This window comes from Cajanus cajan, chromosome 3 (genome assembly GCF_000230855.2).
Source record: "Cajanus cajan strain Asha chromosome 3, NIPB_CcT2T_4, whole genome shotgun sequence".
In the NCBI taxonomy this organism is placed as follows: domain Eukaryota; kingdom Viridiplantae; phylum Streptophyta; class Magnoliopsida; order Fabales; family Fabaceae; genus Cajanus; species Cajanus cajan.
The window spans coordinates 7071255-7195597 of NC_138519.1; the positions used below are offsets into that span (position 1 = coordinate 7071255).

General features: G+C 28.8%; 4 protein-coding genes and 4 long non-coding RNA genes across 9 annotated transcripts; 2 read left to right on the top strand and 6 right to left on the bottom strand.

Moving 5' to 3' along the window:
- Nucleotides 1–4765: 4765 nt before the first annotated feature.
- Nucleotides 4766–6398, bottom strand: LOC109815556 (root meristem growth factor 10). The gene is made up of 2 exons (XM_020380308.3): nt 5815–6398; nt 4766–5335 (listed from the first exon to the last, which is right to left on the bottom strand). The coding sequence occupies exons 1-2, from the start codon at nt 5932–5934 to the stop codon at nt 5048–5050; spliced, it is 408 nt and encodes a 135-aa protein (XP_020235897.1). The 5' UTR covers nt 5935–6398; the 3' UTR covers nt 4766–5047.
- Nucleotides 6399–17722: 11324 nt separating this feature from the next.
- On the top strand, nt 17723–19830 carry LOC109815534 (uridine 5'-monophosphate synthase-like). The gene is made up of 4 exons (XM_020380286.3): nt 17723–18420; nt 18636–18719; nt 18993–19075; nt 19185–19830. Exons 1-4 carry the CDS (start codon nt 18247–18249, stop codon nt 19285–19287), a joined length of 444 nt encoding a protein of 147 aa, XP_020235875.1. The 5' UTR covers nt 17723–18246; the 3' UTR covers nt 19288–19830.
- Nucleotides 19831–28912: 9082 nt separating this feature from the next.
- Nucleotides 28913–33597, bottom strand: LOC109815549 (protein ACTIVITY OF BC1 COMPLEX KINASE 3, chloroplastic). Its single transcript, XM_020380301.3, has 8 exons — nt 33018–33597; nt 32695–32922; nt 31826–32161; nt 31020–31575; nt 30668–30854; nt 30192–30558; nt 29396–29544; nt 28913–29189 (listed from the first exon to the last, which is right to left on the bottom strand). The coding sequence occupies exons 1-7, from the start codon at nt 33381–33383 to the stop codon at nt 29425–29427; spliced, it is 2160 nt and encodes a 719-aa protein (XP_020235890.2). The 5' UTR covers nt 33384–33597; the 3' UTR covers nt 28913–29189; nt 29396–29424.
- Nucleotides 33598–36576: 2979 nt separating this feature from the next.
- LOC109815537 (uncharacterized) lies at nt 36577–42334 on the bottom strand. 2 transcript variants are annotated; one of them, XR_002241190.3, is made up of 2 exons: nt 41539–42334; nt 36577–37091 (listed from the first exon to the last, which is right to left on the bottom strand). It is a non-coding gene; the product is annotated as an uncharacterized LOC109815537 (long non-coding RNA). The 2 variants fall into 2 exon arrangements; XR_002241189.3 differs by having other exon boundaries at nt 36577–37128.
- A 41399-nt stretch (nt 42335–83733) lies between these two features.
- Nucleotides 83734–86807, top strand: HAM2 (GRAS family transcription factor). Its single transcript, XM_020380296.3, has 2 exons — nt 83734–84779; nt 84894–86807. The coding sequence occupies exons 1-2, from the start codon at nt 84234–84236 to the stop codon at nt 86499–86501; spliced, it is 2154 nt and encodes a 717-aa protein (XP_020235885.2). The 5' UTR covers nt 83734–84233; the 3' UTR covers nt 86502–86807.
- A 15658-nt stretch (nt 86808–102465) lies between these two features.
- LOC145955499 (uncharacterized) lies at nt 102466–104503 on the bottom strand. The gene is made up of 2 exons (XR_014432107.1): nt 103664–104503; nt 102466–102779 (listed from the first exon to the last, which is right to left on the bottom strand). It is a non-coding gene; the product is annotated as an uncharacterized LOC145955499 (long non-coding RNA).
- Nucleotides 104504–107289: 2786 nt separating this feature from the next.
- Nucleotides 107290–109328, bottom strand: LOC145955500 (uncharacterized). The gene is made up of 2 exons (XR_014432108.1): nt 108489–109328; nt 107290–107604 (listed from the first exon to the last, which is right to left on the bottom strand). It is a non-coding gene; the product is annotated as an uncharacterized LOC145955500 (long non-coding RNA).
- Nucleotides 109329–112113: 2785 nt separating this feature from the next.
- On the bottom strand, nt 112114–114333 carry LOC145955501 (uncharacterized). Its single transcript, XR_014432109.1, has 2 exons — nt 113313–114333; nt 112114–112428 (listed from the first exon to the last, which is right to left on the bottom strand). It is a non-coding gene; the product is annotated as an uncharacterized LOC145955501 (long non-coding RNA).
- Between the last annotated feature and the right edge of the window lie 10010 nt (nt 114334–124343).

Below are 124343 nucleotides of genomic sequence, written 5' to 3' on the forward strand. Positions count from 1 at the left end.
AACTATTTTAATTTTACCTTAAATATTTTAAATTTTTATAAAATAAACGATTTTGATTTTAATTTTTATAAAAAAAATTCTTTATTTTTGTCATTTTAAAATTTGTAAACACTATTTTTAGTCCTGGTAAAATAAACAAAGTTTGATTTTGATCCTTGAAAATATTTTTCTTTTATTTCCATTCTTCTAAAATTTAAAGTCACTATTTTTTTTTTGTCTATAATAACCATTTTAAGGTATATATATATATATATAACTTATTTAAAGAATTTATAAAAAAAAAAAATCTAAAGTGTCACATGATAAAATATCACAAATAATTGTGAATACTGTTTGAAATAATCATATAACCTTTTAATGAACATAAAAGTAATTTAAAAAAAAAGTGACATAATAATAAGGACTAAAACAATAGTTTTGAACTTTAGAATGATGAAAAATAAATAAAAAAATTTATAGAGACCAAAATAAAAATAAACTCATTTTGTAGGAACTAAAAATATATTTAATTTAAACTTTTAATTTTTTTATAATTTGAAAATCTTAATTATATCCTTCTTGAATATAAATTGAGACATGTTGAGATACAATCAAAATCTCATATTGTTAGAATAATAGGATGAACATAAGTTTATATACACACATATATTTTCATTAGTTAGAGATTTTTTAGATAATAATAAAAAATAAAATTATAAAGACTTAAATTCAAAATAAACAATATTTTACTAAGAAATAATCACCTATACACTGTCAGTGTAAAGTTTTTTGACACTGACAACCAATTATATCTTTTAATTATGTCATGTCACTGTAAACACATTTACTTTTAACAGTGACATGACATAATTAAAGAATATAATTAGTTATCAGTGTAAAAAAAACTTTACACTAATAATATATAAATGACTAACTCTTTTACTAATTAATATAAAGACATGTGTATGTGTATAAAAACTATCTATACACAACAATACCATAAAATCTAGGAACATGAAATAACTTTTCCTAGTTGGGAGTCAAAAGTTAATCCCCAAAAATATTGAAATATATTTAAAGCACGGATATTTCCAAATAAACATTCTTTAGACATTGACCTGAAAAGAAGCCCTAATATTTAAAGAATAAGATCATCTTTATCATACCATCTCGGTATGTAATATGTTAAATTAAGGTGGGATAAGTGCTCTTGGTTTGGCACTATATATATATTATCCTGTGTTCATATTTTGAGGCAGAAATATGGAGCGCACTTGACGGACACGGGATTTCTCTTCGGGATTCACCATCAATGGAAGTCAGCTAGCTAGCCATGAGTTTGAGAGAGACAAAGACACTTCAAAAAGGTTGTCCCGTGGCATGTTACTACGTAGCAAATTCTACGATTTCCATGATGTTGTTGGGAATTCCGCGTTCTTCTTCTTGTCTCCTTCGAATGTGTGTGAGAATGCTTGCACTAGTTCCAAGAAACTGGTTTAGTTTCCCTTTTCTCAATCCCAATTTGTCTTTATTGGGATCTTGTGTTCCATCTCAGTTCAATTCATACTTCCACAGGAGACATACTTGGAACTGTTGCATCTCGTGTCCCTTGCTAGGTGCGGAACACCCTGGCTTTGGCTACATTCATACTTGAGTTGAGTCCCACTAAACCATTAAGGCATTGATCAATGGTAATGATTCAAAAATTATAATAAAAAGTTTCCAACTATACAATAAAATAGTTTCTTTTTTTTTTTTTTGTTTCCCACTTTACACTTTGGTATTTCACTTAAATTTTGTCCTTAATTTGTTAAAAATAAGACAATATTGATAACCAGTGCATGACTTCTTTTTTTTTTTTTGTGTGTGTGTGTGTAGACAGAAGTAATAGACTTGGATGACATGCATGCTGGAGCTTAAAGTTTGGAACTTCACTCAACTTTATATTTTATTTTATTTTATTTACACAATGTTGATAATAGCTAGAGATTAATTCAAATAAGTGGCTGGTGAAACTAAGAGTTGTAGAGAAAGAAAGTACTATTCTTAAAATAAATATTCATATTAAAATAGATTCAATTTTAACTCTTTTAAAATGGAAGGGAAGATAATGTCATTTTTATTTTTAATGAAGGAGGTTATAATTTAATCATCTTTAAAATAATAAAAAGAGTTTAATTTCTTCTAAATATGCAATAGATTGATCCAAATAAAATGTTGTCCACCTAATTGAAATTAAACTTCCTGGACTTGCCCGGATAGTTATAAAGTCACGGGTGCCTCATTCATATATATGTACCCCACTTATCTAGGTTTAGCATAGGTTCAGTTACTTGTCTTTGTTATTTGTTTATTTTTCCGTCAATTGAAGAAAAAAAACTATTAAAAAATTTCTTTTTATTGGTAATATATTATATTTTAGGATTATTTTTTATCTCAAGTATCTTTTTCATTTATTGAAAAGGACATCAAAGAAAGACAAGTTCGTTTCTTTAATATTTTTTTTGGTTCGTTTATAAAGTCCCGACAGCAGTGACTAATCTCCTCGCTACGTTGGAGGCACCTCAAAGGGTGGGATAGCTGGCCCCAAGATTTAACGCGGCTGCATACACAAGCTAGGATTCGAACCCCTGACCTTGCTTAAGCGTGAATCAACCCTTACTGCTGAACCATACGCTTGGGGTTGTTCGTTTCTTTAATATGTGTGTGGGAGCAATTAGCTTGTACATTTTTGGGTTGTTACTTTTTTTTTTTTTGAGAGATTTTGGGTTGTTACTTAAGTATATGAACACACATATTTTTAAAAAAAATTTATGCACAAATTCATGTAACTTTATCATATGAAGATTTAGGATTAATCTAATATTTTTTACATGGCCCATGTATTAAATGTTTATAAATATAGGAATATATTACAATTGAATTTAATTAGATAATACCGAAATATTGTCATCTTATCATATATTGTTATATAATTGAAAACTGTTGCCTTTTATAATAATTATTTTAAAATACATGTTTAAAATAATTTTTAATTAATTTACAATATAAAAATATTTATATCATAATTTATCAAACCTAAACTCTTAAAAAAAAACTCACATGTCGTGTACAAATGATTTACTCCTGGTTGGGTAGTATTTCCAATCCCGATACATTCTTAGTCTAGTACGTAATTTTATGGGTATTTAAAGCTTGTAGAGTTAGCATTTTAAATTTAACATTAAAAAACAAAAACTATATATATAATACTTAGTTTGGAACAATATTTCATTGTGTTGATTAATGTTATATATCTAGTATGCAATAAAGAAGGGAAAAAGAGAAAAAGAAGTCGGCAAAAATACCAAAACCATGTGCTCAAGATTTGTTGGGACCTATAGCTATTGCTATCGTTTTCTCTCATTTAAGAATACCAACTACCAACGTCTTAGAATCAACTTGTATTTATTGGGTTTATTCTTATCAACTGAATAAAAAATTGCTACCCCCTCACATGATAGTGATACGAGAACGTACTACAACGTAATCTTCAATGCATCAATTGTATGAATGCTCCGGAATAATTTTTCAAAAAGGAAGAAGGAAATGCATAAAGTTAAATTTCCTACTCTGAAGAGAGCATTTCCAGATTCAGGAACTTGTTGGAAAAGTATCTAAAGCACTCATGGCCATACACATCTATAAAAACTAATAAAATCACTAGTGCATTGATCAACCAGGACAGAATTATTTTAATTAAACTAAAAATCTCGAGTATAAATCTTACATATGCAATTGTATTAAATACTAAAAAAATTTATAATTTATAAATTTTATTTAATTTAAACAAAATTATCTTTAATAGAAGATATTATAAATCTTTTATCAAGATATAAACTAAAAAAAAGATGGATGACAACTAGGAAGAGAGAAGAAATAAAGAGTGTCAATTATTTATTTATATATATATATATGTGTGAGAGAGAGATTACTCTACACTAACACATTAATCCTGTCACCTTTGCACTCTTCTCGTATTTTCTCTTGCTTAATGATCCTTTAGGACTCTGAGACAAGCATCGATGTGAAATTAATTTGCATTTTATCACAACCTCTTCTTCAAAAACTTTTATTTGAGCTTGCTTAGTTAGGACCATGAAGAAATTAATGCACTGTAGGTTGACTTCTATATAAGCCACTTAATTATCAGTATCATCTCTCTAATATCGATCTTAATGCTACAGCTTCATTCACGTAATCAGTTAGGTAAATGATTTTTCAATACTTCTTTAGGTGTAATATTCATATAGAGATTGGAAGAGAGAAATGAAATAAGTAATTAATATAATTAATAATAATATGATTCAACCACTAGGATCGCCTAATAATAATAGAGTTAAAATAATATACATTAAATCTTTAATTCTAATTTTATTGTGACCATTGTATTAAAAAAATCAAAATGCTATCAAAGTAACTAGAAGAGTGTGTGATAGAGAGACATGAGATGATGTGTCAATGGTATGTATTTGCTATGCTTGAATGTCAACAAATCAATCAGTTAAGAAGAAAATAGAATATCCCCTCAATAACTAGGTTACTACTATACGTAATATATACTGTATATCAGCATATCTTACAGACAAATTAAGAGACAGAGTGAGAGAGCATAACTCTTCATTCAGTCATTACTATAAGAGAAGTTATAGTGAGGATAACGGTGTCAACTGTCAATAAAGGAAGACCTAGAGGACGAGGGATATATAAATTATATATAGTCACGAGTAATTAATTCTTCTCAGAATTATATAAACTATAAATATCTATATATACCTGACACAGGAGATATATATGCATGTTCCTGCTGGAACATGTCTGATGTACATTTTACATATATATAAAATCAGAAGAGATAAAAAAAAAAAAAAAAAAAGGAACACTTAATATTGCTTAAAGTCATATATAGCAGTTATCAGGTTCTTGTAGTCATATATATATGTTAAACTAAACATTTCAAACTAAAATGAGAGGCCCAGCCTTCATTGATCTCTTCAATATTGAGGGCTTATAGACACTTTATTGTTGCTTAGTTGTGATGAGGAGGGTGTGTCTTTGGTGGTGAGTAATCCAAGTCAAAACCAGGGTGTTTCTGACGGGGTTTCTTATTATTGTGAGGCACATGCCAAGAAACTGTAACAAGAGACTTTTTTAAAGCACCTGAAGCTTTTCCAATAGCAGCTTTGTGCACCCTATGGTTATAGCTTCTTCGGTTTCTTGGCTTCTCAGAATCACCAACCAACCGAGTCTCCGTCTTGTTATTATTACCTTCATTAAGCTGCTTTGGAGAGGATTCAAATCCATTTTTCTCATCACTCTGCAAAAAATGAAAAGCATAATGAGGCATATAACACTTAAGCATGAAGGTTAATAAAAGGAAAATATCATTATTATATCAAGAGTGTTGTTATGATACCCAGAAAATGTAAGAATCTTGGTACAATTATTTTATAGGGCAAATATTCTTTTCTCCTAACAGGTATTTTCAATCTATGGAGACAGAGACTAATATTATTTACAGTTTTGTAACTGCCGATGATTCAAAAAGTTTTTGTACAAGATGAAAATCAAATACAAAATTCTATAATAAATAAACCGTTCTCATAATATGTAAACACAAAGTATATATCTAACTACTATACTATTTCAACGGCTTTGTATAGGGCTAATAAATAGCTGAATGAGTTTGGACAAAAAAAAAAAAAGAATCACGATAATAACTGTATCAAAATTCTTAAATTTATGAGGATACCATATAGTTTCTCAGTATCAGCATATAAAACAAATTATACAAACCTTGATAGAGAAGCGGGATTTCTCTTCCAGCTTCTTATTCAGAGGACTGAGATGCCTAGCACAACATGCATGCAATGAAATGCACAGAAAGAAAAGAAGAACTAGATATGCAGTTGACATGAGATGTAGCCTGAAATTGTGTTTGTTTTGGGATAAGGAGAATGTAGGAGGGTAGCACGAGTATTTGTAGTAACAAGGAAATAAATGTGCATTAAATGCAGTAACTTGAGGAAGAACAAAGAGTTTTCTTGTAGAACATGGAGTTGTAGGGGGTGAAAGAAGTAAATGAGAGAAAATATGGATATGGTGGCCACCTCTCTTTTGTCCCTTCCTTCTCAAATGTCAGATTATTGGGTCCCAAGAGAGGGAAAGAGAAGCAACACAAATCCTTCTTCTGAGATATATACAAGAGGAGAGAGAGAGAGAGTGTCCAAAATGGAGATTAATTTTAGTTATGAAAAATGGTATTTGACTCATTAGAGGGGATATGTAAAGTGAAACATGAACCGATACCAAGAATGCAATTGCCTCCCATGTTGGTTCGACCGAGGAACTTTTCATTCCCTGTCTTTTTTGTTCAGGGCTCTCTATCAAACTCTGAACAGTGCCCCCATTGTTTCTTGCCATTTTTTATCTTTTCTTGTAGCAATTCTATTTACAAAATATTTTTATGCAACTTTTGTTACTACTTAAAAAACAATGAAATGCAATGGTATACATAAAAAAAACAGGTAAAAAAAAAGTCATTAGTGATGCAATACTGATGGAATTATTTTATGGTATTTGTTTAAGGGAATATTTTATAAGAGTTATTTATTTTAAGATTATTATATAAGCATACTCCACAATGGTGAGATATTGTTCGCTTAAGTCTAAGTCCTCACGGTTTTACTTTTGGTCATCACCCAAAAGGCCTTTCAATCATTAAAGTATGTTTGTATTATATAAGTTATTATTATAATAAGTTATTATTTCTTGTCTTATTTTATCGATGTGAGACTTGTTTGTATTCCAACAATCCTCCCCTCAAACAAGGGACCTAACCTTTCATGTAGCGGAATCTGTCTTTATATATCACATTATATGTTAATAATGACTTATGAGGATTGTTACCGTATCTAACCAGGCAGCTCTAATACCACTATGGGGTTATTTTATAGTATTTGTCTAAGGGGATATTTTATGAGAGTTATTATTATAAGGTTATTACACAAGCATACTTCACAATGATGAAATATTGTCCGTTTTGGGCCTAAGTCTTTACGGTTTTGCATTTGGTCATCACCCAAAGGGTCTCTCAATCATTGAAATATGAGGTTTCTCAATCATTGAAGTATGTTTGTGTTATATAAGTTGTTATTTCTTGTCTTATTTTATCGATGTAAAACTTGTTTGTATTCCAACAAATACAATGATATAAAATATATGTAATATAGAAAGTGTATGAAAAAATTAATTACTTTTAAATTTTTTTATTTAGTATTTTATATCTTTCTATACATTACACTAAGAATAAAGTAAGTGATCCATAATACCACTAAAAATTTACAAGAGATTGGTAGTTGCATGTGGTCATGTGTTTCTCCAATTTAAACTTTTTATTATAAAAAATAAACTATATTAAAATCAAGTTTTTCCTTATGTGTAATTATTATTTTAGTTTCTACATTATACATATTAAATGTATAATTAAAATTTATAATAAATTATATACAAAAATAAACATTATGTTTGAATGTATAAATTATATTTAAAATTTGTATGATTTGATATTTTAAATTATATGAATTAAATTTTAGATTTATGATAAATAATTTGTATTGTAAAACAAGATTATTTTTATTTGTTGATAATTTACTTTAAAATATTAAAATTTAATTCATAAATAAATATGATAAATAAAAATTAAATTAAATTAAAATTAAAATAATCTCAAAAAATCATATAGTCAAAAAAACCTCTAAAAATATTCTTGCATGAGATAATCAGTTCGTATTTAATATATAGGAGTTCATATGTTTGAATGCTCTTTCATTCATTATTTTATATCACAAGTGGATGCTTGTACTTACTTCTCATAATATTTAATAATACTTATTTGTTAACATTATATACCCCATATATATATATATATATATATATATATATATATATATATATATATATATATAATATGAATAAATCACCTTATTTTTATTTTATTTAATAAATAAAATAGATACTATTATACAAATAATTTATTTATTTTTATATTTATAAAATATATATTAATTTTTGGTATCTGCTTTAATAATAAATTTTAAATTTATATTGATTGATATGAAAAGTAATAAATTTAACAAATATATATTATTTTTCTTAATAAAATAAAGGGAGTTACTACAATACCTTTATAAATTAGGATGTTTTGGTACAACTGATTTTTTAAACTAATAAAAATGGCATAAAATGTGATTTTTTTTCTTTTCACTTTCATTTTTTTTCTTCTACACTAAGTAATGTGTTTATTAACAAATAAATGATTTAAGTAATTAACTTACTATTTCTTTTCACCAAATGTTGAAGTGTTTCAAATCGTTTTGTAGAAATTAAAATATTGAAAAGAACACAATAAAATTTTATTTGCTGAAGTTGTGAGAGATTTTGTAAATTTTTTATTCAATTTTTTGCTCATAATTTGTACACAAGTGTAAAAAATTTAATTTATTATGAATCATAATATATCAAAAATATTCTTAGTAAATCCAAATATATATATTGAAATGAAAAATATAAACATGTTAAAAATTAAACAATTTTAAATCAAATGTTTAAATATTTAAAACGAAAAAAAAATCCAAAACTCTTTAAATATATAAGGATGTCGTAGAATTTCTTTAAAATAAACATATTATATTTAATAAAATTAATATTTTATAATATTAAAATTTTTAATTTTAATTATATAGCATATACATTAATTAATACCGATTAAAAGATAAAGTATTAAATAAATATTAAAATTGAGATAAAGGGGGGAAAAAGATAAAATAGTCTATTTTATATATTGATCTTAATTGAATTGAATTCAAATAAGTAATCTTAATAAAATTTAAGGTAATTAAGGAATAAGAGACAGGCCTGTTCTACAAATTTAAATTTATGCATGCACCTCATTTCACTCTCTTCTAAGTTTTTTATCACTGGTGTTGTATGACTATTTTTATATAATTAGGTGCTCAACAACATCTTTGCTTCTCTGCTGTTTTGTCTACCCAAGTAAAGAAAAATTTCTTATATTCTAGGAAATTTTCATAATATATGTAGTTGAAGAGGAATAAATCCTTAAAATTGTGCTCTCGTGTGTCCCACGCTAAGACTTTTGTCGTTATTTTCCTACGGAAAGTTGGAACACTTTTTTAAGATCTTTTTAAAACATTCACTCCTTAAAACATTTGTTTCTTGCATAAGAAAGCAGGTTATGAAAAAATTAAGGCAATAATATAGAAAGTACACTATATTTGGTATAGTTTGAAAACGGAACATGCACAAGGCTAATTAATGAAGCCAAAAGAAACATACTCGCGTATGAAGTGACAGCTTTTATCTGTTATAAAAATGAGATATTAGAAAATATGTACTCAGTAATGGAAGCTTTTCAGATCTTCAAATTTATTTAATTACCTTATTATACAAATTTCAAATTAGAAAGTGAATTGTGATTTGTGGTTAATCATAAAGATGAATTCTGACTTGAAAAGATAGACACTAATATACAATAATTTAAACATGTTTATATTTCTCATAATAAGTTGGGTTGCAATTTTAGATGTGATATTTATTATAAATAAAACATGTGAATGTTGTTACAAGCACATATTTTAACCAAAGTAATTAAGGATAAACAAAAAATCATTTTTTCGACCAAATTTAATCCTTTTCAATAAAATCTTGATAAATTAAATTTTGTGGATAGAAAAAACATAGTTAAAAAGGAAAATCTTATTAAAAAATGATCAATTAAATTATTTTAAAAAAATTATCAATAAAGTCAATAAATATTTTATATCAATAATGCATACATAAAACAACTCATGGTATAAGGGCAAGTTAAGTCTTTACTAAGCTTTAGTTAAGGAGTGTAACGCCCTATAACAATAATTATATATTTTCTTATATAATATTTTTGCAATTATATCATTAACAATAATTTTTTTTTGAAGATAAAGATAAAGATAAAGAAAAAGAATATTTTGTGAATTTAATACATGATATATCGTTCTAAAATATTTACAATAATGTATTATTTTATACAATATTTCTTTCTTTCACTTCTATTACAATATTTACATTGATAGTGGGAATAAATTTACAATAACAAATAAAATTATAATAGATTCATCAAATAGCCTCCACATTCCAATTCCTTCCAAAGAAGACAACAGCTATAACAACTGCAAAATGATCTGGAATTCCAAGTAGATCCATCTATTTTATAATATATTTAATTTTAAAAACAAAGAAAAGAAAGGAGTAAGAACAATATCCAATAAATATAATAACTCAAAAGAATATACAGAATTATTTATAATCAATATTAAACATATATATATATATATAAATATATATACAGATCATATATTAAATTTTCATGATACAATAAAATTTGAATTATACTTGTAGTGACTAGTCAGGATAAATGAGCATCATCACAATACCAACCAACAAAAGGATATTTCACCTTAACCAACAATAGGATATTTCACCTTCATTTCTTACTCATTTAAATCCCTAAGGTCAAACCTCCAGCTACAAATAATTCAAACTTTATCTTCTATGGCCATAGAATAATATTTATCTTCATAAATACGTGAAAAAATAACAACAAGACGAGTCCAAGATATCACAACTATATCATAGTTGATTATAAAATATATTTACAATAAATATATTTACGTAAAAAGAATATATATAAATAAAAATGACAATCATTATAAAATAATTAAATAATATAAAATATGAACACCTTCATAATTATTATGGACAAAAATAATCATAGGTTAAGCAAATAAATAAGGTTAGGGACACTCCACTAAATAAATATACATAAAAAATAACATAAATAAATAAACATAGTAGTATATAAAATTTTAAAAAGATAAAGTTCTCCTCCCCCTTACCTTAGAATGTAGACTTAACAAGAATTAACTGCGTCAAAATTTAACTATCCTCTTCCTATTCACTATTCTCTCTTTCTCTCTTTCTTTCTCTCTTTCTCTCTTCTCTTCCTTTTTATTTTTCACTCTCTGTGAGCTTGTGTCCTCAATTGCATGCATGTGAAGCTATTTATAAAAGGGTACTCAAAAAAAAAAAATGATGACATGGTTAGCATTGAATGAAAAATTTGCTTATTTGGTTTAATTTTTAGGTTCCATTTCTTACTTAGTTACTTAGAGATAAGGTTAATAATTATAAGATAAGGTGATAAGGTGTTGGTACAATGGAGATTCTTGCTGGAGATTTTTTTTTTTTCGTTTTTCTTTTTAATAATAAAATAATATTTTTTTAAAAAAAATAATAAATATCTTCTTTTTTTTTTACCCTTTCATAATGTTTATATATATAAAAATTTACTTATATTAACCATTTTAAATTTTAAATATATATATATATATATATATCATAATATTATTTTTGAAAGAAACCAAGTTATAATAAAATTGAATACTAAATACTTCCATTTTAATTTGTTGGAAATAAAAGAAATTATAATAGATAAAAAAATACACATATGTATTTATCTATTTATTTTAAATATGGTAATTAAAAATTTTAAAAATATAATTGTAAGAATAAGGCAATGATAAGAGAATTTATAATATTGTATGAAGAATTTCATAATATTACAAGGAGAGTGACACAATGGGATATTTCTTTCACTTTCCATCACATCAATGAAGTTATTCCAAAAATACACAAAAGTCATCATTTTAGCTTGGTTCAAGGATAACATCACACATATCTCACATCTTATATTTTGGCTCATACATATTTTATTTCTCCTTTAGCAAATTCAGTTTTTACAATTACTATTTATTTCTAATACCAATTTCTCTCTCAATACATTTGATCCTATATATCCATTATGACATTTGAGACCCTTTTAATAATAAGAAGCAAGTGATAACAAGACAAAGGCTTCTAGGCTTAGACATATAGCACACAGACCCAAATGGTTAAATGATTACATATAGTTGGCCTCGTGAATGTCTCAATTTTATTATTGTTTCCTTTTTCAATCAAAGCAATCATATGTATGGTTTGCATTAGAAGATTGTTATTGTGTTTATTTTAAATATTTGTATTTCTTTCTTTGGAAGCATGAATGAAAATGTTTTATTTTCCTTGATAGCTTAATCTTATAATGTTTAATCTTAATTGTTAGTATATTGAATAATGTTAACCTAACAGTGTGATCCTTTCATCTCCTACACAATGCGTCCTTCAACATCATCTTTTCACTCACAAATTCTCTTGAATAGAGGTATCACAATACAAAACCAAATCAAAACAATAACTAAAATAAATGCATTATAGATCGAATAAAGTCTTAACTTATATTAACCAACAGAAACATAAATTTCTTGATACTGTCCTAATATTACATCCTATTAGAACACACCTAGTATAAGGCCTAAACCTTGTTTAAAGCCTCATCATTCTCATGACAAGTCTCGCTTGCAAGCATACACCAAAATAAACAATAAGTATGAAGAGTGAGAAACATTTTACTTTGACTACTAGAGTAAACTCTGGCTAGGTAGTCACACATAACAAGCAAATATGCATTTATATTTAATATTAATAATCATCAAATATACCTTCTAATAGTTACACATTTCAACATAGATCACTTTCACAAATGTCATCTACTCAAAATATAATTGTTATGTTTATGACAAAGCAATTGACATGAATAATCTTAAACTATATATGCATGTGGCGTAACGATTTAAGTTGCTGCCTAGTGGCCAAATAAGAGTGGATTAAGAGAATATGTTGAGTCAAGCCATCAGAGGACTTTACACTAGAAGCATATACGTCAAGGAACATCGGGATAGCAGTGTTAGCTAAGTTACACCTCATGCACATAATGGATAGAATTGGAACTCCCAAAACTAGCTATCTCAAAGATCATGAATCCCCAAGCTTTTATACAGAGGAACCTTCTTTAGTAACTTATTTCACATCGTACCCATCACAAAACAACTTATGCATATGACGCATGTCATATAATACTCTATGCATATTTATAGTTGACACATTCATTGACTATATTATATACTCATATACTTATCACCATAATGTCAATCGACTAGACAATCTCACCCATACTTTATTATGGTTAGGTTTAACTTAGATATCTCATCATTTGACCATCACATGTAGGGATGGCAAAAATACCCGCACACGCGGGTATCTGCGGATAAAATTCGCTACGGATAGGCTAATTGGGTACCTACAGATAATGAAGACGGATAATTTTTTACCCGTTTATAAATGGGGCGGGGGAGGGTATGATGATATCCATACCTGCGAGTACCTATTTAATAATATTTCTTAAATATCTTAATTATCATTGTACCACATAACCCTAAAACTACACTCTATCATCTTATTTTCTTACAAAAGTGAGGTTGATGAATAAGTTACCAACATGTATTAAGCATGTTATAGAATTATGTTGGATGTAATTTGATTAATTTTCTAACTTTGATTGGACTAATAAGATTTATCTATTTTAAGTTGTTTACTTTCGTTTGGAATTATGAGATTGAATTATTGTAGCTTTGTGATGAGACTTTAACTTACTTGTGAGATTGATGTATTTTAAGTTATTGATTATTTTTCATTTTTATTATTATTTCAACAAAATTAACGTTAAATACAAGTTCAAAATTAATATTAAATTTTTATTTTTAATATTTCAATGACATTAAATATAAACTTAAAATTGTTTGTAATATATTTTTTTTAATTTCTTAAAAAATTTATAAATATCCATGGATATTCATGGGTATTCAAAAAATTCATGGATATTTGTGCGGATATAGGGTGGATATGGGGCCAATTTTCATCCAGCGGGGTAGGAACGGATTTACTATTATCCGCCCCCATGGGGCCCCATTGCCATCCCTAATCACATGGTCCACACACAAAACACCACATGTTCTATAACACCATTATCAGATTAATATCAAAAATGGATTCATACAAGCAATATTATTCGATACATTCATATTATTATTACATCTTCCGTCAATAGAACATATATAGTACAATTAAAATGAAACAAATATGCAAGAATAGGGTAACGCCCGACGTGGGGTACCCTGCGCTCGACAGAGTCTAAGTAGAAAGCACACTTCACTCTTTGGAAGGGTTTCACCCAATGCAACCTTCTCGCACCCAACGAATTTACAATAGGGAACCCATAGAGCTCCCACGCCAATCATGACAGTACCCATGCCTGATGTAGATGTCATAGAGAGCAATCCATGCTCTCTGTCATGCTCTCACCTAACGACCATTCTTAGCGTCCAACGCTATGTCAATATAGACATTTCTACATAAAATGCAAATTTCACACGTATCATTCAATATCTATTTAACAAATCCAAATCAGTAAAATTATACATCAAGCATAATTAAAGATTTCTACTCTATTAGATATCTTACTCATATCCATTACTCCTAAAATTTAGTTTACTACATCCTTAGGGTTCCTTTGGGAACCCACAGGTACTCATAAATTCATGAATACAAATTACAACTAGTGCAAAAATTAGATTTAAAATCGGAGTTTTAAGATCGGTTAAAAGGTAACAAATCTTAAAAGTTACGTGGTGGCAATTTTGTAAATAATGTGAACACTTTTATGATCGGTCATAAAATAACCGATCTTAAAATTACTTTTCAAATCGGTTATTTTATGACCGATTTTAAAAGTGCTACTTTTAAAATCAGTTATTTAAGATCCGATTTTGAAAGTGCTACGTTTAAAATCGGTTATTTAAGAATCGATTTTCTATGAAGTATACAAAATCAGTTCTTAAATAACCGATTTTAAAAGTATCGTTAGAAACCTTTTATATTTCCCTCCATTCTCATTCTCTTTGATCTTTCGACCATTCTTTTTTTTACTTTCTCACGCTCTCATTTTTTAAAGTCTCCCATAAGGTAAATTTCATTATCATTTTCATTTTCATTTTTTCATGCTCTTCTCGTGTCTCTTTTCGTCTTCTCATGCTCTTCTCGTGTCTCTAGTTTCGTTATAGGTATTTGATCTTTAAAGAGGGTCATAGAAGAAAAGCTAATATTGTGGTAAATGCCTTTAGTAGGATGACCATTCACTTACCATCTTTGATGATTTAAGGGTTGAATTTGATTAAAGAGTTAGAAACTTAAGCGTGATGTGTGAGCTCACCCTTAGAAGCATTGAATTGAGTATGTCGAAAGAGACTAGTGAATTAATGGATGAGATTAGAGAAGCCTAGGAGTTAGAGCCTTTCTAAGTGAACCAAGTGGAGAAGATTGGTAGGGGTATAGGTAGCCCTTTACGAGTGGAAGTTGATGGTGTTTTGGGGTTCAAGGATAGAATCTATGTGCCTAGTAACCCCAGATTAAGGAAGATGCTTAGAGGAAGGACATAATAGTACTCTTAAAATTCATTTAGGAGCTACTGAGATGTATCGGGACCTTAGGAGGATGTATCAGAGTGGTGCAGCGGAAACATGGTGGCCTAAGATAAGGAAAGGAGTAGAGGAATTTGTATACTCGTGTTTAGTATGCTAGAAGTCTTTAGGAATTTTTGTAGCACTTAGACGTCCCATTTTGGAAGCGAGATGGTGTGTAGATAAACCTTAGTTATAAGTTTGTCTGAGATGCTTAAGAAATTGATTCTTTTTGGATTATAGTGGATAGACTCGCCAAATTTACTTGTCTTAACCTTGTTGATAATAGATATTCCTTGGTAAAATTGATAGAGTTGTACATCAATAAGGTGATGAGGTTGCATGGGAATTAGAAAGCAAGAAGCGAGGAGTCTACCATTGCAAAAATTTCGGGGACAAAATTTCATGAAGGAGGGGAGAATTGTAACAGCCTAATTTTCGCTGGGCCAAGAGCCCAATTAAGGTAGTTTAGTAGGCTGGAACGGGCCGTTCCAAAATTGGAACGGGCCGTTCCGAAATACTAAATAGACCTACTTTTGGTAGCCCGGAACGGCCGTTTCAGAATTGGAACAGGTCATTCCAAAATACAAAAATTGTCTACAAATTTTAGATGGGAACGGGGCGTTCCACAATTGTAACGGGGCGTTTCCAAATTGAGAACGGGCCGTTCCAGAGGTGAGAACGGGTCGTTCCAAAATATGACCGTTGTGAGTATTAAATGCACCCCAGAACGGGCCATTCTAGTTTGAGAACGGGCCGTTCTGGATGCGATTTTTTAGTCGTAATTTAAGGGTCCAGAACGGGCCGTTCCGGATTTGGAATAGGTCGTTCCGGCGAAGCCTGAAGCCTATAAATTGAGCTCTTTGCCACTCCCAAAAAGCACACCTCTCATTTTCTGATTTCTTTTCTTCTACTCTCTCTTCTTTTCTCTCTACTTTTTGCTTTAGACCGAGGGGAATCCATCGGAGGAGACCAACCAGATCTTGTGTAGGTTCAGCTTCTACATATCCATGTACGGGGGAAAAGGGAATTATTTACATGTAGAGTTACATGAGAGAATTGGGTAGAGGAAGAACCCTTAAGATTATGAGTAATTTTATAATTATTTCTGTTTGGAGAATTATTAATTTTATGTGATTCTGTATGAATTTAGGATTATGAATATATATTTTATTTGTAAAAATAATGCTCTGGGAGAGAGAACGAAATTATAGAAAAGTGCTTGTAAGCTAGGTTTTGGAAAAATTGGATTATTTTTGTTTGAGAAATTGATGATCCCATTAGATTCTATATGTTTTGAGGATTAAAAATATATATTTAATTTGTAAGAATGATGATCTGAGAGGGAGAACGAAACTGTAGAAAAGTGCCTGTGAGCTAGGTTTTGGAATTTATGAATGTTATTATTGTATTGATTGATAAAAATTGATGATCTAGATGTGAATTGCTTGAGGGGTGTGTAAACCCTTATTTTGTTGGACTTATCTGTTGTGTATGTGATATGGAATTGAGCTATAAGATGAGATGTGATGAATGTGAATATGATTATGATTGTGGTTCCTCACACTAATGACTATAGATGGCACGACCCCTGGGTAAGTGATGCTACAAGGAGGGCGTGACCCTAGCATGGTGTGAGATGAGTAAGGCAATTAACGCGTATCACTTATGTCAATATATGGCAGCCCTGACATAGGGTTAATTGCAAGAGATTGTGCGGATTGTGATGTGATTGTGGTTCCTCACATCAATGACTAGGGATGACACGGCCCCTGGGTAAGTGATGCTACAGGGAGGGCGTGACCCTGGCATGGTGTGGGATGAGTGAGGCAATTAACCCGTATCACTTATGTCAGTTGTGACGTGGCCTTGACATAGTGTTAATTGTAAGATTTATGTGGATTGTGATGGATTGATGTAATTGTGAATTGAGATGTGAAGATGATGAATGATTGATAAATATGATATATATATATATATATATATATATATATGAATGCTTGTAAATATTTTATTAAGCAACGAGTTATGATGAGATTACATTTGTGGTGTGTTTGTATGTGTTTTGCATATAAGTATTTTCTTTTCTCACCGTACAAATTGTGGATGTTTTAGGTGAGGAAGATTCGGCTTCTAGTGGCATCTAAAATGCCAACAGTTGAATTGTGGGTATGCTCTGATATTGTGACATCGGGGCAGAGGATTTTTAGGACATGGATTTTTATATGGATTTGGAATTGTAATTATTATTTTAGAAAATAATTTGTAAACTCCTGCGTTTCATTTTTATTATTGTGGTTATTGAAGAATAATTTTGAAGATTCTCATGTGAACCCTTTTACCAAAATTGAAAAAAATTTATTTGTAAGTTTTCATTATTACAATATATGTGTTGGGGTAGTAAGGGTGTCACAACCAGCGACGTCGTCAGCAGGATGATCCACCCCCCGCCGCCGCGCTTCAAGCGGTTAGCCGCCTCCCTCGCGCAGGTGAAGGCGCCCCGCGCGTTCACCGTAAAGATGTGGTCGAACGACTCGACGGTGGTGTCGACGACGGAGGGGTAGGCGCCTTCGTTGACGCCGGCGAAGTTGACGAGGATGTGGAGCGACGAGTCGAAAGCGCGTTGGGCTGAGTCGAAGAGGGACTTGACCTAGGCCACTACGGCGCGCGGCATGGCGGAGTTGGCGTTGATTTGGGCCGCGACGGAGTGGGCTTGGGAATGGAGAAGCCTGCAGCAACTAAGGTCAAGGCTTTGTCATTTGGGGAGAGGGCTAAGCTGTCGAAGAATCCAATGGGAAAGAGGTTGTTTGAGATAATGGCTACGAAGGAGAGTAATCTCTGTTTGGTTGCTGATGTTGGAACTGCAGCTGAATTGCTTGAAATTGCTGAAAAGGTTGTTCTGATCTCTAGTTTTCATGTACTATTGTGTTCAGTTGGATCATTAGCTTGCAGAATACTTTCTTAATTTGTCCATGAAATGTTTTCTTGCTCGTTTACATGAAAGAATCTGGTGTTTTGTGGCTTCTTAACATCAATTGGATTCTAATTAGATGATTGGCCATGATTATATGTATTTTATTAACTAATTTGGTTGGTTTACTCTTTCAGGTTGGACCTGAGATATGCTTGCTGAAGACTCATGTGGATATTTTTCCAGATTTTACTCCTGATTTTGGCTCAAAACTGCTTTCGGTATGACACTAATAGAAATTCTATTTTGTTTATGTGCCTTCTTCTCTTTTCAAGATAGCACAAGAAACCTTTTGGTTCTTGATATTGTTGACATTACCCACTAGAAGATTTTTTATTTATTTATTTATTATTTATTCAAACAGGATGACAATTCCTTCCTTTAACATATGAATAGGGTTGTTATGTACTATGAGCATTTTGGTGCATAAGTTTCAGGCAATCTTTTACATTTCTGGTCTAATGGTGTCTAATATATGATTTATTCAATTAAAGATTGCAGAAAAACATAACTTCTTAATCTTTGAGGATCGTAAATTTGCTGATATTGGTAACACAGTGACCATGCAATATGAAGGGTAAGACTGCTCATTCAACTATCATGGAATCCATTTTCTGGATTCTTTTTATCTATTTTTGCATTCAATATTTATATTCCATTGTCTTGTTTCTGTTCCATTATCTCAGAGGGATCTTTCATATATTGGATTGGGCACATATAGTAAATGCTCACATAATCTCAGGCCCTGGAGGGTGGGATCTATTTTTGCTGCTGGTTAGTGGGTTTTGAGCTGCTGGGTTGTGGTGGTCCCCTTCTGGTTTGTGCTGCCACCTTGCTAGTTTGTGCTGCCACCTTGCTAGTTTGTGCTGGCACCTTCCTACTGGGTCATGATTTTTTTTTAAATGCAATCTACATCGATTTTTTAAAATCAATGTAAAAATGTATACATTTTTTACATCGGTCTATTCTACATCGGTTTTAAAACCGATGTAGATAACTTTAGAGAACCGATGTAGAATATGCATCTTGTAGTAGTGGTACTTCTCAATTAATTAATTAAAATTTTCATTAATTTATTTAAAAAAATTCATGATATTACAAATATTGCCAACATAACAGCAAGCTACTTATGATGGAAAACTCTATTTTTAACCATGGTTGATGGCTGTAGTAAGTTTATGTGGCTTTATATATATGTCAAGGCAAAAATTTCAATCCACGCAAAGCATTCAACAAATACTAGACTCAACAAATCTTAACCATCTTTGTACGTTATGGATTAAATATATAGGACAAGTTGAAAAGGTCAACAGGTTATACTATCCTACCCAACCCATTAATAAATACTGTGTTACGCGAGTTGATTTGTCAAGTCATAGCCATAGTGCTATCCTTACAAAAAGGTGGGAACAAATAACTACATGCATGACATAAGCAGAAAAATAAACCTCGTGTAAAGTAAAAAAAATAATAATAATAAACAATAAACATATAATTATTAAACAAATAATTAATATTTAAAATTAAATATTTATGCAAATATATATATATATATATATAATAAACTATGAAATTATTTAAATTTATTTTGATAAAAAAAAATTATCAACAGCTACGATTTTTTCGCCTTTTCTTCTTGAAATGAAACTCTCACTTTGATCTGATATATTTGAAAATTTGAGCCGTTGTAAAGAATAACACAGATGCAGTCTAAAAATTAAATTTACGGTGTGATTAACCATTTCACAATACTTGACGATTTACGTATATGCGTTTATCTATCAATTTATTAGAAGTCTACGTACTAACGTATAAACACACAAAAAATGTGCATTTGTTTTAGCTACAAATACATGACTCCTTTTTTACAAATTTTTAAATGAAATTTTGAATGAATTCAATTAATCTGGCAATTTTTTTATATTATATATCAGGAGGGCAATTCTGAAATTTGTTGAAACTTAGGCAATACGATAAATATAAATTTTTATGTAATATTTTAATTAAAATATAAATACTTGTTATATATATAAAAAATAGATATATAATTTAATTAAAAATAATATTTTTTATTATATTAAATAAATAGCATAATTTTAATAAATCTAAAAAGAATATACTATAGTTGTAAAAAAATATATTATATTTGAATAAATTTGGATCCTTTTTATTTCTATAAGCATCTAAAAGTTTCTTTTTTAGTCTCTAATTTTTAAAATGTGGACTTTTTTGTTTTCTCTTTTTTAAGATATGTTAAATTTTATCTTTATTACTAATTTTGTTAATTAATTTAACAATAATGTTTAATCAATACCATTAATTAATTTTGGGACTTTAAATTAGCATATGCATATATCTCTGATTGAATTTAAAAAAAAAAAAATTTAATCATTAATCTTGTAGACTCAAAACAATCAATTTTATTGACTACTAGTGGGGCCGAGGCACTTCGTGCTTCTATATATGTATTATCTTATAATTTAAAATAACTCATATATCGAATGAATTTATTTGTTGGCATATAATTATATAAATAATTTTACACAATATGATGTTTTACTATCATAAAATTTTCTTAATAGGAATACCAAATAAAGATTTCACTTCAGGACAATTTTTGGGTTCCTTGCAATTTATGATAGAAATTAAATGTCATTCTACTATTACTTTTCTTTTTTTGGTTCGTACCTGGAGTATCCACCGCCGATAGCACAGGATTCGAACCCCTGACCTTGCTTAAGCGTAGATCAACCCCTACCGCTGAACCACACATTTAGGGTTATTCTGCTATTACTTTTAGTTATCATTAACATAATTAAAACATATATCAAAATTAATAAATAATTAAATTGAATAATGTCACACTTTTCAATAATAAATTTCAATTCTTTATATAATACATCATTCATAATTTTTTTGACTTTAAAAAGCTGCAAAAATAAATAATACAATGTCATGTATCAATATGATATATTTAAAATTTCATGTAATTTATTTTATTTTATGAAAGAAATAACCAAACCTAAAAAATAGAGATATTTTATTTTGCATGAAAGTTGTCAATATAACAGGTATTACTCAATTTTGCATTTTCAAGTGTTTTAATATTGAGAAAAATATGAGTTAGAATTGATTTAAATGAAGAAATGTTAAAATTATATTTTTATATCTATTAAATTGACACATATAAAATATTTTCACAACCATATTATTATGTCACCTTTCTAATTTTTTAGATAACAATTATTTTTTCACCATTTTCCAAATTTTAGTTAATACAAAAGAGTTAAACACTACAAAATAAATATGTGATATTAAAAACATAACTTTTGAAACTAACATAATTTCATGAAAAAAAATGATTAAAGTTGAGAAACATATTTAATTTAGTAAACCCAATTTTATTGAGAAAAAAATAGAATAAATTTAAGATACACATTTAAGTTCAATCAAACATAGTGATTATATTATTTGGGTAACATAAATCAAATTTTATGTTTCATGGTTGAATTGTAACATTTTTTAATTTATAATATCTACTGAAATTATATTAGATATTTATAAATATATTTAAAAAATTTAAATATATTAAAATAAAAATCAAAATAAGAAACAAATATATTTTAAATATGGACATTTAAAAAATTGATTAAACATAAAATGATAGAAAAATACATTTAAATTTACTATTGACTAAACTTTAAATGAATTCAATGTAAAAGATATCCTCCAAATATAGTTAAATTTATTTATGTCTTTGTAAATTTTAAAACTTTTAAAAGTAATTTTTACTATTACTTTTAAATCGAATAACTTGTAGACATGTTAGATGTCATTTTTGTGTAACTAATAGCATTGATGTGATGTTATCATTGAGAAAAGAAAAACAAAATTACACTCCTTTTATTCTAATTTTTAGCATATCTAATTGTAGATGATGTAAAAAAAAAACAACAAAACATAATTTTTGTTTGATGGACTTGTGAGTCTTAAGTCATTTCTTCATCCTCATGTAAGTCATGATCATCAAGGGTGTACTAATCGTCATAACCACAGTCATGCTTCTTAATGGTGTCCTTGTCGGGGTCAGAGTATTATTTTTCTACACCATGTGTCACTATATCCAACATTAAAGAAGATGACTTAAAATATAATACAACTTGCTTGCAAATGTGATTCATACCAGGATAGAGTGGGGATGAGTTTGGAATAAAGCGAAAGTTGAGAATTGATTGGGATGAGAAAAATGTAGAGAGGGAGAATGGAAAAAAATTGTATAGAGGTAGAGAAAATTTCTAAGAGCAAGAAAATAAAAATGGATAAAATTATAGATATATTGTGTAGTTATTATTTTAAAAGAAAGTAATCATCAATAAGGGTAAAATCTTAAGTTATAGAAGTTATAGATAGAAGTTATAAGAGAATACTAACCTGGAAACTATAAATGAGAAAGCATAAGATCAAAGGTACTAATGACCTTCATCGATCAAAACACAATATGGAAGATATTGATGTATATCATTGGCAATGAGTCATGGAACCTGGATTCAAGCGGGTAAGTCAATTTCAACAATGCGTTTCGACTTTTTTTAGGACAAAAAATATGTTTTGTTTCTTGCTTGAAAGTATAGGGAGTGATGTTGTCAGAAGAATATTGTGCAACCCAATTAGATACGATAATTGTGTGATTTGGTGATAGCATTGAATGAAAATTTTGGTGAGAGAAAAAAAATACTATCTTACAAAACGTTGGATTGAGACTCATAATAAAGTCAGAATGAATTTGGTTTATAATTTTTTTGAAAATAACATACTTAACGACACTTATTTGTGTGATTATTATTTTGAAAGAAAGTAACCACCGTATAGTTATTATTTTGAAAGAAAGTAACCACTACTTTACGGTTATTATTTTGAAAGAAAGTAACCATCAACATCAATAATAATAAGGGGTAAAATTGTATAAAAGAAAGTGGAAACCAAATATTTATAAGTTTTAATTTTTTTTTTTTTTTTGTAATTTTAAAACTATTAAAAATTAAATAAAATTCAAAATTCAAAATTCAAAATTAGGCATATTTTAAATTTTAATTTTTAATAAAATATGATTATATATTTAAAATTTTAAATCTATTAAGATAATAAGTTTAAAAATGAATTTTTATAATTTAAAAGGAAAAAAATGAATTTGGAAAATAGAGATATCTTATATTTGAATTTTTAAAAAGTTGAGTAAATTTAAATTTACTGTAAAAATAATGCAAAAAAAATCTTGGTAAAAAATGACTAAATTTACATAATTTAATGTAGAATTTTTTTTAATGAGCGTGAGAAAATAGAATTGAGAAAAGAGAATCAACCTGAAAAAACGTGGCTGAGGAATCTGAGCGGAAGTGAGAATGTCTCAATCCTTAGATGCAATTACGAAACTATCAACCCTTGAATTCCTTCCCATGTTGTTAGCTCATCTATTCGTTCTCATTCTACGTCAAAACCAACGAACAATGATGGTCGTAATGTATACAATTGGTAAAATGTTTATTGTGGGGAAATTTAAGTGAATTGAAAAATGAAAAAAAAATAGAAAGGTTTGAAGGAAATGGGCCTAAGGGGATTGAAGGAAAAATAGAAAGACAAAGACGATAACAGGATATGATAAAGAGAATAAGAAGAAGAAGAAAGGTGTGAGAGGTTTGTTGCGAGAAGAAAATAATGAAATAAAGTGGCTGGTGGGGGAGGAAAAATTCCCTTTCTCTCGAATCTCGACTACAAGGATGTATCGTGAAATGGAAGATATATTATGCAGGGATATGAAGTCACTTTAACAAAAAAAAAAAGAGGAAGCAAGAAAGAGAAGAATGTGAAAGTGTGAACAATGAGTGCAATTACTTAGATAATATGCGGATAAAAAAAAATAAGAGTGAGTAGTTACTTAAATAAAATGACATAATTACTTGTATTAATTATTTAATATGTAATATTATTAAGGATAAAAAGATCATAGTAAAAGTGGAGATCAAATGGTAGTTATAAACATTTGTATCCCCTTTATATAATTTTATAGATTTATAAATTTATAGATAATAACCAAATTTGTAGACTTTTTTTTCTCTAATGTTATCTTTTAAAATACATTACTCATTTTAGAAAAGCCAATTTCTTTAATTTTTTATTGACATATTTGGATAAACTCTATAAACATTTCTAAAAAAACATAATAGGAAGAAAAAATATAATCCTCTATAAGTTATGTAAGTGTTTTTGGGAATGTATATATATATTTTTTCATTCTTTTCTCTTTTCTTTTTTTTTACAAATTTTGAAAATGAAGATTTGAATGAATCCAAAATGCAAGAAAGTGGTCTCTCACCAACAGTATAAACTGTAGAAGAATTAAATAGAAGCCAGAAAGCACATGATATTAATTGAAAGAAGCAATGGGACCTACACGAGTCATGAACAAAGGGGAAAGGTGAAGACAGGAGACAAAGATACATGGGAACACGCCCTCAGTGTCCCTCCATCAAGAGGCACACTTGAGTGTCCCAACCGTCAATACCGGCCAAATCGGACACGTGGCGCAATCTCATCGGAACATGTGTAACCGCCAAATCTCAACCGATGAATGAAGGAGGTGGTGATTGATGCTGCTGTTTCTTTTCCCCCACTTTTAATTTTCTGGTCAACATTTGGAGAGTACACTCTCCTTTTCCGGTATTAATTTCAGTTGCTCACACATGACGAATGAAGTTAGCAATAATGCTCTCATTTCTCTCTTATGAATTAATAACTTTTTATTCATAGATGTCATATCACGTAACTTTATAAAATTAATTTCTTTATTATTTATATATTATTATTATTATTATATTTCTATTTGAAATATGATCTTTAACACATTTTTAATATAAAATTTGTAAGATTGAATATTTACGGATGGTCTAACAATAACTTGATAACGAATGACACGCTACACTCAATAATAGTCGAATTATTAAGATAAATTCTCGTATCTTCTTAAGAAAATAAATTAGAAACTAATTCAACTTTATAAAATCGACTTATAAAATAATAATTATTTTTTTTTATATATTATTATAATTTTCTCTAATTAATGTATTATCTCTTACATATTTCTTATTTTAGATTAACATATAATACTTTTTCATTTTGTCTTCAACTATATTTCTTTTCTATTAATTCATACTTCATTCCATCATTTCTAGAAGAGAAATTCTAGTTTTTTTTAGAAATATAAAATTTTTTGGTAGTTATTGAATAATTCTATTTTCCTTTGTTTGTTTATTTCCTCCTCTCTTTTATTGGTATGTCCAAATTCATTTAGATATTGATTCCAAAAAGATAACTAAACTAAAACTTCTAGATTTCTGTGGATAGCATAGCAACTCTCCTCAAAGAAAAGTTCAATTTACATGTATTATGAATTTGTGATTAAACTTAAAAGTTACTATATAACTAATAAGTGATCATTTCAAAATAAAATTAACCAAACATACATAACAGTTACGGTAAACTCCACCGTTGAATTGTCTTGTAAAATATAAAACTATAAACAACCCTGTTTTCATAAGCTTTACAAAAATTAATAAAAGATATATGAACAGGTGTTCTAAATTATAACTCGTCCAACCAAACAAGTTACTCACATCTCAAAATGTTTAATGAAATTACACTTGATACTCCTTTTTCATATTACTATGAATTCTTTTAATCTGTGTAATTGTATAATAAAAAAAAATCAGGGGAAGTGGGTGTAAATAAGAAGGCATGGTCATGGTGTTATATTGTTATAAATTAAAGAGAATTTTGAGTTGGACTAAAAAATAAGAGAGGTATTGAATGAATTTTTGTTATAAACATGAAGAGATGTAATTGTAGTTCACCCAAAAGATTATACAAGTCTTATAAAAAGACAAAAATAAAGAATAAACAAAGCTGGCATCTAAATAATTATATATTCTACCATGCTTTTTTCTTTTGTTTTCTTCATTTGTTAATTTATCATTTAGCAACAAACAACACAGCATATCAAATGGGCTTAAGAAATTGAAGGGTAAAAAGCCCACACCTGCCCAAAATTTGGACCCAGAGCCCATTGTAGTTTTTTCTAGCATAGTTGTTGTCATTAGGAATCAAATATTGCAGCCATCTTGTGATTGGTTCAGCTAGTTAATAACTTCTCATCACAAAGGTCTCTGATTTCATATTCAAATATATACATGTTTTCCTTATATATGTAGGTACGAGCCCTACACCTGGATTTAATCCTAAAAAACAATGATAAATTAATACTTATTCACCAATCAAAAATGATGTTTCATCTTGACAATTAATGCTGATTTTAGTTACTAAGATTAAAACAATGTGTTCCAGAGATGAAATGTTTATAGACCATAAATATGATGCTAAATCTAATTTTGGTCCAAATACAAGTGCTTACAAGAATGAAGAGACACTAAATATGGTTAATATAAGTGATTTGATATTTGTATTTATTAATTAAGGATCAAGATTCAATTTCTAATTTGATCATGAAATTTGGGAGATACTACTACATCCCTACAATAACCAATATGGTAGAAATGAATTATATCTCCTTAATATAAAAAAAAATAATATATATATATATATAAAATAAAATAAAAACTAAAGAGACACTCAAGTGACCTCAAAGTCGTAAAAATGAAGAATAAATAACCAGGGAGAACTAAGACATTTCATTTATAATTCAGTTCCAGTGTAGTGTATATTCGAGTTAATAAAATTTACAAAATTTTAAATTAATAATCATGATTTTATACATTTAATTTTGATAAGAAAATGAATTTAACTTAAAGTATATTCATTTAAAAAAAAATATTTTCACGATAAATCAACTTCTATATATTAAATACAATTTGTAAAAATGTTTTTAGGGGACTTTTTTTTAACAAGATTTATAGATATTCTTTTTTAACTTCTTATATAATTTAGTCATAATTATTTATGAATTAAATATTAAATTTTAAAATAAATCATCAATAAATAAAAATAAATATTTTGTTACAATATAAATTATTTATCATAAATCTAAAATATAACTTTTAAAAATATTTATTTATATAAACTTTAAACATAATTTATATATTTAAATATGATATTTATTTTTATATATAACTTATTATAAATTTTAATTATATATAATAAATATTTTTGTACAATGCACATACTAAAATACTAGTTTACAATAAAACATAATATACATTTCTACCCAAAAAGGTTTAGATATAATAAAATTTTATACCAGAATGATAATCTAATTTGATTCAAAACAACTCACGTTTTTTTTTTCCAAAAAACAATATAACCCATGTTTTTTGAGTAAATAAAGGTGTGTTTAAAGTCTACAACCGTAAATTGAAATACGTTTCTAGTTTCAAGAAACTCAAACTCATTCTTAGTTTAAGAAAAACCACGCCTTCACAGTCAGATTTAGTGAGATAAAATACAAATAGTTCAATCTTTCATCCAATGAATATGATTCGCCGAATTATGAATGAATGATTTTCATTAACTACCGACTTGTTTGAAAACTCATTGAGAATAAAAGAATCTCATTTGAAATGTAAAATTTATAACTATTAGCTATTCAAAATCACATTGGATGTGTGAAACAAAACATGTCATACATCAAGTACGAGTACAAAACGCAAGTACAATCTCTCTTGATTTCTTTTTCTTTCTCTGATGTAAACATATGTCCCTATAATTTCCATTTCGGTTTATCACATTTTTTATCATAAACTACTTATTTAAGCAATTACTCATTTGTCACAAGCAAATAATCACTTATTAGGAAGTGCTACCCATATGTCCTCAAATGACATGCCCTTTGTCTTCATTCAGGATGGTAGCCATCAAAAGCTATTTTGTAAAAGCTTGATAATAACTCATTCATAAAAATACTATCATGGGTAAATTACACACTATTTGACCCAAATTTGACTTCTTTTCAGTAATGAATTACACTAAAGAATATAGTATGGTTAATATCATTGATATGAAAATTTACGGTTGAACTTACAAACCATGTTTATCAAACCACGATCCAAACTGCGAATCATAAGGCCTCTTTTTCAAATCGTGAATCACACCATATCATGAATTGTAAAATTCAGGATCAATAATTAAAAATACCATAAAAAGCATTTAAACATAAAGAAACATTTTGGTAAGTCAAATAGCTCACTTTATAGCTAACCAAGTGAAATATAAACTACAAAAATAGATTAAGATTCAAATCATGACAGCCACAATGACCAACATTGTGCACACAAATTCGGCTTTATATCCCCTCAAAAACTTAAAAGTCACAAACGATTCCAGGTACAATACATGTAAGAAAAGCAACACATGTAAGAAAAATATCCCATATCAAAAGATAAACAGCAACATGTGCATGTAAGAACAATGAGATACCAATTGCTATTATAATTATTGTGATATCTTGATGCTGATCATTATGACCCATCATCAATAATGATGAATAAATCACATATATACAGATTTTTGGACAAAATTGGAGGATAAGAAACATAAAAGAGAATCAAACAATTTTCGCAAGAATCAATATCTCACTTCTATATTCTTCTGTTAAGAATGTAACTCCTATCTTCCCTGTCCACAATAGCCTGGCAAAAAAAGGAAGACACTAAAAATATTAGCAGAAGCAAGGACAGAATATCATTGACCGACATATGGTCCAGTCAACCAAATAAGAATGGACTACACTGTCACAACACACTATGACAATTGAAACCAGTAATTAGATCTCAATAAACCTTGAGCACCACAAAAGTAATTCAAACTACATGGGGAAAATATATAATATGCATGCCTTATCTAGCCTTTACGGTGCCACCAAATCTATTCTGAAGCTGGTGTTGGAACCCGGAGTACTTGCTGAAGAACGCGTGCAGCAAGACGTTGAGTAATCCCACCCACAACACGCCCCCCAAGTCTGCGTGCCTCAGGTTGGTCAAGGACCTGTTCATATTTAAACATTATTCTTTTGTAAAATTACAATTACAATTAAAAGCATTTGATTAGAGAGGTTTTATATTAAATCTGAAAATTTTCAATTTAATTCCACTAAATACACTACAAGAAATTAAATTATTAATGTAAATTTTAAAAGTTACTGTCCTATAACTAAATTTAATACCATACAGTTCACTTTTCAAGATCATCTTAGCCCTTAATATCATTGCCTTTGCTTTAATGTTGATTGAGGCCTACAGTTATTGGCTGCTATATTTTGGTTGCATGACATGTTTTTCAATTATCAAATTCCTTAACCTAATACTCCATATCCCCCATCATACAACATCTTTAGATGCTCCAACATTAAAATGTTCAACCAACTCCCTTTCAATTTAGTATGCAATGATATTTGCAAAATGCTCTGTTAAAAGTATATCAAATTAACAATAATCACCAATTTTGAATTTGAACTTCTGCTGAATTCCTCCAAATTTAATGTATATATGTTCATATATGTCCAACTCATAATATAAAGTATTTTTTGAGTTATTCATCTTAGTAGTAACAGCATAAAATAAGGCAAAAGACACAGAAGACTGAATAGTTATCCGAATTACAATGATGCTGCAATTGCAAATGTAAGATCTTACCTGTAGTAATGGTAGCAAAATAGTAGGATCAAAATCATGAGAGGATTGAAGAAGTCCCCATATTCTAATCACTTGATCTCTAAGCTCTATCATGCTTCGCATTTCAGTTTCTGGCACTGTAAAGGGTCCATTTGCATTGCCATTGAAGACTAGGGTCCTAACAAAGTTAGGAATATACCGGTATGTTTCAGAAATTGTGCCAAGGGTAAAAGCTTCTGACACACGAACAGCCTCTTTTATAACTAGAGTCCTCAGATCTTCACCATCTGGACTCAATAATACCTTCAGGACAGGTTGCAAAGCCTCTTTAGCAGAGAAGTCTTTATCCTTTCTCCCCTGGACAAGCAGGTTTTCAAGTCTATTCCATCTGCACTGGACCAGATCAATGAATATTCAAGTGTACTTACTATGAATGAATTATTCTACATCAACACATTCAAAGAAAGATGGACTTAAGAAAGTAGCAGATTTCATACCTGAACTTCCCATCCTTGAAAAGCAACTCAATTAGAGCATCTCTTAGATATGGATTTGGATCTGTTAGGAGCCTTTTAGCAAAATAGGGGTATGATGCAGCCAGGACCTTAAAATTGGGATCAGCATACAATGCTAAGCCTTCTAAAACAGTGAGAGACCTTAATATTAATGCATAGTATGCTGGAACTGTCAACAGAAGGGGAAAAGAACAGAAAAACAAAAGTCAACCAATCAGAGTCTGCAAAAAAGTTAGGATTTAGAAATAACCAGTAAATATTTATAAGTCATTCCTCTAATATTGAGAAAGAAATTTATAGGAATAAGTCATTGAAAAGCATAGTATTATCTCACCAGTAAAGGGGTACTGATACAAAACATTTCCCAGACCATCCACTAGTGTCTTGAAGTTAAGCTCACTCACAGTATAATTAAGTGCATCATCAAAAAAGTTTCGAAGTGCTGGCACAATTGGAGATACATCAACATCCCTAGATAAAAAATCAAGATCATAGTAGTCGCGAGCCATGGCCTCATAGTCTCGGTTAACCAAGTGAACAACATGACCAATTATGGCATATCTTGCACCTTCTGGAGTCTCACTCATCATGCCAAAATCAAGAAAAGCAAGTTTTCCCTCAGGTGTTGCCAAAAGATTCCCAGGATGAGGATCTGCATGAAAATATCCATACTCAAGTAATTGTCTGAGACTGCACTGTATGCCTGTATTTACCAGATCCAAGACTTTTAATCCTTGTCTCTCAATTGCTTCTTGCTCATTTAGTTTGACTCCATCAACCCACTCCATTGTTAGTACTTTAGCACTTGTATAGTCCCAGAAAACATCAGGAACCAAGATATCTTCCTTGTCAGCATACAATTTTTTGAACCTCTTTGCATTTTGTCCCTCCTGCAGAAACCTGTAAAAATTAACATTCAATCCCAACAAATATCTTACACAATTTACAAATATGTATCTCTATCTGTTAATATGCAACACATACATCACCCCCTAGGGAAGATTTGAATTATAAATGATAACGGAAACCATTGTTATTTTTTCTTAAAGAAAAACCAAGATGTGAAACTTGGTAATTGATGAATCATGCATGCTTAGCTGCAACTAAAATAAAAATTTGGGTATTGGCAGAAGAACTAACCTGCACATAGTTGAGCTCTTGAAAGACCCTTCGTGCAAATTCATCAATAAGCGCAACAACATCACTGGTGATAAAGTCCACATATTTATTTATTAGAAACCCTAGACCTCTAATTAGGTAAAAGTCCAATCCTATAGCTTCTTCAATGTCCGGGCGTTGCACCTTAACAGCAACAAGTTTCCCAGAGTACTTCAATTGGGCCTTGTAAACTTGACCCAAACTAGCTGCCGCTACAGCCGTTGGAGATATAGTAGAGAAAATAGAGTCAAGAGATTGTCCTAATTCCCTCTCTATGCATGCAAAGGCCTGATCATCAGGAAACGTTGGCAATCCGTCCTGATAAAGCACAGAAATAATCAAGGCAACCTAAGTAACCAATTAATTCATAAACATCTTCACAGCACAAACAGACATATAAAGGCCACAACTCACTCGTGACTCCACTACATAAGTGAATAAATTTTCACAAGATATCATCAACATTGTGAGCGATCCATGTTTGGTATATCAGCTACTTTTACATTAGTTCAAGGGCTTAACACAAGCGTCCTCCTTCTTGGGAACGGGTATAAAAAAACATAATATTCCTTTAATCCTTTACTTTGGCTTTTAACCAAACCAAATAGTGTCATGTGTTCCATGTAGTCAACCTCATCTAGTAGGATAAGGCTTTGTTGTTGTCATCATCAATATTAAGTAATTCTAGAGAAGTTTACTCAAACAGACTCATAATTACTTAACCATTCAAAATTCTCACTCAATGCCAAGTTAATCAACCCCTAGAACATGCTCACTAGAAAAATCTAACAGGCTACACTACACACTACACCAATCAAATAAAGAGCTAAAAGCGAAGATAAATTCAATACTTGAAGTTGAGAGAGCTCCTCCAGATACTCAGGTGGGCAGATATCAGGTCTAGTAGACAACCCCTGACCCAATTTGACAAAAGTTGGTCCCAGCCTTGTGAATGAGTCCCTAAGCTCAATTGCACGAATCCTTTTATTCTGATCAAGCACCCCACTTCTCTGGTCCACCAACAGCTTCAACCCGAACAAACCCAACGCACTCAGAACCTTAAGGGCCCTCCCCACCACCTACCACAAAAAGGGTCTCATCATTTCACAAAAACCATTGACACCCACAATTGATATCCCCGAAAAGACTTAAACTTTGGAAGAGAGAGAAGAACCTTGAGGGGTTGGGAGCCGTATTTGGAGGCCACAAGCTGAGGGGTGTAGACAGAAGCATTGGCAGCACGAGCCAAGGCTCTGGCCTCGGCTTGAAGATCATCAGCACGAGTCTCTGGAAGCGCAAGCACCTTGAAGGATCCATCTTTTGGTGAAGGTGAAAGAGCAGAATTTGGTGGTGGTGTTGCCTCAATTAAAGCACCACGTGGGTGAGGGTTCAGCCAAGTTAACCTGGTTCTAGTTCTGGTTCTTGTTTCTGATCTTGTGATGGAAGTGGTTTTGAAAGGGAGTGATGTGGTGGGGTTTGAAAAGGAACGAGGGGGGTGACCCGTGGGGGAAGAAGACACCACTGCTGACACTGTAGCCATGGCCACAGTGATGTTGTTGTAAAGAGCCAAATCTGAAGCCTTGGCAATGGAAATTAAGAATTGGAGAAGTTTGGGAAGAAAAGGTGAATTTGGACAACCTTGGTTATTCAGAATTTGGCACAAGACAAAAACGGGGGCTAGGTATTTTGTGTTTGGATTATGGGATATGGATATGGAAAGTGGAATGATCTTGTGAGTTGTGACACCCACGTAAAAATGGTAGATGGGGATGTTTTATTGGTACATGGTAGATGGGATAAAGTTAGAAAAGGTTTCCTGATTTTATTTTTATTTGAAAAATGTGAACTTATTTCTAGTTTTTTTTTTAATATATTGGAATACATTTTATACGAGTATATGTAATTAAAGTTGTCGATTTGAATTTTTTTTTCCATTAGTCCATCACATGCCAACACGTTTTTAGGGATTGAAAAGTGGATCAATTTGATTTGATTTGACCAAAAATAAGATCAAGTTAGAATGACTTGTTAGGTGAAAGTGGGTCAGATATTTTTTTTTTTACATATTTCTTTTTAATATTTAAAAAGACTCACATAAATTAATGTATTTAAATAATAAAATAATTATTAAATTATAATAAATTTAATTTGATTTACTACATAATAAAATAAATATATAATAATAATATAATAATTTTTAATTATTTTATGTGATTTATTTAAACTTAACATTAAAAATAAGATAATAATAATAATGATAAATAAATAATCAGATGAGTCAACCCACTTCTGTCATTAGCCATTTGGCATGACGAGCTAGTAGGCCAAGCGAGATGGGGGGCCAAGATGTCTAACTCAACACACCAAATTTTTGAAAAGTCAACAGGTTAACCTACAAGTCATAACTCGTTTTATCATCCTTACACATTTTTAAGTTAGTTGGACTAAGAGAATTTGATATTAGCTTTGTTTTTATAAAGAAGATCAAATTATCTACATTATCAAGATTAATAAAGGTAGTTAATTTAGTTGATAATAAATATGTCTTATTTATATATTTTTTTTCTAAAACTACCCTTATACTATTTTTTTTCTAATTGATATTCATATATCTTTTAACCAATTATGTCTTATACTATTTATCTCTCATAAGTAATACTCATCTTCCTTTTAATTAATTAGAGTGCATATTTTTTTAAGAGATTATAATTAATATGACTTATCAAATTAAGAGAACACATTTTAATTAGTATAAAAATAATTAGTATATGAGACCAAATGAATTGAGCCTTATATAAAAAAACAAACAATTGTTTTAAATTGAGTTTTACAAATAAGAACAGAGATGTTATAAGGCTAAATTTTGTTTTGTCCAACTCAATCCATAGTCGCAAGCTAAACTGATCAACTCATGGACCAATCAAATTTTTAAAGTAAAAAAGTATTTAAGTAAATTAGCTTTTTTAATAATAAGTTAATAAAATATTTTTTTATTACTATAAACTAAAATAAGAAAATGTAGATTTATATTATAAAATAGCAAATTATAATGCATAATAATATAAATAAAATAAAGTATATTAACTATGTGAGAATACGTAAATGTTAAAAAAATTATAAAAAAAAACTTAATAGGCATAAAATATTAACTTTAAAATGACATTAACAATATATATAATACTAAATTTACCATTTATTATCGTAATAATTATAGATAATATTAATAATTAAATTTGAACCATAGGTTAACCTAATTCATCATGAAGAAGTCCAATTTGAGTTATTAAAAATTTGAGTCAGGTTAAGGCAAAATGACATTTGGCCCTAATTTTTTTTGCAATCCAACATGTCACATTTATCGGGTTAATAAAATCAAGTCTATTTTGACAATTTTATTTCCAGTGTTAGTTGTACAAGCAACTCACCAATGTTTTTATTCCACTTTAAATGAGACTTACCATATTGCATCACTTATATTTTATAAATTTTGTTCCAATGTAAAATCTTATAAATGATCTATACTTTTATAATTTTTTATTTACACTTCATTTTTTACAATATTTTAATTATTATAATTAAATATAAAGTTAATTAAACATGATAAATAATATTTTAATATGTATAAAAAAATCAATAATAAAATTCACATAATTATTTTAATGTGTATAAAATAAAATATTAAAATAAAGAAATTACATAATGATGAAAAATACATAATGATAAATTATTTAGAACAATAAATATAAAATATTTTTTGTGATTCTCAAGTTTGAAACATTGTCAAATATGTTCTACAAAGTCATTTTGAAATTGTTGGTATTATTGTCTATCATGAAGATGTGTCCTCTTTTTATTACCAAAAGAAATAGGATGAGAACCATTAGATGCATTAATAGTCAAGACATTTTTACCTTTATTATCATATTCATAATTTATATTGTTCTTCCATCTTCAAGAATTATGTTATGTAATATGATGCATACATACATTATACTCTTGTTAGGGTATTTTTGGCAAGCGTATCAGTTGCACAAGTAGTTAATGATAAGTAAATATTGTCTCCCAAATGACCTATACAATACACGACAATAAATACATTCAATAACTAATTTAAACTAAAGAATATTTTATTAAATGATATTGATTAATAAAAGAAATAAAAACTATGTAAAATAAAGGTAAATTTCTTTTTGGTATTTTTTTTATAAACACTTAGAAGGCAATTTAGATAAGAAATGAAATGATATGTTAATGTTGAAATTAAACTTCACTTAACCTCACTAATAAAAACTATATATAAAAAAAGGTAGAGTTCCTTTTGGTATTTTTAGTAAACACTTAGAAGGCGGTTTAAATAAGAAATGAAATGATATGTTAATGTTGGGAATGGACTTCACCATACCTCACTTTCTTGTATTTAAAAACACTTAAATCTTTTTTCACATTTAATGTTAATTTCAACCAACTAGTTTACTTAAAACCTAATATTTTAGAGGAAAGAGCTAAGTTTCCTTATTAAGAATCCCTTAAATACTTAATAATTGGACTTGCATCAATAAAAATGATTTAAAACAACTAATGGGTCAAGTTTTGTTCCTAGATATAAGCTCCATTAGGTATTTTGTTCCAGTCTAAATTTACAAAAGGTATTTTTCAATAACTAATAAATCAAATATTAAGTTATGATTGATCAATTCACGACAAGCATTAAGATTAGAAACAAAATACTAACATTGAAATGGAAAGACACACATGTGCACACACCCACATGCATATATAATTAATATAAGTTACATGAGAGTTTAGTTGGTTACATCTAATCTCAACAATGATGAAATTAGCTCCTCATTGTCACAAAGAGTGTAAAAAAGAAAACGAAGGGGATCATGGAAGGTGGAGAGGAGAGCTTGGAAGTGATGTAAAAACCCTAGCAGCCTTAGGAAGTCTCCAAACTCATCCTAGCTTCAAAATGATGAAAAGTGTCCTCAAACCATCAAAGAGAAGAATAAAACGTTCCAAAAGTATCATGTAATAAAAATGACGCCTCATGTAGGCTAACATACATTGGGCATAGGCACACAAATAAGAAAAAAAACTTCTCTACAAGGGTCAAGCCAAGTGTGGGTAGAGGTGCGCCCAGTAAGAACGAGACAAAGGTTTTTTTTGCCAAGATTGATGACATCTAGCATTGTGTAATCTTCGACATGGCCTTCAATAATTCTTCTTACTTCACTTCCATGTGTCATTTCTTGTACAATTAATGGTAATCGCATTCCAATTAATTACTAAAAATCATTAAAATAAGGACTGAGCTGGTTAAAAGCTAAAAGAAAATTGATATAATAAAATATAAAATGACCAATAATTATAAGTATAAATTAACATTATCAATTCTTCAAAGAATTGACATGTCAAACACATGTTGAACCACAAATAGTTACAAATCAAGATTACAACATTCCAAAGGTCACTTCCAAATATTTTCTTGTTGATTCTTGTCATTAAGTAAATAATTTTATCTTTTCTTCTTATGACATAGGGATGGTCTTCACCAATGTAGTCCACTTCAGGTAAATACCATTTGGTTGATATTTGGTTTTCTTCACTGTATATTACACAACATGAGATTTTCTAACCAAATGCCATTAAACACATTTGATGCATTTGACATATAAATGTCATTATTTGAATTTGAAGTGCCAAATCTACATGTAATGTAATGTCATAGTTTCAAGTGTGATCGTAGGTTTCTCATCATCACTTCAACAAAATTGTCTTTTTCAAGTAATTGGACAATTTCTTTCATTCTTAGTGCATACAATCAATAGAATCAAACATACTTAGAAAATCCATGTGTGTTCCCCATTTGGAGTAGTCGTCCAATACCTTCATTGGTAGGCCTTTTGGAGTATTCATCTTTAAATATCGTGCATGCACCTTATACAAATCTCTTTAAACACTTCACAACAAAATTTTTACTAAATTCGAACATAATCATCTATATTATTTGATCTGCATACCAATGTAGGAGTAACGATAATGCATTTCTGCAACGGTGAAAGACCCTTCCTAAATTGCAACAACCTTCATCTAGAAATATTCATTATGATGACCATGGGCTTCTACAATTTGAAGGGACACATGTCTTTATATTCAAAACCTTCATTGAAATTGAGCATCTATATAAACTATATTATTAGAGAAGTAATTATGAACTATCAATTGTGTCCCTCTTCATGATATTGATCTATCATCATTAAAAAAAATTCTTTAACAAGTGGTGTTGTAAGATTTTTGTTATATCTTGAGTATTATCCTCATTATTTCTTCGTCTGTATTATCTTCAAGTCCCTCATTTATAATTTGGTTTTAAAAAGTATCAAATTCAATGTCTAAATCCATTATGTAGCAAACTTAAGTGTGAAGTTAAGGAGAGAAAAAATGGAGGTTTTGATAAAAACAAAATCGAGAATAAGATACAACAAGTATAAATCTACTATATATTATTGTGCATAACAACTTGTTTTGCAATAGCAAGTTTCATCACGACTAGTTTCATAATGACTATTTTTGTAATAATATGTTAGGTCATTACACTTTATAACTTAACAACTACGCAATAAAAAAATATAATTAATTCAACTACACTAAAGTTACCATGCAACAATATTTGTACATTCATGTAATAAAAACATGTATAGGATATAGAAAATATAAAATAGTTCCTATCAAGTTTAACATGAAAACATAAAGCTCCTTATGGAATTATAATAAAACCCTATACATATATACAAATATAAATCTAATATAAGGTACTGAAAACATAAAGACACTGTTACTAGTCAAACAACTTTATGCACATGTTGCCTCAAAACAACACCAAACAAAAACATTGTTATCCCCAACATGATACTCAAAATTTTCTCATCTTCTGATCTAATCCTACTCTGCTCCCATAAAATATGATCATCATAGTTCAACAGCAAGGAAATTCATTTGGGTAAGGTCATAAATAAGAAATCAACATGATATAGAAGCAAATAAGCTAAGTATATAAAACAACTTCATCATATTTACAACACAACAACAACCCAAGGCTTAGTTTAACAATACACCATAAATTTTCAACTTAACAACTCAACATCTGAACAACACAATTTTCAACTTAACATATGAACAATACAACAACTTACAGTATAATAACTTAACAACACAATAACTCTATAAATTGTCACGTATTTCAACTAAGAAATCTCTTACAACACAGCTGAATATTCTAAGTGGCTTAACCTTATTGAATCACAATGTTTCTTATCCCTAAAAAGGAAATCAAGTGAGCAACATTTGGCATACCAGTGTCAAGTCAACACAATAGATGGCATACCAATGCCTAAAACAACGTCACTGATTTCTTGAATTTCACCACTTAGATTAGGAAAGTTCAGTACCACTGTTATGAGTATAATAGCTTGGGTGTGGATCTACCATGACATTAGTATGAAACAACTAAGCCTAAATGGAATTAACCTGCCAACTACTCTCTAAATACTATGTATTTTTCTAGTAATCAGTTAAGGATTTTATCCATCTACTTCATACCTTACTCAAATTGGCCGCTCATAAACTAGTATGGCTCGACCTAGTTATGATATGATATCAACTAAGGACTTGGAGAAGACTCAACATTCCACTTCAAAAGACAATTATTCTCAAGAAGTGTTTTCAACAATTAGGCTCTTACAGCAACACAACACATATCCATACAATGGGATACTTCAACTTTTAACACAACATCTCCTCTAATCTTAAATTCACAACACAACTCAACACAATATAACTTATTCATATCACAACATGGCTTAACACAATGCCTCATGCACAAGACAACATAACTCAACACAACATGTCTCATGCATATCATAACACAATACTACATAATAAATACTTCCCATGCATTTTCAACACAACACACAACAACATATTTTTCATATTCTTTCAGCATTCTTGCGCCAAACATGATCAACTTGTGCCTAGCATCCACACTCAACATCACTCATCCTGCACCAGGCGCTAGTGAGGCAAATAGCCTCTAGCTCACTCAAACCCATCACTAATCCTTTTGCGCCTAACAAAAATCAAATAGAGTCTCTATGTAATCCACGCCCGATGCAAATCATCTTACGTTTAGGGTCAATGAGGCAGAGAGTCATTGATTTACTTATGATTAGTGCCACTTATCCCACGTTCAACGTAACCAAGTCAAAGAACTCTAGAATCACTCACACTCGACGCCATTCTTCATGTGCCCGATGTCAGTAGGGCATGAAGATTTTAACTTGTTCACCCCCGACGTCACTCATCATGTGCCCAACATTAGGGAGAAAGAGAACTTATAAGGATTCCTTAATCTTTAAATAAACAAGTCAACCACAACACAATGTTACAAATTTCATAATAACTATTTTAACAAAAACTGATTTTTTAATCATAATTACTAAAAAATTTACAACTAATAAAAAAATATACAATTCATAACTTTTAGCCTAACTTGCAATAAGGACCAACTAAAATAAAATTACAATAACAATCACTATCTAACTTGTGCCTAATAAAGTTATAAGTTAATTCATTATTTATGAGTTGCCTTTCAATCATCCCAGGTGTGTCCTTTGTGAGGACTTTCGTACATCTTACTAAAATTCATTACCTCCCTTACTTCGGCCAATTGTTTAATTGCATCATTTTTCTTTTCCACTGCATGTGCCATATTACCTAACTCATTTTTTTTGTTAAAACATGGTTTAAAAACTTTTGATTTGTTCTTCCTTTTTGCTACCTTTTAGCATATTGGGTGAGACATTAAATTTGTTGGGTCATATTCTTCAAAATCAATAGGTGCATCTATGTAAGAAGGCATTGAGTATAGCCCAGATTTAGAAATTTTTGTTTTCTTTGAAGAGTTCTTCATTGATTTAGATTTATGTTTTATCTCATCTTTGTCACAACTGAGATCGCAACGGGACAACGAATATAAAGTTTAAAACAATAAAGTCGCCACTTGTAAACACCAATTTTATCACACTAATTTTTCTAAATTAATAATTTACAAACTAAATTTAAAACAAAAAAAATACACACAATAACCATAAATAATAAATAAAAAATAATAAAAATTAGAAAAAGACAAAATAGGGAAGCCAAATCTTCCTCCGTATCAACAAATGTGTTTTGTAGCTAGTATAACTTTTTTCCTTATCCTGTAAGGTTTTTATGTTAGTGTTAAAGTCTGATTTTGGTGCCATGCATAAAAATAATTCTCGAAACTGCAAACTATGGCATTTTTTTTTGCAGCATGTTTTGGCTTGTATACGTTTCTTCTATAAAGGGGAGAAGATAAGAATAAGATGGGGGGAGACAGAAAAGAGGAGAAACGGAGAACAAAGGCCAACAACAAATTTCAAGCAGGGAAAGCTCAAGCATAAGGCCAAAGAAGAGGCTAAAGCAGTGCGGGTATCAATTACTCTCCCGAATTTTTTTATTTCTATCATTAAAACAAATTTTTTATGAATCTTTTATCATGGAATCGAAACCTTTCTTCTAAAACTTCAGTAAGCCCTAAAGGTTGTAACGAATAAAACCTAGTCATAATAGAAAACAAATAAAAATAAATAAAAAAGGGGGTTAATGAATACTACCAGGGAAATATAAATGAATAAGCCGCCGTGAGCCGTGCACCGCCGTTTGCCGCCACTGGAGGCGATTTCCGGCGACGGCGGTACCGAAGGTGATTTTCGGTGACAGCGGTATGCGTGTCCATCTTCTTCCTTACGCACTTGTCGTGCGCAGCCACGGCAAGCCAAAGCGGGTCAAGCTGCCATGAACCTCCTCCTTATTCGCAACCCACTCCGTTACCGCCATCTTCTTTCCCCCTTCGCAACGTCAATGGCCGACACCATTACGGAGCCAAAGAAGCCACATAGGGCTTGTGTAACCCTAATGCGAGGGTTTTAGTCCCACTCACCTTTTTCTCCTTTTTGCTCTACTGCTGCGTGAAATGTGGCTTAATGCCACTTATTTATGTTTTTTCCCTTTCTGTTTCTTTTGTCTATTTTTTTTTTGTGTGGGCTCAAGTGGTTCAATATCACTGTTTCCTTTCTTTTCTTTTTTCCGTTTTTGGGACCATGTGGGCTAAAGCCCATTTAGAAACAAACATCCCTGAAATTGTTCAATCATTTTTTTTCTTTTTTGTTCTTTTTTTTTTTCCAAAATGCGTAACAATGAGTATACCACTCAATCAAATTTTTCTTTTCCTTGTTCCAAGATGCGTAACAATTAATATGACTAGCAGAGTTTATTTTATTTTACAGCAAAATTAATTACTTTATTTGTATCCATATATTGAGTTCTCGTGTTACTTTAAAGATATGGATAATAATTATTATTATTACTATTATTATATCAAATATTAATAACATTTATTTTTTTAGGAAAAATAAAAAAAAATTATTTAAATTTGGCATTCTCCTAATCTTAGATGATGGTATTTGTTTCTTGTTTTAACAAAATTAGTTTGGTTGATTTTATGTGATTAAGTTGTTTCTTTATATAAATGTGTTAGACGTTTACATAATTTTTAATCCATTTAGACTACAATAATAATAACAACAATAATAATAATAATAATAATAATAGTAATAATAATTACCGTGATATTTATTATCAACATGTATATTCATAATAACTATCATTTTAAAAAGGAATTATTTGAATGTAACATTCTCTTGATTCTAGAACTTAATGGTGCAAGTTGTGACAATTTGTTATCTTAAAGTTTTTATTTAAAATATAATTAAATATCAAAATATTACCACAATATTCAACATAAATATTTAAAGTTATTATATCAAAGATTTTATTTGAGGGATGGTTAATTAGATGTGACATCTTTTTAACCTTTAAATTTAAGGTATAAGTTGTGACAACTTGATATTTTTAGATTTTCCTCCAAAATGAAATATCCAACCAAAAAATCTTTTAAGATAATAATATCTATAGCAATAATCATAATTAAAATTTTATTGAATTGACTTTGGTGTACACCTTAGTCAATTTTATATTTTTAAGGTGAATGAGTTGAGACAGTTCAAGAATCCTATATTAAAAAATATCAACACATAAATATTTTCTACCAAAGAACTACGTGACTCTGATTCTTCATTACACATGGAGATACGTAGGAGCAAGAAATAAATCTTTTCGAGCCAAAAAAATAAAAAATATATTATCTTCCTTTTATATAACAATAATAATTTTAACTTTTTTAATGCATTAGTTAAATTAGTTAAATAAAATATATTTGATCATTTTAGTGAGATAAATATTTTATAAATTATAATTAAGTTATTTAATTAATTAAAGGTAATCATCTTAGGACGAACATTGTGAGGTGTTAATACCTTCTTCATACGTAATCGACTCCCGAACTCAAAAATATGGTTTTCATAGATTATTTTATACTTTATGGTTTTTCCAATGTTTTTTCGTAAAAAAATAACATTGGTGGCGACTCCTTATTTTTAATTTATTTTTCGCCGTCCCGTTGTGATCTCGGTTGCGACACCACTAATGTTTATTTTTATTGAAAAACATTAGAAAAACCACGAAATAGAAAATGATCTACAAAAATTATATTTTTGAGTTCAGGAGTCGATTACGTGTAAGGAAGGTATTAGCACTTCACAACTTTCGTCCTAAGACAATTACCTTTAATTAATTAAACAATTTATTTATAACTTATAAAATATTTATCTCACCCTAAATTAATTAACTGTAATTATCAAATGTATTTTATTTAACTAATTTAACTAATGAATTTTAAAAAAGATTTAAAATTATTATTTTATATAAAAGGGAAGATAATATTATTTTTTAGTTTTTGGCTAGACAATATTTATTTCTTGTTCCTACGTATCTCCATGTGTAATGAAGAATCAGAGTCACGTAGTTTTTTGTAAAAAAATATTTGTGTGTTGATATATTTAATTATATTTTTTTTTATTAAATTTAAGATTCATGAACTGTCTCAGCTCATTCATTTTAAAATATAAAATTGATTGAGGTGTACACCAAAGTCAATTCAATAAAATATTTAGTTTTAATTATAATTATTGTCATCGATATTATTATTACTATGTGTTGTGCACAGGGAGTTACCACACATATACACATGTCTCCACATTGGTGACATATTGTCCGCTTTGGGCCCAAGCCCTCACGATTTTGCTTTTGGACATCACCCAAAAGGCCTCTTAACCAATGAAGACAACTGTGTGTATATAAACTCATTTCCATCCTCTTGTTTGAACGATGTGGGACTTTGCTTGCATCCCAACAATCATCCTCTCAAACAAAGGACCACGGTTTACCCTCCCCTGCAGCGGAAACTACGAGTATTATCCGATGGTGGTCCCACAGAGCTCACTCACCCTCAGAGTGTCTGCACCACCGCTCCATCATGACCTCCCTCATGACAGCGGGACACGCCTCCTAACCCTCCATGTCACTGGGAAGCCTCTCTTCCACATGGACCCACCGTTAGGAAGACTTTCGACACAGATTCCAAACTTGGATCCACCTGCCAGCCATCATACTTGTCGAGCTGGTCACCTGATCAAACCATCGGCTCTGATACCACTTGTTGTGCACAGGGGGGTTACCACACATATACACATGTCTCCACATTGGTGAGATATTGTCCGCTTTGGGCCCAAGCCCTCACGGTTTTGTTTTTGGACATCACACAAAAGGCCTCTCAACCAATAGAGACAACTGTGTGTATATAAACCCATGTCCATCCTCTTGTTTGAACGATATGGGACTTTGCTTGCATCCCAACATTATGGTACATACTTAAAATATTTTTGGTTGGATATTTTTATTTTGGAGAAAAATTTAAAGATATCAAGTTGTCACAACTTGTATCTTAAATTCAAAGGTTAAAAAAATGTCACATCTAATTAATCATTCCTCTAATAAAATTTCGATATAATGACTTCAAATATTTATATTGAATATTATGATACTACCTTTTGATATTTAATTATATTTTGAATTTAAATAAGGACTTTAAGGTAATAAATTGTCACAACTTACACCTTTAAATGTAACGACCCGCCATAGGCCATCACATCAATAACCAATATGACAACTAAAATAAAATAATATATAATAAAGAAAATAGAGCAAAGGCCAGCTACACTAGAGTATAAATATACAATAACATATAAATTATTTCCATAATATAAAACATAATTTTATAAAATAGTCATCATTCGTAGGGTTATACAGTCATCCAAAAAGATAATGAATGTACAACATCATGAAAACATCAAAATAAGACACCCTAGGTGTTGGTCAAACTCTAAGCCTAGCCACTTCTCAAAGCAGCTACCAAAAGACTCCTTGTTATCCCAAAGCCTCACACCTGATCTGCTCCTCCACATAGTGAGATCATCACAGTCCATATCATGGAAATATAAGGGTTAGCACGTATAAAACCAACCATAGTACAACATAATGAAATATCAGTAAACTAGATATTCATCAACAGTATGTATCCATACCAAGGGAATGACAACATTATAACAAGTCATTTCCATGCCAAATATAAACCAATCCAAAATCTAATGTATACACATCCATGTCAATACATATATATTCTATGATAATAAAGAATCCATAACCAATGTATACAATCCATACCAAATGCATACATATTCCACATCCAAACCAAAGTCACAACACTGTATAATCCCATGAAGTAGTCAACACATCCAAACCAAATGTTGGCCTCAACACATCCAAACCAAGTGTTGAATTTGTGAACATGTCACCTGCCCATGTCACACACCTCACCTCTCATGAAAAATATACAGTTGGGTTACGTCGTCACGTAACCCTGGTGATCATGGCCACTTCATCCATCGGTATGACTCGGCCTTGCCCCCATACCGGTAGCAAATAGAATACTTAGAGGAGTATTTCAGAATCCACCTAACATCTGAAGTGGTTTATTATATAATATTTGGAAAAGTTCCATATTGGAATCCTCACCATGGGACTCTCAAATTCCATATTTTCCCAAAGATTATATCCTGATCTCACCAAGAAATCTCTCAATCCATACCATAACCTTACTCCTCTAAGTCCTATTAGCTTTCCAAACCAAACACACATAGCATATTTCATAATTACATGCAAACTTTTCCATAACCATGCCAAATTACTCAATATAACAACATAATTAAGTAAACACCCAAAACAACTATCAACTTAACCAAATTACCCTTTGTGAAATGACAATCTTCACATAAAACAGAATATCAAGAGTTATACTACTCATATCATGCTCATCTTTATCTCATATGAAAGGTAAGAAGATTTCCTACAACTCTTATGAATACATCAAGTCCTAATTCCATCATCTACTTTGTTAAAAATTCTAAAAACCGAAACAGTTATAACCAATGCTGGCAACTTGACCCCTGTTCACTAAAACAGTCATATCTTGAGTTCTAGACCTCTTTTTTTGGGTGATTCCAACGCCATTGGAAAGATAACATCCAAGGCTACAACTTTCATGAAGACTTGAAGACCAACATATTCACGCTCGGCGCACTAATATCCAGCCCGGCGCAAAACTCAAATAGAGACCTATAGAGGTCATTGCGCCCGGTGCAATTATTCTGCGCCCGACGCAATATCAGTAACCAAATTGAGCCTGGCGTGACTAAACTCGCGCCCGGCGTGATTTGGCAATGATGGTCTCTGATGAATTCACGCCCAGCGCCAAGAACTGCGCCCGACGCAATTACAACCAGAAACCCTCGAAAACCTTAAAAATTCCTTCCAATCATGAATCCAATCCAAATTACATGAGTTCAAACCATTGTAAAGCATAAATAATATCCAAAAACAATATTTTAAGCAATAAAATCAAGTATTAACCATTATTCCATGGAAATCATGAAGAAATCATGAAGAACCCTAACCAAACCCTCTCCAGCTCAATCCAGCCTCAATCATGCGTAAAACATGGAATCAATGTGATATTTCAACTCCATACATACTAGATTAAGTCTTACAAGCACTACCCTTACCTCAGAAACTTTAGAAATGCAAGATTTGAACAAAACCCTCAAATTCCCAATTCAAACTTCAATCTCGCTTTTCAAGGTTTTAAATGTTGAATCTCTTGAAACTCTAGTTGTGAAGATTGATCCTGGCTTGATAAGCTTCCCAAATGTATCCTCAACTTCCCTCCGAACCAGAGTCCCTCTCTCTACTTTCTCTCTCTAGAATTGTCCCTGTCTAACAAATGAGACCCTCCGCTCCTAAGTCCCTATATATAGCCATTTTCCGAAATTTCCAAATTTCACCCTTAGCACCTATTCACCTCAAATATCCTATTCCTTGAAGTATTTCAACTTCCTAAGCTCTAAAACAACCTCAAATTCACTCAGAAAGACCGGATTTATCTTATATTCCTATCCTTCAATCTTCTACCCATCCTATTCCTTTCCATGCAATACTCACAACTCACCACCATATGAAATGCAACATGTATCAACAGACAAACAAACATCACTTTCAGATACATATGCTTGGAATAATGAGTTGCATGCCATAGTACTTCACTTAACCAAGATGAGAAGAAGGTGATCAGTCTTCTTCCCTCTCAGTACCAATTCAGTATAATGGTGTACAATGCATCATTCACCAAATTCATGCACACACATGTCTATATAAACCTCTCAAAACATCAATCTCTCATCTCATACTACAAAATCACTATTATGCTTAAACAACTAATCAAAACCACATCAACATACAAAATGCACAGAGGTAAGTACATTTCAAATCCACTTCTCCGTAATCCAATCCAAATCCATATAAATAACATATACATACATGCATACATACATACATATATATATATATATATAGAGTATATCTACCAAATAGCTCGGTATTTCCATAGCGTTACATAAAACCCTAGAATCAAGAGAATGTTACATCAATTATTCATCTTTTAAATGTGCTTATTATAATTTGATTAAATTACATATATTAGTCTTAACATTCATCAAGTGCTTTATTCTAAAAGACTTACAACCTCCAAACTATCATTGTTTGTGTTCTAAGAAATTTGAATATTAATTACTATGTTATTAATCACTAAAAGTATTTAAATTATTTTTAGTATTTTTATCTTACAGTAATATATAATTAATACCGTTATAAGTATAAAAATAAAATATAAACAACGCACTTATTTTAACAAAGCTTCATTCATCTAGATTTTTTTATATATATATGCAGACCAAATAATGATATTAAACAAGATCAGCTTCAAGGATAGTAAATTCATACATATTGCAGTGAAAGTAAGAGGCAAAAGCTAAAATAAAATTTGCAAGCGAGAAGCATCCGTAATGCTATTAATGACAAAAAGGAAAAATGAAAACAAATAGCATATATATATGATGTGAACGTAGAACGCAGATGGTACAACAAAACCATATCAAATCATGTTGTAAGAGGCAAAAGCTAACGTAAAAAAATTTTTGCAAGCAGGAAGCACGCGTAACGCTATTAATGGCAAAAAAGAAAAATGAAAACAAATGGCATATATATATAATGTGAACGTAGAACGCAGAGAGTACAACAAAACAATATTAAACTATATCAAATCATGCTTTTATTCTTATAATATAATTAAGAAAAGGGGATGGAAGCTCATGATGACAGAGACAAAAGTGTTTATGATAGTTTCATTTGATGCGTACTCGCTCGTAGGTTTGAGGTGGGTACTACTGGTATGAGGTTGGCGCACATTGCAAGGGCTGATTTCCTCAAGAGTCTTTCCAAGGTCTTTCTTAAATGGCATATCATCGATGGTATGTGCACTGATTGGACATTTTCGTTTCTTTTTTATGGTTCCACTTGTACGAGAGGTTTAAAATTTTTTCCCAACCTCCCCCCCCCAAAAGAAAGTCCCCTTTATAGAAGAAACGTACCAAAGCATGCTACCAAAAAGTGACAGCTAGCTTAGTTTTCAATTCCAAGAATCACTTTATGCGCCTGGCACCAAAGCCAGATTGTTTATACTAACATGGAAACTGTAAAAGATAAGGAAAAAAGTCATACTGGCTACAAAACGTATTTGTTGATATAGAGGAAGATTTTGTTTCTTTATTCTTTGTATTTTTTTATTCTTTCTTGTATATATATTATTAGAGTTTAAATATGGTTTGTAAAATATTTTTATTATTGAATCATTAACTTGAAAACTTTGAGAAAGAAATTAGTGGGAAGATTAATGAAACAAAATTGGTGTTTACAGTCTCTAAATAACCATTATGCATTTTCAAAAGTGATTTTAACACTCATATCTTATGAGTAAATTTATGTGTCTGCCATGATGTCTTTCTTTAAGCTTCACATTTTTCTTTGATCACAAGCTTGTTTGTAACAACCGATAAATAATTGAACTACTTTGTTAATTCAAAATCATTTTCCTTTCAAATGACTTGTTTCCTTTCGAGAAATTTATTGTTATAGAGTTATTGTAATTATATTTAATTCTTATCTAGAAACTATTTATTGTTTGATTGACCCCCAAATTTATGTCCTTCGAAATGATTCATGATTGTATGAAAAACCAACCATATATTTCTTTTTCATGGTTATGCTTCTTTGGTCCACATTTCCCAAGTTTCTCTACACATACCTTTATCTTCTATGTAGTACCATCCTTTGTGTCAATGATAGAATTATCGTGAAAAAAGTGCACAATATTTTACTTTTCACCTCATTCCTTTTATATTTCTTTCCTTGGCACATACTTCACCTTTCTCTTGTAAGTTATCTCTAATATGCATTGCCTCCACTTCATTGATGCCTTTGAGATGGGGCTCCATAGCATCGCTAAGAACTAGCCCATGTTGCAGGACCTTATGTTGTGGGGTTGCTACAATGTTGTTTACGTGTTGGAACCTTCAGATTCTCAAACTCTTCGGGCACGTCAACAAGTTTTACAATTTGGTGGTTTACTATATTAAGTTTGTGAATAATGGGTTTTATCTTTGAACAAAAAAATCAAGATATGAAAGTTACTAGGAGATTAATCAATTAAGTTAGAGGGGATAATGGTTTGACATAGTCAAAAATGACAATTGTGAATAAAATCACTATTGGTGGTTAAGTGGTGGACAAAAAAATGAGAGAATGATGATTTGACACAATAAAAATGAGGATTTATAAAGAGATAAAAATACATACAAGACCTATATAAAATAGAGTTTTCAGTGAAGAAGGGGATTGATCGAAAAGGTCAAAGGGAAAAGAGGAAAAAACTCACTCCATTGTAGTGCATATATTTCATTCATCATTGCACTAAGAACAATGTTTTAAAAAATTGATTGGTCATCAAACAAGTCATGATACTAGATCAGAGGTCGAATTGGTGAGTCATTGATTGAATCGTATGACTTAGTTTTTATCACATATTTTTAATATATATATATATATATATTCATGTCACATATATCATTTTATAAATTTCAATAAAATTCATACAATATCTTAAATAAGTCCCCCAAAATTATAGTCAATGTAATATTGATAGAGCAACAAAATTATAGATTGGTTGCATAGTTTTAAATTTCGGACTAGTGAACGACTTGGTCAAGATAGTGGGTTAATAGGTTATAAGTTGAAATTTGCATGAATTAATATACAATTAAATATATAATTTTAAATTAAAGATATGATAAAAAAATTTATTTTTGCTCCCCTATAATATCAAATTTACAATTTTAATCTCTTAAATTTTAATTATGTAATTTTAATCTTTCAATTTTTTTAAAATCCGCAATTTCTCGCTACCAAGTCGACCCAATATATTATTAAGCCTAAAACAAATCTTAAAGTGAGAATTTTTTAAAATTAATAATAATATCTTTTGATAGAAAAATAAAATATTTTAGAGATGGATATTAAAGAAAATAATATATTTATATATCTTTTAAAGATAGACCTTTCAAAGTAAATTTTTAAGAATGTAAAAAGTAACTTTTAAGTTATGAAACTTTAAAATAATTATATAAATATTAATATAAAATAAATTTTTTTTGAAAGGGGCCTAAAGTGAAATCTTTGTTAACCTTATCCTTGGGTTGGCCCTCCTCACTACATGTTCATCTACTAATCATTAAAAATGTATTATATATTGTGAAACTAATATTTGATAAATGATATAATAATTAATATTTAATAATATTTAAGTTAAAGTACACTGTTAATTCTTATTTTCATCTCACTTTATCACTTTTTTGAGATATAAATATGAATTAGAACTAAAATTTAGTCAAAATATTATTAAATATTAATTGGTATGTTATTTACTTAATTTCAAATCATGATTAACATTACAATTTTAATGTTCAACATATAAACTTTCAACAAGAGGACCAAAATTACAAACTAAAAAAAACAAAACTAGAATTATGAATTTGATATTATAAAAAAAAATACAATTTAGTCACTCATATAATAACTTACACAACAACATTTTTTATATCTATATTTTTTTCATCACTTTATTTATTATATTTATTAATAATAGAGATAAACTGAGATAAGAAATGATGTTATAAAAGTTATTTAACAATTGAATGCAATTGAATGGTCCAGAAGGATTAACGTGTCAATGAAGGCAATGTGCTACCAACCGAACATATTGAATTTTTGGTACTTTTGTTCATTTGGTAAATGAACAAATTGAATTTAGTTGCATTAGAAATCATTAAAGACAAATTGAATTTAATATCTTCATATAAATGGTGGATTTATGATTTCATTTATATTGAGTATTTGTGTCAAAATTTATTAAAATTTAACAACTATGCAAAAATAATTAAATATTAATAAAATTATCTATCTTGCTTATAATATTTATCTACTTTTGGTTTCTGAAAATTTAAAAGCTAAAAAAGGATAAAATTTGAAGAATAATTCAATGAATGAATAGTCATATTTTTCTTCGTGGCTCACCACTTAATAACTTAATTATCAGTTCAGTGGATGAAATGAAATGATCAACTGGGCTTCAAAAGAAAAAATGAATATGGCCCAACCTAATAATTATGTGGAAGAAAACTCTTAGCCCATTATAACTGAAGCCCTTTATTGGAAAACTTGTCCTTTGAGAGGGAAAGGATTGGGCCTTTCTTTTTTGAACCTTTTTTCTCTTCATACTCTCTCTCTCTTTTTGTAAAATATGAAATATCTAAAATATCCTTCTCCCTCTCAAGTCTGTTCCTTTTTTTTTTTCCTTTCTCACAACCTTCTCATTCACTAGCATTTGCTAGTTAACACACTTCTTAACATATTTTTAAACATTCTCTTTTCAGTTAAATTATATTAATTTTTTTTCTTTCAATTTTACATCAAATTTAATGAACTTTTTTTTTTATTTTAACAAATTTTAACTAATAATAAAATGTATGTAGATAACTTTTATTGTTTAAGAAATATTTAAGTTCGTGATATATACAACTTTCGATATTAATAATATGCCTTTATCATATTTTTTTTCTTTAATATATTTTTAATATTTCTTTATTTTCTAATTTATTGATTTTATAAATCTCCCTTCCTTTTGTCTTTAATATTTTTTTTTTCAAGTACTCGCTCTTCCTTTCACACACACTCCATTGCCTTTAATATCTTTTTTTTTTTTTTCCAAACATTTACTCATTTCACACCTACCCTTTTCCTCCATTTTTTTAGGATTTTAAATATTCAATTTTAAAGATTGATTTTACAAGTAAATAATACTCTCATGATATATACCCCTTCCTTCATCCTCCTTCTCCTTCTTCTTTAGTGTTCTGAAAAGTACTTTCTATAAGTACTTAAAAAGATATACATCCAAAAAGTACTTTCATACACAGGAATATGATTCCTAAAAATTACTAATTTTAGGAATCATAATTCTTAGGAATAGCTAAATTTTGTTTTGTTACTCATAAAAGTTCATGGAAATATTTGTATAAAATTTTTGAAAATTAAAGATTTTCATGTTTGATTATAATGATATATTCTTGGGTATAGGGGTGATCAACAGTTGAGTACAGTCGGTATTAGTCCAATATAATCTAAGCCGATATAACCTACAAATTACATTATTTAAACTCGAACCCAACCGCATGATTTATTGATTTAGACGAATTCCAATTTGAGCGGGTTTCGATTTGAACGGGTGGTTTTCTATGGGCAAGAGGTGTAATGGACTTACCGTGCTAGCTTGGTAATGCAAGCAAAATGTAGTGTTATTCTCAAAAGGTATGGCTCTACTCTAATGTGCAATAGATTTCAACCACCAAAACCCGACCTAATAACATTCAAAGTAAATAAATCAGAAACACAATTCAACATCAAAAATGCAATTATTTAAAGATAAAAAGTTGAAAACAAACAATAAAACATGTTTTTGCTTAACAAAAAATACCTTTTCATTTTTGAGTGAGATACTAAGACAAAATCATGAGTTGCTACATATTATCGGTGAAGTAATCTAAAATCGCATGGACTTACTAAGCCATTGAAAGATGACGATAATCTGTGAAACGAAGTAGAGTAGCAATGGGGTTTCATTAACGAGTGAAACTCTCGAGCTCTCGGAATGGAAGGGAAGCGGTGCGCACTAGGGTTTTAGAACAAATGAATTAAGGGAGGGTTACTAGGTTAGTAAGTTACTAAGTTGGGTCGGGCGGCTGGGGCCAAGTTACATTACATGTGGGCCAAAATAAACTCACAATTCATTATTATTTTGGGCTTGAAATTTCATTGGTCTTTTTTGTTTGCACAATCGGGTTTGGTTTTTTATGGGTCAAAAAACTCAAACCGAGCCCGACCAAAATTACCCATTTTAACTCATTTAAATCGATAATTCGTTTGAACACATCCATTTGTCATTTTTTTTCTTCGATTTTTTCGGTTTCAGGTCAGTATCGCAATGTTGCTCACCCCTACTTGGGTATATAAATATTTTTTTACAAAAAATATTATTTATTAAAATAAACTTATTAGATATATTTATTTACTCGCATCTTATTACTAATATGACATCAAACTATTTTAAAAAAGTTGAAAACTTATAATTAAAATTATTTAAATACAAAATTCAACAAAATAAATAAATAAAGAAAAATGTTACATTATAATGATAAAAATATATTATTTTATTAAAAAAATTGTGTTAACAAACACCATTAAATTATAAAAACAAAACAAACTTTAATAATATTATTAAAATTCACAAGGTCAAGAAATAATGAGATACAAGAAAGAGAGAGATGGAGGGGGAGGTAGAGGAAGAAGGGAGAGGGAGAGGGAGAGTGAGAGAAACAAGAGAGAGTGAGAGAGAAAGAAAGAAAAATAAGAGAAAGGTACTTTGAAAAAATTAACTCGAAGTATATATATATATATATATATATATATATATATATATATATATATATATATATATATATATATATATATATATATACACACACATATTATATTTTAAAAAATAATATTGTGATTTTTTTTATATACATAATTTTTTTTTCTAACTCATAAAAGTTGGTTTCCTACCTCACATGAGGATGCTTTTGTGAGAAAGAGAGATAAAAATACTTTCTGAAAAATTATATTTTTGAGATTTTATTTTTATAAAAATAGCTACCAAACATGGAAAACCAACATTCCCAATTTAAGATTCTCATAAAAGTAAAAACATGACATGTATCAAACGTCCCCTAAAATTAATGTTATGAAAATTGGATGCATGTGTAAAAAAAAAGTGCACGAGAATCTCAAAATTCTATATTTTAGAAGTAAAATTATAATTATAAAATTTTAATCTATTTTACAATCCTAAAATTGGAAGAAGAGGGTGCATGTAAAAGGAGTGACTAGTTGAAAAATAAAAATAATATATATATATTTTGGAGGTAAGAGTGCATGTGAAGCGAATGATTGTTTGCAAAAAAAAATTGAATGTTAGAGAGAAGGTGCCTGTTTAAAAAAAACATTGAAAGAAATGAGAGAGAAGGAAATGTGTGTGAAAGAAAGTGAGTGCTTGAAAGAAAAAGAAAAAACTAAATCCAAGACAAGAAGAGAGAAAAGGGATGCATGTGAAGAGAAGAAGAGAGAAAGGGAACACATTGAAGGGAGGTGAATGTTTGGAAAAAAAAAAACACATGACGGAAAAGGTAAAGGAGTTCATAAAATTGAGAAATTAAAAAATTTAAAATATTAAAAGTATTTTTTAAAAAAATATAATAAAAATGTATTATTAATTTAGGGAGGTGGATATGAGCATATTTATAAGGTCGACAAGCAAATGATTGTAGTCCAAACTGATAATGAGGAAGAGAACCTTGGCCCATTATAAAACTGACCTGTCCCATTAAAACGAAAACTGGGTTGAGGCCCATGTTGATAATGTGGTAAAGAACCCTTGGTCCATTAAAACCGAGTCCATTTAGTGCAAAGGTTATCCGTAAAATCCAAAAGTACTTTGGATCATGATATATACACCTCCTTTTTTTTTATAAGTACACCTCCTTTTAAAAAAAAAAATTATAAAATATTATAATTTTTTTAAAAAAATTTAATTTTACACTTTTAACTTTCAATTTACTACTTTTTTCTTCTTATTCACACACTTTTTTTTTTCTCTTTCAATTTTCACATGTTATCAAAATAGGTGAGGTGGAAAAATAAGGAGGTGCATGTAAAAATTGAAAAAAGAAGGAAAAAAGTGTGAAGAAAAAATACTAAATTAAATATTGTGATGTAAAATTAAAAAATTTAAAACAAAAAATTAAAAATATTTTAAAATTTTAATTATTTTTTTTAAAAAGAGATATACTTATAAATAAAAAAAAGGAGGTGTATATATCATGAACCAATTACTTTCCTTGTTAAACTTAACAAACAAAACCATAATAGGACCCAAAAAACGCGATTTGAGCAAAACAAAATAATAAAGCCATAATATTACCAAACACAAAAACTAAAATATCTATGCTTCGTAAGTTACACTCCCCTGATCATGTATGTTAATTAGTATTTTAGTTTTATGTCAAATGATTATTCTATAAATAAATTTGATAATAAATTATATATGTAAATAAATATTATATATTTTAATATATAAATTATATTAATTTAAGATTTATATAAATAAATATTTTTTAAAATATAAGTTACATATATATATATATAATTTATATTATGATAAAAAAATATTTTTAATTATTAGTAATTTTTTAATTATTAAATTTAATTTAAAAATATATACAATAAATATAAATTAAAATATGAGAAGTTAAATAAAAAATTCAAAATCCTCTCAATGAATAAAAGTGTCTAAAAAATGTTCTCTTTAAAAGAAAAGTTCTTAAAAATATTATCACTTTAATACTCGTATTTAATATATATATATATATATATATATATATATATATATATATATATATATATATATATATATATATATATAAATGAATAACAACAATATTATGTTAGTGTTGTTAAAACTATTAAAATATCTTATCAAAATATCATTAAAATATTGGGAAAATGTTACCAATTTTAGAAGGATAAGTTATGCGTAATGTTTCGAACCAGGCCATTTCAATGAAATTTAATAAACAAATAATAATAAATAAATAAAAAACAGTATGGTGTACTGTGCGATATATGAATTTGTTATTATTTTTAAAATATTCAAGTTTTATTCCAATTCATGTTTAAAATCTAAATTAATGATAAAAAAAATAACAAACTAATTTAAATTTTGGAAAACTTCTAATTTATACACCACAATCTAACAATAAAATAAAACACTTAACAAAACCACAACATTAATTAAGTTGTTTAATCACAAACTTTGAGCTGACACATAAAGCACTTAACCACAAAATAACATCTAGACTTCATGAATAAAGATTTTAAAAAAATTAAAAACACATAAAAACTTGATCATGAATAATGTTGAAGTTGATCACTATTTGGGCACTTTCTTCATTCTCACTTCACTAATGAACTTATTAGTAGAAGTTTGTGTCTCTTATTCTTTAGCAACATATATGTTATTTCAATGTAAGTTGATATTGTTTTTGAAAAAGGTTATTACAACGTGGATTCAAATTTTTAGTGAAGATGAATTAAGATTTATTTAAATATGAGTGCGCAGATATTATGTCAAGTTATGAAAAAGTTGGAATAATATATATAATGTCTTAAATTTGAATATTGTTATTATAATTTTAAATTTTATATATAAAAAATAATATGAATAAATATAGTGTTTTTATTATTTATTTTTTTGTAAAAATGCCAAAATAATGAAACACATTAAACAATTTCATAATAAAATATTTTGAATGTTAACAAAAATTTAAACAAAATGAAAAATAATACAAAAATTTATGTTCATAAAAGAAATATTTTTTTATATAACAACAATTAAATAATATTGACATTAAAAATCATTTTGCTTTAAAGTTGATTACAATAGATAAGTTCTTTTTTGTCAAGACATGAATATCTCTAGCTAAGTTAAATAATCTCGTTCAAGATATTATTATATTCTTATTATTAACTCAAAGAGTTTTCATAAATATTTGGAATTGTACACAAAATTCTTCACAAAATAAATTATTTTCACAATGTGTAAGGATTAGATATTTAATCATTATATCAACTCATCTTATTAAAGTTATAATACATAAGTTAAATATATGCGAAACATATTTTTACCGAAAATAATTTAATTAAGCTTTTTATGACAAATAAAGGACTAATACATTAGAATAAAATAAAAAATATTATATAGCATATCCCTAAACTAGAATTTTTTACTCAAATAATACATTTTTTATAAAAAAAAATTACCCAAATAGCAATTTTGTAAATTTATTTCTCCAATTAGCACCATTTACTGTTCACTTTTTTTTTTTTTTTTTTTTTTTTTCGCGTTTTGGAACGGGCCGTTCTGCAACCTGAACGGCCCGTTTTAGTTGTAGAACGGGTCGTTCTGCTTGAACATGCGAAAATTGTGCATCTGAAACAGTCCGTTCTAAAGTTAGAACGGGCCGTTCTGACACCAAGAACAAGCCGTTCTAAAACTAGAACGGGTCATTCTAAACTAGGATTTTAGGCCTTTTTAGAAGTTTGGAACGGCCCGTTCTGGGTGTCAGAACCTTCCATTATAAATACATTCACTTTCACCACAAGTTTCACCTTCACTTTCACCACAAGTTTCACCTTCACTTTCACCATACCAAATTTATCAAAGTTATCAAAATACTAACTCACCCTTCTTATGATATTCCCTCCAATCACGATGTTGAGTCATACACACAGCTTTTAACTGGTTGTGTCATGGACCTTAATCAAATACCTTCTCAGCCATTTGACCAAGCTACAACTTCTGCCTCTCATCCCAATATTCAAACCAACATTGAAGATCGTCTTCTTGTTGGTCTCCCAACAGAAAATGTCTTTGATCCTTTTAGCGAAAACGAAGACGAAATTCTCTTTGAACATCAAGATGATGATGAATAAGAAATCCTTCCAGTTCCAAATAGTCCACCATTAGAACCAGTAGCCATATACAACCCACCTCCACACTTTTTAGACTTTCCCAGTAAAATCCAACAACAAGACACTGAGTATAGCCATCTGTTGGAACGCGAAATGGTTGTGTATCCACCTGGAACACTCTTTGTTGGCCAACGCTTCCAAACAAAAGAATAAGTACAAGATGCCATTAACAGATTTCACATTGTCAACCATTGCACTTACAAGGTTAAGCACTCAAACACTACTAGGCTTCTCGTGGAATGCGTTCACCACGATTGTGAATGGAGATGTCGTGCTATATTGCGCACTAGAGAACAACATTGGGAAATCATGATCCTTAAAGGCCCTCACACATGTGTTTCTTCACCCATCTCCCAAGATCATAATAAATTGGGGTCACAAATGATTTCTCAAACCATTCGTGAAATTATTGAGGCTAATCCATCTACACCCATTTCAACCATCATAGCCCACATCAAGTTGACCATGGGTTATACAATTAGTTATAAAAAGGGATGGCTGGCCAAGCAACATGCCATTGAAAACATCTTTGGAAACTGGGAGGAGTCGTACAATAAGTTACCAGGTATGTTGCAAGCAATGCAAATGTATGTTCCAGGCTTTATTTGGAAATTTAATACGCAACTGGCTTACCAAGGTGGCTTATTGGAAGAGGGGAATGTTAAATTCAAAAGGTTATTTTTGGACCTTTAAACCAATTGATGGTTTTGCCTTCTGCAAACCAATTGTTCAAGTTGATGGAACCTTTTTATACAACAAATACAAAGGTATGTTATTCCTCGCCAGTCCCTCGCTAATTAGCGAGGAAATAGCTTGGATTTATATCCCTCGCTAAATTTCCTCGCTAATCCGCGAAATTCTTGTAGTGATAATTCCTATTGCATTTGCTGTTGTTGAAGGTTAAACTAGCGATGCATGGTTTTTTTTTTCTTAAGAACTTAAGGCGGTATGTAACATTGCAAGACAGGTTGTGCCTAATTTCTGATCTTCATGAGGCTATTCGAAGTGCATACTCAAGAAATCGAAGTGGTTGGACAGAAAATAATTTTATCTGTGTCTATTGTATTCGACACTTTGCACAAAATTTCATGAGACGATTCAAAAATGCAGCACTGAAGAAGGATGTCGTCAACATGCGTAATTTTATCATCTTTTTTTAAAACATTTAATAAGTAGTTTTCATTATTTAATTATTATTTTTTTCAGCTTATGGGATGACTGATCCTAGATTCTTTTACTATTACAACATAGTAAGAGATACTAATGCTGAAGTAGCCCAATGGTTAGATAACATTCCTAGGGAAAATAGACACTACCATGGGACAATGGACGACGTTGGGGACACATGACAACAAACCTAACTGAGTCTATTAATTCTGTATTGAAGAAAACACGAAATCTGCCAATTTGTTCCATGTTAATGGCCACATACACTCATTGCAACAAGTTTTTTGTTCAAAGAGGCAGGAAAGTGGATGCAATGATTAATGTTGGACATGTCTATTCGGAAATTACAAGTAAAACTATTCAAGATGCACAGTCCAAGGCAAATACTCATAGAGTTATCACCTTTGACAGATCAAACACTAGATTTCTAGTGAAAGAAACGCAACATTCGAGAGAAGTTCGACCCACTGGGAGATTTACAGTAAGGCTAGATGAAATGTGGTGTGATTGTGGCAAGTTTCAAAAAGTTTATATCCCTTGCTCGCATGTACTCGCTTCATGCTTACATGCACGTCACAACTATCAAACTTACATATCTCCCATATATACCTTACAACAAGTTGCAAAGGTATACGAAGGACAATTTGGAGAGCTCTAACATGAAGATTATTGGCCTACTTACACTGGTCCAACTATGTGGCCAAATCCAGAACTCAAGAGGACTTCCAAGGGTCGGCCAAAGTCCAGCAAGATTAGAACAGAGATGAATATTAGAGAACAACATAATCGTGTAAAAAGTTGTTCCTATTGTCACACCTCTGGTCACACTAGGAAGACATGTCCAAATATTGGTCATGGATTTAGTTCCCATCACCATTGATTTTATTGTTGTAATGAGTTTTAATAAATTTATTTAGCTATATTTATAATGTTAATATTCAATAAATTTAATTACTTGATGTTACTCTTTGAGACTACATTGTATTTGTATTGAAAAGGTAAATTGTGTTCGCTGCAATGTTAAGTTTGAAACTAGATTTAAAGGAAACACCTTTGAAGTATGAAACTATAGTGTCTTAAACTTAAAAACACGAGATGATAATAATGGGACCTTGTCTTAATAGATTCGAAACTTGTACGAGTCAAACTGTGGCTAATAATTAAAAATCTAGATAACTTGCACATCACACTACGAAAACATGTCCAAATAATATATAATTATAATAATTTATAAGCTAAACATAAAAATTCATATTACATTGTAAAAAAAAAAGGATAGTGCATAGAATTGGGCAGAACGGGTCGTTTAAAAAGCAGAACGGCCCGTTCCAAAAGCAGAACGGCCCGTTCCAAGCTACTAAAAAGGGATAAAATCCCTAGTTAGAACGGTTCGTTCCAACATTGAGGTCATGTGAAAAAACTCAACTCTAGAACGGCCCGTTTTGGTTTAAGAACGGGTCGTTCCAGTTGCAAAAAAAACACGACGCGAATGCATGTAAAACGGGTCGTTCTAGTTACAGAACGGGCCGTTCTGGTTTCAGAACGGGCCGTTCTGGTTGTAGAACGAGCCGTTCTAGTTGCAAAATTCCCAGATTACCTATACCTAAAACGAAAAAAAAAATGTAAATAGTAAATGGTGCTAGTTGGGGAAATAAATTTGCACAGGTGCTATTTGGGTAAATTTATTTTAAAAATATATTATTTGAGTAAAAAACTCCCCTAAACTATAGAATTAATTATTATTAATAAATAATAACCCAAAAATCCAAAAAAAAAAAATAGAGTTAATTATAAAAATAATCTTTTAATATATATCATCCAATTATATAAAAATTTATATCTAGATAAACAAATTAAGAAATATAAAAGTAATTTTAAAAGACATTTTATATTATTCAAACCATAATTTTATAAAATGGAAATTAAAATAAGATAAACAAATAGCTTTTTATTTTTAAATTTATTACCTGATCTGAAAACACACATTTGAATCGATTGCAAAAACTCTTTGAATTTTATTTTATTTATAGTTTAAAAAGTTGTTTTTTATGAAAAGGCTGGAATGGGAAAAAAAATATACAATTTCTCATTTCAATATGATCAAAATTTGTTTTAAAATAGATTAAATATAAAAAGTGGAGTTTTAAAAAATCCATAAAAATATGAAGTGTTTTTCTTTAAAGATAAATTGTAAGCAATGCAAAGATATCAATTAGAAATAGTTAAGAACTTTTTTTAACGAAATATTCCAAATGTTAACGATTTTTTTTTTAAATTATACAAAATTTCAGATAAATTTTCAACCTACATTTCTTTACTTTTATTGATATAAAGATATAACTTTTATAAATATAAATATTTACTCTCATGCGACTACTATGTTGAATCGAAGAGTTATCTGAGACGTGATAAAAACTTGTTATTAAGTCTTTTGGTCTACACATCAATACATCATAGTGTTCCTTATGCTTGACGTAGAGGAATGGATCCCCTATTATTTCCTCAGGCCACACTTTACAAACTCCATGATAACTCAGAATTGGAGTTTCTCACGATTTAATTACCACGTTATGGAACGTGAAGTGTGAACCCATTTTTTTTCATAGGTATTATTGTTCTATCAGATCAGAAATTAATTTCACTCACCATAATGTTACTGCCACTATAGCAAACAGTTTTCATGTGGCAAAAATTAAATGTTTTACCACTAAACAATTTTTCTTCACAATGTGTGAGGGTACGGTAGTTAATTATTGTATTAATTTATCGAGATTTATGAAACCAAATTTAACAAAAGGAGAAAAAAAATACAATAACAATAAATAGAAAATGAATCCTCTCTATTTTCTTTTCTCTAGCTTTCTTTCATTTTTTTTTTAAATTTTTTGAAAAAATTAATAACATAAAATTGATGAAGTTGATGCACACTTTAAAATGAATTACATTTGTACTTTTAAAACTTGAGTGATAAAAAAAATGAAGAGAAAAAAAAATGATGCTAACTCCAATAAATAACATATAATATCATATGTCCAAACACGTTTTAATGCAAACAATCAATTATTGTCTGAATGTACAGTATAATGATATTGACATTAATTACATATATAGTATGCACCAAATGTGTTGCCTTCCATTTTGATTTCAACCTAACTGTATGGTACGTACTATAAAAAATTACATATAACAAATATTTATAATTAAACTTTAGAGTTTAGACAGAGATTTTTTATAAACTAAATGGAAATTATTTATAACAATGACAATTTAACTTGACAAGAAATCTAGTGACATGTTGTAAGGCGAGACTATATTTTAAAATAACTTAGCAAGTCATCACGTTATTGAAATCCTTGATCAGCCCAACTTGTCTCTAAAGTTATAAACAATAAACTAACATCCACTTTGAGGATATATGCATGCATCCTCTCTTATTAATTTCTTAATCTAAATTTATTTTACATTGTTTATCAACCGATATGAGTCGTCTATCATATCTTCTATTACCTAAACATTTCACTACTCATTGCATCTAGCGTTGAACTTGAAACCTTCTTCATTCTAATCTATATTTATTAAAATATATATATATATATTAAACACCAAGGAAGCCCAATAAAATATTACGAGAGATGTAATAATGTCAAAGACATAATTATACCAGACAAAGCTTAATCAAATTAAATTCAAATATTAAAATCTCTTTTTTCTTTTCTATAAATTTAAAATAATATGTTGACACTCATACCAAATGAGGATTATTTTATTTTTGCGATTGTATACGCTTGCGTCACAAACAAAGATTATCTTTTTTGTCAAATATATATTAATATTATTTCTAATTACTTAGTTTTACCTATCATGGTTTTTATTTAGAAATATGTAAATTTAAAAATCGAATAGAATTTTATTAAATAATCCTATCTATTTAAAAATATGATTTATTAATTAAAACTATTAAGTATTGCGCTTACTTTCTCGGTATAAATTTTCATGATAAAAAATTATTAATATAGATACATGTAGTGATTTGCATTATAATATAATATGATATTAATATTTGATGTATTGACAATATATATTCTTTTTTATACTAACATAATTGTTTATAATAATCATATATATCATTCTATCAACTTTGATTCAGTTAATTAAATAGTGTGTGCGTTATTATAAACTCTTTAGTTTGAATTTGATTCCGACGAATAAAAAAATATCATTCAATCGGTCTAAACTCATAATATATCTATATATTTACAATTCAATCTCTAAAATAAAAGTTAAATCACTTCAATGACAAATTATTAGTATATATTAATACTTGATAGTAATATTTTAATAAATTTGTTGGTTCCATTTGGTTTGTTAATTTTGCTTCATTTACCTTGCCCTAATATCTATGAGGTGGTTGCTTCCAAATCATCCCGTGACATAAAAGTGGCGGTCTCTGCGTCACGGAGCCACTGATTAGTCCATTTTCTAGTCCAAACCCTCTTTCACCTTCCCCATGTGGTCCAAATGCAACTCATTTTTTCCCACGTATTTTAATCGTAACATGCTTTCTATATTTTTAGAAGAAAAAACTCAAGAGAATGGAAGAAAACCTTGACGTGGAACAAAACTAAAATAAATAATAAAGATATATATATATAGATAGATATATAGATATAGATATATATTAAAAGTGTTATCGAGGTCGGCTATGGATATTAGAGAGGGATATATTTTATTATATACACATATGGATGACTTGCATGTTGCCCTCTAATCATGGGATGTCAACTTAAAGATTGTTAAATATATATATATATATAAATCCATGCAATAAAATGACAGGGTTTAAAATAATAGCATTATATTGAATATGTCCAGAAGCAGGCCTAGCTTTTCAATGAAATTGCTTGAGGTGTGAGGTGTCTTAGGAAGAGAGAAAAGAACATAACAGAAACACAAAGCCTTTAGCCAACAAACAAAGAAAAAGAAAAAAAGAAAATGAGAGAGAAGGAATGAATTAAAAACTCAAGCAGGGAAGCAAAGGGTTTGGAAGCATAGGGCAACTTTACACTTCATAAGGGGAGAATTAAGGAGAGGGGTTGTTATATTATGTTATGTTATGTTAGGGTTCACATGGGGGAACGTAGATAAATAAATTACTAACCCTATTGTCTCTGACATGTCCAAATCATAGTTTCCATAAAGAATTCACAGGAAACCTAAGCATGTCCCCCTTCTTTCCTGCCACATTGATATTTGGGCATTTCAATTTTGTCTAAGACAACCAAAGTACCCATTTTTCTTTTTTAAGTTCCTATCATGCCATAGCGTTTTCCATTATTGTTCAACATCTTCATGTTGCATGTTCAATTATTCATGGGGAAGTACATTGGATGGAAAGTGATGGACATCGACTGTGCTTGGGTTTGGCCCTTTGCACTTTTAAGACAAAAAACCCTTTGATCTCCCAACGGGGTGTGGTGAAAATTATTATGGCATGAGAGTAACTTGGACATGAGAACACGTCAAAATAAGGCTGTGAGGTGTTGAAGCATGATAGTGGAAAAAAAGTGTGTAAAAACAACTGAACAAAGCAAAAGTTCAGAAAGTATGTCTCACTTCTAAAGGTTCGTTTTCTATCTCCCACAATATTAACTATATCATGCTGTTTCTTTCAAGTAACATAAAACAAAACCATTATATGGAAACCTTGGCAATTAAGTCAGTCTACCTCCTTTATGGAAATTCATTATTGTTTAATTAAGCTCCTCCATTCATTGTTCATTACCTTATTATTATTCTACGAATTAATATAAAAGTAAACACATTTATGAAAATTTCTACATAAGTGAATTATTTATTTGTTTTGTTTTTGCTAAAGCCTTTTGACATTTTATTTTAAACAATTAACATGGATATTTTACTTTTTATTTTCCGTAAACATATCATGTCAATAAAATTACTTTCACATTAATTTGTTCAATATATTTTTAAAAATACATATGTACTAAAGTTAATATATTAGAATTTTAGGCTTAAATAATATATCCCAAAGAGGTCACTGTCTTTTGTTTTAGTTTTTATTAAAGTTTTATTAATTCTTAATATCTACTGTTATATATATATTTTTTATTTAGTTTTAGTCCCTTAGAAAACTAAAAAATGCAGTGAAAAAGATAAAAATAAAATAAAATATTTTTAGTGACATGTTTATTTTAATATAATAAATAAAACATAAATAATTAATTTATTCTATTATTAAATTTAGAAAAATTAAAAATTGATAATGATGACCATAGTAATGATTATTTTTAATACAAAAATACTTATATATATATATATATATATATATATATATATTATTCTAATATCATCTATCATTTTATTAAAATTACAATAAAAAAGTACTTATATATTTAATATATTTAACGATTTGTCAATGAGTTTATAAAACTTATAATTTCATTTAATCTTCGTTTCTTAATTATTAAAAGTTTCTCAGTCAATTAACAAAATTGCATAAAGAAGTGGGTAACTTCTAATCCGACCAGCTCATGACAAATTTTATTGGACCATAACCTTATACTTTATCGTGTAGGTTTCGAATAATATGATAAATAAGACATATTTTGTCAGCTTAAATATAACTTATTATTATTATTATATTATAAAAACCAGCTTATGTTAAGGCGTGTCTTATTATGTATGGGCAAATGTTTAAGTAGTTAGCCATGCCTCATGGATCAACCAAGTGATTCATTTGCATGTGATTTATGGATACCAACATCTCTCGATTGGTCTTACTGAATTAGCACTATATATAGGATATCACCTTCCACATGTCATCCCTTCACAAAGGGAATGTTTTGATTTAGAGATGATACCAGCATCACAAAAAATTTGGTTAAATCTAAACTATTAACAAAATTTAAAGACTATTTTTGCATTGCAAAATTTGCAAGCAATATATGTATATTAATGCAATTAAACTCTAAATAACGCAAACATCATACGTAACAAATTTGAACAATATATTTTGGGCGCACATGCATCGGTGTGTAACATGAAACGCGCTCCCTATATATGTTTCTTGACTTTAAATTTAGTTTGATTAATTTCAAGCTCATTTATATATTCTTGTTGGATAAAAGATGAACAAAATATGTTATTATTAATTGATATTTTGAAAGAAAATAATGAACTATTGGAAAAATAATAATGCACGATCGAGCCTTGGGGGTATCAAAAGCAGTTCTATTTATACTGTTAGCTATGTTAGCTCACAGTTCCTTCCTAGCAACTAGCAAGCCATGGAGAAATGATTGCTTACACAATGGAGATATAATAATACATGATATCATGATTTAGTTTTAAAAAATTAAAGGTTACTAGTATACTATAAATTAAGTATTTTTTTTTTATCTTGTAGTATATTTTTTTTTAGTTCTTTATTTTTTTTAATGTAGTATTTATCTATTTCTTTTTTACATTATAGGTTTGTTGGAGATACTAGATAGATTAAAAATATGGTCAAAATAGTGTATATAAGTTAAGAACAATTTATATTATACAAATCGATTTTGTAAATTTGAGTTAAACTAACTATAATCTGTTTTATTAAGATGAAATTAGAGTTTTATCTTAGTAATTATTATTAAACTGATCAAGTCACTACTATTGAATTGTTATAGAATCATTTACAAAAGTTAAATTTAGTGCACTTCATATTCAAGATATCTAATCTTTTCTACAAAGAAAAGAGATATATATGATAGAAATCCACGTTAACTTATATATAAGTAAATATAATTTTACTAGTCAGTTTGTAAGAAAAAATTAGACCTATGATCACTTTTTTTTTTAAGGAAGGCACGATCAATAGCTGCATTATAGGCTTAAAAAAAGAAGATATGTAAAAAAATTACGGGAGCTATTTTAAAAAAAGACAAATAAAAAGATGTATGTTACATGGAGTAACCATAGTTTTAAAAATCGGACCGGTCATTGAACCGGTTAAGGTACTGAGTCAGTGGGTCAAAGGTTGAACCGGTGGGTCACTAGTTAAACCGCATGACTCGATTTTTATTTATTTTTATTAAAAAATATTCATATTAAATATATTTTATACTTATAAATTTTAATAAATTCATATCTTATTTTAAATTTCAATTTTTCTATCTTATTTAAAATTATTTTTATTTTTATTTTGTAAAAAAATAATTACATGTTAAACGGTATATTAATACAAATTAAAAATATAAACAATATGTACATATATAATATGCTTGCAATTAATATCACAAAATAATATATGTAATATTTACATAGATATTGCATTATTAAATATATAATTTAAAATTAATAATATACTATAAAAGTTATTTAAGTTGTATATATTGCAAACAAATATATTAGAACAAGTAGTCATTGTTATATTTAATAAGACTCCTTGCTTTTTCATTAAGAGATTCAATTTTCATTATTATTTTTGTGATTTATGGTCCCTTAAAAAAATATAAAAAAAAAATATAAAAAAAAGTGGTTGAACCGGTTTGACCCACCGGTTCACTGGTTGAACCGGAAAATTGACCGGTTCAATCCGGTTTGAAACGGGTCGACTGCATAACCGATCCAACTTCAGATTCGGACCGGCTGGACCACCAGCCGGGTCGGTCCGGGTTTTAAAACACTGAGTAAAACAATTAAGATAGTACATTTTCATTAGGCTTAACTGGCCTAACTTATCTCAAATTGACCTTAATTGCAATAATGATACCAGCTTTATATAGTTCGGTACCATTTTACTAGGTTTACCAGAATTACCAACCATTCAACTAAAGAGTTGCCAAAACTGGTACGTTCTTACCAGGTTCAAACCCAACATCACACTTGATTTGTCATTTCTAAATCCTATACATAGCCTCACCCATTTTCTAATTTAATTAAGTGTTATGCATGTTCATTTCTTTACTTGAATTTCCCCTCCTTTATTCTGATTGGGAAAGTTCATCAGAGTGTTTTGGGAAGATGCTTCTAAATTCAATTCAAACTTAATTAGACTATCTTTAAAAGTTAAAACCACCCCTCATATAATTAATGCAACAACAAGAAGTAACTAAATGTATAAACTTGTTTTAACTAGCAATCCTGCCAACTTACTTATTTATATACGTATAATTAAAGAGAACTATAACTTGATATATAGTCAACAACACCTACCTAATTAATTTTAATTTTGTTAATATGACTTCTTTTAAAATCTTTGATATTCATGAATTAAAAATAAAACTATATTGATGAACACGTAGATCAATTATTACAAAATTATCATGATTTAACTAGTAGCCTCCCGTTCAAATCTTTAATATGGAATTGTGTCAAATAATTAAAAGAAAAATTTTGCCGTCGATAATATACTCATCTCAAATAACATTATTCTGGTAAAGAATATATGTAGTTTATTAAAAATAAAAAAAAATAAAAAAAAATGAAACCAGACACTCTTCATGAATATTAATGGTTTATAGTATACATCCTAAAATGGTTCACATTAAGAAGCATATATAGGAACATATTTAGTATAAATTAGTAACTTATAAACGAAAAAGGAAAGCTATATATGCCCTCAGCATGAGAGCACCGCCCACGCTAAGAGTATAGATATGAAAAAGATGGAGCATGTGAGAAAAGAGTACCAACAAATTAATTTAATGGGAGGAGAAAGACTCATTGTGGAAGTGTATGCAGTCAGATTATCAATAATAATAGAGGTTCGTAATCTTATTAGAAGTTAATCTTAATTAGTACCCATCTTGAAACCTAATTTATTTTCTCTACGCTATAATCTAATACACATATTAATTGGATTTCTATTCATGGTGCTTTTAAGATTCTTAAAGGTGTGTTTGGATAGAGAATTTAAATGGAAATTTTTATTTTTTTAAAAGAATTTTAAATGTTTTGAGATGAAATATTTTTTGTTTATGGAGAATTTATAAAGAATTTAAAATTTAAATATTTGTGAAATTTCTTAAAATAGTAGAATTTCAAATTTACTAATAAGGATTTAAAATTCTTCATATTTCTTCTTTCTTATCTCACATATCTTTTATCTCTCTCCTATCTCTTAATTATTGAATATTCAAAAATATTTTTAAAATTATTAAATATTTTATAATATTAAGTTTTACAACTATTAAATATTTAAAATAATACTTATTTTTATAAAATTTAATCTTAAAATCTCAATATATATATATAAATCAATTTTATCCATGGTAAAAATCAAATTTTCATATCTAAATTAAGAATTTAAAATTTAAAAATTTAAATTAACTTATCCAAACAAAATATTTAAAAAATATATAAAAATTAAAAACAAAATAATTTAAATTAACAATTTTTTTGAATTTCTAAAATTTCGTCCAAGCACGGCATAACAGATCACATAATTATATCGATTTCCTAGAAAAATATCCCCCGAGCAATAAGCCCCATTAGAGGTGAACATGGTTTGAGTTTTAGAAAAAGAAAAAAAAACATTTGATTTAAACAAGTTTTAGCAATATATAAGACCCACTAGAGGACATGGTTTGAGTTTTAGAAAGAAAAAAAATATTTGACTAGGTTTTACGTGAATTAGCTTTTAAACAAGTTTTAGATTCAAACTTGATTGTAAAATTAGTTCCATTTGAAAAGTTTTGAACCATAAATTGATTCCATAATCGATTTTGTATCGATATTGCTTTAAACCCTAAAATTGGTTTATAATTCGCTTTTAAACCAGTTCAAGGTTTAAACCATGTTTTTCAAATGTAAAACTAATTTTCAAATTTTTTTTCCTAAATTGACTTTGAAAACAAGAGTAAGATATTTTTGAAGAGATATTTAAATTGAGATAGTATTTATTGAAGTTAGTTATTGTATTTCTATAAATAATTTGACACTCTATCTCACATGTCATAATACATAAATAATAAAATAAATTGAATAATGTAATCTTTATAAATAAACTAAATGTGTTTAAATAGAAAAACTAATATTAGAGGAAAATAAAACTAATATTTTTTAAATAATTTAACAAAATAAAACTAATATTTTTTAAATAATTTAACAAAATAATATCCTAATCTAGTCTTAGTTACGCTTCAATGTCACATGTCCTATTAGAGGAAAATTCAACATTGAAGTCTAAGCTTCATTTCCAACATCTTCAGCCTTATGTTGATGATCACTTACACAACAACTAAGGAAAATAATATAAAGCAAAAGGAGTGAGAAATATCTCACTCTGACTCACGATGTAGGAATGCAAACTAGGTAGCCAGACACAAACAAGCTCACAACAAGATATAGCATACATAGACAAATATTATAACCACAGTCATTAAGTTATAGCATAATAACCAATAACAATTACATTATAATGCATTATGCAAAGAACACAAACTACTTGTTATCATGCATGTGACACCAATAAAAACATCACACGCATGTATTACTGCCATAATACATGTAAAGTAGTCGAAGAGTACATGTTGGGTCACACCCTCTATGTACTTTCACTAGAAGGACATACAATCAGGGTTTGGTTGAGATAGCTAAGTTGTCCAAGATATATCTCATACTCACGAGAGCAGAACTAAGACTTTCAAATTGAGCTATCTATGAAGATTGATCCCCAAACTTTTATATAAGGGGGTCTTCCCTGGCATTGTATTCCATATCATACCTTTAAAACATATTTTTATGCGAATGATGCATGTCAACCAGGCTCGATGCAATAACATATACATAATCTCACTTCACATATCACATATTCTTCATATCACCTCATATATCCCATGTACGTACATTCCCAAATACATCAACTAATCATTAGTAAAAATGTAGTATCAAGATTACAAGGATAAAATAACTATCTAATAGTCGTTGAGCGAGCTAAGCTCCTTGGAGCCTCTCATTGAGCGAATAACATCTAGTTGAGTCACCAACATCTAACTAAGTCATCAACATCTAACGGAGTCACCAACATCTAGCTGAGCGAGTTAAGTCCCTGAGACTTCTTGTTAAGTGACCAACATCTAACTAAGCGAGCTAAGTCTTGTGAGACTTCATGCTGAGCAACCTTACACATCTCGTTGAGCGAGGAAATGATCTTCCTTTCTAGAAATCACATCTCCTTAATGTCTACAAATTACCCACATTCGATAAAATTGCTCTATAACATGCAATTAACATTTCAAATTACTCAATTTATACATATCAATCAATATATTCACAAAATATCACAACAAGTTCCCTTTGGATTTTCCATAAGAATCCACATGAATCACTGATCATACAATTACAACCCAAAACATGCAATTGATCATACATTCAAACAATTCATGTTATCAAGAACGTGTAAGAAGAATAAGAGACAAAAAGACGTATCTGGAAAAAAAAAACCCTCATACACAAGTATACAACATACACAAGATTGAGAGTCAATCTCGTTACTTAACATACAATCTTAGGACGATGTTTCTCACTCCTTCTTACCTAGATATGGATTAGACAACAAATATAAGACTCTGGGATGATTTCCTTCTCTCTCAGGTTCCCCGAGTTTTAAAGCACAAGCATGTACATGAAAATAAAAATAAGCATGAAAACTAATTAAACGTCCCCTTTTAAAAATTTAAATTTCCCTTAACCTTCCTTTAGTTAAAAAATATTAACCACTGTTACAAATTCTCTTCTCTCTTGATAAAATATTATAAAACATTTAATTAAAACATCTTATATTATATTTTAAAATATATCAAATAATTAAATAAATATTAAATAGTTCTTATTAATAAAAATAAAAATACAAAAATCATCAATAAAATACTTATATTATATTTTATGAGAAATAAAGTGTTACAAATACTAACACATCTTACTTTAGTTTCCCGTAGTTATGAGTTTAATAAAAATGAATAACACTTTAATCATGAAAAAACTAATTAGCAAAATGAAAATTTTGAAGACATAAATATTTATTAGGTTAAATTATACTTTTAGTTTGTCTATAATATCATAACTACAATTTTAGTCATTTTATTTTTAATTCCATAATTTTAGTTCTTCAATTTTGTAAAATTTACAATTTTTTGCCTTCATTGAATTTTCATCTATTGGTCTTTCAAAACACAACATTAATTATGGTCTAACTTTAAGTAGATAACAGAGTAATTGATATTTAATATTACTTAGGTTAAATTTCCTTATTAGTTCTCATTTTCATCGCATGAAAATGGTAAAATGATATTACAATATGATAAAAATAAGAACTAAAAGTACAAGTTAACATAAATATTATTATATATTAATCACAATATCATCTATCTAATTTTAGGTCATGACTAACATTATAATTTTAACGATTAATGAATTAACATTCAACTAAGGGATAGAACTATAGATAGTATAAAATCGAGGAACTAAAATTGGAGAATTAAGCATAGAGAACAAAATTGTGGATTTGATAATATATGAGGACTAAAAATATGATATATTTAGACTATTTATAATTAATGATAAAATTGAAGAATTATCATGTTTTGCCATTAAATAATTGTTGTCAAGACTTGCAACCCTTCTTAAAATTAAACACTAATTGTTTCACCATAACACTATGCATTTTTATTTAATACTTGTTGATTGTGTTGTGGTTTAGGGTTTCTTTTAGCAGAGGTCAAGTTTGACCAATAGGGGAAGGTATATTAGGTTTTTCTTAAAAAGTGGACCTCATAATAGTTTATTTTAAAAAAAAAAGTTTAGATAGAAGTTAGAGAGAGGAACTTTGAATCCTAAAATTCTTCTTTCTTTTCCTGCCTTTCTAAGGGTGTGAAGGTTCGTAATTGAGTAGCAGAGTGGTGATTTGAAGTAAGTGTAGCTGAGAATTTGAGCTTTCAGAGTGATTGTGTAGAGTAGTCAAGAGAAATTTATTTATTATTATTCTTCTTCTTCTTCCCCTGATTCTTGTGGGTTTATAAGTAAGGGAATCTATAACTTGAAGTCTTGTTGAACTTTAAAGTTATATGATGGTGGATTATATTTATATGAGAGCAAGACATGGATAAGTTGGAGTCAAAGTTGTGCTGGAGGATGACGATGTTAATTTTTTGAGCAAACCCGATGTAGCTACTTAGTTTTTGTAGTGTTTCTTGATCAACAATTCAAGGTTATTAGTTACACTTCTATATTGGATTATTGCCTATATATATAATTGTGTAGTTATTATATTATTTTAGTTGTTGGAGCAAATTTTATACATGTATATATTATTGCACGCCCATCCAGAATATGGCTTGTATATTAATCCTAGTAATTAAATGTTTGTTTTTCCTACTAGTTGTGAAGTGTAGAGAGATCTAGCAGGTGGTTACACTCAATGTTTATGGAGAGAAAAATATCATCACATTTGTTTAGAAAAAGAATCATCACATTTATGTGACAGGGTAATGTGAAAAATAAAATGGGGAGAAAGCAAACCTATTTTTTTGCTAATATGATATTAGCATGAGTATCTAACGACTTCATCAAAAACTAGTCTTTCTCGGGACCTTAGTCTTTCTCGGGACCCTTCCCAACATCATTTTTTTATTAAATACATGACTCAAACTCAAAACTTTAAGGAATAAAGACCAATCGTAACACCAATTAGACAAACAATCACCAACCCTCTTTTAAAATTTATTTACTTAACGTATGAGTAAAAAAGTGTGGTTGGAATCAAGAAATTTTTTTTTAATATAATTAAATTTCAACTTAAAATATTATTATTAACTAATTCTAGCTTATCCACCTATATATTAGTAGCAAGATCCCTTTGTATTCTTGTTCTTATGAGTTTCAAAATTGTATATATCAGATAAAATTGCTGAAGTAATTCTACACCATTAAAATTGAATATCGAGCATGAACACTAATAGAAAAAATAAAATAAGTTTTTTATAAATTAAAATTAATTTATATAAACACTTAAAATATTTTTAAAAAATTAATAAAGTTATGTATAAGTTTTTTTTTTCTTAAAAAAGTCAATTTTAATATTTATGAACACTTATTTAATTATTTTTTTTCTAAAAGTAGTTTCAGAAAATTTCATCCAAAAGTATCATTATCTCTTGAGCTTTCCATTAGCTAGAAAAAGGATCTAGCTAGCTTATTTTATTCCGAGAGGATTTATTCAAATTCACTTTCTTGTGGTTTAATCAAGTCACTTTTCTTCAAATCTAGTCTTGAGCTTTCTTTTCAATTCAATAGATGATATTAATTGATGCAGTGTAAATAAAACTGTTTTTTTTCCTAATTAATCTTTACTAATGAGCTTAATTTTTTTTAACTTGGTTAATTATATGGTGAATGCTGCTCTGCCCCTATCTAGCTTTTTTATATAAAAAAAAACTGTTCACTTAATTACAGATTAACAAAACTATTTAATAAAATCAGTTAAGCATACTTATTGCAAATTTAATTATTAAAGCTAAATTGTAATTTTAATTTTCCTATAATATTAATACATAATTTATTTATTTTTAATTCTATAATTTTAATATCTCAATTTTATTAAGTCCATAATTTTGGTTTTTTTTATTGAATGTTCATTTGTTGATTATTAAAATTATAATAATAATTGTGCCTAACATTATATAGATGACATAATAATTAATACTTAATAATATTTATGTTAAATTTTATTATTAGTTCTCATTTTTATTTCTTAAAAGTGATAAAATAAAATAAAAACTAAAAGTTCAAACTAGTCTAAATATTATTAAGACTTAAATATGTTTTTAATCTTAAATATAGGATAAATTTATTTTTGATCCCTTAAATTTAATTAAAATTATTTTTTTAGTCCTTGTAATTTTTTAAAATATAGTTTTAATCCCTCAAGTCACTAATAACATATAAAAGGGATAAATTGAGACAATTATGCAACATCAACTTTGTTTAATATTGTGTTTTCACTAACAAAGACACTAATAGTATATTTGTTGCGATAATATTTGACAAATTTTCAAAAAAATTGAGTCTAAGGAATAAAATGAAGATCTTTTGAAAACTACGAGGAGAAAAAAATCAGTTTCAAATTTGAAAGATTAAAAATAAATTTATTCTAAATTTTAGGAACTTAAAATATATTTAGACCTATTATTAAATATTAATTATTGTGTCATCTATATAAAGTTAAGTTATATTTAATGTTATAATTTTAATAATTAATGAATGAACATTTAATGAAAAAACTAAAATTATGAAATTTAATTATAAAATTGGGGAACTAAAATTATATAATTAAAAATATAAAAAAACCAAAATTGTAGCTTTAATATTATTGGAAGACTAAAAATGCAATTAACCATTAATAAATCTAGTTGTAATTGTTTTAAGAATATTAACGATTTTTTTTAATATATAAAATGATAGATACCTTTAAGTAAGAATATATATAGTTATCACCAATGAAGTTAATTAGTCCAATCCATTGAAAAGAGTGTTTGGGTAATTGGGTGGTTGTAACTCTTTGGTACTATGTTAGATTCCTATTAATAAAAAAAATTTGTTTTTAAATTAATGGTTTATTTTATTATATTTTTTATTTTATAAGTTCTATAAATAATTATAATGATGTTGTTGGATACAAGAAATTCACATACACTTGTCTTTTTGTAGGATAGCGAAAGTTTATTCATATATATTTTCATATTAGTATGATATTATATTACCCACTTTAAATGTGAACTCTCATGAATTTATTTTTCTCATCACCAAAAAGTCTCATACTAATAGTAAAATTCATATACTAATAAACTCATGTTTATCTTTTAATTTTAAAATGTGGATTTTGTTCCTCGATAATTATCTCATCAAACAATGAATCATGTTTTAACCTCTTCTTCAACTAAAGTCATTTTTCATTCATAAATATTCAATAGTGGTTCTCAAAGCTCTAGATGTTTGTGTGGTTGTTAGTTCACATTGTAACAATTTAACAAATCCTTATACTTTATACCTCAATAACTAAAGTAAAACATAATTTTAACTAACTAAGATTATCATGTAAACAATTTATGAATATACATGCAACAATAATTAATATATATATATATATATATATATATATATATATATATATATATATAACTAAGCCTATATTGAATTAATGTTGACTTTCAATACTTAAATAAACTAAACTAATTTAATTATAAGGAATATACAATAATTAAAAATAAATTGAAAAAGTACTGATGGAGAGTTTGAAACTTCACCTTTTAATCGGTCAACAATACTAGAATGTCGAGCTAATTGTTTAATATGAGAATAAAAATTATATTTTATATAACTTAAATTCAACATAACAAAATTATAAATTAAATGAGGGTACAAAAATTATTTATACACTTATTACTGAATAAATAATATAATATTGCAAAATTAAATAAATAATACACTATAAAAAAAAATATTATATAATGATATATATTTTATAATGACACGATACTTATCACTAAAAATTAATTTTATCTATATTATATATATTATATTGGAGATGCTTGGTAGAAAGGAAAAGTCGAAGGCTTCTCGATATGTTCCATAATTAATAAAGTTTAAAAGATAGACCTAGACCAAGTAATGTTAGTATAAATAATGACGTGTAGAGAGAGAAAAATGTACATTTGCATTTATTACAAAATTAATTACATTGATGTGTTTAGATCTGAAACTTAACTTAAGTATTTGAGTGTCTTTTGTAAATATCCTTCTTCTCTCTTCTTTGGATATGTATAACCGAATAGTGCCTTATTTACAATGAAAGGAATACGTAATATATTTTAAACCCTTCGGGTGAGATTAATTGAAGATAGGGAAATTACCAAAGTGAGGACTATCAGGATGAGGACTTATGGGACAAAGATGGAAGTGAAAAAATTACTAATGTGCCCTCATGTAGATATAGATACAACATATGTTGGTACATTGTTAAAAAATATAGGTATAAATTATATTGACACATAATATATGTTGTTAAATTTAATTCAAAATCAATACTAAAATTTTATGTAATTATATGTAAATAAATTTATACCTACATATTTTGTATTTATAGTGACACTTTTTGTATGTCACTGTATAAAATATTTCTTATAAGTTACTGTATGAAACATTTCTTATAATGATAACTTCTATTTTTTTAATATTATATATTTTAATTAAATAATTAACTTGTTATAATTTTTTTATTTTAGATTTTTTTATATTTTAATGACTGAAATATAATGTTATTATCGATGTAATTTTTTTTTATTTCACGTAAAAAAAAATTATTTTATATATTTCTTTTAAGCTAGATTGGGGAAATAAAAAAGGAAAAATAGAGATTAATTTTTTTACAGTAACTTTTTTTTTAGTAACTTGATTAAAGTTACTCCAAAAATAATTTTAAAGAAGTTCCTCTCCATTTTTTAAATTTTTTTTTTTGTTCAATCTAACAATAAAAATAAGTTACGTGTTAGAACTATTAGATGGAGAGAAAATAAACAGTAATTATCATTTAAAAATTATTTTTATAATAATATGATTTTTTTTCACAATAATATAAAAATTATACATATAGAGTAACACCTTCTAAAAACCCACGAATTAAGTTAAATTTTAATAATATAGTTGTTAAATTAAATTTTAATAAAAAAATAAAATTTAAAAATTATTATAAAATTTAAAAATAATTTGATATTTCATTATATTAATTCAAATTAATGTAAATTTATAATAATATACTAATTTTATGTAGTAATAGATTAGTATTAATTTTAATAATATTTTTTTAACATATTTATTAATATTTAACATTATTGCTGTCTATATATTAATTTATAGTATTTAATAACAATTAATTTATTTTATCCATGAAAATTAAACATGAATACTAAATTGAACTAGACCTTCTGATTTATGATTTATTAGCATTTAATATTTAATTTATATTTGTAGGAGTATGATATTAAATACTAATTAATATCTATTAATTTAGTAATAATATTATTTTTAATCTATATTTATTGATAGTTAACATTATTATTACATATTTATTAATTTTTAGTATGTAATAACATTTAATTTATAATTCATTAGTATTTAATATTTAATTTATATTCGTAGAAGTATAATGATACATATTAATTAATTTATATTTACAAATTAATAATATTTTAATAATAATAATATTATCATTTTTAGTCTATATTCATTAATATTTAGCACTGCTATTGTCTATTTATTAATTTTATTATTTAATAACATTTAACTTATAATTTATTAGTATTTAATATTTAATATATATTTGTATAGAAGCATCGAAATTTATATTCAAGAAGTATATTAATAATATTAATTTCTTATTGATTAATTTTAAATATGAATTTGGATAATAATAATAATAATAATATTATTATTATTATTTTAATCTATATTTATTAATATTTAACATTTTTATATTTATTTAATAGCGTAAATAAGACCCTCTATGAGTCGGTGTATTTTTTAAAATTGTTAATCAATATATTAAAATGAGATAGATATCTCATTAATCAAACAAAAGCCCCTAAAATGAGTGAATTTCTTTAAAGAAAATTATACGTATTTGTTAATATTATTATAAATACCAAAATGGTAGGATATGAATAGTAGAGGCAAATAAGCTTGATTGTTGAACAAATAGATGTAGCCAAGCGGTTGTTGCACAAATGAGTGTTTGCATTCTAAGCGGTTACAGATTGTGAAAAAGCGCTATAAAGTGCATGAAGGATGCCGATGTATGCGGGAATGGATAATTTGCGTAAAGAAATGAGTATTCCAAGAGATTAACTGTATTTATTAATTTATTGTTTTAATAAATACATGGAAGTATACTAATAAATATTAATTGTATTTATTAATTTATTGTTTTAATTTTCATATTATTACTTTTAATCTATATTTTTTAATATTTATCATTGATATTAACAATTTATTTATTAATTTTATTTTTAATAAAATTTTAATTTAAAATTTATTAATATTAAATATTTAATATTATAAATATATTAATAAATTAAATAATTAATATAAATTAGTATAATAATTTTGGTATCCATGTAAGTTTTATATTATAAATCCTAAACCCTAAATTTAATTACACTTTTTATTTATCATTTATGTTTCATGATTTTATGATTTTGTCACTTAAAATTTCACACATTTTTATCATTTTATTAGTTGATTGTATGATATTGTTAGTTAATTATAACAGCCTAGTAGTTACTATACTTATTATAGCTTAGTTACTATGCAGTATAAAGAAATAATAATTATGAACTACCATAGGATTATCATGCAATAAATAACGAATCCCATGCACATAGGCATATGTAAGGAATAAAAAATTAAAAATAGCTCTTGCACATGTATATCATCTACATAAGATACCATTATACATAAGAAAATCTTACTTGCTAGGCAAGTGCCTATACAATATCAAATCTACATAAGAGAAGTACCGCCAAAAAGAAAACTGGTCAACTCTAGCATGACCTTTCACAACTAGATAAACCAACATTTTAATTTTGTTATGCTCTCGTATAAAATATGATTATTATAGTTTCAACTTTAAGAAGAACAAAAGATAAGCTTGTGAAATGATCAACATGTAATAACAACTTAAATCAACAAAGCAACAACATCCAACTCAACATACAACTTCCACATATCATTAAATACTACACAAACAAATTGCACCTTATTACAACAAATAACAACTTCAACACATTACATTCTCAATCATCAATATTCTTCTAATATGTCGTCACACATCAACTAAGAATATTTCTTATAACAAAGGTGAATAGTTTAAGTGATTAAACCCTATCAAATCACAACATGTGACTTATCTCAATCAGGTCAGTTATCAAACGTACCTCTCAAAAAACCTGTTTAACAACTCAATTTTATTTCTCAAATTTTACCACTTAAACTATGAAGTCTACTATTATTGTAAGGATATAACAACTTGGGTATGAGTTTACTATGACATTAGCTTGTAACACTGATCTACCTATGAGATTAGCCCACTAATTATCCTTCAAATACCATGTCCTTCTAATACTTTATCCAGGACTAAGTCTCTAACTTTGTACTCTACTCGGCTAGTCATTTTATACATGTATGTCTTACCCACATATAAATACAACATAAAACCCAGAAGAGACAACTTAAAAACATCTACCTAATTCAAAAGTTAGCATACTAACTGAAGGGTTTTGATTGTACTCTAAGAGCATCGTAATGCATCTTCACCATATATCTAACATCTTAACAACTTAAACAACTTAAAACAACACAACTTTAAAACACAATCATATATCATCTCACAACTTACCGTATAAACATCATTAACCATGTATCGACTTACAACATAAAAATTCATCATCACAAATCACCATCCATACAACTTATTTATCATCATTTAACTATGAAACAACTTAAAATAATTAGTCTTCATCGTGCCACTTGCATCTGGTGCCACTCACTAGATGTTCGATGCCATTGAAATAAGAGGTTCCTTACTCCATCCATTCTTTTTTACTGGTCAGATTTTTAGTTAAATTTTGTTTCTATTTATTTTTATTTTCAGATTTCAAGATTATATTATTAATTATATTCTTATAAAACAACTGTCGTAGTAGTATTTAACACGTAACTGTATAACTATAGTTATTATGGAATTGAATCAGTCGTTACCCAGGATTTCTTGAAAAAAAACAAAGTCATAAGATAAAATTTCGTACACTGTCAGGAGTTTTATTGCATTAAATTTTAATATCATAATATTTTTTAAATAAAACATTGAGAAATCCGGTATCCGAGAATCCATTATAAAGGTGTTTCTACTTTAACGCCTATTTTTTTTATTCATCTTCTTTAACGCCTCTCATTAAAGCCTTCAATATTTAATTATATTAAATATTTAATATATATATATAAGAGAAGAAATATAGTTATTTTAATAATAATTTTTAATAGATTTTTTATTTAATAATTTATATTTTATATTTTTTTAAATTTAAAAATTATTTAATATTTTATTATATAAATATAAATTAATATTTTTTAATTTAAATTAATTAACGTATAATATATATTTTTTAAATTTTAAATCCTAAATATTGAGATTATTTATGAGACTACTTTTGCATAAGATATTTACGATATCATAAACCATTCACATTCACAATAGATTGAATTATATTTTTATCTTTTATTTTTTATAGTTTAATTTAATTTTTTCTATTATTTTTTATTGTTGATTTGTCTATTATTAGAATATTAAATATAGTTTCTTATTTTTTAAAAATGATACAATATGACCATTTTTATAAAATTAAACTAACGATGTTAAGTTTTTATATAGTGATGGACTGATGGTACATATCATTTTATTATCAAGTCACATATACAAAGAGTCAATGTTGTTAATCTTAACTGAATAAAAGACCAAATTGCATCCTATTTAAAATTAAGGAACTAAATTAAATATTTTGATAATGGAAGAATTAGATTGAACCAATTAAATAAAACAAGAGAAAAAAAATAATAATTTAACTTTGATAATATTTAAAAGAAATAATTATAACACATTTTAAATATGTTTTATATTATTAAATAAATTTAGTAAAAAAATTAAATATTTAATGATTCACTTTTTTATTTAATAATCCATTTATATTTTTATATTTTTAATAAATTATAATTAATAAAAATATTAGAAAGATTATTTTCATTACTCCGTATTAAAAAGTTACTACTTTGAACCTAATTAAAAATAATAAATTAATTTTTTTTTCCAATTATAAAAAATAATCAACAGTTTTTAGAGTTACTTAAAGATAAATTTATTTATTTTCTTATTTTATAATTAATTCTATTTTTTATACATTGATTTATTTCTTATATAGCATGTGCCTAATAAAGGATACATTTATAATAAAATTTTAATTTATAGAATAATTAATTAAAATGATTAATTAATTATTTTTCTTGATAATTTGTACTATGCTATTTATATTTAAGACCGAAAGCTATATTAAGTAATTATATTTATGTACTCGGTTTTGAGGATAAGAAGAATGCTAGCGAAATTCGTTTTAACATTCTTTGTCTCTCTAACATCCTTTTTTTAACAATCTTTACAATTGATTATTATTATTTTTATTTTATAATTAATGAAATTTATTAAAAATTACAAATTTTAGTAAAACCACACGAAGAGACTTATTAAATGTGTCACAAAGACTTACCAAATTTTGTTATTTTTAATAAATTTTAATCAATACTTTTTTCATATCAAAATGATTATTGGTTAATGTTTTTTTCTTCTATAAACATGGTACATATAGTGTTTTAAAATTGTAATCAAAGACTAATATTTTTATAAATAAATTAAGAGTAGTATTAAGTATATTTTATTTTGATACAATTATACCAAAAATAATTATACTATAGAGTAATATTAAATATATTCTATTTTGATGTAATTTATATTTGAATAAATTAGGAAAAATCATATTAAATTAAAAATTATGAATTTTTTGAAAAATTGTAGGGTGATAAAGATAGTGTGGATGAAATATGTTTTTGAGATGAATTAAAGTGGAAACAAGGAGAAAAATAAAAGGTAAAAAGAGAAAGAAAATGAGATGAAAGTGACATGGAGGAGAAATTTATTTATTTATAAAAGAATATTATTAAGTTAGGGAAAGTGAAGTTGACGCGCGGAATGTGCGCGTGGTGGAAATTGAGGGAGGCGACAGCAACCCTACCAACCAGAGGGAAAACTACGTATGCAGACAAGCTGCATAAAATGAATTAATTAATTAATAAAAAAATGAAAAAAAGTAGAAACAGTGAGAGAGAGCGCACTTTACCACTTTTATACGCTGCACGCATCTACCTTACAAAACACAAGCAACAAAGAGTGTTCCACACAGAAACACACAACCCACAAAGAATCACATTCATGGCTTTCTTCCCCCACACCTTCAACTGTTTCAATCTCAATATGCCACACACCCAGAGAGGAAAAAACAAGCTTTAGAGCTCCCCAACTTGTTTCTTTCTCTTTCTTGGAACACTCTCTCTGTTCAGTGTTCCTCCCTCTAAGATTTCCAAAAAAAAAAAAAAAATTGAAAAAAATTCGTCTTTCTCAGCTCCCCCAACCCAAAATTTCATCTTTTTATGCTTGTTGTCCATGTGGGGCTTGTTTAAATTCGGTTAATTTGCAATTTTTTGTGGATTTGTAGCAGAAAAGAATTCCTGGTTTGAAATCAGGCGTTTCTGGGTGGGTGTGGGGAACAAAGGTGGCACCTTTTGAAAAACTGGAGTCTTTTGGGTGGTTGGTTTTGTGGTCACCATTATTATTGTTCTTTCTTAGATGAAGGCCATGCCCTTGCCTTTTGAGGAATTTCAAGGGAAGGGAGTGTTGGATTTCTCAGATTCATTTTCAGTGCTTTTGCATCATCCACAACCAAAGTGGACCATAGACAAAGAGGATTATTGCTATGTGGGCAGCACTGAGCCCACCTCAGTTCTTGACTCCAGAAGAAGCCCTAGCCCCCCCACTTCCTCCTCCACAATGTCCTCTTCTCTTGGCAGCAACAGCACCAGCAAGGGTGGTGCTGGCAGTGGCACTTCAGCCACCACCACCACCACCCCAGCCCCCACACCCTCTGAGAACCACCCTCCTCAGGAGCCCAGCCCTGATAAATGTGCCATCCGTATGGATGACTGGGAGGGCCAGGATCAGTCCATTCTCAGACTCATCATGGGAGATGTTGATGACCCTTCTGCTGGATTGAGCAAGCTCTTGCAAACCACTGCCTGTGGCTCTCAAGGTGTTGATTTCAATGCAGGCTTTGGTGTTGTGGATCAAGGCTTCAACATGAATATGAACATGAACATGAACATGAATATGAACATGGTCAGTATTACTATTCCTAATTACTAATTACTAATTACTATTGTCATTGACCCTTCTGCTTTGAGCTCCCCTTTCATTGCTGATTCCCAAATTGGTGAAACTGCTTCTCTCCAGGTTTCAGAATCTCTTGTTTTCACTGCTAACAATCCTCTTATGGTGTCATCCTCTGTGTCCCCTGGCGTGTTCACTTCTCAGCAGCAGCAGCAGGAGTTTGGAGTGGTGGATGAGAAGCCCCAGGTTATCAACCCCCACCAGTTTATGGTGAACCAGAACCAGGTTCAGTTTTCAGAAAACCCTTCTTTCTTTGTGCCATTGATGTACCCTCAAGTGCAAGAACAACAGGTTTTCCCTCAGCATCCGGCAAAACGCCCTATGTTTGACGCAATAGGGCACACCAATTATCAGGCTCCAAGGATGCCCCTTTTGGATTCAGGGCAAGAGGTGTTTGGTAGGAGGCAGCAAACACAGCTTCCATTGTTTCCTCACCATATGCAGCAACAGCAACAGCAACAGCAACAGCAACAGCAACAGCAACAGCAACAGCAGCAGCAGCAACAACAACAGTCATTGGTTATGCCTTCTGCTAAACAGCAGAAGGTGAGTTCCGCCGGAGACGATGCAAGCCACCAGCTTCAGCAGGCCATATTTGATCAGTTATACAAAACTGCTGAGCTGATAGAAGCTGGTAATCCGGTTCATGCGCAAGGGATATTGGCGCGGCTCAATCACCAGCTCTCCCCTATTGGTAAGCCTTTTCAGAGGGCTGCTTTCTACATGAAGGAGGCCTTGATGTCACTGCTTCATTCAAATGCTCACAACTTCATGGCCTTCTCGCCCATTACTTTCATATTCAAAATCGGAGCTTACAAGTCCTTTTCTGAGATATCACCTCTTCTCCAGTTTGCCAATTTTACTTCCAACCAAGCCCTCATCGAAGCTGTCGAGAGGTTTGACCGAATTCATGTTGTCGATTTCGATATCGGCTTTGGAGTGCAATGGTCATCTTTTATGCAAGAACTTGCCTTAAGAAGTAGTGGTGCACCTTCACTCAAACTCACTGCCATTGTGTCTCCCTCCACTTGTGATGAGGTTGAGCTCAATTTCACTAGAGAGAATTTGAACCAATATGCCAAAGACATCAACGTGTCTTTTGAGTTCAATGTTTTGAGCATTGAATCATTGAACTCTCCCTCTTGTCCACTGCTTGGTCAATTCTTTGATAACGAGGCAATCGCGGTGAACATGCCGGTTTCATGTTTCACAAACTATCCATCATTGTTCCCTTCGGTTCTCCACTTTGTGAAGCAGCTCAGGCCCAAGGTTGTGGTCACTTTGGACAGAAATTGTGATCGAATTGATGTACCACTTCCCACCAATGTAGTCCATGTTCTCCAATGCTATTCGGCCTTGCTCGAATCGCTGGATGCAGTGAATGTGAATCTTGATGTCCTCCAAAAGATTGAGAGGCATTTCATCCAACCAGCCATCAAAAAAATCGTACTTGGCCACCACCCTTCTCAAGAGAAATTACCCCCATGGAGGAACCTCTTCATACAATCCGGATTCTCCCCGTTTACATTTAGCAACTTCACAGAAGCTCAAGCCGAGTGTTTAGTTCAGAGGGCACCTGTAAGGGGATTTCACGTGGAGAGAAAACCTTCCTCACTTGTTCTATGCTGGCAGAGGAAAGAACTCATCTCGGTTTCTACTTGGAGATGCTGAGAATCGCGGCAAGCAGTGGAGGCTGATTACCTTGTATTTTTAAAGGTGCATGGTAACTTACATTGCTGTTTATGTAATTGGTTGTGTAATTTAGGCTTATTGATGAGATCCACACCCAAATGTTTTCTTAACTACATGGGTTGGCATCTGCCATTCTATAGTTCTATTACTAGTATGAAACTATGAATATGGGTAGTAATTATGCTTTTCCTCCCTTCCCATCATCTAAAGATGGATATAACTGTTTCTTTGTTATCTTGAAAAGGAACAATTTAGCCAAGAATGCAGCCTCTATTTTCTTCTTCATGGTTTAGTTTATTCTTTCGTTTTTCATTAATGTATGATTATGACGTGAATGTGGGATACATGATTTTAATATGTAGCATGAAAATCTTCTGCCATTTCAATTGTGTATATGTGCAGGTATTTTAGTCTTGTTTAACATTGATCAATTGTGTTTATATCCATTTTTTTGCTTGGTTGAATATAAATCTGGAAGGATAACAATTGGTTCATTTGTAGTCTTAAGGAAAGACAACCACAACAAATTCATGTATAACTTATGCTTTTGTTTACAAAGTTAAGAATTTGATATAAGCATGTTTTAATAAGAATTCTGCAATTTGTTTGAAAATAACTAAAATGTTGTCAGACAAAAGCAGAAGTCATAAAACAGTTTTTGAATTTGGTCATGTTTTGTTGCAAGTCCTGGTGCAGTGAATTCATACTTTCATACCCAAAACGTTCCCTTAAACTAGTCTCAAAATAACATCTAAGGAATACTTTAGCGTTCACTTAAACTACCTTCAAAAAATGCAACCTAAGGAAACAGTCTATCCCACTTGCGTTGACTCCAATTTTGTTATAATAAAATGAATGATCAGAAAATGTTGAATTTTCTCAAGATATAGCCATGTCAACTCAGCAATGATGTTTCATTAGGGTGACCAAAATCTGCACGTTGCACCATACAATTGGGCATTACCTATAGGTCTGTATTTTAATACATAATAAAAAGGTGGCATTTAGAAAAGAAAAGTCTAATACAAGGCTGCTCGTAGAGAAAACTGGATCATTCTTTTGCTGTTTTAGTATAGTGATATTAGCGGCATAGTACAGTTGATAGATAACACGTTTTTTAAACATGTTATCAATGTTTTACTTTTGTTCTTTTCATATATATATATATATATATATATATATATATATATATTTGTTATAAGAAACATTAGGTGAGTTAAATCTCGGAATGTTATTTTTGTTTTTTTTTCATATTGTGTGCATGAAAAAAAATTGATTAGGAGAAATAAAATTTACTTTGATAACTTTTTAGCTAGGAATCCATCAAATTTTACCATTATCCTCCTTTGTATTAGTTTTTTTTTTCAACTGCAAGATAAAGAAATAACAGGTTAATTTTTTCTAGAGAAAACTTCTTAAAAATAATGTTTGGACTAGTTGGGCATTGCTAAACCACTTGACGTATTTTGAACAAGTTAATTTAGAAAAGTTTGTTTATTATTTTCAATGGTTAAGGGAGTGGCGAGGAAGAGAAAAGTTGGACGATGGATGATTGAACTTCTGACGTAAACATCATAATGAATTTTTGAAGATTTGGGCGAATGATAATTATTGCCAATGCTTAATTTATCATGGGATAAATGATATTATTATGTATGCCAGTAAAGGTGTAAAAGGGGACAACTTTTGTTGTTTATATATATTTTTAATGTACTTTGTTTTTTTTTTTTTTGCCATGATACTGTTGGTTTTTGTTATTCATGATTAATATCTTGATATCACCATATTTAATCCAATAAAAAATACAACAATGATTGTAAATATATTTTCAAATTTTAATTTAATGAACCCATAGAGAAATATTACCAACTAATTGTTAAGTACTATCACCCATACAAAGAGGATATTAAAGAAATCTTTAATTTAATAAATGTATTCAACTGTACGGATTTAAAAAGTTAAGGCACAAAGTTACAAACACGTTTCTTATGTGTGTTATGACGATATTTAACGAATTTGGCATTAAAATTTTTAACACAATCAAATCTTAGGTGTAAAAAAAAAAAAATTATAGTAGATTCATTTTACTTTTTTTAGATGAATTATATTAGATTCATTAAGAATTCAATATAATAGCATGTCTAAAATGAATTTTAGTATTGTGATGTATTTAGAAATTAAGAAATCAAAATCTAACTAACAATTATGTTAAAAAGTATCGATATTTATTGATATAAGATTATAAGTAATGATTACTTTTGTTCCTTAATTAAATTATTCATTTTTTAAATTTTGACATGGAGTATAAAATATATTATATTGAGAAGAGAATATCGTTCTTACAATTTTCATACCAAAAATGTCATAAAAAATATTAGTATCAAGTGACTTTAAAGTACCATAATAAAGTCTACAGCATTGTCTAATAAACATACACCATCAATGTTGTTTTCACTATTTACCATGTAACTTTATTTTGGTGGTGACTAAAATGAATAGGTGAGTCTATGTTATCCTCAACAACTTGAGGAGGAAGAAGATGCCTTGCCTCCTCTGCTTTCCAAACCCCACTATTCTGGTCTCTCTGTGCAAGGAACCACTTCCTACATGAAGACTTGAACCAAAATAATTAAAATCCAAAAGCATATCTCAAGGATCATTAATAAATTTCACACAGGCTTAATTATATATTTTTTTTGTTCTTGTAACATACTTTTTTCTTTCTTTATAAAGTTATATTTTGAAAACCCAAATCTAACAATGCTCTTCTGAGAAGTTCTCCTTTACTAGGTTTTGTTCATATTAATTTTAAAAATCATGTCTGTAAATAATAAAAAATACTTATACTATTGAGTAGCTGAAGAAATTACCTGCGACAAAATAAGAAATTGACACCTACCAGGTGAAGACAGAAATTATAATAAGTACCGCATGATACCCATGTACTTAAAAAAAATTATTTTTCCACATTACATACGCACATATATATATATATATATATATATATATATATATATATATGTATATATATATATATATATATATATATATATATATATATATATATTTTATCATTCTAAGAGATGAGATAAAAATATATTTTTTGTTATTTCACATACATAATGACATTATTAAATATATATCATTCATGTAATACTTATTTATGTACATTGATTATTACAAAATATATAAATAAACTATACATATCATTTACATATTATTTTAAATTTTAAAAGTTTTATGTAAATGAATAAATAAAGTTAGAATATATGATGCTATATTATATTGTTTTTTTTTATGATTGTCAGATATTTAGATCGACAAAAGGCCACTACTTACATAAATACTTGCTGCCCATGTTTTTGCCACCCGAAATCATGTTACTCGAAAACTCTCTTTTGTTGTTTGTCGAGAGGTTCAGAAAAAAAAAATAGAACTTTCTTGTAAATGCATTTTGATTATACCTAGTAAGTCAAAGTTAAGCGTCTTTCATGTGGTTTTCTTCTTCTAAACTGAAATTATTTAAAGTAATCAAACAAACGATTAAGGCAAAAACATTGAGTAATGATAGTTGGTATATATAGACACAATTTGTAATTAAATAAAAATCAAACATTCAATCAATGATCTATTTATAATTAACTGAGGATTTTGTGACAGGAATTTTAAATAAATTTAAGTAGTTATGTTATGTGGTTAATAATAGGTAAATTATAAGTTATATAAGTGCCATATCAAAATAATTAATACAATGGCTTTTATACTCTGTCAACCATGTTGGATTCTTTAATTGATGAACTCAACCATGTTGGATCTTCTTTATTACTACAAACTTTACAAATTCCGTGTTAATGTAGATATTTTGAAAGACACATTAAACTCTGACTAATTAAAATCAAGTTGGGTGTACGTACCTATTTAAATCAAATCTTAAGTTTTTGATATTATTTTTGGCTATCAAAATTTAATTTAACAAAACAAGAAAAAAAAATAGTTCTTTGAACATTAATAAAAGTACACAAACTTACATATTTTCAGTAAAAAAATGTATATTAGCAAATGAATATGAAAGAGAGTTATGAATGAGAGAGATAGAGGGAGGTGTGGGAGATAGAGGTAGGTGTAAAACAGAGATAAGGGAGAGGCACAATGAAAGAGTTACAGTGAGTCAATGAGGGAGTGAGATGTGGGAAAGAGAAAGGAGAAAGGTGGGCACAAAGTATAAATGAGAAATTATTATATGTTTTTAAAAATTGTCACATGTTAGTAGTCGTGACCAATGTGCCATATAATCAAATTTTATTAATTTTTCATAAATTCAAAAATTAGTTATATGTTAATTACATGAAAATTAGTTAGGACTATAGATATATTGTGGCCCTATACTATATAATAATTTCTTGGGAATGAGATGGAGAGAAAGGTGCAAAATAAAAAGAGAGATAGAGTGTAAAAATATAAAGAAAAGAGAGACGAAGATAGAAAAATAGAGCCACAAAAGGAGAGATTGGAAGATCTTGAGAGTGAAGTGTTGTAGATATTGAACACGTACCAAAACTTTAGAATGAGAGAATTCAAAAGGAAATTATAAAAAACAGAAGAATTTTCTTATAATATTGTTGGGATACAAACAAGTCCCATATCGATAAAATAAGACAATAAATAACAACTTATATAACACAAAAATACTTCAATAATAGAGAGACCTATTGGGTTATGACAAAAAACAAAATCGTGAGAGCTTATGCCCAAAGCAGACAATATTTCATCATTGTGGAGCATGCTTGTGTAATAACAACCTATGTGATATTGTTTGTGGTGGAATTTTTTTGTGAATTCTTTTTATTTGAACTAGCACGAAATCGTTTCAGTTTAGGTATTTTATAGTAAAGTGGTTAAACTTTCTTAAGAACGGAAATAGATGAGACAGAACTGATTAATAAACGTTTGTTTCCAAATTTTCATGAATGATGATCAAACAATAATTTGCATGCATGTAGATACTTACGTGAATAGAATGGACAATAAATACATTGGCAATACAAATCATTGTCTAATTCGCATAATGATCAGGTTACAAGATTAGTCAAACAATCTACAACTACGGAATTAAAAGAAGAAATTACACTAATCCTAGAAAAAGAAAAGAAATGTGGTCAAGAATTTGTCATACCCAGCAATCCCATGCACGAAAGCCATATACGCAGGCGGTGAGTGCTTGTAGAGTGCAAGTATGAATTTTTCGACCACTATGAAGGGGTACATTTCTCATATTTATAGAATTAGTCGAGAGTAGTTAATTCTATGTAAGTACGTCGTGGGTGCACAACCGTTGTCCACTATGCCAATTACGTGTAATCTTTCATAACCATTCACCCCACGTTCTTCATTTCTTCGACTATGAGAGATTACACATAAATGGCATAGTGGATAGCGGTTGTGCACCCACGACGTACTTACACATAATTAACTGCTCTCGACTAACTCTATAAATATGAGAAATGTACCCCTTCATAGTGGTCGAAAAATTCATACTTGCACTCTACAAGCCCTCACCGCCTGCGCATATGGCTTTCGTGCATGGGATTGCTGGTTATGACAAATTCTTGACCATATTTCTTTTCTTTTTCTAGGATTAGTGTAATTTCTTCTTTTAATTCCGTAGTTGTAGATTGTTTGACTAATCTTGTAACCTGATCATTATGCGAATTAGACAATGATTTGTATTGACAATGTATTTATTATCCATTCTGTTCACGTAAGTATCTACATGCATGCAAATTATTGTTTGATCGTCATTCATGAAAATTTGGAAACAAACGTTTATTAATCAGAGATTACACGTAATTGGCATAGTGGACAACAGTTGTGCACCCATGACGTGCTTACACAGAATTAACTGCTCTCGACTAACTCTATAAATATGAGAAATGTACCCCTTCATAGTGGTCGGAAAATTCATACTTGCACTCTACAAGCACTCACCGCCTGCGCATATGGCTTTCGTGCATGGGATTGCTGGGTATGACAAATTCTTGACCACATTTCTTTTCTTTTTCTAGGATTAGTGTAATTTCTTCTTTTAATTCCGTAGTTGTAGATTGTTTGACTAATCTTGTAACCTGATCATTATGCGAATTAGACAATGATTTGTATTGCCAATGTATTTATTGTCCATTCTATTCACGTAAGTATCTATATGCATGCAAATTATTGTTTGATCATCATTCATGAAAATTTGGAAACAAACGTTTATTAATCAGTTCTGTCTCATCTATTTCCGTTCTTAAGAAAGTTTAACCACTTTACTATAAAATACCTAAATTGAAACAATTTCGTGCTAGTTCAAATAAAAAGAATTCACAAACAAATTCCACCACAAACAGATATATAAAGACAGATTCCCTTACATGAAAGGTTAGGTCTCTTGTTTGATGGGAGAATTGTTGGGATACAAACAAGTCCCACATCGATAAAATAAGACAAGAAATAACAACTTATATAGCACAAAAATACTTCAATGATAGAGAGGCCTTTTGGGTTATGATAAAAAAAAATACCATAAAATAACCCAAACAAATATATATATTATTTTAGATGTTTTTTTTCCCACATTTTTTTACAATGTCTTTAAATTTAATATCTAAATAAGTTATTTTAATATAGGATATTTTAAATATACTTAGATATTGATCTTGCAAAACTCTCTATAAAAAAAATAATAACTTTCAACATTTTATCATTAACATACATATTTTGTATCTATAATTACTAATAAAGGATATATATTTGAGAACTAAACTAATATATATTTTTAGGTCACAATATTTAAACTCAAGACATTATTTAAAAAAGATTGCTCACCACTTAAGTTATAATACAGTATAATCCCTTCATAAAATCTTTGACAATATAATATCTTGTTAACATCTACATATTCTTATAAGTTAAGTTTATAACCATGCAAACTAGTATAATAATAAAAAATTTAAGATAGATACATGATGTTGTAATATTTTTTATCGATAAAAAAACAAAATGCATGTATTTTAATTGTTTGAGTGACTAAACATATTAGACTATTAACAACTTTTAATATCAAATTTTATTAGATAAACTATTTGAAATAATATTTTAATTTTAAATAAAAATACATATAATACTACATAAATTTTATCTCAAAACAAAGTATGCCCCTTCTTAAATACTACCTTTGTGGCTTTGTTGGTATATATATCCACTAATACACAAACACAATGATTTTATTATATATTTATACATGCCATCATTCATTGGTATAGCCCTCATGACGTTCCCATCAATATTAGAGCATGTAAAACATTGGCGAAAGAAGTCAAAATTCATTAAAATAAGGTTTCGTGAATGATTTATGAAGAAGAAAACTCTGCTGGTTGTGATAATGCCTCGTTGAAATCTCAGCAAATCCTCCAATCATAATATGTTGGCTCTTAAAATAAACATGGCTCGTGGTAGCTAATAATAATACGTTGCGTCACATATATAATGATTATGAACCTATATTTATAACCCTCCTTGAGTGAAAAAGTCATGCCAAGAATAAGAAATTGACTCATCATGAGGAAGCTAGTATGAACTATCGTCAATCAAGGAATGATAACATTGCTTCTAACACTGCCATTGCAGGTTGAAATATACTTAGCATGTAACCTTTTGTAAAGTAAGAGAATAAATGCTTGTGTACAAAATAATGTCAGTTTAACTATAAAATATATAATAAAAAAAAAAAGAAGAAAGAGTTGAAGTAGATAAAAACCTCAATTCAATCCTAATTTATTTTTTTAATCTTTGTTATAAGTAAAAAAAAAATGGTAAAAATACATAAAATAGATACTTTGTTTTTAATTTTTAGTATTATAAAATTGTGATATTATATTTTATAATATTATTTTATATATTATTTTATTAATATTGGGAAAATCCAAGTTTTACATTGACTAGAAATTAAAAAATTAAATAATATATAAGTAAAAAACAATCATCAACTTACAAGTCGGTTTTGTAAGGTTGAGTTAGACTCAAATCCACATTATTCTAAGATAGTATCATATCTATCTTTTAAAAGGATTACCCATCACTATCCACATACCAAACTCAATAGTGTTGAACATGAAGAGATGTATTGAGAAAAATTTAAGTCTATGTCAAACAAAGATTAGATAATTAAATAATATATAAGTAAAAAATAACCCTCATCTTACAAATCCGTTTTGTAGGGTTGAGTTAGACTCAAATATATTATTTGAAGAATTAATATTATATAGTTGAATCACAATTTAGTTATAATTAAACTATTAAACTTTAAATAATTGCTTTCACCTATTTTGTTAACAGTTCGATTTTAAAAATATTCGATGAAAGTAAGTTTCTATGTAATATAAGATAAAGATAGCTAACATAATATAGTTTCAATATATGAAAGAATTAGAATTTATTATTGAGTAGATCCTAAAATTAAAAAACACTAAATATATAACTTTACTCTTTTCGTACAATTGCAAAAGTGGCAAATAATAGCTAACATATAACATAAGCATTTGTCAATATTTTCATAATTAAATGAATCACAAAACAAAATTTCAACCAAATTATGTTAGGATTTGATCATTAAATTAATCAAAACGGGTAAATTGAGTTCTGGAATCATTCTTAACTTATTGGCCCCAAAATCATAATTGACTTCTGGGAATACCATATATGTCACACAGTGAATTTAATTTTTCCCCCTTCATGTTTGACCATTAAAGGAAAATGAACAAGTTCAAAACAGAAAGAAAACACAAGTAAATTATTAAATTAATACTTGAAAGATTTTGTTGAGAAAAAAATTGCCTTTAAACTACCGGTCTTGAAATCTTTCTTCCGTAATTCAATTAATGTACAATATAATAAATATTATAATTAAAATAATTTATACATAATAGAAACTAAATTATTGAAGAATTTTTTAAAATTCTATAATTTATTAAATTAAAAAATAATTTGTAATTATAAAATATTATTTTATTGAAAAATTGAGACAATTTTTATAATATAATAAGACAACCAAATTATCACTTGTAGTCAATTATTATATCATAAAAATTAGGATAATTAGTTAATTACCTTTTATATTTTTCAACTTAAGTAACATTAATTTTATATATATATATATATATATATATATATATTAACAAAATTTGATATAAATATATAAAACGATATGAAGTTATAATTCAACGATTGGATTTATAAAATTCATATTTAATATAAAGTTATTGAACAATGTAATACTTAATAAATATTACACCCGGTATCGTTTAAACATTTTTCATATATATATATATATATATTATACTACAAGTTATTTGTGATTATTTTTTTTTCCTCTCACATATATCTTCCTATTTGTTTCTTGGTTATAGATCTTTTTCTTATTTGTATCACAATCCTTTTTTATTTTATTAATTAAAGAAGTCCTGTGAATGATAAAAAAAAATAGATAAAATATTGAATGTGATATCTAAACATTATATTATCTTTTTTAAAAAATAATTTTCTATTCAAATCAATTTTTTTAATGTAAATGCCCTATTCAATTATTTGGAAAAAGGTTATCAAGTAGTTTCTTAAGATTTTTTCAACAAATACTTTCGTCCTTCCATCAATAGAACTAATTATTTTTATTTTTTTTTATTTCATAAGAATCGAATTTGTAACGATTCGATAAATGTTCATAAACTAAATAGCAAAAAAATATAAAAGATTTAATTATATAGAACAACATCGTTATCATCAGCATAACACTCAAAATTTAGCTTGTCTTTCAACTTAATCTTATCCTACTCCCATAGTAATATGCTTATCATAGTCTAACAACAAGGAAAATGTAAGAGTAAACTTGTAATCAAGAAAATAACATAGTATAAAACTAATAAACTTATCAATACAATCTCTCAACTTATAACATGCCAACATTTTAACTCACAACACCACTATACAACTTATTAGCATATGAGCTTAACAACTTTTCAATATATCCACTCAATATAAAGCAACATTCCTTCTCAACACAATATATGAACAATAAAACATAATTTAGCAACATAACAACTTAAACAACACTACAACATGTCAACATAGCAACATAATGCATTATCGCACATATTATCTAAGAGATCTCTTTCAACACATGTAAGCAGTCTAACTAGCTTGATCATATCGAATCAACTTAACAATGTAATCTTTTTGGTTTGCTAGATCAACAACGAATTGGATATCAATCCATTAATACAATATGATTTATTGGATTTCATTACTTAGACTAGGAAAGCTCAGTACCCATTGTGAGGTATAACATATCTAGGGTATGGGTTGGCCATGATATTAACATGCATTAACCAAGTCACCTATGGGTACAACTCGCTAACTATCCTCGCGAAATAGTGCACCTTTTCAGTAATCAATTAAGAATTTTACCCCTCAACTTATACTTTACTCAAATTGGCTGCCTCTAAACCAATATGGATCGACTTGCCCCCATACAACCATACGGTATCAGCTAAGAATTTAGAGGAGACTCAATACTTTACTTCAAGAAACAACAATACTCAAGAAGGGTTTTCCAACAATTAGGCTCTTAGAGTACCATAACACACATATACACAATGATATATTTCAACTTTTAAAACAACACCTCTTTTCTATTTCTAAGTTTACAAGACAACACAACTACATGCATCATGCATCTTATAAACATAATTCAACACTTCAATATGTTTCATACATATCCCAACACAATACTACACAACAATATAATTCTTATACTCATTCAACATACTCACGCTTGACGCCATTCACCCTACAGTTGGCACTAGTGAGACAAAGAGTCTCCGATTCTAGGGATAAGAATAAGTTAAACCTTAAACAAGTGTCTATCACCTAACCTGTTTAAAATTTGATCTGTCCTGACCTACTTAATAAAAAGGTCAAACTTAGGATTTTAAAAAAACTTATTTATTTAGACTTATAAAAAAATCTACTAAACTTGATAGACTAACCTAGTTATCTATGATATAATATATATATATATATATATATATATATATATATATATATATATATAACATTATTAAAATATAATTAAATAAATAAATTTGTAATACAAAAATTAAATTATCAATATTTTTTTTTACATTTTCACTACACTTAAAGGTTTTACATTCTTTATTCGTATGAAATCAGGATATTGAAAATAAAAACTCTAGCAATCGTATCTTAATTTGTTTGATTTTTATTTTCATATTCATGATTGATTATTTAGAATACTTCAAATGTGATATAGGAAATATTTTTTTAAAGAAAATTTCTAATAAGATTATTTTCTTCATTACAACCTATATGTGAATATACATTAGTGAACATGGGTATAGATGAGTTGTCGTTCAATTAAAGATGACAACAGGACAAGACAAGAACGAGTTTTGCTATCCATGTCCTCATCTCCATCCATGTTCCTATTCTCGTTCCTATAACCTATACCCATTTCCATCCTCATATCCAACATATATGAGATTTGTGTCTCCATTTCTATCCTTGTTGAGTATTGGATATACTCGTACACACTTTGCACTCGCCAAAAAATTAATTAAATATTTTTTTAAAAAAATACTAAAAAATAAGAATTTCAAAATAGAGTAACAATTACAAAATTACATTTAGTAAGCTTTATTTTACATAAATTTAAAATAGAGTAAGAATTACATAAATATCAAGTAATTTAAAAAAAATTAAATTTCTAGAAATTTAAAGCGGGTACGGGAATGAGGTGAGTATGTGTATACCTATTCTCGTCCCCGTACTCGATTTAATAAATTGGTTATTATTCGTACTCGTATCCGGCCAAACTAGATATTCCTTATCAAAGTTAAGACGGATTTGAATATTATCCACGGGTACGAGTTTACTTGTTATCCTTACTCTTAATTAATTTTTTATTTATTTATTTTTATTTTAAACTCTAAATTTTAATAATAATAGTGTAACAATTTTTTATAATGCACATTAAAAAAGACTTATCATGCAAATTAAACAAAGACTCACACATGTATTTAAAAATATAATTATTGATTTATTTAAAATTAAATTTATTGATCTATTTAACTTTTTAATGTAAAATAAGCTTTTAAATATGTTAATTGATAAATAGGATTTTTAATAGGCTAATAGGTCATGTCAGAATTCTAAAAAAGTTGGGCCAAATCTATAAAAAAAAAAAAAAACATTTAATAAATAATATATTAGACTTAGACTTTAATTTTATGGAACATGCCTGACTTATATATTCAAAGCCTGACCTAGTTTATTTTCACCCTTATCTAACTAAGTTACACTTGATGTCAATCCTCTTGTACATGCTCATGGAAAATGAGATAGAGAGTCTCTGTGTAATCTATGTCTAGTGCTACTAATCCAACACTTGGTGTTACCAAGGCTAAGAGTCACTAACTTGTTCACGCCCAATGCCATGAAGCTACACTTGGCGTACGTGAAGGCAATTTTTGCACTCCCCAGAATCGCAATTTAGTCAAATCCAACATGCAACTTTCAGTTCAATACAATTACAATATAAGCAACTCAGATATATCAAGAAGAACAACATGCATCCATCACATGATCTAATATTATCAATTCATCTCTAAACAACCAAACACCCAAGCAACAAGATTTTTCACTTCTCAATTCAACAACACAACCACAAATTGGCGAATTCAAGTAATAATCAATACATGAAACACAAGACCAATCTACAAGCTTCCTTTGTCATACAATAACTAAAACTTTGGATTCTTAGCACTCTGAGCTTTGAATCTTTACTCAACTCTTACAATTTTAGTTTCGGGGAAGAATTAGAGCGATTATGTGATGTCAAAAGGGAAAACAGTCTCTTTATGCTCTAGAGCTTATCTCTCTAAATCTCTCTAGAATTTTTAAGAAATAAACTTATGAAATTCAAGTCTTAAGAAATTTTATATACTTTTCCTTGAACTTGATCAACTTTGACATCAACTCAAAAGTCAAAACAACTCTCAAACAACTAAACTTATAAGAATTTATTACTCTTTAGAATTTTAAAACACTAAAACAACATATCAACACAAATCATTTATTTAATAAAATTAAATAAACAATTAGCTACAACACAATATTATAGAACTCAATATTAAGAAATTTACAATAATTTACACATATTGTTAACTAATTGAGTTAGACTCCATTCTTAATAAATTTACTTAATAGATAGAGTTGCTTACATGACATGCATGCTAATTACCTGATATGCACCACATATTTTATTTTGTATTTGTTTTTGTAAATACTTATAAGTGACTATTTAATTTATGATGTTTTCGGTTTTAATTTTCTAATTTTATATATTTTAAATTAAAAATCGTCAGTTTAGCCTAGAATCCTTTCTGTCATTCTTACATGTGATCAATCTTTCTTGAAACTTAATACTCGTGTCATAATATATATATATATATATATATATATATATATATATATATATTTATTTATTTATTTATTTATATATATAATATAATATAATATAATTCAAAAACATTCATAGTCAAAGCATTTTCTCCGAAGCTCAAGGCTCATGCTATGCAAAGAAATATAATTTATGAGAAATGTTATTTGTAAAACAAACTATACAATTAAGATAAAGAATGAGGGAGAAGTATGATATAATAAATGACGCAATTGAAAGAGATAAAAGTGTAAAGTATTGTAGTATATAATATTATATGAATAACAAAATTCACAATTAACCAATTATAATTTTGAACTCGGGCTCTTGAAACGTGAACTATTCTTAAGCCATCTTTATCTTAATCTTTTATGGTGATATATAGTTTGTGATATAATTAATCTGCTGAGAAATGATTTTGAGTTTATAGATGTCCTACATATAAAACACCTCTATTCTACAACACACAACTTCTCCCACATGAGAACCCTAAATCAAAAAGTATACAAGTAGCATTGAAAGAGGTCTCATCTCGTAGAAAAAACAACAAACTTATCATTAAACAACAAACAACCTAGAACTAGCTAGCTAGGTCATACTCTATGCCTTTGCTTTTAGAAATGAGTTGAAGTAGAAGGACAATGCATGTGTTGTACGTAAGTAAAGTGAGAGCTTTTAGTCTTCTTGAAGAGCAAAGGCTTTGTGCCAAGTGAGGGAAGATTTGGATATCTGTGGTGATTATAGTTGTGGATTTTTTTTTCTTATAAAGTACACGTAAAAAATGTAAAAATAAAATGAACCAATTTGATTTAATCTATCACGACAACAAATCCATCTTGATCTTATGGATTTTATATAAATCATAAAAAAATAAATCGTTTTTAGAAAAAAAGATTTGATTAACCAAATTGTTTTTATAAAGCAACGTAATTTGATTTGATCTGGTTCATTAAAAAAAATTATACATGAGTGTAAAATAGTTAATAAATTGAATCGGAAAAAAATGAATTATTTTGAAAATAAAATCTGAAAAAAAATGAATTGGTGGACCTAACTAACAATAGATTATCAAATTGGATTTTTATTTGACATTTTAGAATATATTTTTCACGCGCCAAAAAAAAAAAGAACTACATACAAGGTGTTACATAATCAAGTTAAATATTTGGTAAATACTTTAATTAAAGTTAAATAAAGATATAGCATAAAGAAAAGTTAAATAAATGATGAATGAACTAATGTATCTATAGAGACCAATAAAAATAAACACATTTAAAAACTGCGGTGGTGCAGTAAAAGTAGAATCATGGTGAAAAGATAAAATAAAATGTAGAAGCAGAAGAGATTGGAAAGGAAAGAATCTGAACCGTAGTTTGAATGTTGGAAGGGAAAATCTGGTCCGTCGAAATCTGCCTCGATATTTTCGAAGCTCTAAAAAGCTTTCATTATGTCGTGCCGTCAGATTCAGTTTCGAAAAACAGGCCAGTGTTGCATATGGGAGCTAAATTACAATAATGTCCCTACTTTCGCCTCGGTTTACTCGAGGAACCGCAAAAGAAAAGGGAGGGTAGAAACGGAAACCTAAAATTTATGAAAAAACAGTGAGGCCAGTTAACCTTTTCCCTGTCTCGTAAAAAGAAAAATAAGATATAAAAAGGAAAATAGGTGCGAGGGCTATACCGTAACTCGCGTTTTGGAGAGCGTGGGAACACTTCCATTCAAGGTTAAACACCAATTTACAATGAGTACTACACCTTCTACAATTAAATTTACTCTAAATTTCTCTTTGCTTTCAATTTTTTTAAATATATATATATATATATATATATATATATATAGTTTTTTTTAATAATTTTTATTTTTTTTAATTATTCAGATTATCAGTAGTATAACTAATAATGATAAATTTAAAAAGTTATACAATATTTATTAAATTTAATTTAATACTTTTAAATGATCAAATTAATCTAAATATTAACTCAAAATTTAATGACTCGATCATGATTAAATTTTAATTAAATTGTTATTAATAAAATAATAATAATTAATAAGTTAAAATAACGTTAAATAGATATTATATCATAATTATATTAATATATATTATAAAATATTATGACATTAATTTATGATATTATTGATATTAATTTATGATATATATTTTTATAATATATATTAATATATTTATACAAAAATATAAATATATAAGATCAGATATATATTTCTAATTAATATACTTATATTTTTGTAAAAGTATATTAATATATAACAAGTTATATTTATCAAATTATTAGTTTATCTCTGACACCCTCTACCCCAACATAATTACAATAGATATAAACCATCTATATATAAATTCTTTCTTAGTCTAATATAAAATAATTATCTCAAGTATCATTGGGTAAAAGATGCACATTCATAATTTTCAACTGTAAGTATCAAATTGTCAAGAAATAATAAAATAAAGATTATAGATTAATCCCAGTAAAGGTGGCAGGGCCTCCTAGTTAGGAATTAACTTATAATCTTTTAGTAAAATTATAATATGACAAAAATACACACTTTCAACATAAATAACATAAAAATTACAAAAGAAAAAAATAATAATTTAACAATTAGTCTAGCTAATCCCGATGTCACATCCTATCAGAGCGAAACCCAAACAGAAGCCTAAGCTTCACCACCAACATCCTCAGCCTCATGCTAATTATCTGCATCATAATTTAAATATACACAAAAATGACAAGGGAGTGAGAAACTTCTCACTCAGTTGCAGATATAGAAATAAAAGTTAAATAGCACACACACACGCAATATAATTCACATATATAATCAATCTCACATATATGCTTATGTATAATGATTTTCTTGACTTGACTCACTAATGTATGCATGTGGCGCCATACGGAAGTTCACATATCATCATTGGTGACCCGAAGGCACACCTATACAATTGTCGGTGACCCTAAGGTACACCTATCATTGGTGTTCATACACCTCGTTAGCATATCGTGGGTGACCCAAAGGTACACCTTGTTAGTCGTGGGTATGCGGCCTCAGCGGCACACCTGGAGTAATATGTGCATATGATGCATGTCATACATTCACAGACTCCACCTTTAGCATGTTACACATATCATATTCATATTTCATAATTAAGAATTATTTCAATAATCTAATTTAATAGTCCAATAGTCCAACAGTCCAAACAGTCCAACAGTCCAAACAGTTCAATAGTCCAACAGTCCAACAATCCAACAGTCCAGAGGTTGCTTAGGTATCATATTTTTCAATAATAATATATTAAGATCTTTTAAGTAAAGTAGGAAGCTTAAAAGGTAATATAAGATAATAAGGAGGCTCAGCCTTCCATTTAAATAATAGATTACAAATTTATAAATACTTAGGAAGCTTAGCCTTCCATTCAAATAACAGATTCTAATATGTAAATAAATAAGATATAAAACAAAACACATCAATAATACATATTCAAAGAAATAAACAACAGGCAAGGGATCGGGAGCCAATCCAACAAACAGACTATTTAACAATTATTTCTACACCCCCAAGCAAGGTTTCCCACTCCCCCCCTTACCTGGATAAATAGGAATTTGGGCAGAATCTCCTCTCTTTCTCCTTAAACCGGAACCGGAACTAGAGCAGAACCTTCTCTATTCTCCTCCTCTTTTCACAACCTAGGCAGAACCTTCTCTCTTATTTTCTCTTTCTATCTCTCTAGAATTCCTTCTCTCTAAACTTTTCTTCTCTCTAGTTATGAATTTTCAAAATCCTTAGGTCCCTATTTATAGAAATTTTTGAAGTTACTATGCACTATGCACTATTCATTATTATATTCAAATTAATTAAAATTTTGAAAAGGAAAGAATCCGCAGCCCACGTTTCAGCCGCCCCTTTACTGTGCAATTGCATAGTAAAATACTATTCATACATACGTATTCGTAAATAGTAAAATACGTATACATAAATAGTAAAAATATGTATACATAAATAGTAAAATACGTATACGTAAATAGTAAAATACATAAATAAAATACTTATTCACATAATAAATACATAAAAAAAATATTTCTTTTCATTAAATAAAATTTGGGATGTTACAATTCTCCCCTCCTTTTAGAAATTTCGTCCCCGAAATTTTTGCAATGGTAAACTCTTTGCATTCTTACTTCTAATTCTTATGCAACATCACTACCTTGTTGATGTACAACTTTTATCAATTTCCTCAAAGGATTTGCTTAGGGAAAGATCTTGACGAATTTATCCACTTAAACACAAACAAAATCAATTTCTTAAGCGTCTTAGACAAATCTTCCACTAGGGTCTATCTATTCACCATCTTACTTCCAAAATGGAGCATCTAAGTGCTACAAGATTCTTAAAAACTTCTAGTATGCTAGCCATAAATATACAATTGCTTTACTCTTCTCTTCATCTTAGATCACAAAATATCTTCTTAAGATTTTGGTACATCTTAGTAGTTTCTGAATGGATACTAAAGATACTCTTCTAGGATTGCTTTATTAAATTCTAGCACACTAGGAATGCACAACTTATCCTTAAATCTCAAAACTCCATCCACTCCAAATTTAAACTCACTCTCCATACCTTGATTCAAGTTCTTTACTTCGCTTTCCATATTAGACCATCACGCTTCCCTTGCGCCACTCTGATACATTTTAGTAACTCCTAAATAAATGTTAAGAGTACTCTTATGTCCTTTCAAGTTTTATAACTAAACATCCAACTGTGTCCTTTCTAATCGCTTGCTTATTTGGGTCACTAATAAAGGATCTAACTCCTAGTTCCTCTAATCTCATCTATTAATCTGATAGTTACTTCCAACATAAATAATTCAATGCTACTAGGGTAATCTTACACATCAAGCATAAGTTTCTAAATTCTGCAATCAAATTCAATCCTTAAATCATCAAAATAATAATTTGGTTATCATTGTAATCCAGATATTTGCCACAACATCAACACCTAAGCATTAGATACACATATCAGATCACTAATTTTACTACTCTATCTACAACCAATTCAAACTCTTCTATGATCAATTCTAAAGATCAGGTACCTAAGCATAATGTACACTCGGTATCCATATCAGTTCTCAAGTTTCACCATTTCATCTTCACCCAAGTCATAATCATATCCATCACCTTAACCTATAGCCTTATAACTTGTTACCAAAATAAATCAACTAATTATGCTCCTATAATTTTCTTCAACAATCCATTCGCTATTCATACTTAATCTCACAATACTAGAAGTAACCTTATAATCCAAACTTAAATTTCTAATTTAAGCCAAAAAGATTCATCTCTCTAATCATAATGAAAGATAAAGATTTCCTCAAAACATCAATCACCACAATGGCTTTAACCAAATAATAAGATCAAAATTTTACTCCTTAAGAAATTTCAACTATTTCTTTTATCTCGTATTCAACCCCTTTGGTCAAAATATATTTAAGGTTCTTATGATCATTAAATACCTCAACCATAGAATCATATAGTTAGTGTCTCCAAATCTTAGTATAAATGACAAAGTCGCTAACAAGGTTATGGGTAAGGTAATTTCTCTCATGAATTTTCAATTTCTTAGAAACATAAGCTACTATCTTTTCTTCTTGCCACAATATTCTTCCTAAACCTATTTTCAGAGACATATTTATATATCACAATAATCTTACTAAAATCTAGTAATATTAACACTAGTCAATCTTTCCTTAAGAGTTTGAAAACTACTTCCTCAATTGTTATCCCATACTAATGTAACTCCTTTCTAGTCAATTCAGTCAAAGGTAATAGTAAGTAATTCAAAGAAGTAAGCAACGAAATGATTTGGGTAGTTAAAAATATACAAAGGTTCAAGAATTCCTGATATAGATTATCCTTACGGTTGATTCCAAGGGTAGGCAAGAAACAACCTAGTGAACTGAAACATCTTAATAACCAAAGAAACGAAGGCAAAAGCAATTTTTATAGTGAGAGCAGTTTAAACCATGAACAGCTGTTAAAAAAAAATTACTCACTGAATTTTCATATAAACTATCAAACAAGACTCCTGATTTTACTAATTGACTCAAGTATCTCTCACTTAAGCACAACTTAGGTAGATCTTCCTCCGCAAGAAATTTCATGGTCTAAAATACTCACCTCATACAATCCAAATTCATACTTAGACAATCTAGTTTAAATCTATTTTTATGCCTAACAACTCAAAATATCATGATAGCATATATCTACCTGACACACAGAGTTGTATTCGTCCAAATGATTTCAAACCTATCTCAAACGAAAGTTAAGTGAATAAGCTACAACTCTTTATGAAGACATAAGATTTCCAAGAGATCATTTCTTTAGCTAAAGATTCAAATATCACCACTAATAAATTCAGTGCTTACTAAATTTCTAATCACCAAGGCAGTCGTAACTTGAAGTTCTAGATTTTTGTTTCATCTTATCCTAGTTCTATTGAAAAGATAATATCTAAAACCATATTCTTCATAAAGACCTCAAAATATAAATTTTGTCGATATAATACTCATACTATCATAACAAACTATAATGAGAATATTTTCGACACCAAATAGCAATAATGTATCAATATATCTAATGCCACAAAATACCTCAACTTTTTCCAAATTCACTACTTAATTTCTCATTCAAGTCTCTCCTTACTTTTCTCAATCAAAACAACTCACATGCTACCTAAACCATAAATAATTAACATACCAATAATAACACTTAAGGGAATTAACATCATTTCGATCTCTCACCAAAGAGACAACCACCTTTAGATTCAACCTGCTACAACTATAGATGTCAGAAACTTCACCAATCATAAACTCTTAGTACACTCAATATATCACCTCCCATCCAAGGTTCTAATAATTCGAGTTGGCTAACACTATCATGATTATCATTCCTCTGATTACAAACTAACTTAACAATCTCAAACTCAACAATATCAACACAGGACGAACATCATCATCATAGTACACAACAAACAAGACATAGTCAGAGTACACAACAGAGTCATGATAAGCACATAACACACACGGTTGATAAAATCAACCAGGCTCTGATACCACTAAATGTGACACCCTCTACCCCAACATAATTACAATAGATATAAACCATCTATATATAAATTCTTTCTTAGTCTAATATAAAATAATTATCTCAAGTATCATTGGGTAAAAGATGCACATTCATAATTTTCAACTGTAAGTATCAAATTGTCAAGAAATAATAAAATAAAGATTATAGATTAATCCCAGTAAAGGTGGCAGGGCCTCCTAGTTAGGAATTAACTTATAATCTTTTAGTAAAATTATAATATGACAAAAATACACACTTTCAACATAAATAACATAAAAATTACAAAAGAAAAAAAATAATAATTTAACAATTAGTCTAGCTAATCCCGATGTCACATCCTATCAGAGCGAAACCCAAACAGAAGCCTAAGCTTCACCACCAACATCCTCAGCCTCATGCTAATTATCTGCATCATAATTTAAATATACACAAAAATGACAAGGGAGTGAGAAACTTCTCACTCAGTTGCAGATATAGAAATAAAAGTTAAATAGCACACACACACGCAATATAATTCACATATATAATCAATCTCACATATATGCTTATGTATAATGATTTTCTTGACTTGACTCACTAATGTATGCATGTGGCGCCATACGGAAGTTCACATATCATCATTGGTGACCCGAAGGCACACCTATACAATTGTCGGTGACCCTAAGGTACACCTATCATTGGTGTTCATACACCTCGTTAGCATATCGTGGGTGACCCAAAGGTACACCTTGTTAGTCGTGGGTATGCGGCCTCAGCGGCACACCTGGAGTAATATGTGCATATGATGCATGTCATACATTCACAGACTCCACCTTTAGCATGTTACACATATCATATTCATATTTCATAATTAAGAATTATTTCAATAATCTAATTTAATAGTCCAATAGTCCAACAGTCCAAACAGTCCAACAGTCCAAACAGTTCAATAGTCCAACAGTCCAACAATCCAACAGTCCAGAGGTTGCTTAGGTATCATATTTTTCAATAATAATATATTAAGATCTTTTAAGTAAAGTAGGAAGCTTAAAAGGTAATATAAGATAATAAGGAGGCTCAGCCTTCCATTTAAATAATAGATTACAAATTTATAAATACTTAGGAAGCTTAGCCTTCCATTCAAATAACAGATTCTAATATGTAAATAAATAAGATATAAAACAAAACACATCAATAATACATATTCAAAGAAATAAACAACAGGCAAGGGATCGGGAGCCAATCCAACAAACAGACTATTTAACAATTATTTCTACACCCCCAAGCAAGGTTTCCCACTCCCCCCCTTACCTGGATAAATAGGAATTTGGGCAGAATCTCCTCTCTTTCTCCTTAAACCGGAACCGGAACTAGAGCAGAACCTTCTCTATTCTCCTCCTCTTTTCACAACCTAGGCAGAACCTTCTCTCTTATTTTCTCTTTCTATCTCTCTAGAATTCCTTCTCTCTAAACTTTTCTTCTCTCTAGTTATGAATTTTCAAAATCCTTAGGTCCCTATTTATAGAAATTTTTGAAGTTACTATGCACTATGCACTATTCATTATTATATTCAAATTAATTAAAATTTTGAAAAGGAAAGAATCCGCAGCCCACGTTTCAGCCGCCCCTTTACTGTGCAATTGCATAGTAAAATACTATTCATACATACGTATTCGTAAATAGTAAAATACGTATACATAAATAGTAAAAATATGTATACATAAATAGTAAAATACGTATACGTAAATAGTAAAATACATAAATAAAATACTTATTCACATAATAAATACATAAAAAAAATATTTCTTTTCATTAAATAAAATTTGGGATGTTACAATTCTCCCCTCCTTTTAGAAATTTCGTCCCCGAAATTTTTGCAATGGTAAACTCTTTGCATTCTTACTTCTAATTCTTATGCAACATCACTACCTTGTTGATGTACAACTTTTATCAATTTCCTCAAAGGATTTGCTTAGGGAAAGATCTTGACGAATTTATCCACTTAAACACAAACAAAATCAATTTCTTAAGCGTCTTAGACAAATCTTCCACTAGGGTCTATCTATTCACCATCTTACTTCCAAAATGGAGCATCTAAGTGCTACAAGATTCTTAAAAACTTCTAGTATGCTAGCCATAAATATACAATTGCTTTACTCTTCTCTTCATCTTAGATCACAAAATATCTTCTTAAGATTTTGGTACATCTTAGTAGTTTCTGAATGGATACTAAAGATACTCTTCTAGGATTGCTTTATTAAATTCTAGCACACTAGGAATGCACAACTTATCCTTAAATCTCAAAACTCCATCCACTCCAAATTTAAACTCACTCTCCATACCTTGATTCAAGTTCTTTACTTCGCTTTCCATATTAGACCATCACGCTTCCCTTGCGCCACTCTGATACATTTTAGTAACTCCTAAATAAATGTTAAGAGTACTCTTATGTCCTTTCAAGTTTTATAACTAAACATCCAACTGTGTCCTTTCTAATCGCTTGCTTATTTGGGTCACTAATAAAGGATCTAACTCCTAGTTCCTCTAATCTCATCTATTAATCTGATAGTTACTTCCAACATAAATAATTCAATGCTACTAGGGTAATCTTACACATCAAGCATAAGTTTCTAAATTCTGCAATCAAATTCAATCCTTAAATCATCAAAATAATAATTTGGTTATCATTGTAATCCAGATATTTGCCACAACATCAACACCTAAGCATTAGATACACATATCAGATCACTAATTTTACTACTCTATCTACAACCAATTCAAACTCTTCTATGATCAATTCTAAAGATCAGGTACCTAAGCATAATGTACACTCGGTATCCATATCAGTTCTCAAGTTTCACCATTTCATCTTCACCCAAGTCATAATCATATCCATCACCTTAACCTATAGCCTTATAACTTGTTACCAAAATAAATCAACTAATTATGCTCCTATAATTTTCTTCAACAATCCATTCGCTATTCATACTTAATCTCACAATACTAGAAGTAACCTTATAATCCAAACTTAAATTTCTAATTTAAGCCAAAAAGATTCATCTCTCTAATCATAATGAAAGATAAAGATTTCCTCAAAACATCAATCACCACAATGGCTTTAACCAAATAATAAGATCAAAATTTTACTCCTTAAGAAATTTCAACTATTTCTTTTATCTCGTATTCAACCCCTTTGGTCAAAATATATTTAAGGTTCTTATGATCATTAAATACCTCAACCATAGAATCATATAGTTAGTGTCTCCAAATCTTAGTATAAATGACAAAGTCGCTAACAAGGTTATGGGTAAGGTAATTTCTCTCATGAATTTTCAATTTCTTAGAAACATAAGCTACTATCTTTTCTTCTTGCCACAATATTCTTCCTAAACCTATTTTCAGAGACATATTTATATATCACAATAATCTTACTAAAATCTAGTAATATTAACACTAGTCAATCTTTCCTTAAGAGTTTGAAAACTACTTCCTCAATTGTTATCCCATACTAATGTAACTCCTTTCTAGTCAATTCAGTCAAAGGTAATAGTAAGTAATTCAAAGAAGTAAGCAACGAAATGATTTGGGTAGTTAAAAATATACAAAGGTTCAAGAATTCCTGATATAGATTATCCTTACGGTTGATTCCAAGGGTAGGCAAGAAACAACCTAGTGAACTGAAACATCTTAATAACCAAAGAAACGAAGGCAAAAGCAATTTTTATAGTGAGAGCAGTTTAAACCATGAACAGCTGTTAAAAAAAATTACTCACTGAATTTTCATATAAACTATCAAACAAGACTCCTGATTTTACTAATTGACTCAAGTATCTCTCACTTAAGCACAACTTAGGTAGATCTTCCTCCGCAAGAAATTTCATGGTCTAAAATACTCACCTCATACAATCCAAATTCATACTTAGACAATCTAGTTTAAATCTATTTTTATGCCTAACAACTCAAAATATCATGATAGCATATATCTACCTGACACACAGAGTTGTATTCGTCCAAATGATTTCAAACCTATCTCAAACGAAAGTTAAGTGAATAAGCTACAACTCTTTATGAAGACATAAGATTTCCAAGAGATCATTTCTTTAGCTAAAGATTCAAATATCACCACTAATAAATTCAGTGCTTACTAAATTTCTAATCACCAAGGCAGTCGTAACTTGAAGTTCTAGATTTTTGTTTCATCTTATCCTAGTTCTATTGAAAAGATAATATCTAAAACCATATTCTTCATAAAGACCTCAAAATATAAATTTTGTCGATATAATACTCATACTATCATAACAAACTATAATGAGAATATTTTCGACACCAAATAGCAATAATGTATCAATATATCTAATGCCACAAAATACCTCAACTTTTTCCAAATTCACTACTTAATTTCTCATTCAAGTCTCTCCTTACTTTTCTCAATCAAAACAACTCACATGCTACCTAAACCATAAATAATTAACATACCAATAATAACACTTAAGGGAATTAACATCATTTCGATCTCTCACCAAAGAGACAACCACCTTTAGATTCAACCTGCTACAACTATAGATGTCAGAAACTTCACCAATCATAAACTCTTAGTACACTCAATATATCACCTCCCATCCAAGGTTCTAATAATTCGAGTTGGCTAACACTATCATGATTATCATTCCTCTGATTACAAACTAACTTAACAATCTCAAACTCAACAATATCAACACAGGACGAACATCATCATCATAGTACACAACAAACAAGACATAGTCAGAGTACACAACAGAGTCATGATAAGCACATAACACACACGGTTGATAAAATCAACCAGGCTCTGATACCACTAAATGTGACACCCTCTACCCCAACATAATTACAATAGATATAAACCATCTATATATAAATTCTTTCTTAGTCTAATATAAAATAATTATCTCAAGTATCATTGGGTAAAAGATGCACATTCATAATTTTCAACTGTAAGTATCAAATTGTCAAGAAATAATAAAATAAAGATTATAGATTAATCCCAGTAAAGGTGGCAGGGCCTCCTAGTTAGGAATTAACTTATAATCTTTTAGTAAAATTATAATATGACAAAAATACACACTTTCAACATAAATAACATAAAAATTACAAAAGAAAAAAAATAATAATTTAACAATTAGTCTAGCTAATCCCGATGTCACATCCTATCAGAGCGAAACCCAAACAGAAGCCTAAGCTTCACCACCAACATCCTCAGCCTCATGCTAATTATCTGCATCATAATTTAAATATACACAAAAATGACAAGGGAGTGAGAAACTTCTCACTCAGTTGCAGATATAGAAATAAAAGTTAAATAGCACACACACACGCAATATAATTCACATATATAATCAATCTCACATATATGCTTATGTATAATGATTTTCTTGACTTGACTCACTAATGTATGCATGTGGCGCCATACGGAAGTTCACATATCATCATTGGTGACCCGAAGGCACACCTATACAATTGTCGGTGACCCTAAGGTACACCTATCATTGGTGTTCATACACCTCGTTAGCATATCGTGGGTGACCCAAAGGTACACCTTGTTAGTCGTGGGTATGCGGCCTCAGCGGCACACCTGGAGTAATATGTGCATATGATGCATGTCATACATTCACAGACTCCACCTTTAGCATGTTACACATATCATATTCATATTTCATAATTAAGAATTATTTCAATAATCTAATTTAATAGTCCAATAGTCCAACAGTCCAAACAGTCCAACAGTCCAAACAGTTCAATAGTCCAACAGTCCAACAATCCAACAGTCCAGAGGTTGCTTAGGTATCATATTTTTCAATAATAATATATTAAGATCTTTTAAGTAAAGTAGGAAGCTTAAAAGGTAATATAAGATAATAAGGAGGCTCAGCCTTCCATTTAAATAATAGATTACAAATTTATAAATACTTAGGAAGCTTAGCCTTCCATTCAAATAACAGATTCTAATATGTAAATAAATAAGATATAAAACAAAACACATCAATAATACATATTCAAAGAAATAAACAACAGGCAAGGGATCGGGAGCCAATCCAACAAACAGACTATTTAACAATTATTTCTACACCCCCAAGCAAGGTTTCCCACTCCCCCCCTTACCTGGATAAATAGGAATTTGGGCAGAATCTCCTCTCTTTCTCCTTAAACCGGAACCGGAACTAGAGCAGAACCTTCTCTATTCTCCTCCTCTTTTCACAACCTAGGCAGAACCTTCTCTCTTATTTTCTCTTTCTATCTCTCTAGAATTCCTTCTCTCTAAACTTTTCTTCTCTCTAGTTATGAATTTTCAAAATCCTTAGGTCCCTATTTATAGAAATTTTTGAAGTTACTATGCACTATGCACTATTCATTATTATATTCAAATTAATTAAAATTTTGAAAAGGAAAGAATCCGCAGCCCACGTTTCAGCCGCCCCTTTACTGTGCAATTGCATAGTAAAATACTATTCATACATACGTATTCGTAAATAGTAAAATACGTATACATAAATAGTAAAAATATGTATACATAAATAGTAAAATACGTATACGTAAATAGTAAAATACATAAATAAAATACTTATTCACATAATAAATACATAAAAAAAATATTTCTTTTCATTAAATAAAATTTGGGATGTTACATTATCTATAAATATATTAATAATATTATTGATATAATATCAAAAATTATAATATACGTTAATTTGAATAGATAAATAATTGTTTAATTTTCAAACATTATATATATGTATATATTAAAATTATTAATTTTTAATGGGAGAAACTAAAATCGTACTATTATGATATTTGAGGGACTAAAATTGTTCAATTAAAAATTGAAGGACCAAAATCGCGCAATTATAATTCTTTAAGGACTAAAATTACCCAATTAAAATCTTGGGGATCAAAACTGCACAATTGTAATACTTGAGAGATCAAAACTGCATCCACGTGGCCAAAAGTTAACTCCGTTTAAATAATTTGGACGGAAGTCCCAAATTGAAACCAATTAATATATTTGGGACCAAATTGAAACCAATTAATTAATTTGGGACCAAATTGAAACCAAAAATAAAATTGGGACTAAATTGAAACAAACAATTATTATAAGGGACCAAAATAGGTTTTTAGCCAAAAATTGTCATTCACGTGGCATCCACGTATGCATCTACGTGGCATCCACATGGCCAAAAGTTAACTCCGTTTAAATAATTTGGACGAAAGTCCCACATTGAAACCAATTAATTAATTTGGGACTAAATTGAAACCAATTAATTAGTTTGGGACCAAATTGAAACCAAAAATAAAAGTGGGACTAAATTGAAACAAACAATTAATATAAGGGACCAAAGTAGGGTTTTAGCCAAAGAAAATTAAGTTTTATAAAACTGTAATTTTAAAATAAATAATATGTATTTTTTTAAAATGGCGCTATGGGCGATAGCACCGGAGTGGAGCTATGGGCCATAACGCCCCAATTTTTATTTTTATTTTTTCGTTTTTAAATTATTTTTTACATTATATTACTTATATTTTTAAATTTACAATTTTTTCTTATTTCAATCCTTTTTTTCCCTTTTGTCCGTTATTTTTTTATAAATTTCTAAGCAAATATTATATTTAAAAAATATTAGATATATTTTTAAACTGGCGCTATGGGCCATAGCGCCTGAGTGGAGCTATGGCCCATAGCGCCTGAGTGGAGCTATGGCCCATAGCGCCCCAATTTTATTTTATTTTTTTCGTTTTTAAATTATTTTTTACATTATATTACTTATTTTTTAAAATTTACAATTTTTTCTTTTTCTCTTTTATCTGTTATTTTTTTTTATAAATTTACAAATATTATATTTAAAAAATATTAAATATATTTTTTAAACTGGCGCTATGGGCCATAGCGCCTGAGTGGAGCTATGGGCCATAGCGCCCCAATTTTTATTTTTTATTTTTCATTTTTAAATTATTTTTTACATTATATTACTTATTTTTTAAAATTTACAATTTTTTCTTATTTCAATCCTTTTTTTTCCTTTTATCCGTTATTTTTTTTTATAAATTTCTAAACAAATTTTATATTTATAAAATAATACATATATTTTTAAAACTGGAGCTATGGCCCATAACGACTTCAATTTTTTTAAATTTTTATTAAATAATTTATGTACATGTCGCTATAGGTGATGTAGACTCTTGCAGTATATATACCCCCTCTCCATTCTGCTAAATCACATCGATATCTCTACTTCATTTGTTGTTTTTGTTACTGTATTTGTTATTTATCCACTAAATCAGTCTGGTTGGTTCTTTGCTCCTGTTAAGTTGAGTTTTAAATTCGTACTTATGATTGAAATTTTTTGTAGTTTAAATAAGTTGTATGTATTTGTACTAATATTTAAATTTTTCTGTAGATATTATGGATCAAATTATAGCTTATATTTACACTAGAAGGATGTATGAAAGTCCAGAAGGTGTAACATTTGAGGGACCAAAAAAAGGGATGTATATTAAGCGAGGTTTAACTTTGGATATATTAAAGAGAAGGATTCACAACAAATTTAATCTTAAGTCAAATCAAGTTATATTATCTGTAACTTACAGATTTGTTGTTTCACAGCATGATGAGAACAGATATTCTTCATTGGAATTGAGTGACGATGATGATGTACAATGCATGATAGAAGCTTTTATGAGTCAGAATGTGATGCCAATAATGGAATTACATGCTGAAATAGGTAACTTAGAATCTTCAACCATTTCGTTAGAAAATTTGTCAATTGAACGATCACCGGTGATGACAAGAGACGAAGATGAAGATGATGAAGACTATCATGTTTCATTGTCATATGAAAGCATTGATGAATCAAATGAAGATGAAATCGATAATTGTGGAGCATCTGATAGTGACGTGGAGTCAGATGCTATTGTTCAAAGTCCAATGGTTGAACCAATTTCAATGTATCCATCTACTGAAGGTAACATTTGAAAATTAAATTTGTCAATAATGTGTGTTATTCGTTTAAAAAAATTTGTTTAAATTTACATTATTGAATTTAAAATATTTACTATGATTAAATTAGGTGGAAGTCAATTTTGGGGTAATTTACCTCACTACACTAATATCAATTGGAGTCATCCAGATGAAGAAGAAATCCCAGGGATGGATGTGGCTAATAATTGGTCTATTGGTGAAGATTTATATGTTGGATTGGAGTTTGAGAATAAAGATGCAGTAAAAAATGCAGTAAAGCAAAATGCAATGAGAATGCATCAGAGTTTTTATGTGGTTGAATCGAAAAAGACAAAGTGGATTGTTAGATGTCCAAATGCGCATGATGGATGTGGATGGTACATGAGAGCTATTGAGTCAAAGAAATCTGACAAGTGGAAAGTGACTCAATGGGGTGGACGTCATACATGTTTGAACATGTCTTTGTCACAAGATCATAATAAGTTAGATTCTGAGCTAATTGCATCATTTATACAAGGTAAGTTCTGCAACTGCAACTTATAATATTATATTAATAATAATTTATATCACTATTTTGAATATTTAATATGTAGGAATGGTTAACCAAGATCCAACAATCAAGATTAGCCTTATCCAAGAGAGAATAACATCTCAAACTGGATTTAAGATATCTTATAGGAAGGCTTGGATGGCTAAACAAAAAGCAATTGTTAAAATATTTGGTGATTGGGAAGAATCTTATGGTTTTTTACCCTGGTGGCTTAAATACATGAAGGAAATTGCGCCAGGATCGTTTTATGATTTGTGTCATGATGAGTTTTTCGTTGGTAATCGTTGTGATCGTGGTTACCGTCAGTTTCACAGGTTATTTTGGACATTCAAGCCGTGTTGTGATGCATTTGATTATTGTAAACCCCTGATACAAGTTGATGACACTCATCTGTATGGCAAGTATCGAGGCACATTGCTCATTGCCACAACACAAGATGGTAATAACAATGTTCTTCCTCTGGCATTTGCTGTGGTGGAAGGAGAAACATTACTTGCGTGGTCGTGGTTGTTGGCTCATTTGCGGCTACATGTTACAAATAACAAGGAATATGCTTAATTTCTGATCGACATCGTAGCATTAAATCGGCCATTGACAACGAGGCACTTGGTTGGAGACCGCCAAATGCATATCACAAGTATTGCATCAGGCACATTGCAAGTAATTTTAATACTCGATTCAAGGATGCCAAACTAAAACAACAACTTGTGAGTTAGGTAAGGAAGATTATTTTCAAATTATTCGTAATTTCATTATTCTAATTGTGCATCATTCATAATTTGTATGCAGGGTATACACCATGTAAACACATTTTTTATCGTAATCTGGAAAAGTTTTTTCAATCTAGCCCTGATGTTCAAAGGTGGATAGGAGGAGTATCAAAAGAAAAATGGAGCATGACATACGATGCAAATGGTCGGAGTTACGGTCACATGACAACAAATTTGTCTGAATGTGTTAATAAAGTTTTAAAGGACTGTAGAAATCTGCCTATCACTGCATTAGTGCGATCGACTTATACCAGGTGCGCTGAGTATTTCAGTACTCGTGGTAGTCGTGCTTTATCTGAAGTTTCATCAGGGAATGTTTTTGTTTCTAAATTGGTTGAGACTTTGCAAAAATTGTGGGATACCTAGACACCCTTGAAGTATAGAGTGTTATAAAGAAAAGAGAGATAAATAACTAATAGGCTAAAAACCTAATTTGGTCCCTTATAATAATTTTTTGTTTCAATTTAGTCTCACTTTTATTTTTGGTTTCAATTTGGTCCCAAACTAATTAATTGGTTTCAATTTGGTCCCAAATTAATTAATTAGTTTCAATGTGGGACTTCCGTCCAAATTATTTAAACGGAGTTAACTTTTGGCCACGTGGATGCCACGTAGATGCATACGTAGATGCCACGTGGATGAGAATTTTTTTGAAAACACCTGGGCCCAGAACGGCCCGTTCTGAAACCGGAACGGGCCGTTCTGGGTGCACTTTTGGTGTGTTAATTTTGCATTCGGAACGGCCCGTTCCAGGTGCAAGATTAACACACCAAAAATGCACCCAGAACGGTCCGTTCCGGTTTTTATTTTATTTTATATATATATATATATATATATATAAATTATTAATAATTTTATAAAATATATATTATTAATTATATTTTAATTATGTTATTATATCTAATAAAATAAATATATTAATATTTTTTTATATTTTATTTTATTATGTTTATCTTATTAATTTTTATTATTTTATTCTTCTAATCTTAAATAAGTTGCAAAAAATTATAAAGTGATATTTAAATATTTCTTCAAACAGAAAGAGAAAAAGAAAAAATTATTACTCTATTTATAAGACAATTATATTTTATAAAGATAAGTAATTTTAAAATTTTTATCATAAAAAAATATTTTTCAAAATTATTATATTTTTTAATAAAATTAATAAAGAATATTGGTTTAATTGCATTTTTTATCCCTCAAGTATTACAATTGTGCAGTTTTGATCTGCAAGATTTTAATTGGGTAATTTTAGTCCTTAAAGAATTGCAATTGCGCGATTTTGGTCCTTTAATTTTTAATTGAGCAATTTTAGCCTCTCAAATATCATAATAGTATAATTTTAGTTTCTCTCATTAAAAATTAATAATTTTAATATATATATATATATATATATATAATGTTTTAAAATTAAATAATTATTTATCTATTCAAATTAACGTATATTATAATTTTTGATATTATATCAATAATATTATTAATATATTTATAGATAAACTAATAATTTGATAAATATAACTTGTTATATATTAATATACTTTTACAAAAAAAATATAAGTATATTAATTAAAAATATATATCTGATCTTATATATTTATATTTTTGTAAAAGTATATTAATATATATTAAGTTATATTTATCAAATTATTAGTTTATTTATAAATATAGTAAAAATATTATTGATATTAATTTATCAGTAATATTAAAATACTAATAATATATAAATTTTATTTATTTAGTATTAATAAATATATATCATTTAATACATTAAAAAAAATTATAATATACGTTAATTTAAATAAGCAAACAATTATATAGTTTTAAAACATTATATATATATATATATTAAAATTTTAAAATTATTAAATTTTTAATGAGAAAGACTAAAATTGCACATATGATATTTGAGAAATTAAAATTGTTAAATTAAAAATTGTGAGGCTAAAATTACACAACTATAATCTTTTAAGGACTGAAATTACTCAATTAAAACTTTAGGGATCAAAATTGCATAATTATAATACTTGAGCGATCAAAAACACAATTAAGCATAGAATATTTTATTCATAGTTTTGGAACGGGTCGTTCTGAATCCAGAACGGGCCGTTCTGGTTTTAGAACGGCCCATTCTTCTTCACTGTTGTATTTTAATTTTGCAACCAGAACGGCACGTTCCGATTTCAGAACGGGCCGTTCTGGTTCCAGGTGTTTTCAAAAAAATACTCATCCACGTGGATGCCACGTATGCATCTACGTGGCATCCACGTGGCCAAAAGTTAACTCCGTTTAAATAATTTGGACAGAAGTCCCACATTGAAACTAATTAATTAATTTGGGACCAAATTGAAACCATAAGTAAAAGTGGGACTAAATTGAAACAAAAAATTATTATAAAGGACCAAATTAGGTTTTTAGCCTATTAGTTATTTATCTCTCTTTTCTTTATAACACTCTATACTTCAAGGGTGTCTAGGTATCCCACAATTTTAAACACTCCATCGACATTTCTTATCTCTCTTTATTTCTTTTTTCTATCGCATCATATCATGTCTATGATTCCTATATATTTTTTTTGTTCTCTTTCTCATTGGGTGTTGAAAAGCATGCATGTGGGTACATAAATTATTTCCCGTAAAAAAATATGGATAAATTAAAATGGGCGTTGTTCTAAAACTTTCGTTTTTCGATTGGCTTGCCTTCAATTGTCTTTATATTTTTGTGAACATATATGGTTTTCGACAATTACTATGGGATATTAATTGGCATAACTTATAGTATTTTAAATCTTTTTACCTCCATCATTGGCTAGCTATATTTCAATCAATCATGTGTGTTCAATACTCCCAAAGTGATATATATAATCAAAGAAATCATCTAAACGATGATTGTGATTTTCCACTGCGGAAATCTTGGCTGATTAGAATAACTCTAGATACTAGGGCATGGCTTTGGTTGCGACGATATCAAATCTAATTAAAATGAATCCGCATCTAAACATCTAATTAATTGTTCAAGTGTGTGAACTTTTTTATATTTATTTTCGGTTTTAGATTCCTCATTCATTTACTGAATTAAGTGTTCCCGACGGATTTAACATTAGATTTTTCTTTTCTTTCGAAGAAGCAACTATCGGAAGTTTTTGAAGAAGTTATACTTTCCTTGTTAAACTATAAGAAGCTTTTAAAGGCTTTGGGTATGTTACGAATGTTTTCTTTTAAGACCTGAATTTCTGATGGCTCACTCACATAACCATTTATTTAGTAAAGAATTTGTATTCAATCTTCATTATGTGAAAAAAAAAAATATTGAATAAGCGATAATTACAATATCATAAATAGAATTAGTCTGTAGAATAATGAACTAACAAATATCTGTGACAGGATAAAGAAAAACCCGAATGAATATATATCTTAACCAATCTTGAAATTCATAATTGAACCAATAAGCTCAATTGTCATGATTTTAAGTAGGCGACTATACGTCTGTTACTCATTTATTAATTTGTTGTTATTATTATTTATATCATCATTGGTGGACAATTGATCAAGGTCTCACATCCTGTGTTAAATTTGCATTGCATCTGTATTCTAATTTTATATTGCAAAGTTGACTTGAAAATGAAGTAATGTATTTTTTGTTAGGTAGACGTGGAGAAGAAACTTTCTCATCATTATCTATGCATGCTCAGATATTTTATTGTTAGTTTTTTTAATAGTCATATTAGTGTGAAATATTTATTTTATTGATGATTTTTTTAACATTATATTTTTAATAACAGAGATATTAATAAGTAGATTTTGTTTGACAATATTTAATAAATTTTTTAAAAAATTAAGTATAAGAATTAAAGTAAGATATTTTAAAATTACATAGACTAAAAGGATTGATTTTAAATTTAAAAAACAAAAACTATATTTAAACTATTAATTCAAATTGGTAAAACATCACTTGACTTATTACGCTTGAGTATTTTTTGTCTACAAAGGTGTAGACTCTAAACACAACACAAGTGACATAAGACCTAATTTAAGATGATCGAGTTTCACTGATAAGCATTAAGATTAATTCTGACATATATCATAATTATATTCGAAAATCTAAAGTTAATTAATTAAAAGCAATCCTCCTTATTAATCTTAAAATAAACGCACCCTTAATGTTATCATGTGATTTTATTTGGGAATGGCATTGGCAAGTCGTGTAATGCATTGAACTGGAAATTGTTCAGATTAGGGCATAGTATTTAATTTAATATGATGCATGGCGTAGTGAAAGCACATGGGTGAATGGAGCCCACTGGAAAGTAGTTTAATAGTATCCTCTTTCTGTGGCCTAGGAGAAGCCTTTTTCTCAGAACACAACACTGAGCTTTCATCATAATAATATTTAATGATTGATGCCAAGTTGCATGAGATTGATGTTTCGGCTTTCGCTGCTCCTTATAATTCTAACTCTTTTTATTTTCTTTAATTTTAGAAACAATGACAAACACGTCACCTCCTTCGACAACAGACGACTTTGACGTTTCAAAAGTACACTCTCTTATTAAATTATTAAAGATATTTGTTTGTATTTTCTAATTTATTCATTTATTTATACTTAAATTAAGGGTTAAAACCCTTATTTAATCCTGATAACATATTTTTTTTTTTTAATTTAGTTCTTTAATTTTTCGTCATAATTTGCTCTTCAATAATTTAAATTATTGTAATTTAGGACTTCCGTCCAAATGATTTAAACGGAGTTAACTGTTGGCCACGTGGATGCCGCGTAGATGCATACATAGACGCCAAGTTTGCTGAAAAAACTTGGAACCAGAACGGCCCGTTCTGAAACCAGAATGAGTCGTTCTGGATGCACTCTTGGTGTGTTAATTTTGCATCCGGAACGGCCCGTTCCAGGTACAAAATTAACATACTAAGAGTGCAACCAGAACGGGCCGTTCTGGTCTCAGAACGGACTGTTCTGGTTCCAGAATACCAAACACGAATGGTCACTGATTATAGTTTACGGTTGTGAATCGTGAGAGAAAAAAGACCCAAGGTACAAAGTATTTCAAACACTGGATTTGGTAATATTGTCAATGAAAATTGATAACTTCAATTGCTAAACAGTTGGGCTATATAATGTATCATCAAGGACAATGTAGTGTATCACTAAAGACAATGGTAGCAGATTTTATTTCATTGTTAGTCAAACTGGAGTGAACCACTTACTACCAAATTGACACTATACAATCAAGGATGAAACAAAACGGTGTTTTCCCTTGAGCGTTACCTAGATGATTTCTTTTCTCAGTAATTTCTTTGAACTGTTTTAGTATATGTTATGTTCTGAATTTTTGTTTTCAGTTTCTGAATCATGTTTTTGTCTTTGAATTTATGATATGTTATGAATTTTTATTTTCAATTTTTGAATCACATTGCGACATTTTGGTAAAAGCATGCATGAAGTTGGCTTTCTGGAACGGGCCGTCCTGAATCTAGAATGACTCGTTCTAAAACCAGAACGGCCCGTTCTGATGCACTCATGGTGTGTGAAATTTGCATTTGGAACGGTCTGTTCCGGTTGCAAAATTAACACATACCATGTGCAAGCAGAACGGTCTGTTTTGATTTCAAAACGGGCCGTTCTAGTTCCAGGTGTATTCATGCAATTTGGCGTCCACTTATGCATCTATACGTGGCATCTACATGGCCAACAGTTAACTCCGTTTAAATCATTTGGACGGAAGTCCCAAGTTGCAATAATTTAAATTATTGGAGACCAAAAATTAAAGTGAGACTAAATTGAAACAAAAAAATATTATCAGGGACCAAATAAGAGTTTTAACCTAAATTAAGTATACCTAAATAACTTGATAATCAGAATAAAATGATATAATTTTTTAAATAAGATCTTAAATTTGAATCATATGTATGAAAACAAAATCATTGAAAGGAAAAATTTCACTAAAAAAATTGTCAGCTAATTTTCCTAATGAACATTAGTTATTATCTATAAAAAAAAAATAAGTATACGTTAATATTTTATAATATAGATATGTATTTTTAATATAAAAGATTTTGAACATCAATTAATCAGAAATTTTTTTTATATAATTTTTACGGTGACTATCATAGAAATTAATAAATTTATCCTAAAAAAATTTTGCGATTACATGTAACATAAAATATTAAAAATTAATTAGACTTTTTAAATTCATATAAAAATCATATCATAGGATTTATTAAAAAAATGTCAAATAAATATAATTCACGCATAGACTTTATATGTGGGTTTTCGTTTGTCTTGGAAATATTTTAAAAATTATAAAATCCTAAGCATTCAAAAAATACATTAAAGTTAAACCACTCCTTAAAAAAAACCATTAAAAGCATTTTTGGCCATTAATATTTGCTAACTTTAGCTCACGGTCCAATGGGTTAAATATGTGGTCATTTTTACTCTGATTTTTTTTTTTTGAAACATCTACATCGGCCAGTAACATGACTGCTTCATTGAAAATCAAACCTGCAAAATAAATATATGTTTTTAATCATTGTTGCTTGGCCAGGAACAACATTCTTACACAACATATTTTTATTGATATTTATAATTAATTTTTAATGCAGGAAATAACTTTTGTGTTGGGAACAATGTTTGGTGATCATGTTGTAGGTTATATAAATGATAAACAATAAAATAAATAAATAAACCAAAACCAATTGTAATATAATAAACGATATTACATAAATATAAAATAATGTATTTACATAAATACATTATTTTAGTGCAGTACTTGCTTCATCCATGTCATGCCAGTGGTGTTGTCACTTGTGACGCACCACCGTCGTACAAGATATAGAAAATGGAGAGGA

What these genes read in the sequence shown, in the direction of transcription:
- LOC109815556 (XM_020380308.3), bottom strand. Translation starts at nt 5,934, where the DNA reads ATGTCAACTGCATATCTAGTTCTTCTTTTCTTTCTGTGCATTTCATTG. An exon ending in AATCCCGCTTCTCTATCAAG is followed by an intron (nt 5,336 to 5,814) that starts GTTTGTATAATT and finishes CATTTTTTGCAG; the next exon opens with AGTGATGAGAAAAATGGATT.
- LOC109815534 (XM_020380286.3), top strand. Translation starts at nt 18,247, where the DNA reads ATGGAGAAGCCTGCAGCAACTAAGGTCAAGGCTTTGTCATTTGGGGAG. An exon ending in TTGGCTCAAAACTGCTTTCG is followed by an intron (nt 18,720 to 18,992) that starts GTATGACACTAA and finishes ATTCAATTAAAG; the next exon opens with ATTGCAGAAAAACATAACTT. An exon ending in GTGACCATGCAATATGAAGG is followed by an intron (nt 19,076 to 19,184) that starts GTAAGACTGCTC and finishes CCATTATCTCAG; the next exon opens with AGGGATCTTTCATATATTGG.
- LOC109815549 (XM_020380301.3), bottom strand. Translation starts at nt 33,383, where the DNA reads ATGGCTACAGTGTCAGCAGTGGTGTCTTCTTCCCCCACGGGTCACCCC. An exon ending in GTATCAGTACCCCTTTACTG is followed by an intron (nt 30,855 to 31,019) that starts GTGAGATAATAC and finishes TTCTGTTGACAG; the next exon opens with TTCCAGCATACTATGCATTA. An exon ending in TTCAAGGATGGGAAGTTCAG is followed by an intron (nt 30,559 to 30,667) that starts GTATGAAATCTG and finishes GGTCCAGTGCAG; the next exon opens with ATGGAATAGACTTGAAAACC.
- HAM2 (XM_020380296.3), top strand. Translation starts at nt 84,234, where the DNA reads ATGAAGGCCATGCCCTTGCCTTTTGAGGAATTTCAAGGGAAGGGAGTG. An exon ending in TGAACATGAATATGAACATG is followed by an intron (nt 84,780 to 84,893) that starts GTCAGTATTACT and finishes GCTTCTCTCCAG; the next exon opens with GTTTCAGAATCTCTTGTTTT.